Source organism: Acomys minous, assembly GCF_964271855.1.
Source record: "Acomys minous genome assembly, chromosome: 20".
In the NCBI taxonomy this organism is placed as follows: Eukaryota; Metazoa; Chordata; class Mammalia; order Rodentia; family Muridae; genus Acomys; species Acomys minous.
Genome location: NC_140502.1, coordinates 8,779,991 through 8,901,886, shown reverse-complemented (window position 1 = coordinate 8,901,886; position 121,896 = coordinate 8,779,991). Strand labels below are relative to the sequence as shown.

The 121,896-nt window shown below is 40.9% G+C and overlaps 3 protein-coding genes across 4 annotated transcripts; all 3 read left to right on the top strand.

Annotated features, from left to right (window-relative positions):
- The first annotated feature begins 3,498 nt into the window (after positions 1-3,498).
- On the top strand, positions 3,499-60,567 carry LOC311590893 (leukocyte immunoglobulin-like receptor subfamily A member 6). Its single transcript, XM_084770191.1, has 16 exons — positions 3,499-3,665; positions 3,809-3,844; positions 4,031-4,315; positions 4,770-5,072; positions 7,933-8,112; positions 45,742-45,832; positions 46,282-46,363; positions 46,549-46,726; positions 54,859-54,894; positions 55,075-55,359; positions 55,486-55,785; positions 56,540-56,842; positions 57,160-57,210; positions 58,099-58,215; positions 59,265-59,343; positions 59,423-60,567. Exons 1-16 carry the CDS (start codon positions 3,617-3,619, stop codon positions 59,430-59,432), a joined length of 2,385 nt encoding a protein of 794 aa, XP_084626317.1. The 5' UTR covers positions 3,499-3,616; the 3' UTR covers positions 59,433-60,567.
- Positions 11,487-19,585, top strand: LOC311591643 (killer cell immunoglobulin-like receptor 3DL1). 2 transcript variants are annotated; one of them, XM_084771492.1, is made up of 6 exons: positions 11,487-11,717; positions 12,146-12,181; positions 12,895-13,179; positions 14,619-14,924; positions 16,373-16,417; positions 17,227-19,585. In XM_084771492.1, exons 1-6 carry the CDS (start codon positions 11,684-11,686, stop codon positions 17,403-17,405), a joined length of 885 nt encoding a protein of 294 aa, XP_084627618.1. In that variant the 5' UTR covers positions 11,487-11,683; the 3' UTR covers positions 17,406-19,585. The 2 variants fall into 2 exon arrangements, with proteins under 2 accessions (XP_084627618.1, XP_084627619.1); XM_084771493.1 differs by lacking the exons at positions 11,487-11,717; positions 12,146-12,181 and adding an exon at positions 12,199-12,400.
- An 18,966-nt stretch (positions 60,568-79,533) lies between the features above and the next one.
- LOC311590892 (leukocyte immunoglobulin-like receptor subfamily A member 5) lies at positions 79,534-87,095 on the top strand (the record flags this gene model as incomplete). The annotated part of the gene is made up of 5 exons (XM_084770190.1): positions 79,534-79,624; positions 80,943-81,248; positions 84,394-84,444; positions 84,599-84,778; positions 87,088-87,095. The coding sequence occupies exons 1-5, from the start codon at positions 79,540-79,542 to the stop codon at positions 87,093-87,095; spliced, it is 630 nt and encodes a 209-aa protein (XP_084626316.1). The 5' UTR covers positions 79,534-79,539.
- Positions 87,096-121,896: the final 34,801 nt, after the last annotated feature.

The window sequence follows — 121,896 nt, the reverse complement described above, 5'->3', positions numbered from 1 at the left end:
GTTATCCCCTCCCTTGTATCCTCCCATTCTTCCCTCCCTCCCATTTTCCCTTATTCCCCTCCCTTATGACTGTGACTGAGGGGGACTTCCTCCCCCTGTATATGCTCATAGGGTATCAAGTCTCTTCTTGAGAGCCTGCTATCCTTCCTCTGAGTGCCACCAGGTCCCCCCCTCCAGGGGATGTGGTCAAATATGAGGTACCAGAGTACGTGGGGAAGGGACACTTTTAATCTGGATATTTTCAGGTGTGAAGATATACCTTTAATCTAGATGTTTTGAGGTGGTTGATCTGGGCCACAATTTCTTATGGCAACCTATATAAAAGACGTGAAAAGGGAAGCTCTTCCTAATGGCCTGCTTGCCCAAACTAGCTACAAAGCCTATTCCTTCAGTGTCATTGGACTTTAATGCTTCAGGATTGCAGAGTAGACTGAAGACTAGCTGAGATATCCAGCCTATGAAACTGCACAACTCACGACCAATCCAACCTTTCACTTTTGCAGCTTGTAACACTATGTTTTTAAAATAGTTTGTGCTTTGAAAATATGACGTTAAAAACATTTCATAAAGTAGTAAGCCATAAGAGATATACAGGGGGAAAGTGTAGTTTTAAAAGGCTCTGAAACAATATAATTCTTTTTTTATGAAACAGATTCTACCGGAATGTTGATATTACTATAAAATAATATTTGATTTATTCTTTAGTGAAATTACTTGAAGTTTGTTCTTTGTACTTTCTTCTTATCAAAGCACAACTAATGATGTATTGACTTGTGAATAAAAGGTGTTTATTCTTTTCTGAAAAAAAATAGTTTGTGTTTTTAATTATTTAATTGAAATATGACATGTATAATTACTTTCTGGTTCTGTCTACTTAGTGTTCTGCAAGCCTCTAATTACCTGTTGAAAAGCCATTGGAAACATACTCTTCTAGAAGTTTTCATTTAGACAGAAAAACAATATCAAATGGAGTTACCCTATATAGTGAAACATTACCCCTACTTGATACCACAGAATAACAAATATACCCATTCCCAGTGCTGGGAATGGGTTACTTCTTTTGAGTTGTTGGCCAGAGATATTCCATAGGTTCTTAATCATACATGCTGCTTCCCAGTGGTTCATCTCCAGGACTTAATAGCAATACCTTGTTGCTGAATATACCACACACTTGAGGATGGAACACTAATAAATCTGTTACTAACCATGAAGCTTTATCTCTAATAGCTAAATTTCATAGCTGTAAGGCACTATGCACACTACTGAAGGAGAAAAGTAATGATCAATTTACCCAGTTATGAACAACACAAACTACAGTAATGGCTGTCATGGAAAGATAAGCCCACAGGCGCAAAAGTGGCACAAAATCCCATGGGAGTCATCAACTACTTTCTATGAGGATTTATGTCCTGACCCACAATACGAAACTCATTTTTTGGCACCATTTTTTTTCGTAGCCAAGAACCTATGGTCATTGACCCAAAGAAGAATAATTACTACTATTATTCTAAGTGAACATAATCTTAAACTTACTTTTAATGACTTCTTGTTATAAACAGAGATGAAAACATCTCTAAAACATAATAAGAGAAGATTATGTATGGAGTAAATAAATGGTGGTTAGCACGGAGATCACCAAATGCCCAAGTTTTGAAAAATAAGAGACTGAGGAATGCTCAGGTATAAATGGCACATCTGTATCCCAGACTCATCATTTCAGGTCTCAGAGATAAATATGAAGGAAGGTATAGAAAGGAGGTTAGAGCCAGCCATGGCAGATAACTAGAAGGAAACTGTGTCATCTGGACACAGCACAGCAGCTTCATACATAAACTCAGAGTAGTGGTCACTGTACGGACAAGAACTGTACAAGCTCAGACTAGACCAAATCCAAGCATAGATAAGAGAGAATTGCACAAACGATCACTTCTGGACATGGAGATATTGGTAATCAATAGTTTCCAAGGAAGGAAGAAAAAAAATGTAGATTCTCGTAAGTCAACCATGCTCACGTGGAAGGCCACACATCCAAGCTTTAAATTGGAGAAGATGTGTTTTAAAAAACAAAAAAAGACACAAAATTGATGGGTTAGGAATGGGAGTGGATCTAGGAATCATTCGGGGATGGCTGAATATGATAAAAACATACCATATGAAATTCTTAAGGGACTCATAATATTTTTAAGATTTTCTGTTGAGTTATTTATGAACGTCTGTATACATACGCTCTTCAAGAGTGAGATGGGGCTTCACTTTTCAAAGCAGCTGATGATCCTCTTTACTGTGTAACTATGCTGCTTATATCCATGACATCTGTTCATGCCTGGGTCCTTCCCTTCTCTAATGGGCCTGCAACCTAATGATTCAGTTCATGGGTTAAAAAAAAAACAAACAAAAACATAAGGGAGACTACGTTGATTGGGTATGAAGGGGTGGATCAAGGAAGTGTTGGGGGAAGGGCTGAATATGATCAAAACCTATTGTATGAAGTACTTATGGAGCACACAAAATTAAGACTTTCTACTGCCTTAACCATGAATCCCCAGGACACATATATTTAGCAAGGGTGAGATGGGGGCCTTAGAAACCTGTCAGTTTCACTTCTCTAAATAGCTGATGATCCTCTTTACTGAGAAACCACGTCCATGTTATCCATGACATCTGTTCCTGCCTGGGTCCCTAACTTCTCTATGGGTTTTCGCCATAAGGACTCAGCTCATTTAACGTTTTTTTTTTTCTGGGTGCCAACTTCTCACTTTTCTATGACCTTGTTGTATAGAACATTATAGAACTTTTCCCAATGTTTACCTGCCTCTCTTCATCCTTTGAGATCCTTGAGCTCACAGAAGCAACTTACGGATGTTAACAAGGACACTTATTACATGCCTGGTACTGCACTTACATAGTGAGGGCAGAGCAGATAGTGGGTTGGTGCATGTGGAGTGGAAGAAAAGAACAATTCTTACATTCACGGGGTGTCTGGAAGAGATGATATCTTGTTTGGCATGTAAAAAAAATTCTATAAGAATTTCAGAATTATCTCTACAGGAGCTATACAGAGATGTCCTTGGTGTCTGTCTGCTGCTTTGAACCCACCCAATAACGTCAGTCTCCATATTCCTCAGGGTCCCTTCAGAGGTGCAGATACGAATGAGCATGGTAAAGGCCCCATGATATTGGAGCTATGGACATTATGGAGTAAAAAGTCCTTGTGGAAGCTTCTAGTCCTCAGTCTCACTGAATGGAGAGTCATTTCTCAGGAAGACGTGAGATAAATTTGAAACTATTTTATGAACTTGGAGAAATAAAAAGAACTGAACCTGAGTGAGGTCCTGTTACTCAGAGTCTCTAGTGTCAGTATTAGAAGAAATTAGGCTCAGTCTTGTGCAAAATATAGCATAATGACTCATGTGGAGGGCGTTTCCTCATATTTCTGTTTCCAGTGCTGTTTGTGCAATATAGGGCTTTGTTCTGGCTCAGCAAGCTAGTTGTATAGGACTTCCTCTTTGTGTTTGAACAGTCTATACATAAAGCACAGTATCTACAGTGGTCACCCTATTTTCCTGATTTGTCTGGAGAGTCACAGGAGTCTCATTCTTCTGCACGGAGAGGACCCATGGAAAGACACATAACGATCTCTACACTCACGGTGCTGTTCCATCTTGGTGAGACTTGAAGGATGGAGGGAACACTCAAATCTGGTAGAGACCTCAGGCCATATTAAAGATCTGGCTTCTCAGCGCGGCATTGTAAAAGAGAGAATCGACTTAAACTTCAGGAAGAAAATCTCATGAGAATTCTTTTTCAGGGCTTCGTCTGGAACCCAGGACCACAGTGATGGCAGGTGAGTCAGTCCCCCTATCTTACCAGATTCTGTTTCTACCTTGCAACCAGAAGACCACTCTTGAGCACTGGATATGGACCTCAGCATATGTGGGTTGATACTGCGGACAGTTGGAAGGATCATGGGACTCAGAGGTGCACTATAAGGTATGAATACCCAAGGAAAGAATGTTTTATTTCCTTACAGGAGTACTCCCTACACCCACCTTATGGGCTGACCCAAGCTCTGTGGTCACCAAGGGACAGTCTGTTACTATATGGTGTCTTGGGACCCAGGGAGCCCAGGAGTACTCTCTGTATAAACGGGGACATTCAACAGCCTGGAAGACACAGACCTTTCTTGAGCCTGGGAACAAGGCAAACTTCTCGATTTCATTCACGACAGAGTATCATGGAGGACTATACCACTGCTACTATTCCAGCCCTGAGGGCCAGTCAGAACACAGTAACATTCTAGAGCTGGTGGTGACAGGTAAGAGGACTGTCAGAGACACACAGAGAGCATGCCGGCACAGCCCCCGGTGCCCCTGGAGCCAGCCCCAGAGATTGCAACACCGCCACCTCAGCCACCACCGGAGGAGGAGGAGGGTGCAGTACTCTTGCTGGGCGGGGCACTGCAATACCAGATCCGTGGGATCAGGAAGAGGAGAAGGAGGAGGAGGAGGTGGAGGAGGAGGAGGAGGAGGAGGAGGAGGAGGGCGGTGGGGGTGCCCCATAACAGCGGGCAGGGCTCAAATGGTCAAGGCTGGAAGCACAGCTTAATAAAGTACTTTCCCAGCCCCCCCAAAAGAGTACTGTCAGGGGTCCCAAACCCAGGTTATCCCGTGAGTAAGGGATTCTACTCTCAGGGCCCGTTTCTCCCATAGTCCATTCTTTAGACAATGTGGAAGGTCTTTACCACTCAACATGCTTATCTCCTCTTTTAGGATTCTACAGAAAACCCAACATCTCAGCCCTGCCAAACTCTCTGGTCACCTTAGGAGGGAACGTAACCCTTCAGTGTAGCTCACGTCAGGGATATGGAAGGTACATTTTGACCAAGGAAGGAGAACAAAATGTGTCCTGGATTCAGGACTCACAGAGACAACCCAATGGACATTTTACGGCCCTGTTTTCTGTGGGCCCAGTGACTTCCAAAGACAAATGGGCATTCAGATGCTATGGATACTACAAGAGGACTTCCCAGATGTGGTCAGTACCCAGTGATACCCTGCAGCTATTTATTTCAGGTGAGCGATTCCACCGTAGCTATGTATTTGAAGCCAATGAACTTGTTGCTTTGAGCCCTGTTGCTATGGGAGGCTGAAGGAGAGTTGAGGCAAGACTTTGAAGAAAGTATGGGAGAAGAAGGTGCTCGGCATGAATTACTCCCTCAATATCTGGCCCATATTCTTTTTGAGAACAACTAGGAATCTATCCCCTTTTCACTGTCTTGTGTGGATACTTGGACAGGCTCTGACCCTCCAATATCATGGTAAAATTGCCTATGTTAGATTAGTTACATTTAATGAAGGAACATATTACCTCTCATACTGCCTTAGCCAGCAGCTTCAGACTTAGCTCTCTCAGGCTATTGTCACATGTGCCCTTGCTAGCAGCTCTCAAATTGATTAGTACACAAGCTATGGAGATACCACAACCTTTATGTGGATATTTGCCAATGACCTCTGGATATTTGAAACAGGTGAGGATCCCTGGTCCTGTAAGGGACCCAGATCTTCAAAAGCCATTTTGGGGAGCCCATATGGTTATTACTAAGATGAAGTGTGATGTCTCAGGAAAGATGAGAGATAGAAAGATAGGAGTTTTATAAGTCTAAATTAATGACAATAATAGGCAGAAGAGACTTGTCTTTTGTGGAGTCATAAAACAGATAGACTTGGAAGCCTTATGCCTTTGTTTTAGAGACAGAGTATCACCTGGTATGGTGCTTGCCATGTAGGCAAGACAGGTTAGCCAGTGAGTCCCAGGCATCAAACTATCACTCTTCCCCAGTGCTGGAATTACAGGGGCCACCAGCACACACAGATTTTGTTTGTTTTGTTATTACTTAAGTTCCTGGTTTCGGGGGTTGTGTTTTTATATAATATTCCAATTTTTTTCTTTATTTTATGGTTTAAGATGTGAAATATGATCACATTTATTCACATGGTGTGCCTTTCCAACTCTTCACATACCCCACTCCTAACTTAATGGATTTTTTTTATAGCCCAGTTGGTCAGTTACTGCTGCCCGTATGGGCACAGTTCTGGGCCCACTGGAGCATGGAAAATTAACTACTGGATGTACCTTCAAATAATAATGATTCTCCATTCCTTATCATCTACCAATAGCCTTTAACTCCTCAGTAGTAAGTCATGGAACCTAAATATAATGTAGCCTTCTGTGCCAGAATTTTGGCAGCCTTGATCTTGTGTTGTAGACAGTCTTTATTTCTGAAACATTCATGCATTCATAAAATGTATGTTGATTATATATTTCTTCCACTACTACCACCTTCTAGCTTCTCCACCCAACATCCCAATTTCATGTTTAACAATAATTAATATTCCATATCCTTATGTGTATGGGGCCACTCACTAGGGCTTCTTCAACCTATCAATGTTAACATCTGCAAAGAAGATTGAGTCTCCCATCCCCAGCAACCATCACTGACAATAGCTCCATAGCTAGCGGTGAAGCTGTGAGGTTCCCATTCCTATATATGCTGATTTTTTTTTACTGGATTAGTCTTGTGCAGGTATCATTGAGGTAACTACAGTTTCTATGAGTTGATTTGTGCAACTGTCAATATAATTCAAGAACCAGCATTCCATAGCTTTTCTCCCTGTCTCCTGGTTGTTACATTCTTTCCATTCCCTCTTCCATGATGTTTGCTGAATCTAGATTATAAGGAGGTTGATACTGATGCTATAAATTAATAATCACAGTTAACTGGCACTTTGACCAGTTAGGAGTATCTACATTAATCATTACCCACCTAGGAAATATGTGTCTCTGGCCAAAGTTGAGAGTAGCACACATTGTTTGACAGTATAGCTTGACGATATGATCATTTATCAAAAGAACAAAAGTGAGCTTTCCAAGCCTAGGCCCTATGATCTCCCTAGCTATAGCCTTTTGTTCATGTTTACAGTGCTGTCCATGGCATCATTTCTACGAATCAAGCCTTGAGTCTAATTACAGAGCTGATTACACTCATGACTGCCATGTACATACTGTACAGTAGACATTCTTACCAATAAGGTCAGTATTAGAGCATACAGGATGCAGAGATAGATAAGACCATTGATGTCATTTCTCATCCTGCAGGCTGCACAACACTCTACAGCGTTATCTAGGAGAGCCGGCAGGAAGGGATATGCCTAGTCAGTTTGAAATTGCTTCCTTTATATGCTGCTACCCAAGTGAGTGGTATCTTTAGTAAGAGGTAGTTACAATCTAGTTACGATGAAAAAGTAAAAGCAATAGCTCTTGTTTGGTTTGGTTCCTTTTTGTGTGTCCATAGCCAATAACACACAGGGAGGTATTGTGTGCCAGGCAACAATATTTTCATTAAAGAACCATATTTCTTGAAAGTATCATTATCCACTGATGCAGGATGCTTCTTTTTCAAAGTCCCCATTAAATATATTATATACAAACTATAGATTTCCTTAGGATGTCTTCATATATCTTTAATTTTGGTTATTTTACCCTTTACTCTCATTTTTTCTCAGCCTCCCATTTGTAATTAAACCTTTAACCCCAAGTATTTTTTTCTCATGCTTGTTCAGGAATTACATGAGTGACTGAACTATGTTCTCTACCTATACTGTATATTATTTATGAATATATTGAATATTAATAATAATACAATATTTTGAAGTTGATGATAAATACACTCAAATATTAATGAATTTTTCAACTACTTTAATAACTGGAACATAAAGATTTTCATGACCTTATATTTACCAAATATTAAATATACTTAAAAACTTGACTCGGGTATATTATTGTCTCTTATTGATACAGGTGACTAATTCTTCTACTTTTTTTTTTCAATTTGAGACGATACTAACTTATTCTCTTGATTGTCCAAATACCCAGATTCACATCCACAAGATCATACTGTGGAGAATCTCATCAGACTGTCTATTGCTGGCTTGGTTCTGGTGTTTCTTGGAATTCTTCTCTGTGAATCTCAAAACACATATAGAAAGATGGCCTTAAGACGTGGAGAGGAGGTTAACCAGAGAGTTTGGAAACTTGGAGATGAAACCAAGAAATAGAAGATATTATGGGTGAAAGTTGTGGCACAAGTGTTTGAACGGCCATGAAGACCTTGAGGAGAACAACGTATTTAAATGCAGGGGAAATTTCCAAGAGATTTGCAAACACATGCACACACACACACACACACACACACACACACACACACACACACACAGACACACACCCATTCAGTTGGTACAGATACGGTGGCTTGAATGAGATGGCTGCCACAGTCTCAGTCATTTGAATACTTGGTCCTCATTCGTGGTGGTGTTTGGAGAGACTTGGGAGGTGTGGCCTTGTTGGAGGAATTGTCGCGACTAGAGGTAGCCTTGGAAAGCTTAAACTTTTCACTTCCAGAACACTCTCGTGTATTCATTTCCTCCAAGATTGAAATGTTCCATGGTGTAGGAAGTCTTCTTAAGCCAAAAGGTAGAAAATTCAAAATAACTCCAGGAAGCCCCCTGAGCTTGATCAAATTCACTAAGTCTTTTCTTCCCAAGAATAAACAAGAAGAGTTTATAAGAGTCACTCTTAGACTAGACAAGTTGCAGGGAAGAATCTGAGAACAGAGCAGATGCTTGGAAGCATTAAAAAAAAAAACTGACCGAGACACAAAGGTTTATATCAGAGTCACTTGAAAAGCACATACTAGACCTATTGAGCTTGTTGAAGGCTCTGCAGTGTACCCTTTGATAGATATCACCCGTACTGGAGTGAACGTTTGTGATGCAGCTGTCTTTGAGCCAGTTTTTCTCCTGTAAGTAGCCCTAATAAATCTCATTGGTTTGGCAAACTAGACTTTGATGGAGTCTGTATTTTTGTCTGTCTTGGGCTCACTATCTAGAGTGCGTATACGTATTTATATTATGTCCCAGAAAAATTCTTACCACCCAACAACTCTTTCCTTTTAGTGCATGTGATTCAAGATGTGATCTGCCAGCTTTCTGCTCTCGCCACGACGCCTTCACTCTGCTATCGTGAACTCTAATCCTCAGGAACTGTAAATGCATATAAACTGTTTTCCTTCCATAAGTTGCTTTGGTCATGATGTTTTGTAACAGCCAGTGAAAAGTAAATTATGCCGAAGTTAGTGCCAGCGGCGGGATAGTGCTGGGACAAGTAACCCCACCTTGCTTTTTAGAGGAACGTGGAAAACCTTGTGATGTTGCAATAGAAAAGGGGTCCTTTGATTTCTATCAGCATGGATTAATGGGCCATCCTAGTGGGAACCCTGAAAGACAGTTGTAAAAACGCATTTGATATGGAGCCTCCAGTGGTCACAACTACTGGGGCAAAGAAAATTTATACCAGGCAACACACAACTGTCACATTGTTTAAAAATAAAGATTGAAAAAAAAAAACCAAAGAACAAATAACCCATCAAAGATAATTCCAGGAATCAGCACCTAGACCTATAGTCATCCCAATGTCAGATGTATAGACACCTAAAAATACACAGTCATGACAACATGTCTCAAAAAGAGCCCAGCTATTCTGCAATGTAGCTGAAGCACAAGGAAAAGAGCTTAAGATGTTGATGAAGGAGAAATGAGTAAAGTCCTTAAAGAAATCAAGGAAAACATAAGTAAACTGTGAGGAAATGGACAAAACTGTTGAAGAACTGGAAATAAAAATAGAGTCAATAAAGAAAACTCAAACTTAGGGAAACTGGGAAGTGAAAAATTTAGAAATACAAACAGGAACAATAGAAGCACGCTTCACCAACAGAATAGTAGAGATGGAAGGGAGAATCTCAAGCAGTATAAGTAAGATAGAAGAAACGCATTCATTGGTCAAACATATTATATCTAAAAATTTCATTACAAAATATTCTTGAAGTATGGGACACAACGAAAAGACCAAACCCAAGAAATATAAAATAGGAGGAATTCCAGCTCAAAGACCCAGAAAATATTTTTCTTTTTTTAAATTTTAATTTTATTAATTTATTCAGATTACAACTCAATTGTTATCCCATCACTTGTATCCTACCATTCCTCCTTCCCTCCTGCTTTCACCGTATTACCTTCCCCTGGTCTAAGACTGAGGAGGACCTCCTCTCCCACTATATGGTCATAGGTTCCCAAGTCTCATCTTGGTAGCCTGCTTATTCTTTCTTTGAGTGCCATCAGACCTCCCCACCAAGGGGATGTGGTCAAATATCTAGCACAAGAGATCATGTCAGAGTCAGTTCCCACTCTCCACATAACTGTGGAGGATGTCTTGTCCATTGGGTCGATCAGAGTACAGGTTCAATGTTTGCTACTTGTATTCTCCTTGGTTAGTGCAATAGTTTGAGCAGAACCCTCCTGGTCCCCGATCCACCCATCATGATGTTCTTCTTGTACGTTTCTAGGACCCTGTGGGTCCTTCTATTTCCCCACCTCCTATATTTCTCTCACCTAGAGTCTTAGTAGGATGTCCTAACAGCTATCCCAATCTCTTGGTAAGTGAAAACTTTCATGGGACATGCCTTTTGGGCTAGTGCCCAGTTATAAGTGAGTATATACCATTTGAGTCTTTGTGCTTCTGGGTTAACTCACTCAGTATGATCATTTTTAGTCCCATCCATTTGTCCACAAATTTCAGGAATTCCTTGTTTTTAATAGCTGAGTAGTATTCCATAGTGTAAATGCACCACAGTTTCTTTATCCATTCTTCTACTGAGGGGCATTTAGGCTGTTTCCAGGTTATGGCTATTATTAATAAGGCCATTCGATGGACAGGACATTTTCCACTGTTAAGTGGAGAAAGAGATCTGACTTTCACACAAACTCTGGTGCCCCATATTTGAACATGTCCCTTGGATGGGGAGGCCTGGTGGCACTCAGAGGAAGAATAATAGGTCACAAAAGAAGAGACTCGATACCCTATGAGCATATACAGGGGGAGGAGGTCCCCCTCAGACACAGACATAGGGGAGGGGAGTAGGGGGGAAGCGGGAGGGAGGGAGGAATGGGAGGATACAAGGGATGGGCTAACAACTGAGAGGTAATATGAATAAATTAATAAAAAATTCTCAATTAAAAAAAGAATAAGCAGTGGATCCCTAGGTCATGATATGATTTTTAGATGATGCTGTAATGCAAATATACATGATTTGTTCTGAACTTTGATTCAAAGGGGGGATTTTATTATTCTGAATAATCACACAAGTTATTGAATTGAAAATGAAATAATTATAAGCTTATCCAATCTAAAAGTATCAGCATAAATCTCATGCTGACCTACAAGTTATGATTATTCTATCAAATCTACTCATTCAATGTGAATTTCTTAATTTCTTCTAAAAATACAAATAGATACAGATTTGATATAATTACCTCTTTTGATGGCTCTGAAAAGAGGAATTGAGGTAAAGACGTGATCCAGTACAGCCAGGGTAAAAGTCTCCAAAGCAAGACTTGTAGTATTGAGAATTTTCTGAGAGCCACCTTAATTTGTGAGCCACATACACCATGCAAGGAGCACACCAGCACCAGCTTTCTATTTGGCTGTGGTCAGCTGGTGAAACAGATGAGTTGGGCCCCTCAGGAAATCCTGTGTGGTTGGGGATCTGCCTCCTGTCAGCAGAAGCAGCAACATGCTGCCCATGTTCCTTAGCCTGGTGTGTCTTGGTGAGTTTTGCTGGGAACTAAGGGTGTGGAATAGCATGGTGGGAATATCAGCCTGGGAGGATAAATATTTCCACATCAGAGAGCCTGGCTTCCATGTGATGCTGGGTTAGGGTTACTGAGTGAACTCTGATTTCTTTTTTTTTCCTTTCTTTTCTTTTCTTTTTTTAAATTTTATTTTATTAATTTATTCATATTACATCTCAATGGTTATCCCCTCCCTTGTATCCTCCCATTCCTCCCTTCCTCCTATTTTCCCCTTACTTCCCTCCCCTAGGACTGTGACTGAGGGGGACTTCCTCCCCCTGTATATGCTCATAGGGTATCAAGTCTCTCTGATTTCTAATTTACAAAGCCCATTAAAGTCAGAGGGACTGAGGGCCGGATCATTGGGAGGATATAGATTAGCTATCACCTGTCTTTCTCTCCAGGATTCTTCCTGTACCAGACGACATGGGCAGAAGTGGGTGAGTCTGACTCCAAATCACGGAGTATTTTCCATGCTACATAGAAAGATCTTCCGGTAACAGGAAAGAGAACAGCAGAGGGATTTGGTTGTTATATAGACTAACAGGAAGACCTCTTTTAAATGGAAAAGTAGAAGGACCTGGAACTACGCTCTCTGACTCTGTTGTGGAAATCCCCAGATATGCTCTCCTTAGTTGGCTCGATTATCACTTAAGACGGTAAAAGAGACTATAAGAGTTCTGAGTGCCTAGGAAAGGTGAAGTCATCTATATGATGAATAAGGACACATAGCTTGGAACAGCAGTCCCTCTCAAGACCAGACGTGGATGCAAGATCCCCAGAACATCTATGATGGTGGAGTACGTAGAAGTCAGCTGGTATTGTACCAGAAGAGGTGTGGGAGCTTTGTACTGTGCTCCTGTACTTACAGAGTATTCTAATGCAGACTCAGCTGCTAACTGCTTTTCTGAGGCAACCTGATGTCCTTAATTCTTCATTAACGGCTACATTACTATATGTAACTGATTTTCGTAACGCTTTTGATCCATTATGCAGTGTTTGCCGAAATGTTTCAGTAGGATATGGTGCCGCCAGGAATTATGGGTGTACAGGCTCGAAAGGAGCCCCAGAAACATAAGGAGAGATACTGAGCACCAAGAAGGAGGTGCTGCTCCTTTTTCCTATCTAATACTGAACCATTTTCTCATCACAGAAGTTTCTACCAAGGTCATCCTGTCTGCCTGGCCGAGTCCCATGGTCCCCATTGGAGAGAACGTGACTCTGCATTGCCATTCTCAGCTTGGGTTTGAAATGTTCCGTCTGTTCAAGGAAGATGTGGTCAATATTCGAGAGTTCCAAGACGTCTTATCACAACAGCACTTTGATATGTACCCCGTGACCATGGCACATGGAGGGACTTATAGATGTCAGGGCTTTGATCCTAAAGCCCCATACGCATTGTCAGAAATCAGTGACCCTCTGTTGATAATAGTCACAGGTGAGACGGCTCCTCTCAGAGGTTTTCTTCATTACCTCAACATTTCTATTGACACTGTGAATCTGACTGTTAAGATAGGCGTCCCCAAGAATAGCAGTTATATTGTCAAGTTTCTCAGGATTCAGAGACATAATAACAGGTAGTTAGGACAATGTTTTCCTAATAGTATTCACACCTCATCCTTATTTACTATGATTGTTTTTCATGTGGTTTGATGGCTTGTTTTTTTTAACCTCTGCCAATATATCATGTGCAAAAAACAAAACAAAACAAAACAAAACAAAACAAAAACGGTTCCAGTGTTGGATGTGCTGTGACAGAGATAACTTTTAAGAGGTGGAGATTAATATGAGATGGTTAGGTGATAAGAGATGCTTTATTCAAAAGGTGCTAATATAGTTGTCCTGAGACTCTGGTGAGTTCTCATCAGATAGTTGGTACAAAAGAACGCCCATATGGAAGGGGAATGAAGTTGAGGATAATGCATGTTTTAATCAGTTGATTTTAAGATGAATAAAATGCCCTGGATGGACCACGGTTGTTACAATATCTCATAAAGTAGGAGGAGGATAGTGAACGTCAGAGCAAAGAGGCTTCAGATATACTCCATTTTTCTAATTCTGAAAAATAGATACACAAGTCAGACAATGCAAGATGCTTCTCCAATTGGGAAGAGGAAATGGAATACATTCTCCTCCTGGGGCCTTTGGAAGAAATGCAATCCTTAAGCCATGAGACTCATATCAGCGAAGTCATTTAAGACTTCTCACCTCCAGAACTGTAAAATATTGCATGTGTGCTCTCTTCCTGTGTCATCTTTGTGGTCATTTCTAAGATCTAAAAAAACCATACCCAATTAGTACCTAAAAAAAAATACCCAACTCAAAGACAAACAGGAAGAGAGTTACCAAATGGCCAGGGCAATCAGGTTGAAAGGAGGTGGTGGGCTTCATTGGATTCAGACCCAGGGCTGGTCTCTGTGAGCAGGGACCACAGACAGGTTCCAGAAACACTAGCTGAAGCAGTCCAGGGATCGGAGGGAGATGAAAGATATATCCTGTCGGCTGTTAAGGTATAACAAGCCAAGAATTCCACTTTTCCAAGAAAAGAATCTATGGAATGTGTCCAAATGTGCCCTGAAGCCCAGCATGCTATGTTTTCTACCATGACCCATCTTGGAAAACGGATAAGAGGTCTGCAGTAGATAATCGTAACAGTCGCCTGTGTGTGGCAATTCCGGTAGGGCGGAGTCAGAAACTATTAATGAATTGAACAAAAGACAGAAGACAGAAAAAATTGATATGTATGTGGGTAGGGACTCATAGCCAGAAAAGAGAACATGGAGATATCAGTAGGAGGAAAAAAATTGAGGTGGGAGACCCTCAGTTATTTCAGTTTCCATTAGGTGACTCCCAAACTTACAATCATTTTGTTTCTAGGCGCCTACAGAAAACCCTCCCTCTTGGCCCTACCTGCTTCCTCAGTCAAATCAGGAGAGATGGTGACATTGCAATGCTGTTCGGAAACCATGTTTGAAACCTTCATTCTGGTTGTGGACAAAGAAGAGGTAAATGACATCAATCTATATCTTGTTGGGCAGCCTTATGCTGGTGGCTCCCAGGCCAATGTCTCCATAGCTCCTGTGACCGCTGCACATGCTGGGACCTACAGATGTTATACTGCTCGCAGTCGGCATTCCCCTGTGTGGTCAGAGCCAAGTGACACCTTGGAACTGGTAGTCACAGGTGAGTGTCTCTAGACATATTCTGTAAACTCTGGTTTATATATTCTAGAATTGGGAAGTCTCAGGAGATCGGGAGGATAATGACTGTTGGGCACTTATGGAGAGGAGTCACATTGAGAGCTTTAATGACAGGAAGGGAAATGTAATATATTGTAATATCAATAGTAAAAGACATAAATTTCCAAAACATAGATAGAAGTATTAGAAAAACTATGAGCAGGGACCAAAAAAAAAAAAAAAGAAAAATAGAGAAACCAAGGTTATACAACATCTCGGTGAGAAAGGCTCTTTTTAATCTTACCTTACAAAGAGATCTGGGAAGTTCATAAATTGAGTTTTTTACTTTATCACAGCTCTCTTCCTGACTAGCAAAAGTAGGCATGTCCTGTATCGAATGTGTTCCTCACCTGATCCTTCACCATGTTTCCTCACACTGCATTTAGTTTGACACTCACTCTTTTCAGTGGCTAAGTAATAAGGGTCTTACATTTTGGTCCTGGGTGACGAGGCTGAACTCCAACGCCTGTGTGTTTGTCTTTCTCCCCTACATCTCAAAACTAGCTTTTGAGGTTTACATTCTAAAGTGATCACTGTTTCTTTAAGAGAAAACCACATGTTTTGGTTCAGAAGAGATAATTGGAGTCAGGATAAGAGCACGCTGCTGCTCCTGCAGAGGACCTGGGTTTGGTTCCCTGCACCCATATAGTGGTTCAAACAGATTGTACCTGTTGCTCCAGAAGCAGTATTGTTCTCTATGGCCTCTTCATGTGTAAGGCATGAATTTGGTACCTGTACATACAATTTAGGCAAAAGACACATAGATATACAGTAAACAATAAATATTTATTTGTAGTAAAGTGCAAGTGTCTTGGGAATTTATCTCCTTTGTACGGCATCTGCCTAACATTTGAAGGCAAGACAAGACTCTAGATTTGATCCACAGAATAAATATTTTAATATGATTAAATACTTAAATGTATATAGCATAAAAATACTCGGGAATGGTGCTGAAATTCGAGTGCCTGTAAGTATCTGTTGTAACTCCAAAACAGCACTTCAAGCTTTGATAAACAAAGAAACTCATTGACACACAAGTTGTTTACAGAAAATCCTTAGAATACGTTACTCCATTAATTTACAAACTAAGGTAGATAGAGTAGTTAAAAAAAATAGTATGTTTCACTTCCTCAAAAGTGATAATAAATGTATCATTTCTCAGCCTGTCCTGGCACAATATTGCTGCCAAACCTATCGCAATATTAAAAGTCAGGGACTAAATTACTAGCCAAGAGAATGACAGCATGAATCAAACTCAAAAGAGGGTCACTAGTATATAGCAGGAGTATAACTGAGCACCCTTACAGAGAAGTGACTTTACACAAGGAGCTAGGCTGAAAACTGCATACAAAGAATCAAGAGCCCATCTTCTCATCCTCCTCTGCTTCTTAGGTCCCATTGCTGCCAACTCTTCATATCCTTTTAACCTGACACAAGGTAAGTAAGCACTATGGATTCTCAGATCAAGGGATGGGGGGGGTGTCACAGGAAGTCTGTGAATACAGTGGGTAGTCAGCATGCACAAAGGACTACAAGATTCCTCACAGTTGATCTGCCCTTGAAAATCTCTCTCTCTCTCTCTCTCTCTCTCTCTCTCTCTTGTTTCTCTCTGTCTGTGTCTCTCTGTCTGTGTCTCTGTGTCTCTGTCTGTCTGTCTGTCTGTCTGTCTGTCTGTCTGTCTGTCTCTCTCTCTCTCTCTCTCTCTCTCTCTCTCTCTCTCTCTCTCTCTCTCTTCTCCAAGTTCTTGTCTTTGTTTTCCGTTTGAACATAGCTAGTGGAAAGTTTTCTTATTGCCTTATTGGTCTCATTTTTAGGAGGGAAGGGAAATGAATCCTTAATATTCCCAAAGAAAATATTTGAGCCGAAGGACCATGGTCCCCAGTGACCTAGCAGCATGGGCTACTGTAACTCTAGGGTACAACAAAGGGCTTTCTGGAGAACAGATACAGATCCCTTACGGGTCTCCAACCCTGAGTCCAGCAATAACAGCCTCACACTTAGCACAGTTGGTGAGGAAAAAGGTGACAGTCATGAACAGGCTTGTGCACCAACTCAAAGAACAGAAAGTGAGAAAGAATCTTGTAAGGATGAGTGAACATGGTCACCACTGAGAGACATCGTGAAATTGGAGCAGAGGACAGTGAGCATACAGAATTATTTTAAGGTAGACAGGAAAGAGCTGCATTTTGAAGTTTTTGTGATAGATGGGACTGTTCCACTCATAAATGTTTCTGTTCTTATCCCAGGCTCTGTCATCCAGAATTACACCCTGGGCAATTCGATCAGGATGGGTGTGTCAGGGCTGGTCCTGCTGATTTTGTTGATTATATTGCGTGATGCCTGGTGGAACCATGAGAAGGCATCACAGGTTGAAATGAGGGAAACTTCTGCCAGAACCCAGAGAACATATGGCCTAGTGGAATGAACAGTGGAAAGAAATCCAACGCTTTGATATCCCCAATGGATATGGAATACACTCAGGGTTGAGTCTTAGAAGGTTGTCTAGGGGCATTTGGAAGAATAGGCAAGGAAAACACCAGAGATATTAGGTGAGCTCATTAGAGGTACCAGAGAAGAGTTCTGACAAGCTTAAATGAATTAGCAGAAAGCATGTGAGTTTTCTCTTGGCTTGTAGAATATTCATGAGATATTTCTCTCCCATTTGCTTGTAACAGAATGTATCATTTGTGTTTGTTTTTGTTAATGCTGTAGTTATATTTCTGCACCTTTACTTTCATTCTTCTTTTACTTTTCTTTCACATTTATTCCCCTTCTCCCTATTGTTATTCTTACATTAATTTCTTCTTATTTTCACCTCATTTATGTTTTCATTAATACCCTCGAAATTTTCACTTTTCTCTTTACTGACTCTTGGTTTCTGCTCTTAAAAAAAGACAGTATCTCACTGTGTAGGTCTGGCTGTCCAGAAACTCACAGAGATCCATTGCTTCTGTCTCCCAGGTGCTAGAGTAAAGGCATGTGCCATTATGGCTGGTGTTTCTGTTTTTTTTTCTAAAGCATGGATCCAAGTGTGTAAAATAAATCAACGTATTTTTTTTTCATTTTACCTTCATTATCATCTGTAAACAAACTGGAAGTGTTGAAAAAATATATTAAAAAATACCATTTCTCTGAGTATACTCATCAAAACTGAGGTCTTTCAGTGTAATATTTTGTTTGTGGAATAAATGATTACGAAAATAATTAAATTTGTATTTAAATTTGTCATGTCAAATTATCTTTAACTTTTAATTTATTAAGATAATTGTGTTCCTAGGTGATGATTAAAATGGTCACTTTTCTTTGTGATTTCTCTAATTTCTTATGGAAGTATTACCTGTTCTTAATACCTCAAATTGCCTTATGTCTTTTTATAATTGAAATTTCTAAAGAGAATCTCACAGATGAGAAAGGGAGCAAGGCAGAGAGGGACTAATTTGCTTTTGAGCCAGATTTTCTTATTTATTGGTTATTGTAAACACTTTGGAACTTAAAGAATCTAATTGTTCATCATTAATAGAAAAAAGCGTTTAGTACTTCTCAACAGAACACTATGTATGGAAATATTTTGGCCCCACTCTGATATGAATATTAGTCTAATAAAGTAGTTATGAATTAGTTGATGAATAGGATAGTTTTTAATTTTTGCATACAATTCTTAGAGCTTAAAAAGATAAGACATGATATTGAGCATCTTATCAAAGAAATAATTTTTAATTTTTTATTAATGTGTATTTCTTGTTCAAAACAATGGATTTCATTATGTCAATTCTATGGCTACCTTGAAAACACTGGCTTCAGCAGGTCACTCTTTGATTTCCTATGCCCCTCATGGTATCTATTCCTCTTCCTAAGATATCCCTTTTACTTTAAACATTAAAACATAAATTTCTGGCTATGGAACAAAACATGCAAAAATTGATCTTCCTGAATTGAGCTGTGGTGGTTTGAATGAAAAAAAAATCACAGCCCTAGGCTCAAAGAGAGACCCACTATTAGGAGGTGGGTCCTCGTTGAAGTAGATGTAGCCTTATCAAATGAAGCCTGTCACTGAGATCAGCTTTGAGGTTTCAGGAGATGAATCCCAGACCAGCGTCACTCTCTCTTTCTGATGCCTGTCAACACCATGTTTGGCAGTGCATCACCATACCTCTTTCCATGATGATAGTGAACTGTATCTGAAACCTCAAGCCAGCCCTACTTAAACGTTTTCCTCATTAAGAGTTGCAAGGTTATGGTGTTTTTCCACGGTAATTAAGCCCTAACTAACACACATTGTTACTTGCCTTACTCAAATTATCTTCAGTGGCATCTAGTTTTCTGAAAATGGGACTATCTGTTATTCATTGCTGAGTTTAGATCCATTGTAGTTACTAGAGAGATGGCTCAGAAGCCAAGTGTACTTGTTGCTTCTCCAGAGGACCTAAGTTTGGATATTTTCAGATCCTATGTCAGGCAGGTAATAACCATCTTGCAAGCCCAGCTCCAGGGCCATGGCACTCTCTTTTGATCTCCTTCTGTACCTCCCATCCCACATGGAACACACATACACATAATTTAAAATAAACCTTTAACAAATCCCATTGGGAGCTTGGTGTCTTTAATATTTGTACTTGGGAAGTGGAGGCAGGAAGATCTTTGCGAGTTCAAGGCCAGCCTGCTCTACAGATTGATTTCCTGGACAGCGAGTGCTGTTCGGAGAAACCCTGTCTCAAAACTAAAACAAACAAGCAAATAGAAATAATCCAATTTTATACGTATTCAATTTTTTCTTCATCCATTGATTCATACCTTAGCTGTCATGGATAGTATGGCAATAAATATAGATGTGCAGACATTTTTATTGTGTGTCGAATTTGATAACTTTGGAATCTCATTTTAACTTTTTAGACATGCCCCTAATATTAGTGAATCACGTGCTTCAGAAATGAAGCAATGAAGACTGTCAGTCATACAAATACTAAGGTGTTTATTCCTATGAGACCCTAAGAAGTACAAACCAAGTGCTTGAGAGTTGGCTCTTATCTGAAGAGTACTTGCTGTTCTTTCAGATAATCCATGTTCGGTGCTCAGTGCCCATATTAACTCATAGTCATAGCGATCTATAACTCCAGCTCCATGTTTTTATGCCTTCTACCAGCTTCTGCGGGTACCAAGCATGCATGAGGTGAACAAACATATACAAGGGAAAACACTCATACATATAAGATTAAAAAGAAACTTTAAAACTTACCAGAAATGAAAACCGTAGGACACTATACAGAAACATGAGAGCTGGAGTTGTTCTCAGTGGTATCCGTGGCATGGCAAAGTCAGGGGTAAATCTGTAAAACAAAAACGAACATAAAACCAAAAAAGATAGTGTAAAAACCACTGACGAATAGAGAAAGAGCAAAACTATTGTGACGGTTGCTTGACAAAATCCAAAACAAAAGCAACCGATGGAGGAATAAAGGTTGTGTGTTTGGCTCGCAATTTTAGAGAAGATAGTTCATTGTGGTGGGAAAGTTACCCCCCAACAGGAGGTTGAGTCAATTGTTTATATTATTTTTAATAATATTGAGTAGTGAAAAAGCAGCAGCAGGAGAAGCAGCATCAGAAGAAGAAGAAGAAGGCAGAGAAGGAGGAGGAAGAGGAAAAGGAAGAAGCACAGTCAGATTTATCCTTTCTTCCATCTTATTTCTATAATTTTAGTGTGTACATGGAGAGTGCACATGTGAGTGTGGGTTCACACCTGCACACTATGAATGTTGAGGTCATAAGACAACCTCAGACACCAGTACTCAGGCACGTCCACCTCCCCTTTTGCCTGGTATTTTGACCCAAAGGCTAGATTATTTAGCCTAGGAATTTTCAGGGATCTACTTGTCTCTGCCTGACATCTCCCAATGGCAGTAATGGGATTGCAGTTGGAACTCAGTGTGTAAATTTTTTCATGTGAGTTCCTGGAATCAAAATCCAGGTCCTCACACTTCAAAGGAAAGCAGGTTAACCCATCATCTGTCTCTCCAGCCTTTCAGTGTTCCTTGGTGTCACCCACATTTAATGGAAGTTTTTGCTTCCTCAGTTAAACCTTCCTGCGAATGCCCTCCCAGACACACGTAGTAGGATATTTTAGGTGAGTAGAAGCCTAATCACAGTAATAATGAAGATTAATCATCAAAGGTCTTAGGTACATCACCTTTTCTTCTAGATTAAAAGTGAAAAGAAAGGACATGCCTTACAGCAGCACACCCTCTCCACTTAATTTTTAGATTTAGATGGAGGGAGAGAAAAATATTGGAGAGATTCATAGAGAAAATTTAATTATATAATAATAAATATATCAGAGGCGGTATCCACATTACATTGCATAATAGAAGTAAGATAAAATTCCATAACAAGAGACAAAAGGTCATTCTACATATATATTTAAAGTCCATTCTATATTCTCATTCTGAACCAAGATATCAGAATGAACAACATATTGAGCTGGAGAGAGAAATCAGTGGTTAAAAAGAACTGGCTGGTTTTGCAGAGGACCTGCGCTCAGTTCCCAGTGTCCATATTCACAGGCAGTTCTCGGGGTATCTGAGGTCCTCTTCTGGCTACTGTGGGCACTTCATGCATGTGATGAGCAGGCATACGTACATGAAAAACAATCATATACATAAAATAAAAATAAATAAGTCTTTTTGAAATATCATACACAATGTTATAATGGGATGAAGACATGGCCTTACTGACTAGTAAAGAGCTTGCCACAAAGCATGGAGACCAGAATTTGTTATCTATTATCTATGCAAAAAGGTGGGCATAATTATACGTGGTTGTTGTCCTAGGCTGGAGAGGCAGAGAAAGGAAGAGCAATAGGGCTTGATGGCCACGTAGTCTATCCTCCTTTCTGCTTCTACCTTCCAAGTGAGAGAACTTCTCTCAAGAAACATGATAGATTGCTCCTCAGGAAGACTTGAACTGGTTAGTTCTTGTAAGTTTGACACAAACTAAACATATCTGGGAAGAGATAATCTCAGTTGAGGAATTGCCTACATCATGTCTGTCTGTGGGCATGTTTTGGGAGACATTTTCTTTATTTCTGATGATGTAAGAGGGCTTAGCCTGCTGTGAGCTATGAAACCTCTGGACAGGAGGTCATGGGTGGTGAAAGAAAACAAACTGAGTTAGTCATTAAGACAATCAAGTAAGCAGCACCCCTCCAAGCCCTCTGCCTCAGTTTCTACCTCACGGTAGGTTTGATTGAGTTCCTGTCCAACCTGCCTTTAATGATGGACTGTAACCAGTAAGAGAATGGAACCCTCTCTCCCATTCCCCAGGTTGGTTTTGGTCAGTGCTTAATACAACAGCAGAAACAAACCAGGAATACAACCAAGTTGGACTCTGGCTCCAGTGTATATTCACACTTGCACACATGTACCATACATACAAGGGTGCCTGCACCTAATAGAAACACACACACACACACACACACACACACACACACACACACACACACTCACACACACACACTCACACACACAAATCATTAAATAAGTATAAAATTTAATGTTGAGATCCTATTAAAAGATATCCTTGGTTACATGTGGCTTATTGGTTGTGAGACACTCCTTCTAAGACAAAGAAATTAATTAGTAATTGTTTCAAGACAAACAAACAGAATACACATATTCACTTTCAGTGGTATGTGTAATGCTAGGTGATGTGGGTCAGTAATAGAGTGAATGCTTAGAATGCTGGAGGTCTTGAATCCAAGGCACAGAGTCAAATATTTGAGAACATCATCATGAATGCAATGTATTTTGATTATACTCCCACTTCTATTTTCCCTCCAGTTCCATAATCACCTCCATCCATCCCAACTTTGCATACTCTTTTCTTTTCATAAACAAATAATACCATTTTTTTCTATCCATCCACGAGCCATTCACAATGTATGGTTGACTTATTAGGAACCACTCACTGTAGTGAAAGTTTTAGTTTCTTTAATGTGTGTTTTTTGTTTGTTTGTTTTGGTCCTAAAATGTGAGATTGGAAATGTTTTTAGTTCATGCTCAGTTAAAATCAAACTCATGAAAGGCCACGTGACCTTGGCCAGCTGAAAACAAACAGGTGAGAGGGCTCATAATGTTTTGCTGGAACCTGTCTCATGCAATAGGAGTGTTCTTGTCAGCTGGAAAAGCAGCCTTGTGTAGACTCTGAGAAAGGATAAATAGAAGCCTATGGACAGTAAGACAACGCTTTTGCACCACTAGGCTTTATAATGGTTAACACAGCTTTTCTTGTAGAGGAATGCTGAGTGTATGTAACATCCATCAATAAAGCGTCATTTAGCCAATCAGCTGGACAGAAGAACAGGAAGTGGAAGGCGGGCCTTCCTGGAGAGGAGGCGGTTTGGCAGTTGGATAGAGGTGGTTGACTGGGGAGGAAGACAAAGGGAAGGATGGCCTGTGGAACATCATAGTGTCAATTGCTTGGGTTCTATGTACTATATATCAGTTTAGAGTAGTTTGTTTACCATGGTTTTAGGAATAGATTTGTATTAGTATAGTTTCTGCCCAGCTAAGAGCTAGCAGTTTTAAAGTACACTTCAGCAGGGGTCCTGCTCAAACTATGGCACCAGCCAAGGACAATATGTGCAGTAAACTTCAAACCCCTACCCAGATCTAGCCAATGGACAGGGCATTCTCTATAGTTGAGTGGAGAATGGGGTCTGACTTTCACACGAACTCTGGTGCCCCATATTTGACCACGTCCCCTGGATGGGGAGACCTGGTGGCACTCAGAGGAAGAATAGCAGGCTACCAAGAAGAGACTTGATACCTTATGAACATATACAGGGAGAGGAAATATCCCTCAGTCATAGTCATAGGGGAGGGAAGTAAGGGGAAAATGGGAGGGAGGGAGGAATGGGAGGATACACGGGATGGAATAACCATTGAGAAGTAATATGAATAAATCAATAAAATAAAAAAAATAAAGTACGCTTCAGACTCTGTGTCTTAATTTAGCGTCTTAGGCTGAACCGATACATATTTAATGTAACAACTGGTCTTCATTTTTCTACACTTTACTTTGCAGAGAGAAACACTCCAGTAAATTTCCTGGGGGCACTCTGGCTGAGTCTTGCCACTTCAGTTGACTTGTGCCATTTTAGCAGAGTCTTGCTGTTTCTGCTGAATCATGCCACTGCTGCTGATTCGTGTAGCTGTTGGGTGTTTGTTATTTGACTGGACTCTTGGTATCCTGACAATGAAGAGTGAAATCTCCCCAAGGATTATGTAAAAAATGTTTCACAACCCCCTTTCCTACTAATCTTATTTCCCTGTCTCAAGTCAGTGGGTTCCTATGGAGATAGAAACATTTAAGAACTCTAAATAAAGTGGGTTTTTGGAAAAGCTAAGCCTACAACTCACTTAAAGAACATTTACTCTCTTTTCTCTAAGGACCATCTCTATCTCTCTATGTTTTTCTGTCTCTCTGTGTCTCTGACTCTTCCCCCTCTGTGTGTGTGTTTGCACATGTATGTATGTACATGAGCATGTTTTAATTATCTGAAAAAGCCAGAAGAGTACATCAAAGCAACAAGAAATGAAACTAGAAAAGATAACAATAAATCGCCATGTAGAAAATGTCCTGTGTCAAAGACCAGAGCGAAGGCATTGAGAGAGAAGGCAACAGCCTACACACACATTGTAGATGTGTGCAGCAGCTTTCTGGGAAGAGCTTGGGAATGTCTTTCTTTAGTGCTACTTAGAGCTTCATGTTGTTAAGTTCTCACTGAGTAAAGAAAGGGTCAAGGTTGTTTGTCAAGGTTACAGCATAATGTTTCCTGTGGTGTGAATATGAAATGGCCCAAAAGAGCTCATGTTTTGAGCACTTTGTGTCCAGCGGAAAGTTTGTGGAATCTTTGGGACAAATGTCTAGTTGGTGAGTCTATGAGAAATATAGCCCGACCTTGTTCCCAGACATGATCCCAGGCTCCTGATCCACTAAGGTATGAACAACTTACACTGAAAGCTCTTGTGCCCACTGACCTTTATGTGAGTCCTCAATTTCAGGTCCTGATGTACACCTGGTAAATGTTTAGTTTCTAAGAAAGGAGTTTGCCATGTCTAAGCAAGTCTACAAGGGGAAGTGACTTGGTCAGGTCACTGAGGCTGTGGGAGATTGAACCAGAGGCAGAACTTTCTCTAACACCTGACTTTGCTGCCTGTGTTCTGAAGCTCTTCAGAGACTTGATATCCTATGAACATATACAGGGGGAGGTAATCCCCCTCAGGAACAGTCATAGGGGAGGGGAACAAGGGGAAAATGGGAGGGAGGGAAGAATGGGAGGATACAAGGGATGGGATAACCATTGAGATGTAACAAGAATAAATTAACAAAAATAAAAAATAAATTAAAAAAATGTAAAAAAAATCTCAAAGCGAGTTTTCACTGAACCCTTGTAAGGATGTCAGATCAGTGGAAACTGTGGACACTGGCAAAGTTGGGGGGTGGGGTGGGAATGTGGTTATTGGATGTAGGATGTGGTTATCAGTGTGGTGCAGCAGCTGCAGCTACAGTGTGTCTAGTTCTGCTTTTAAAAGGCATCATAGTTTTATAGGGCCCAATAATCTTGATCTTTGCTATCTGCTGACAGGAATCGAAAAACCTCCATTTATACAAATGCCTTGCTCATGGAAATGGGAAATACATGTATCACTAAGTGAAAGAAGCTCATCCCAAAAGACTGGATGGATGGTCTGATTTCAAGTGTGCAATGTTCTAAGGAAGACAAAACTCATGGAGGCGGCCAGTTGTTGGGCTTATAGCCCAGTATCAGAGCACTTGCCTAGCACGTGTGAAACCTTTGGTTCTGTGATCATTACTCTTCATTGGCAACTTGGTGAGATTTAGTAACACTATGGGATCATAGCCATGGGTGTGTCTACAAAGCAACATTTTTAAACCTGTAGCTACTTTCCCTGGATGGTATTCTAGACTCTATAGACAGAGAAAGTGAGCTGAGATCCACAGGCATTCATTACCTTCTGCTTTCTGCTTGAGGATGCGACGTAACCAGGTACTTCAAGGTTTTGCTATTGTGACTTGCCCACCAGAATTGATTTTACTTTGAACTGTGAGCTAGATTGAATCCTGTTTCCACTTAGTTCTGTTTGCTAAGGAATGTTATTTCAGCAACAAGAGAAAGAGGTGACGATGTGCTTATATCTTCTCTCTTTTGTCTGCTTCTTGTTAATAAAATGTGAATAGAGTTGTGCATGTCATTCTTCGGCTGGTAGCTTTATTCCCCCTGAATCTTTAGTGAATTGTCATTCATACAGCGGTTTAGAATAAGGCAAATTTATTGACTTACAATTTGGAGATCAGAGTCTCAACTGATGCTCCTTGTGGAAGAATCCAATACAGAGTCACAATACTTTAGTATCTGTGCTCTAGTGTCTTCAATGGAATTTTTTAAATGTTTGTTTCTCAGATGCTGAGATTCAGAGCCAAACACTGGGTGATGTTTAGGGTGTTTTATGGAAACGTAGACCTGCTTTGTAGACCAGTCTGGCCTCAAACTCATAGAGATCTGCCTGCCTTGGCCTCCCTGGGTGCCAAGTCAATATTATTTAATAGTTAAAGCCACTGTCCATAGCAGGGCACATTTAATGTGTGAAAAATGTGGTTGAGATTTTTACAAAGATCATAACATCAAACGTTTAGGGGACTCATTTTGATTATCATTTTAAACATGAGGGAACATGAGCTTTGTGTGTTGAAATGTCTTACCCAAAGATCGGTGACCATCACTTTTTACACTGGAAACCGACATATATATTCTCATCACTCCATATTTACAGAGAGACAAACACCTGAGCTTAGGGGCCTGACACATTCTTTAGAACCTGACACCATTTTGTGAAGCCAATTACTATGGGGAAGAGTGGAAAGTTTGTGGGAAACTCCTTCTTTATGGGGGGAAACTCAGAAACTTTGTGATGATCCCCAGTCCCCGCAGCCTGTCTGTTGTGTCTGCTGCAGGACTTCAGCTCAGGTCAGCCCCCTGGAGCCTGAGTCGCGTCTTTTCATCCCTCTACTGTTCTGACTCTTGGTGAGTCCTGGGATTAAATGGAGGAATAGGGAAGGTAATTGAGAGAAGGTTGTCTATTCTTCTCTCAGGCCTGAAACCAGCCAAAGATGCTGGAGACCCCACGGGAGGACAATTGTGTAGGTGTGCTGCTAGGAACAGAGGTGAGACATGTGGCCAAGTTCAACTTTAAAAGAAGTTAGTAAGAGCCTGTTTGGAAGGGAAGATGAATTTGGGGCATCTGTGTTTTTCCAGTGTCGGAGGTTGAATTCTGGGCTTCATGAATGTTAGATAAGCACACTACTGTCGAATTTTATTCCCTACTTCGCAACCCTCTTTAGTTTTTCAAAATCACAAGGGTTGTTATATATTGTTGAATACCCTTGTTAAGCCTTTCTTCTTCTTCTTTTTTTTTTTGCTTTTTACTTTTTTCTTTAAAATACTGTTTTTTTTTTTTAAAATGGAAAACCAGCTCATGTTTAATTGTCATGTTTTATAATGAGTGAGTTAACCCAGAAGCAGAAAGACTCAAATGGTATATACTCACTTATATCTTTATATTAGCCCAAGGGGCATGTCCCACCAAAGCCTTCACTTACCAGGAAATGGAGACAGAGGGGAGGACATTCTATTGGGACTCTAGATGAGAGAAGCATGGGAGAATGGCAAAATAGAAGGATCCAGAGGGTCCCAGAAGCCTACAAGTAGAACATTATGATAGGCAGATTTGGGCCCAGGGGTCCCGCTCAAACTAAGGCACTAGCCAAGGACAATACAGGCTGTAAACCTTAAACCCCTACCCAGATCTAGACAATGGACAGAACACTCTCCACAGTAGAGTGGAGAGTGGGATATGACTTTCTCACATACTCTGGTGCCTCACCTTTGACCATGTCCCCTGGAGGGGGAGACCTGGTGGCACTCAGAGGAAGGACAGCAGGTTACCAAGAAGAGACTTGATACCCTATGAACATATACAGGGGGAGGAAATCCCCCTCAGGAATGGTCATAGGGGAGGGGAGTAAGGGGAAAATGGGAGGGAGGGAAGAATGGGAGGATACAAGGGATGGGATAACCATTGAGATGTAACAAGAATAAATTAATAAAGTAATAAAAAATTGTCATGTTTTAAAATTGTACAGTTTCTTTTTACATCTGCTGTCTCATCCCATATTTAGACTCTTAAAATGACAGGGGAAAACCACCAATCACTGGTTGAATGGTCTAACAAGTTCACCCCTTCACTTCCTACACGAAGCACGCAGTATCCCTTCAAACACCAGTCAGACCTGGCACTGGCCAACAGTGAACTTCATCTTCAGAGTTAAGAAGTTCAGATCCTCTGAGCATTCTATGACACAGTGACACTTGTCCAGAGCTGGCACCCGCCCCATGGTTTGGAAACTTAAAATGTACCAATGGAAAAAAAAAGCTGTTTCCCCTTCAAGGGGAAGAAAGAAAATGACTCATCAAAACCCAACCATTTGGGATGAGGTCTATCTGTCCCATCTCTTCAGGATCCTCTTTTCCTTTCATTTTCTGCATCAGAGCAAGAGAGACCAAAACCTGAGTTACAAGAAAACAAGACAGTGATAGCTATAAAGGGGGTGGCCTAGAGCAACTAGAATGTTCCTTTACCACCCCCCACATTCAGTGTATGCACGTCACAGAAAAACAGTAACAACAAATTCACAAAATACAAGAGTTAAAATTACAAAGCCCATTCATCCAGGATTGCTGGAAGGCAGGAGGAAGTGGGGTATGACACAGGGAAAGAGGAAGAAAAAAAAAAGTACTCACATCAGTTCAGGCGCAGGAGCTGGCAAATGCTAAAAAAAAGAAAAAAAAAAAAAACCAAACCAACCAACCAACCAACCAACCAAAAAAATCCTGCTGGAAAACTCTGGTCCTTTCAGACCTAGGGTGGTGGTAAAAATCCACATATTGGGGTAAGGAAGATTCCAATTCAAAGAGAAGGGGATATGCAGAGGGTCCTTGGCAGTGGGTCTTGCCTTCCATGGCAGGAGAGGAAAACAACGAAAAGAGCTGCCACATCGTCCACCCAGTCCCACCCATCCCCTTCACACCAGGACTCAGTGACCTGCAGCACCTTTCAGTTTGGCAGGAGAAGGATGTAGCACAGGGGATTTCTCTGCAGAGGTTCAACTGTTCAGGGCTGACTGCAGGTAGACTGTCTTGTGGAAAATTCCATTGCTTAAAAAGACAACCAAGGAGAAGAGGCACAATGGAAAAATATTTGCTTTTCCATGAGCCTTTGCTTCATTGGTGCTGATGATGAATAAAGGAAACAGAATAGAAAAAAAGCCAGGCGTGGTGGTGCACGCCTATAATCCCAGCACTCAGGAGGCAGAGGCAGGTGGATCGCTGTGAGGTCGAGGCCAGCCTGGTCTACAAAGTGGGTCCAGGACAGCCAAGGCTACACAGAGAAACCCTGTCTCGAAAAACAAGAAAACAAAAACAAAACAAAACAAAACAAAACAAAAAACAAAAAAGAAAGAAAGAAAGAAAAAGAGGCAGCCACTCATAAGGGAGAAAGTTTGTATTGCTGTGAGAAAAGCCAAGGGCAGGCCAAATCCAAAGTAGTAAGGCCAATTCCTTTCTATGTTTGACAATCACTGGTCCATTTCAATTCCTTTGCTGAACCAACGGTACTCAAAGCAGTACAGTGGGTAGAGAAGAGATACGTGCAACAGACTAACCAGCTGACTCATGAGAAGGATGGGGAAGAGACACGGAAACATCCCCTGAACAAGGAAAAGTGCCTGTAGCAAAAAGTTGAAAAGTAGGTCATCGGTTATTTTGCTGACACTGGGGGAATGGATGAGGTTTCCTTCCCGAAGCCTCAAATGCCAAGTCAGCTATATCTTGGAACCCAATGGCATTTGCAACTTTTGCTAAGCGCAAACAGGGAAAATACCCAAAGAGCACCAAAAACTGATGTGGGGAAGAGTTCTAGCCATGACCGGAATATCTCCTTGTTGTGATGGATCAGCAATCATCCAGGCTGTTACTGGTTAAAGCATAGGACTAGATACTCGATAAAACAAGAGGAGACTGAACCAGAATACTCCACCATTCCAACAGCAGTTGGGAGGCAGAGGCAGGTGGATTGCTGTGAGTTTGAGGCCAGCCTGGTCTACAAAGTAAATCCAGGACAGCCAAGGCTACACAGAAAAACCCTGTCTTGAAAAACAAAACAAAACAAAAAACCCTTTTAATACCAGTTTGTACTGATGAAATATTTTTAATAGTGTGGTCTAGCACTGGAACATATTTACCTTGCCAAGAGCTACAATTTTTTATTTTATTTTATTTTATTTTTGACATAGGCTCTTACTATGTATCCTTGGTTTTCTTGGAACTCATTACATAGACCAGGATGACCCTGAAGTCACAGATCTGCTTTCCTCTGCCTCTCAAGTACAGGGATTAAAGGTGTGAGTCCCTAAGACCAGCTCTAGGGCTACAACAATCTTAAAAAAAAAACTAACTCTACGTCTCTCAACATACAACCATTACCAATAACTCCAAGGCTAGAAGCAATGGGTGTGGGTCTAACTTCCCTTCCAGTTCTGGTATTTGGAATAGCTTGGTCTTGCACAGGTTTTGTGTATGTTGTCACAACTGCAGTAAATTTATATGTGCAGTTGCCCTCTGTGTTCAGAACACACTCTAGTCCCTGAAGTTATCTCCTGCTTTTGGCTCTAACAATTCTTTCCATCCCTTATTCCTAAATATTCCATGAGTCTTTGCAGGAGGATGGGTTTAGTATATATGTTTCCTTTAAGGCTGAGCATTCTGCAGTCTCTTTTTCCTCAATGTTTTAGCCAATTATGGGTCTCTGTATTACTTTCCATCTACTGCTAATAGAAACTTCTCAGATGAGTGTTGGGAGATGCATTAATCAATGGGCATAATTATAAATAAGGTGTTATTACATATATTTAAAATAATTTTTTGAGAATTTTTATTGGTACATGCAATGTATTTTTTATCGCATTCACACTCATTCTTGCCTGTAAATTCGTATCGACCTCCCACACCAAAATTACGTCATTTAAAAAATAATTCAATGAATATGTTTTGTGCTGTTCATATACTCAAGGGTGTAGGGCCATCTGCTTGAGCATGGTCAACCTACCGGAGACCACACCCTTCAAGAAAACTACCTCTCCCTCCCCCAGAAGCCATGAACTGTTACTAGCTCTTCAGCTAGGCATTGGGGGGGGGGCTTTAGGAACCACTCTCCCACCCATTCTAGCCCTCATTTTACTTTTGGTTTTGAGACATGGTCTCACTAAGATCATCAGACTAACTTTGAACTCACTTTGTAGACAAGTAGGACTTGAAGAGGGTGCACAGCTGAGCAGCTTGGATTTTGAGTTTGTGCCTTCCTCTCTAGAACTGAGGATATCTTAGAGTTCTTAACAAAGAAGGAGGATTATACTCTGACATCAGTGTGGAGGAATCATAGGAGGCTATATTTAGTTCCTCCTAGAGTCTCATCTCTAAGCAAACCATGTGGTAAATGCCCTTCTCACTAGGTATTCTCTTTCAGTGCTGCACCTGGGACAGAAAATTAACACACACAGGAGGGTGAGTCATGTCTTAAATTACTTCTGCACAAATGGGCAACCTTGAAGAGGACCATGTGCACCTGGGAAGTCTGGAGGGAAAAGCTTGAATATTCTCTGTAATCATAGACACTCCAAGATTGGCAACTTCTTCTTTCTCCCTCTTTTCCACTTGTATTTCTCTGTTTTCTTGTTTAAAATACTTTTAATTGACAAATAACAATGGCATATATTTATCCAATGCCATATGCTGTTTTGATGTGTATTTACACTATGCTGTGACTAACTGAGGCTAAGTTACATGTAAATCACCTCTGACACTCATTTTATGTAGAAAATAATATGTATCTATTGTTATTCAAATTTTGAAAGAAACAACCTCTCACTGTCATGCATGGCACATCTTGCATCTCAATGGAGCTTTGTACCTTTGACTAGCATCTTCTCTGTTTCCATCTTCCCTATCCGTAGCCTCAGATAACCATTCTACTCTCCTTCTACCCATCTCTGAGATGAATGCCTTTGCATTCCATACATAAGTGAGATCCTGTGGTACTTGTTATTCTGTGACTGGCTCATTCCGCTCACCATTTTCCTACTTACTATGGTTCTCATCAATATCAGCAGCTCCTTTCTGGAGGATGACCACTATTCTAACATGTCTGTGCACCACGTTTTCTTTGTCTATTTATGTACTCACTGACAGTTACTCTGATTCTGTCTCTTCTTTACTGGGAGTCATTCTGTGAAGAAGAACATGTGGCAATACATCTCTGCAGTAGGCTGTTTACGAAGACAATATCATGCCGTAGGACAAAGCCCTCACCTTAGAGATGTCTCCCCACAACCCAACACCTCTCTTAGGATCCCCTTAGGAAGGACTTAACAGTCCTCAGACTAAAACATGAGAATTCAGAATTGATCTCACGTGTCCATCTTCCTACGTGCAATGTGTAATACATCCTTGATTCTGACCACTTACAATGTCTACGTTTGTCTATTTCCTTAATCACTGTCCAGCTTGACTCCCATTCCCCATCTTCCCCTCCCCGCAAGTCCGACTCTCTCACTCCTGTCTCCTTATTTGTTAAACTCTCTCCTTCTTCTCATAGAATGGGAGCACCCCAGGGGCTACCAACCCACCCTGGCACCTCAAATCGCAGAAGGACTAAGTGCATCCATCCCCTTCCACCTGAGCCAGACGAGGCAGCCCAACTAGAGGAAAGAGATACAGAGGCAGGCAACAGAGTCAGAGACAAAGTCTATTAGTTTAATTAGTTTGTTCTGAGACAGATTATCATTGTGCCCCTGACTATCCTGGACCTTGCTACGTAGACCAGGCTGGGATAGAACACAGTGCTTCTGCCTCTGAAGTGTCTGAGTTAAATATTTGCACCACCACACCAAGCCTCAAGTCTTTCTCCATCCTTGCATACATTTCTGTTTTCTTATTTCTAAGTTCCTCTCCTCTCCACTCTTGTCTGTCATCTCTTGTCTCCTCTGCCTGTCTACACCTCCTGTGGCTCTCACTCTTCTTGTCGCCACGAGGATCGCTCCTTGCCATATAGAAGCACAAATACTATCTTTCTATTTTCAACAATTTGATAGTTTCATCAAGCAACTTGTATTTATGCTTTATTATAGAGGTTTCACATGTTTATTTTTCATCCTTTAACTCCCCAACAAGAGCCTTCTCTCATATATAACATCCAGACCTCTATTTCCCTTCCTTGTCCCTTGAGTCTCTCTCTCTCATATGTATCCTATCTCCCACTCATCTCTGTCTTCTCCCAGAAAAGATCAAGCTTTCCAGGGATATTAACCAAACATGGCATAACAAGCTACAATAAGACCAGGAATATACCATCACACCAAGGCTGGATGAGGCAATCCAGTTGGATGAAAAGAGTCCCACAAACATCCAAAAGAGTCAGAGATTCTGGGCTCTGACTGTTAGGATTCCCCACAAGAACAACAAACTACTTAGCCATTACATATATGCAGAGGACCTAGGTCAGAGCCCTACAGGCTCCCTGATCTCTATGTGACCCCATGATACCATTCAGTTGATCCTGTGTGCTATGATTGTATGTCATCCCTGATTTCAATGGTTCCTCCGTTTGTTCCTCCCTCTTCTCCATAGGACTCCCCAAGCTCCGTTTGGCTGTGGGACTCTTCATCTGCTTCCATCAATAGCTGGATGAAATATCTCTGCTGACCATTTTTCTAGGCTCCACTCCCAGCACACTCTGCAGTCAGGACAACTGTATGCGGAAGGTTTTGTCGCTAGGTTGGGGTCCCAGTGCCTTCCTCTTAAGGTCTTACCTGATTACAAAACATGGCTTGTTCAGCTTTGGAGTTTCAAATGCATTAGGTTTCCACCTTATCCTTGAAATGCCCCTCAAATTCATGTCATTTCTCCTGATAATTTTCCCTCCTTCTCCTGCCCTGGTTCCTCTTGTTCCCAGCCCCATCCATTCCCAGTCTACCTTGGAAATCTATTCTATTTCCCTTCCTGGGGAGATCTTTGCCCCCCTCCACTTACTCCCTCCTTGTTACTTAGACTCTTTGAGTCTGTGGGCTGTAGCATGATTTATCTTTTACTTTACATCTAATATCCCACCTATAACAGAATATACACCATGTTTGTGTTTGCATTTTTGGGTCTGTTACCTCACATTGATTTTTTTCCCCTAGTTTCATCCATTTGTTTACAAATTTCATGTCATCCCTGTTTTAATTAGTTGAATAATATTCCGTTGTGTTAATGAAATATTTATACAATGTGCAGACTTTCTTAAAGTTTTATTTAAAAACTTTTGGTACAATATTAAAAAGCAATACAGCCAGACAGAACAACAATCGACAGACAGAAAGGGAAAGAACCAGAGGACCCAAGGTCCCTTACCTCACCTGTTCCTCACTTGGACTTTAGTTTTGTGCATGGTAATAAATATGGATCTATTTTTATTTTTCTACAAGTAGACATCCAGTTAGACTAGCACCATTTGTTGAATATGCTATCTTTTTCTATTGTATGGATTTGATTTCTTTGTCAAACATCATGTCAATAGGTGATGGGTTTATTTCTGAGTCTTTGATTTGATTCCATTGATCAACCAGCCTATTTCTATGCTGGTGCCATGCCATTTTTTTTTATTACTTTTGCTCTATAGTACAGTTTGAGTTCAGGGGTGGAGATTCCTCCAGAAGTTCTTTTATTGTGTAGGATTGTCTTAGGTATTTTGGCTTTTTGGTTTTCCATATGAACTTAAGAATTTATCTTTCAGTCTTTGTAAAGGATTGTGTAGGTGTATTGATAGGGATTGCATTGAATGTGTAGATTGCTTTTGGTAAAGTGGCCATTTTTACTATGTTTATCCCCCCATTCCACAAGCATGGGAGATCTTTCCATCTTCTGATATCTTTTTCAGTTTCTGTCTTCAGAGACTTGAAGTTTTTCATTCAAATCTTTCACTTGCTTGGTTAGAGTCACACCAAAATACTTTATATTAATTGTGGCTATTGTGAAGTGTGTAGTTTCAGGCCATTTGTCATTTGTATACAGGAGGGCTACTGATTTTTGTTTTTTTGTTTTTTTGAGACAGGATTTCTCTGTGTTAGCCTTGGCCGTCCTGGACTCACTTTGTAGACCAGGCTGGCCTCGAACTCACAGCGATCCACCCGCCTCTGCCTCCTGAGTGCTGGGATTAAAGGCGTGCGCCACCATGCCCGGCTGGGCTACTGATTTTTTAAAAATAATCTTGTATTTGGCCACTTTGCTGAAGTGCTTTGCTAGTTTATCAGTTATATGAGTTTTCCGGTGGCATTTCCTGGGTCAATGATGTACACTATCATACCATCTTCCTTTGCTATATGGATATCCTTGATCTCCTTTTGTTGTCTTATTGTTCTAGCTAGAACTTCAAGTATGGAAGAGATATGGAGAGAGTTGGAAGCCTTGTCTACTCCCTGATTTTAATGACATTTCTTTGAATTTCTCTCCATTTAATTTGATGTTGGCCATTTGGTTTGTTGTATATAGCCTTTATTCTGTTTATGTATGTGTCTTATATCCCTGATATCTTCAAGACTTTATTTTATTAATTTATTTTTTATTGATTGATTGATTGATTTCCTTCACTTTATTGTTTCCATTTTCCTGAATTCCAGTAACTTATTCATTTCTTCTTTATAGGCCTCTGTTATGGCATCTCTGAGGGCCTCAATCTGTTGTTGCATCTCTCTGAATTTGTTTATGGATTTTATTCATATTTTCTATTATCATCTTCATTAAGAAATATTTGGTGTCTGGTATATACTCACTTATTACCGGACACTAGCCCAAGGGACAGGTCCCATGAAAGTCTGCACCTACCAGGAAACGGGGGTAGAGGTGAGGACATCCTATTGAGACTCTAGATGAGGAAAATATAGAGGATAGGCAAGTAGGGGGACCCAGAGGGTCCTAGAAACCTACAAGAAGAACATTATGATGGCTAGATCTGAGCCCAGTGATTCTGCTTGATCTAAGGCACCATCCATGGACAAAACGGGCAGTCATCATCAAACCCCTACCCAGATCTAGCCAAGGGACAGAACATTCTCCACAGCTAAGTGGAGACGGGGGACTGACTTTCACAGGATCTCTGGTGCCCAATATTTGGCCATGTCCCTTTGTTGGGGAGGCCCAATGGCACTCGGAGGAAGGATAGCGATCTACCAAGAAAAGACTTGATACCCTAGCACCATATTCAGGGGGAGGAGGTCCCCCACAGCCACCGTCATAGGGAAGGGGGATTGAGGTGAAAGTGGGAGGGAGGGAGGATTGGGAGGATGCATGGGATGGGATAGAAAATGAGATGTAATATGAATTATTTTTAATTTTCAATAAAAATGTGTTATTATTAAAAAAAAAGAAAAAAAAAGAAATATTTGGTGTCATTTTCTTGTACTAAATTGGTCCAGCATTTCAGACTGTCACATGTAGGGCTTCCATTAAGCGTGGAATTTCTCAACATTTAGAAACTGGACCACAAATGTTATTCCTAACTTGTTTGAACATTTTCCCCAATTTTATTTGGGCTGCTACAAAGGTATTATTCATCTCAAATCAGCTGGAAGAAACCCTAAGAGAATAATGCCCCATTTCTCTTAAGGAGCATTGGGCAGATTTTTTTGGTTGCTTTCTTGGGCTATACATATTTATTTCATTGGGAGTTGGTTATAAATTAGTATTGGTCTTATCCAGAGAGACAATGAGGTTGGACTCAGGGATGTCTCTCTTTTTCTTTATCTTTCTTTTTTAGGTTTGGAGATAAGGGCTGAAAAGAAAGAAGGTGGTCTCTAGAAATATATAGAGATGATAGGACAGAAAGTAGATTATTGAGTCAATGCCTCAGCTTAAGACCTTAATTGTTACTCACAAGGTTATTTTTAATTCATTGGCATAGAAATTTGTATATTGATGCAAAATAAGTTTAATTTTAATACATTGGTACAGAATTCAAATTTAAGATTATTCTTCACACACACACACAATATATATATATATATATATATATATATATATATATATATATATATATACACTCTAATATGAGGTACTGTACCCATACCACTCAAGTAGAATACAAGGTTTACCTCCAATACTGTGAAAGTGCTATTGCAGGTTGTTTGGGATAAGTAAGACAAGTTAATTGTTAGTTGATCAATTCATAATTATGTCAATTACTAGTCTATTTATATCACAAGAATATACATCCTAATATGTACCTAGATAGGTATGACTCTGTAGACAGATAAGGTAAAATAGTTAGATATGGTCTTCAAAAACCTCAGAGTCTTACAAATATGGCATTTAAAGGTGTTTATTTTGTTTTAAGGATTCTTTGACTATAAGACAGGTTAACTCCTGGCATCACCCAGCCTACCTCAAAGAAGATGAAGAACATCAAAGAACCTCCATACGAAGATGGATTCAAATGTGGGCAAACAAGCCACTGTGCAAAATGTCTTCATTTCTACCTCTACCACTGGAATAATTCTGCCTAAAAATAGGCAAGTTTGGATGCAGGTCGAGTCAACAACCTCTGTTGTTATTTTGTGTTGTGTTGTTTTAAGGGAGGGGGACAAGGTTTTTCTATGTAATCCTGGCTGTCCTGGAATTTGCTACATAGACCAGGCTGGCATCGAACTCAGAGAGATTCTCCTAACTTTGCCTCCTGAGTTCTGGAATTAAATGCATGCAACATCATGGCCAGGGACACCGCTACTTTAAATATGGAGAAAATTAACTTCTTTGGTCAAAAGGTATCAAGTTCTGATGACTCTGGAAGAAACAGTTGCAGTCCCTAAACCTACAACCCCTGACCACAGTTTGTACAGTTCCATGCTGCCATCTTGTGGTTTGAGCCTCACTACGCATATTGTGTGATGAAGCCCATTAGAGTCCATCTTGCCACTTTAGGCTCTATGACAGCTAAGGTGTTGTTCTCAATATGTGTGCCTGACAGGGAAGGGTCTCCCCTGCTCCCACAACCCCCAAAGCAAAGTGCAATGGTAAGACCTGTGAAAGGTAGTCAGTCTGGGTTGCTGTGTGATGTCAAATAAGCTTTTCTCACTTCATGTATCTCTGTCTGTTGGGCAAACTGCTCGCTAGGCACTGTGGCCACAACCCTCTCAGGAGGATATGTGGTCCTGAGTCTTCCAAGGACTGTGTGATCTAGGCTGTTTTACTGTGAGGCTAAGCTCTTAGCTCAGGCAGGTTGCATGGTAGACAGGGACACAGGGTGTGGGGAGATATAGGGGAGCAAGATGCTGTTTCTTGCAGTGTCCTTTATGTGCCATTGTGTTGGAACATGTCATGAAGTGTTTCCTAGCTGAACAGACCTGGATCACCATGCTATCTTTGACTTTATTAGCAACTATTCTCCATTTTAAATGAACTGCTCAGAAAGTGAATCAAACTAGACACTTTTGGAGAGGGAAGAGAAATGCCCTTACCCCTTTGAGCATTAATAGAGAAGTAATTAGGGTGAATCACATAAATATATTGAAATTTCATATCTAAAACTAAATTATATTGAATTATATATTAATCTTAGACTTAAACCTATAAACACAATTATTGCTGTAATGATATAATGTATCTTTACTTATAAATATAGTCCATGTTATTTTAAATAGCATCACATATTGTTTAATATTTGCAACAGATAACTAAACAAAACTTTTTATTACTATAACCCACGTATTGTTACACATTATTTATTATGATGGTTTTGTGTAGTATACATGTTTGAAATATAACACACAGCATTAAGTTACATAGGTTATTCATGTATTTATATACTATTTTATATGATAAAAATTAGCAAATAACTATTTTTAAAAATTTTTTTACATATTAATAGTTTTTTATTACTTTATTCTTGTTACATCTCAATGGTTATCCCATCCCTTGTATCCTCCCATTCTTCCCTCCCTCCCATTTTCCCCTTATTCCCCTCCCCTATGACTGTTCCTGAGGGGGATTACCTCCCCCTGTATATGTTCATAGGGTATCAAGTCTCTTCTTGGTAACCTGCTATCCTTCCTCTGAGTGCAACCAGGTATCCCCCTCCAGGGGACATGGTCAAAGGTGAGGCACCTGTATTGTCCTTGGCTGGTGCCTTAGTTTGAGCGGGACCCCTGGGCCCAAATCTGCCTATCATAATGTTCTACTTGTAGGTTTCTAGGACCCTCTGGATCCTTCTACTTTGCCATTCTCCCATGCTTCTCTTATTTAGAGTCCCAATTGGATGTCCTCCCCTCTGTCTCAGTTTTCCTGGTAAGTGAAGGCTTTCGTGGGACATGCCCCTTGGGCTAATATGCAGATATAAGTGGGATAACCATTGAGATGTAACAAGAATAAATAAATAAATAAATTATTTTGAAAAAAGAGAACTATAAAGAAAAAAAAGAAAAACCAAAACAAAAGGTAATTAAATCAATAAATAACAGAATATTTTGTCATAATTGGCTAGTCCCCAGTACATGACCATTACTTAGCCTGTGGCATAGACATGTTATTTTCGTGTATCAATTTACTTAACTAATTAATTAAAACATTTTCTGAAGCAATCCACTCAAAAGACAATATTCCAATATAGTTTGAAGAAGGGGCTCCTTAAGGCCCACCCCTAGACGAGGAGTTATTAGCAGTTGATATCTGTCAGTGAAGAGATAGTCAGTTTTCTTTTTTCTTTTGATAGTTTTCTTTGAGGATGTGATGCTGGGTGCCCACATTCCTTTGGATATCTCCCCAACCATGTACATACGGGCAGCAATATATGCTCTCAGAGGAAATAACATTGAGAGAAAACAGATGTGTTGGAACAGTTATAGAGGAGGGGTTGTAGGAGAGAGTAGGGGTGGATATGAACAAGTTAAATTTTACACACGCATGAAAATTTCAAATAATAAAAAAAACCATTTTTAAAGATTTATTTTATTTTTTATTTATGTTTACCGTGTTCGCCTCTGTGTGTGCATGCAGCTGCACAAAGAGTCCCGAAGCCACCAAAGCTCCTGGAACTGGAGTTATAAGTTGTGAACCACCATGAGGGTACTGGGAACTGACCCCAGGTCCGCTGTAAGACTAACAAGTACTCTTTACCATTATGCCGTCTCCATAGCCTCCTAGGCCTCCCACAAAATGAACATTTAAAGGGAAAAATTTTAAGAACTTATGATAAAACTTTGTAGATTTGAATGCTTGGATGTTGCCATGTTCTGATTTTCTTTTTAGTATTTTTTTCTTGAATTTTTCTGAAAAAAAATTTACTGTGATATTAAAAATTAATTTCTTACTATTTTACCTAGAAAAATTATGCTAGTAACTAGTGGGAGAGTATGTAACATAAAGTAATAAACAGAGAGAAATGAGAGGGTAGAAACAGAAACAAAAGAGCAAGAAAAAAAATAATGAGTTGACCCCTGCGTCTTAAAACAATTTTCAACTGCTGTTGTAATGCAAATGTACACGCTTTGAATATTGCTTCAGAAGTCAGATTTTATGATTACAAATGACCAAACAATTAAATGAATTAGAAATGAACTAATTATAACCCTATCCAATCTAAAATATTAGCATAAAACTCATGTTGATTTACATGTTATTATTATACTAAATGTACTCATTTGATGTCCATAAACTACTAGAAAAATATTTAAATCATCTATAAAAGCATGTATTGATACAATTTTTGCGATAATTACCTCATTTGACGGTTCTGAATAAGAGAAATGGATGTTAAAACATGTACCAGTACAAACATGGTAAAAAAATCTTCAAGTGTCTTATATTTCAGAGATAAATACAGGTCACTGATGTAGTTAGGACAGTATTTCCCTAATGTTATGCATACTCTCATCCCTACAGTCTGTAAATATTTGTCATGTGGTTTTGATGGTTTGGGTGTTCAACATCTACCTAAAGTTCATGTGCAAAAATATTGGTTCTGAGGGTGGATGTACTGTGATGGAGAGATCTTGAGGCAGTGGGGCACAATATGAGATAGTTAGGTTATGAGGGACACTGCATTAAGAAGGTACTAATGTTATTCTCCTGAGACTCTGGTGAGTTCACTTCATAGAGATTGTACAAAATGTCTCCAATATGGATAAGGGCAAGAGGCTGATGATGCAGTTCATGATTTAATCAGTTGATGTTAAGATGAAGAGAATTTTCTGGATTGCCCACGTACGTCAGAGCAGCTACAGTATCTCACAAAAGAGGATGAGGAGGATAGTGAAGGTCAGAGCAAGGCAGCATGACATATACTCCATTTTTTTCTGGTTTTGAAAAGCGTCTACAAGCCACAGAGCGAAGGAGGCTCTACAATCTGTAAAAGAAAAAAAAATGTATTCTTTTACTGGAAGAAATGCAGTCTTTAAGATATGCAACTCATACCAGTGGGCTCATTTCTATCTTCTCACCTCCAGACTGTATGTATGTATGTATGTATGTGTATACACACACACACACACACACACACACACACACACACACACACACACACATGTGGTTTTTCCCTGTGTTATCTTTGTGATTATTTCTAACTCCAGCAACTAGGAGCTAAAAACATACCCAAGTCAAAGGCAAACAGGAGGAGAAGTGATGCTAAAATACCAGTATGGCCCCGGTAGTATTGCTGCCATCAGGTTGAGAGGGAGTGATACTCATTGTATCCAGATTCACGGCTTCTCTGCGTGAGCTGGCACCACAGCAAGTCCCCAGACACACTAATTGGATCAGCCCAGAATCAGAATGGAGACACGGGAGGTCTCCTGTCAGCTGCCTGACTGCTGAGGCACACCCGCCCGAGGATTCCATTTCCCCCAAAAGAACATAAAACCATATCCAAAGCAGAGCCCAAGAAGGCCCAATATGACATGTTTTCTACCGTCACTCATAGAAATTGGGAAAGAAGTCTGTGGTAGAGGAATGCAGCAGTGACCTGAATGGGACAACTCAAGTCAGACAGAGTCTGAAACTATCATTGAATTAAGCAAAATACAGAAAGAAATGGATTGGCATGTGGGTAGAGGGAGGCATGGCCACAGAAGAGAACGTGGGGATGTGAGTAGGAGAAAAAAAACCCATTACTCCAGTTTCCATGAGGTGAGATGAGAAATAATGACTCCCAAACTCACAATTTCTTTGTTTTTAGGAATCGAAAGAATGCCTCTCCCCCCGCCCCCCGCCGTGACCCTACCAGCTCATTCAATAAAATCAGGAGAGACGGTGACATTGCAAGGCTGGCCAGAAACCATGTTGTGTACAGGGAAGAGGTAAGTGAGATCCGTATGGATCTTACTGGAGAGCTTTATGCTCGTGACTCTCAGGGCTACATTCCCATAGCTCTTATGGTGCCGCAAATGATGGGACCTACAGATATTACACTTCTGCAGTTGACATTCCCATGTGTGTTGAAAGCTAAGAGACCCCCCGGGACATGGGAGGTACAGGGGAGAGTCTTCAGTCTTATTCTGGTTTAAATATGTGTTGGTTATTCTCGAATTGGAAATTCTGAAGAAGTCATGAGGATAATGAGTATTGGGTATGTATGGAGAGTAGACTTGAGAGGTTTTTTTTAAAAAACGCATTTTATTAATTTATTCAAATTACATCTAAATTGTTATCCCATCCCTTGTATCCTCCCATTCCTCCCTCCCTCCCATTTTCCCCTTACTCCCTTCCCCTATGACTGTGACTGAGGGGGACTTCCTCTCCCTGTATGTGCTCAAAAGGGTATCAAGACTTGAGAGTTTTGATGACAGAAAAAAATGATAAAAGAAACAACTTTTTAAATTTAAATAATTAAAAAAATTTAAATTATAGGAGGGCTTGGGTAGAGGTAAAGGAAAGGGGTGGATGTAATATATTGTAATATAAAATTTAAACAATTTATTTAAAGAAACATAAATAGGAGTATCAGAAGAGATATGAGCAGTGACAAACAGCAGAGAAACCATGGTGACACAACACATAGGTCAGAAAGGGACTCTTTCCATCCTTACCTTGCCTAGAGACCTGGAAAGTTCAGAAATCGAGTTTCCACTTCATCTCATCTCTCTCCTTGACTAGAAAAACCAGATGTACTTTGTGTCCCTGAACTGCTGCTGCTTCACCATGGTTCCTCACACTGCCTTTGGTTTGACACTCCCTCCTTCCTGTTGTTGCGTCATAATGGTCTTATATTCATGCTCCTGGGAGAGGAGTCTGGATGCCAATACCTGTGTGCTTGTCTGTCTTTCCCCATATCTCAAAACCTACATTGTAAAATAATCACTGATGTTTTAGAAACACTCAGGGGAAAACTGCCATTTTTGAATCCAAAGAGACAAGCACAGTCAGGTTAATAGGACTATGACGCTGCTGCAGAAGACGTGGGTTTGCTTCCCTGAACCCACATAGTGGTTCTCAAGTGTTTGTAACTCTATAGACTCAGGACTTCTAATGCTCTCTTCTAGCCTCTTTAGGCACAAGCCATGAATTTGATTACCTGTACATACATCAACAGAAATGCAATAAACATTAACAAATTTTTTTATAATAAAATGCAAGAATCTTGGGAGTGTATCATATTTTTATAGCATCTGTCTAACATGTGAAGGCAAAACCAGACCCTAGATTTGATCCCCAGTATAAACATTATAATATATTTAAATATATACTAGTAAAATATATTGCTGAATAATGCTGATGAAAGTAGAGGGCAGATGAGCATCTTCATACTTGTATAAACAGAAAAACTCATTGACACATAAATGGCCACAGACAAATAGAATAAACACAGGAAGAAGTTGAAGAGAAGGAGCAGGAAGGGGGCCTACCACAGAGGTCCTCTGAAAGACTCCACTCAGCAGGGGATCCAAGTAGATCCTGAGACACATGGTAAAACTGAGTTGGACACAGGGAGTCTTATGGAAGAGTTGGGGAACAGAAAATCCTGAAGGGGTCACAGGAGCTCCACAAGGAGACCAATGAAGCCAAAAAAATCCAGGCAAAGGAGAGAAGGGTGCTGCAGAGACTGATGTAGCAGTCAAGGACCATGAATGGTCTATGGAAAGGACATAGACCCTCTGCTCAGATGTAATAGATACGCAGCACAGTGGGCAGAGACAACTTCTGACATGGGCTCTGGCCCCCACATGTTGATCACTTCCCCCTGGCTGGGTGGCCTTGCCAGGTCACAGAGGAAGTATAGGCAGCCCTGATGAGATGTGATAGACTGAGGTGAGGTTTTAGGGCAGGAGGGCTTCCCTTTCCGAGGACTGGGAGAGGAAGGGAGGAGGTATAAGGAAAGGACAGTGGGACTGGAAGATGATAAGGAAGGGGGAAACAATCAGGATATAAAGTGAACAAAATAAAAATAAACTGGTTACAGAAAATCCCCGGCATACTATTACTCCATTAGTCTACAATAAAATGTATATTGAGTCATTAAAACAAGGCCATGCTTCACTTCCTCCCCCCCCCCGAAGGTGATAGAAAATGTATCCTTTATTAATCTGGTCTGGCACATTGTGTTGCCACCAAATCCATTACAGTGCTAAAATTCATATACTAAATTAATATTCTAGATAATGACAGCATGGGTTAAATTCAACTGAGGTTCACTAGTACATGGGGCCAGGAAGTATCAGTGAACATCATTTTTAAGAACACAAACTCAATTTTGTTTGTGCTGAGGTCTGTTTTGTTTTTGATACAAAGTAACATTTTATTACAGCATGTCCCTCCCGTCAGATCCATACCTGCCTTCCCCCTGAATACTGAACAGGGTGGGCCAATGACCAAGGAACTAGCCCCTGTCCTGCAACTGTGGGAGTGAGACCTTGACTGAGCATGGTCTGCAGCTTTCCTCAGTTGTCTGAGCTAGAAAATGCATGTCTGTAAGGCACAAGACAGCCTTGAGAGTTGCAACTCTCTCTCTCTCTCTCTCTCTCTCTCTCTCTCTCTCTCTCTCTCTCTCTCTCTCTCTCTCCACATGTCGTCTTGTCTCTGTTTTCCTCTTGAACATACCATCGTTCACTGCTTCCCAACTTCCACTCAGACATAGACCCTAGATGTGGTAGTCCTTAACGGTCTACGTTTTAGAAGGGGGAGAGAAATGAATCCTGATTTTTCACAAGGAAATCGTCTGAGACTAAGGACCATCATCCCCTGGGTCCCTCTAGCAGGCTTGAGAAGAGCACAGGCTATTGTAAGTCAAAGTGATAACAAAGGACTTTCAGGTGGATAGACACATACCCATGACTGGTCTCCAAGCCTGAGTCCAGCAACAGCACAGCATCACACCTAGCACAGTTGATGAGGAAAAGTTGAAAGCCATAATCAGGCTTGTGCACAGACTCAGAGAGTAGGAAGGGCAAAGAACTAATGAAAGGATGAACGAACATAGTGACCACTGAGAGACTTGTGATGACCAAAGGGTGAAGGACACTGGAAAAATAATTTTTTAGGAGAGGAAAGAGGTTCATTTTGAAGTTCCCACGATGGATGGGTCTGCTCCACTCATACATGTTTCTGTTCTTTCCCCCAGGCTCTGCCATCCAGAATTACATACACCCTGGAGAATTCAATCAGGATGAGTGTGGCAGGCTTGGCCCTCCTGATTCTGTTGAAAATATTGGGTGATGCCTGGTGGGACCACGAGAAGGCACCACAGGTCGAAATGAGGGAAACTTCTGCCAGAACCCAGCAAAGAGATGACCTGGTGCAAGGAATCTTGGAAAGAAATCCATCTGCTGTGATATCCTTGAGTGGATGTATAATGCCCGCAGGTTGGGTCTTAGAGTGTTTCTAGAGGTTCTGGAAGAACAGCAGAACCTCAGTTGACAAAGAACACACCACAGATACTAGGTGAGGTCCTTAGGTGTACCAGAGAAGACTACTGACAAGCTTAAATGAACTAGCAGAAAGCATGTGAGTTTTCTTCAGGTTTTTGTTTATTTTTATTTTTATTTTTGGCTTTTGGAATACTCACATCCTTTCTCCCATTTATTTGTAACCGAATGTCTCATTTGTGATTTGTATGCCAGATGCTGTGTGCCTGACACTGTGTTAAACCTTTGTTCTGCAGGAAAGCCACTCTGTCCCAGTTCTCTAAAGAGTGCAGTGTGCTCAGAGTTTGTGATTCCCAAGCCCATAGGAAAACCAGCCGGGTTGGGGGAGGAGGCGGTTGGGTGGGGCTTTCCTTTTATCTTTTTTATTCGTTTAGACTGAAGAGCCCCGAAGTCTGTATTTTGGAAAGTGGCTCGCTGGTTCCCTCACCGGCTTTGCTGTGCTGAGCCATCCTGCTGGTAGACCGGCTTCTCGCTGTCCGTCCATTTCTCCCTTCTGTTTGCAGCCTGCCCCTAAGCCTCTCCATCACCCACCGCCCTTTGCAGCCCGCTGCGTTGCAGCCCCTGTAGATCGCCACTGCCCGCCACAGTTCCCTCTGGATGCCATGCCAATCACCTCTGCCTGCAGCTCCCCGCCATTCCTGCTACTCCCCGCCACCGCCACCACCACTGCCTCTGCCACAGGTTGCCTGTTCCCCAGTTGGTCAGCGATCTTCCCGTGTTCGGGGCGGGGGGGGGGGGGGGAGGAGCACAGGTTTTCCAAATTTCGTTCCTTTTGAATTTAGGAGTTCTACAACTGCAGTTGAGGGAGAGCTTGGTGTAATCTGGTTAAGAAATCAGTCCAACTCCCTGACTCAATTACTCTGGCTCCTAGACACGGTCCTCACAGCTAGGCGCTGTCTTGGAAAATGCAAGCTTTTCTTTTTTTAAAAAAAATTAAATTTATTATTCATTTTAACATCCTGATCACAGCCCCTCCTTCCTCTCCACCCAGAGCCATCCTCCCACCCTCTTTCCCCTTTCCTCCCCTACCTTCTTCTCAGAACAAGGGAGTCCCTCTTATACAAACCCACCCTGGCACGTCAAGTCACATCAGAAATAAGCATATCCCTTTCTACAGAGGCCAGACAAGGCAGCCAACATTGTCGAGAGTGATGTGAAATCGGGCGACAGAGTCCATGTCAGAGACCATCCCTACTGTACTTGCTAAAGGACTCACATGTGTAGGGGGCCTAGGTCCAGTGCATGCGTACCACAGTCCAGCCATGGGTGAGGTGAGGGCCTGAAGCAGGGTAGATGCAAGAGTGATGAAGAAGGGAAGGAACTGGACATGACGATGAAGACATATATCCTGACCGGCTGGCAGTCAGAATGCTTCTTTATTCATACAGAACTCAGTAGGCAAGGGGGGTAGATGCACGTTGTTTCAAAACATAGATCGTATCATTTTTTGTCTCTGAACACATGTTTGAATTTTCTCTTAGTCATAAGTTGAGTCATCATTGATAAACCATGACAGAACGGAATTATCTTTGGCAATCATTTTCCATCATCAACCACAAAGCCCAACTTTTTAACAGTCTTGTAGTTTCAATGGCATATTTTGTGAAAGCATGACAGACTGTTCTCAGTTTCTGGTAGTTCCAGCAGTTTCAAAAACACTAGAATGAACTAAAATCTCCAAGACAGCCTGGGAAGATGTCCTGTCCCAAACAGTGCATTGCCAACTCTTAATAGTCATCGTGTTAATTGTCATTAGGCCCAGTAAAAGTCTTCAGGCCAAACCTGCTGTTCTGCCATAGTGCAATGTTTATATTTTATATATTTGTACAACTTATTTGCAAGGCTAATCTTGGTATTCTTTGGTTCCTCAGTCACATGACATCATAGTGGCCCCGTATGAATTAACTTTTTCTAAGAAAGGAGAGGTATTAATACTTTGGATTTTTTTTTAATCACTTACCCACACCATTCTTTGTCCATCAGTATAAGAGGTTTTTAATTTGATCTGCTGCCAACTTCTCTAGCCTACCAAATATTGCTTACTTTTTAAAGTTTATTTTGTTCTGATTATCTTGTTCCTGAGTAAGTGCAGGGGCAGATGTTCTAAGAGTATCTTTGAGTCAGACTCTTATAAGGAGGTCTCTGGCATATTTTATTGAGTTAAAACCCCCAGGGCATAAAGAAGACCTTCAAGTAGGGCCAGAATATGATATCTACCAAAAATCAGGAGGGGTATTATGGTCATTACATTCCTGGGGATGCTTAGAAGCAGTAATCCTGGGAGAGGGCATAAATGATTCCATCAATCCAATATCCTCAAGTTGTAGAGATACACATGGAATCAAGGCCAAAAAGCAGGAGAGTGCAAAAACAGCCATTGCATCAGTTGGCTTGGCTTTGTTGGAGCTATGTCAAACATCTGTGTTATCTTTAGGACTTCACTGTTCCGACTAGACATGGCTGTGCCACATGTATGCTCTTTGGTTGGGTACTTCGGTCTTTATAAGCATTTATGACTCTAGGTTAGTTGACTCAGTTGGTCTTTTGGAGGAGTTCTTTTCCCCTCCAGGACCTTCTATCCCTCCCCTCACTCTTCCACATGACTTTCCAAGCTCCTCCTAATGTTTGGCTGTGGGTCTCAGCATCTCTTTCAATCTGCTGCTAGGTGGAGCCTCTCAGAGGACAGCCATGCTAGGCTCTTCACAGCAAGTATAGCAGCATATCATTAATAGTGTCAGGGGTTGGCTCTCTCCTATGGTGTGGGCCTAAGGAAGAGCCAGTCATTGCTTGGTTATTCCCTCAATCTCTGCTCCACCTTTATCCCTACATGTCTTATAGGCAGGGCAAATTTTGGGTCAAAATGTTTATGTGTAGGTTGCTGTACCTCTCCTGACTACAGGAGGGGTATACATTAGGCTACATGTGCCTCAGCTTCTAGCACCCCAGGAGTGCTAATGTCACCCCATATCCTCCTAGGAGCCCACCCAGTCACAGATCTCTAGATTGTCTCAATGATGCCCTCCTCAGTTTCCTTTCACTCACCCAGCCTGCTCTCCCACCTCTGATCTCCATCCTCCCCACACCCTCTCCAACTCACTGTCCTCTCTTCATCCATTTTGATACCTGTTCTATTTCTCCATTCTGAGTGGGCTTCAAGCATCTTCCCTGGGACTTCCTTGTTACTTGGCTTCTTTGGGTCTGTTGGTTAAAGTATGGTTATCCTCTAGGATAATGCTAATATACACTTACGCATGAGTGCATACTGTCTATGTCTTTCTGGGTCTGGATTATCCTCACTCAGTGTGATATTTTCTAGTTCCATCTATTTGCCTGCAAATGCATGATTTCCTTGTTTTTAGCAGTTAAGTAGTATTCCATTGTGTAAATGTACCAGTGTTTTCTTTTTTTTGTTTTTTAATTTAAGTTTATTCATTCACTTTACATTCCAACCATAGCCACCAACCTCCTCTCCTCCCCGTCCCACAATCCTTCCCTCCTCACTGTATTTCCCCATATACCCTACCTCTCAGAAAAGGAAAGCCCCTCCCCACCTACCCATCCCATCATATAACATTGCATCAGGACTGAGCACATCCTCCACTACAGCTGTCTAGACAGTCAGTTTCACCAGGGGAAAGTGATCACAAAGCATATAAGAGAATCCTTATTAGATGTAGCCCTCAATCCCCTTACTAGGGGACCCACATGAAGATCAAGCTACCTATAGGGTGCATATGTGTAGTGGCCATATGTCCAGTCCATGCATGGTCCTTGGTGTTTGGTGTTTCAGTCTCCACAAGCCCTGTCTCCCCAGGACCAGGTTAGTCAGTTATTTTGGTCTTGTTCTGGAGCTCCTGTTCCCTCCAAGTCCTTTCTATCCTTCAACTCTTCCATGAGGATTCCTGAACTCAACTCATTGTTTGTCTGTGAGTCTCAGCATCTGCTTTAATTTTAGGAGCAGATGAATAGCACGCTAAACTGAAAGCTGCTTGCTAGGGATCTCCACATACCTCCTCAGGATGGCATACAATGGGGTTTTGAGCCTGTGCCCAGCTCAGGTCTGTTGGATTCACTTTCTGTCTCTCAGATATTCCAGGCAGGTGAGGAGCAGGCTAATAGAGCTCCTAGCCAAATGATGCTCAGGTGCTCTGCAGGCGTCCTAGGGATGGCAGACAGTGGAGCTTGTGGCCCAGGACCAGCTGAGCTCCGTTGGGTTTACTGTCTGTCCCAGATGGGCCAGGCAGATGAGGCATGTCTCTGGTTTTATGTTATGGTCCTTGATCCACTTGGACTTTGGTTTTCTTCACGGTGATAAATACAAATCTATTTGCATTTTCAATACATTGACATCCAGTTAGACCAGAACTGTTTGTTGAAGACGCTATCATTTTTTTCCATTTTATGGTTTTGGCTTCTTTGTCAAAAAATCCATAGGGGTGTTTATTTTTTTCTGGTTCTTCAGTGGGATTCCAGTGATCCACAAGTTTGATTCTATGCCAGTACCATGCATTTTTTATTACTGTTTCTCTATAATACAGCTTGAGATTAGGAGTGGATATAACTTCAGAAGATCTTTTATTGTACAGGATTGTCTTAGCTATTCTGGGTTTAATGTTTTTCCATATGAAGTTGAGAATTCTTCTAAGGTCTGTAAAGAATTGTTTTGGTATTTTGATGGAAATTGGATTCAATATGTAGATTTATTTTGGTTAGATGACCATTTTTACTATGTTAATTCTATTGATCCATGAGCACAGGAGATCTATCTTCTGATATCTTTTTCATTTATTTTTCTTCAGAGACTTAAGTTCTTGTAATACAGGCATTGCACTTACTTGGTAGAGTTACATCAAGATACTTTATATTATTCATGGCTATTGTGAAGGGTGTAGTTTCCCTAATTTTTTCTCTCAGCCCATTTGTCATTTGTATACAGAAGGGATACTGAAGGTTTTGACTTAATCTTGTATCTAGTCATGTTGCTGAAAGTGTTTATAAGCTGTAAGAGTTCGCTAGTAAAACTTTGGAGGTCACTCATGTATACTATATCATCTGTCAATAGAGATACTTTGACTTCTTCTCCCTTGATCTCCTTTAATTGTCTTATTGCTCTATCTAGAACTTCAAGTTCTACATACTAAAGTGATATGGGGAGAGTGCACAGCCTTGTCCCTGATTTCAGTGGAACTGCTTTAAGTTTCTCTCCATTTAACTTTATGTTGGCTACTGCCTTGTTGTATATTGCCTTTTATTGTGTTTAGATATGCTCCTTGTATCCATGATCTCTCTAAGACTTTGAACATGAAGAGGTATTTGATTCTTTAGAAAGCTTTTTCAACTTTCTAATCAAAAGATCATGTCATTTTTTCTTTCAGTTTGTTTATATTGTGGGTTACATAGATGGATTTTTTATATGTTGAAGCATTCCTGCATCCATAGGATAAATCTTTGATCATGATTGGTGACATTTTTTATGTGTTCCCGGATTTAATTTTTGAGTATTTTACTGAGTATTTTTGTATCAATGTTTATAAGGGAAATTGGACTGAAATTCTCTTTCTTTCATGGATCTTTGTGTAGTTAATGTGTCAGGGTACTTCTGACCTCATAGTTTGGCAATGTTCCTTCTGTTTCTATTTTTGGAATAGTTTGAGGAGTACTGGTATTAGGTCTTTGAAAGTATGGTAGAATTCTGTGCTGAACCCAACTTGCCCTGGGCTTTAAAAATACTTTTTTTTGGTTGGGAGAATTTTAATGATTATGTCTATTTCTTTAAGGGTTATAGGTCTATTTCCAATGTTTACCTGATCTTGATTTAACTTTTATAAGTTGTAATTTTCAATAGAATCATCCATTTCATTTAGATTTTCCAAATTTGAAAACTTTTTTTTGAAGTATGACCTAGTGATTCTTTGGATTCCTTCGGTGTTTACTGTTCTGTTCACTCTTTCATTTCTAATTCTGTTCATCTGTATACTCTCCAGCCACCTTTTAGTTAGTTTGGATAAGTGTTTGTCTGTTTTGTTGATTTTTTAAAAAGGAAGCAGATTTTGCTTTTGTTGATTCTTTGTATTATCCCCTTTGTTTTTACTTTTTGATTTTAGTCTTGAGTTTGATTATTTTCTGCCACCTACCCCTCTTTGATGTGCTTGCTTCTTTTTGTCCTAGAGTTTCAGCCATGCTTTGTAAATTGCTTGTATGAGATCTCTCCTTGTTATGAAGGCACTTAATACTATGAATGTTCTGCTTTGCACTGCTTTCATTGTGTCCCATAGGTTTGGGTAGGTTTTGCCTTCATTTTCATTGAATTCTAGAAATTCTTTATTTTCTTTATTTCCTGTCTGAGTCAGTGGCCCGTGAGTAGAGGCCTGTTTAGTTTCCACGAGTTATTAGGCATTCTGTTATTTTTGTTGTTGTTTAAGTCCAGTTTTAATCCAATGCAGTATATAGAATACATGGTGTTATTTAAATTTTCTTGTATTTGTTGGGGCTTACTTTGTTGCTCAGTAGGTGCTCAGTATTGGAGAAGGAATATTCTCCTTTCTCCATGTCCTGAACAACATGTACTGTGACTTGAGATTTTGGGTCTTAGCCATTTTGGAATGGCTAAGCTATTCCAAAATGGCTAAGCTATTCCAAAATGATGGAATCTCAGAGCTATTTTGATTTGCATTTCCCTGACGACTAAAGATGTTGAGCATTTCTTCAAGTGCTTCTCAGCCATTTGAGATTCTTCTGTTGAGAATTCTCTGTTTATCCATGTTCCGTATGTGTGTGTGTGTGTGTGTGTGTGTGTGTGTGTGTGTGTGTGTGTTTGTGTGTGTGTGTGTGTGTGTGTGTGTGTGTGTGTGTGTGAGAGAGAGAGAGAGAGAGAGAGAGAGAGAGAGAGAGAGAGATTATTTAACTAAAAAAGTACTCAAAAGTACTTATCATCTGAAACATTTGTGAATGTTAGAAATATTTTATTAGATTGGAAAATCCATAATCTACTATGAAAGGGTCATGAGACTCTCCACTTCCTTTTCTGGTGATATCTACTGTGGCTGCAAGAAAGGTAGATTGTTATACTCACTGACAACATAATAGGGCTCAGGAAGTTTTTGTAGTCTAAGGAGCCTATCCAAATATCAGACAACATCTACAACTTCTCCTGATTTAACACCCAAGCTATATGAAATATGCATTTACTAATAAAAGAGCACAAAATCACTGTCCCTGAACAGCCACACATACAAAGTACTTCAGTGTTCTGTCAAAGAAGGGGGTCATACAAACATTAAGAAAGTCCCACCTTTGAAACCTAGGTACACAGATCTCATCCAAGATTGAGACTGAGTCTTGACAGAAAGCCTCCTTTCCACCTCAAGCAGCAAGTACTTTCCTCAGTTATTTGGACACTAATGCGCACATAAGATTGCAGGGTTAACCCAGAAGAGTTAATCCAGCTATGCCTAAAGTGACTATAATTCATGACGTATGAACCATGAATAAGGTGACCATAAGGCAAGGATTGGGAGATAAGCATGGACGCAAGTTCCTAGGGAGTTACTTTCTCACTTGGTAAATGTTGTTCCTGTTGTGGTTGAATATCTGATGTGTTGTCATCAGAGAATCAGATGAGATACCATCTGTTGAAGCTCCAAGTTCTGTGAGGATGGGCCAGCTGAACAAATGATGGAGACCTAGTGCAGGAGGCTCTGAAGGGGGAATGGACAGCCATAGATCACCTTCAGCTGGAATGTTTTTTATTAATATTTTTATTTTATTACACATGTATAAAACAAACTACATAAAGCAGGGAGAACCATGTGACAATCATGAGAATAATGAGTTCTATACATGTTACATTCATGGTGACTTGGCCATCTGCATTCGTCTCATTTGAAGTAAGTGTCTTTCCTGTCTTGTTGGGTCTAAATTTCTGAATTAAATTCAATATCTATCCTATTTCAACTCTAATAGTTTAACTTCTTTAACTTAATCTAAGACGATCTTGTCCCTTAATCAACTAAGCTTGGTTGTAAAACTATACTCTCTTGTCTTCAATGCCCCTCAGAGACTTGAGAAGGAATAAAACTTAAATTCCTGAGTGAACCAGCAGTGTGGGTTAACAGCTTCCAACATGTACAAATTCAGCTGGAATGTTACTTTTCAGTAAGACAGTAGGAATATTTATTGCTAAGTCCCAGCCATTGGCGACATGAAAATATTTTACACAGATATAAAGAGATTCCAGGAAGATGTGATGCTGATATTATAAGAAGAAAACATAGGCCAGTGCTGGTCTATAATACCAGCTGAGGAAGACAGATCAGGCATTGATCTGGGCTTCATGAAGTTCTTTTTGAGAGGGTGAGAGAGAGAGAGAGAGAGAGAGAGAGAGAGAGAGAGAGAGAGAGAGAGAGACAGACTCTAGATCCTGCTTGAGCTGCAGCAGTGTAGAAACCAAAGGCAGATTACTGGATAGGGAAGTTCCTCTTCCTGTGAGGCTGGTAAAATGATTGCATTGTGATAGGAGGGACAAACCACCATAAAAGGGTATCTTCCCATCTGCTTAGGCACTGTCCCCAACCATCTGCAAGGTTACAGTAACTTGAGGAGATGCCATGAGTGGAACACTCACAACTTTCCTCTGCTTTGGTGAGATGTGAAGCAGGGGGTGGGGAGGAAATCCTACTGTGGGTGTGGGGAGGCTCAATTCGACAGCCCAGCATTATTCCATCAAGTTGTCTCGGGAACTCAAAATGCAGCTGTGGAAGGGAGAGCCTATCAAGGCCTCAGGGACAAATCTCTCACAGCAAACTCTCTTCCAGGACTGACTTTAGGCCTCCGGAACCTAGTGCTTGCATGTAAGTGTCCTTAGTTGTCTTAGTTTCCTTCTCCTCACATAGAACAAGAAGGAATCCCTGGGAAGTGGGAATGGATAATGGTAAATGTGAGATGAGGCTGGGGAACTGAAAAGGATCCTGGGGCAGAAGTCTGGCATTGGAAGCCTGGTTCCTATGAGACAGCTTTTGATTTCCTTACAGGGATACTTCAAAAGCCTACCCTCTGGGCTGAGCCTGGATTGGTGGTTGCCAAAGGAACCCAGGTGATGATCTTATGTGAGGGAACCTCAGGTGCTCAAGATTACTATCTCTTCAAATATGGGGACCTATCCTCCTGGCACAGAATGACCCTCATGAAACCTGGAAACAAGGCCAAGTTCCTCATCCCATTTGTTAAATGGTCCCATGCTGGGCAATATCACTGTAGGTATCAGAAGCCTCCTATTTGGTCAGAGCTCAGCGATCCGTTGCCATTGGTGGTGACAGGTAAGTGTTCTAGATCAAGCCTCAATGGTTTGTAAGTTCCCAAGAGTGTTTCTCTTCCACAACCCAGACCTGAGGGACAATGTGGGCTGTGTGAACCCATGTAACATGTTACCTTCTTCTATCTAGGATTTTCCAGAAAACCCACACTGTCTGTCCTGTCCAGCCCTGTGGTGACCTCAGGAGGGAACATGACCCTCCAGTGTGTCTCATTGGAGAGATATGAAAGTTTTACTCTGACCAAAGAAGACAAGAAGTTCTTCAGTCCCATGGATTCATGGCATATCGACACTATTGGGCAGTTCCGGGCTCTTTTCCATATGGATCCTGTGACAGCCAGTGACGGAGGAATGTTTAGATGTTATGGCTACAGAAATAATTCATATGTGTGGTCTGCACCCAGTGACCCTCTGAAAATACACATTTCAGGTGAGTTAGCCCCAGCAGTGATGAGATCGTTTTTTTTTTTTTTTGGTTTTGTTTTGTTTTTTTGTTTTTGAGGCCCATGAGTTCTGCAACCTAGGGAGTCCCAAGAAAAAGGGCGCTGAACGGAACTCCTGGCTCTTGAGCTAGAATTGTGTTGTGTTAAAGTGTGGCACCTTTAAAAAAAAATCTCATCGTGGGAGTGGCAGATATACGGCTGGAGGCAGACATCTTCCTTCCATGGCTGCCCGGAAAACCCTCCTTACTCACCCAATATGGTCTTATCCAGGCTCTGGGAGATATACTTACCCATTAGTGTTTTATACTATCATCTTTCATGGACTTGTTCTATCCATGGAAGGGAAAGAGGAACTGACCTCTCCTGGCACCCTGGTCTACCACCCCAGCAGAAGACTGGACTTATTTTCCCCTTGAGACCCAATGACTTCCTCACATGGGGCAAGTATAGATGACATGGTACATATAAGGCTCTCTTCTTGAGGGACTATCTCCCAGTGATCTCTTGTAACCCTGCTCACAAGTGAGGTGCCCATCCAGCCCAGTCGGAAAACCCAACTTTCTAGCATGTGCTGTGGAAGTCCAGGTTGTGAAACTCAAATTAATGGGTGTGGTCTCAATAAGGGAAAGATGTAGAGGTGATGCTGAATCAGTGATACCCAAGTTCTTAGAGATTTGTGCCGGGAAATGTCTTAGCTCAGATAAAAGCGAGCTGCCCCTCATCTATCCTTCTTCTCTTTAGGAGAGCTTCTTGTCACACCCCACCTCTCAGCACACCCAGGCCCCAGAGTGTCTTCTGGAGAGAATGTGACCCTGCTGTGTCAGTCATCGAGTCAAATGGATGCTTTTCTTCTGTCTAAAGAGGGAACTACCCACCAACCCCTGCATTTAAGATCAGTGCTGCAAGCTGGGATGTATCTGGCAAAATTCTCCATGAGGAATGTGACCTTTGTCTATGGGGGCACGTACAAGTGCTACAGTTATGACACCTTGTTCCCCTACTTATTATCATATCCCAGTAACCCAGTGGAGCTTGTGGTCTCAGGTGAGTAGCCCTGAGTCTCTTTGAGCTAAAAGGGTAACTCATGATCCAACACTTGTAAGAACTCTTAGCTGGACTATGACTGAGGGGGAAATAAGGAGGGTCATTCACATGGGGATTCACCACCCAAAGATGCAGAACCTAACAGTGGTCCCTCAAAAAAAAAATCTCACTTCACTTCTTCATTGACTTTATGAAATTTTGAAGTTGGCAACAGAAGAGTCTTTGGTGGCTTCAAGGCAGATATAAGACAATGCGAGGTAAAGTCTCCTCCATGGTTAGTCCTTTTCCTTCATACTCCACTTGTCTTTCTTTCCAAGGACTCTCTGAAGACCCCGGTTCCTCATCCCAAGAGCCTGTTCCAACATCTGGTGAGTGTCAGTGGCCATTCCCCTGGGAGTTTTCCCATCCCCAGGCTGCCTGTCAACACTCAGAACATCTATACACAGTTCCTTTGTCAACTCTGTGTCCAAATATCCAGAGGCCAAGCTGAGGTCTCAGCAGTGTCTGCAGACTCCCAGAGCCTTAGATGCTAGGCTTCACAAGGGAACATCCAGATAGAGAGGTTGTGGCTCCTCTTGGGGAGAAACAGGTGGATGAGGTGAAGAACAGAGTGCCAAGACCCCCATCTGCCTATCCTTCCCCAGCATGCCCTGGGAACTAGGTGTTCACCTATGAAAGCCCAGGCCCTGAGAGTACTAATGGTAATGTTGAGAGGTAGGTCTTAGTAAGCCAGAAGACATTATGGACTTAGTAAAAGCCCTCCCCCTTATTTTGAGATTCTGACTTAGATAAGCGTTTACTCTGTCTGACCTTCCATTTTTCCAACTGTAAATGGTAGAATCCCAGAGCACATTTTATGTTACTTTCAGAATTGGCCTAAGCTTGGTCCTTTACTGATATTGGAGACTTCTATAACTTGATTCTGCAGTGGGCCTGTCCCCTCTGTCATAGTCATAGTAGCATGTCCAAGTGTGGAGAACGAGACCATGGCAGGGCATTGAGGCTCCTTCCCTCCAACTCATGGGATTTATCTCTGCTGTGAGGATAAGTGCCAGAAGTCAGATTTTTCTGGGCTCAAGCCCAAGCTTTGCAAATTTCAGCTAGGTGATTGGGCTTAATGGAATGGGAGATGAGCACTTGTTGCATGATTCTAAGAATGATGGATAATGAATTCGAATACTCAGCTTGGATCTTGCACACAGTAGGTATTCAGCCAGGTAGCATAGTTACTCATTCATGATGTGCTGTTGCCACAGGATTGGAAAAATACCTGAAGGTTCTCATCGGGTTATCTGTGGTTTTCCTTCTGTTGCTTTTCATCCTCACAATCCTCCTTCTCCAATTAAAGCATCAAGACAGACTCAGGAGAAAGGGTGAGTATATGTGAGCATGTGTGAACAGGGTCTCAGAAGGTGGTGGGTTATACTACGTTCCATCTAATCAGTGTGCCAGGTCACCAAGATGAAAATAAACTATCTAGACTGGTACAGATAAACTTAAAACACTTATGTAAAATCTCAGAGAGGAAAATGTGATCTCAGCAGCTACCACAGATTTCAGGCATTATGTGGAATTTTCCATTTCCTGGAACTTACCCATAAGTTTTTTGTTTTTAAAAATTTTTTTTATTAATTTATTCTTGTTACATCTCAATGGTTATCCCATCCCTTGTATCCTCCCATTCCTCCCTCCCTCCCATTTTCCCCTTACTCCCTATGACTGTGACTGAGGGGGATTTCCTCCCCCTGTATATGTTCATAGGGTATCAAGTCTCTTCTTGGTAACCTGCTATTTTTCCTCTGAGTGCCACCAGGTCTCCCCCTCCAGGGGACATGGTTAAATATGAGGCACCAGAGTACATGTGGAAGTCATACCCCACTCTCCACTCAACTGTGGAGAATGTTCTGCCCATTGGCTAGATCTGGATAGGGGTTTAAAGTTTACCACCTGTATTGTCCTTGGCTGGTGCCTTAGTTTGAGAGGGACCCCTGGGCCCAAATCTGCCTATTATAATGTTCTACTTGTAGGTTTCTAGGACTCTCTGGATCTTTCTACTTTGCTATTCTCCCATGATCTTCCTTGCTCATGGATCGGGAGAATTAACATAGTAAAAATGGCCATCCTACCAAAAGCAATCTACAGATTCAATGCAATCCTTATCAAAATACCTACATAATTTTTTAAAGACATTGAAAGTTCAATTATGAACTTCATATGGAAAAACAAAAAACCCAGAATAGCTAAATCAATCTTGTACAATAAAAGGTGCTCCGGAGGAATCTCCATACCTGATCTCAAACTGTACTATAAAGCAATAGTAATTAATACCCATAAGTTTTAAAGGTCTTTTCTTTCTCTACATATGCCTGGGCTTGAGAAGGCACCACCCTCTTGACTAAAAAAAAAATTCCCTCTCTTTCAGCCCAGAGAGAGCCCACTAGCTTACAACTTCTTGCAAATTCTGTGAAGCCAGTGACTAGAGACAGAAGTGCTCAGAAAAGGTAACTCTGGTCCAGAGACCACAGATTACGACTTGACTAACAGGGCTCACTTCCAATAAATGCCCTTTTGTTTCCACAGTTTCATTTAAGATGCTTCCATCCATGAAGAAAACCTGTGTTAGAGGAAGAATACCATTAGTCAAGAGATGTCCACGGTTCTAAGTTTCACAGGAATAGTGGAGGGATTGGATTCTGGAGTCTGCATCTGCACTCTGAAAAATTACGCCCTCACTATGGATCCAGAATATCACCACAGTGCCTGGTTTTCTTTCTCATTTTTATGCTTTACATATAGTCTGTGGACAGTGTGGATCTGGACAGTTGGTTGAGGACCCTGTCTCCAACTTCAGTGATAAGACTCAGGCACTATTTACTTGAGAGGGCATTTTGGTTCTCTCCCTCCCTCCCTCTCCCCCCCACCCTCTCTCCCTTCCTGCCTCTCTCTCAGTGTCAGTGAAATCTTTAGCTGACACCTCCCTTCTGCAAGCAATTGCTTCCTGTATGCTATGGCTTTATTCTCTTCTGATTTTCCTGGGAGTATATGAGTCCTCCCTCATGTTTCCTGTATGGCTGGTTGGCATTTGTCTGCTTGTTAACATGCTCTGGGGAATCTCAGAATGTCACATGAATAAATGAGTCCAGATGGTCCTAATACCTCCACTCCCTCACCCAGCTGTCACAAGAAATATACTTTAGACAAGCCTCCTTGCACGGGGTTACAGTTTTAAAAACTCCCTATGAATAATGAGACAACATATTGATAAGTATATGCAGTGCAAAGCGTTTCGGAAGGTGAGACAAAGTAGAGTAAAGGGCTGGAGTATGTAGGGCAGAACAGGTCCAGGGTGAATTTGAGGGGAATATTGAATGTAAAAGTCCAAAGAAATATCTAAATGACCAGCATTTGTAGGCAGGGGACACAGCACAGGCAAACTTCTGGACCAGGAACACAGGTTATGTTTCTTGGGTAAGAATGTTAGGATTAGAGGTCATGTGGTAGGGGTTCCCAAGATCCAAGAGGAAAAACAAGAAACAGCCTGTAATTTGGTCAGAATTTACTGTAAGTCCCACCCCACTACCACATTTCTGCAACTACTTTTTCTTTTCTTCACACTCTACTATAACTTTAAATAACACTCTACAGTAAAGTAGCCAATCGGAATGTAAGTTATAATATATCAAAGAAAACGAAGCCAAAAAATGAATAAAAGGTTCTGTTTCAGATATTGGGATTTCTGAGTTTGAGGAGCAATTCTACAGCAATTGTGTGAGCACACAATAAAAACTGCTTCATGCTAAGAAAGCCAAAGGGCATCATTTCTGTTCAGAAAGCCTGAAATATTTCCTGAGGCTTCTATCCACAGAAAAGGTATAGAGATACATTTATAAGATATATAGAAAGATATAAAGAGATAAGATATATATAGAAAAAGAGATAAGATGTATGTATGTATGTATGTATGTAGTATGTATATTTCATATCACCGACCCAGGAGGGCCACAATTGGTGATTCACCCTATACCAGAATATTGTTTATCCATAGGAGATTAACCTTCCTTGCATCCTAGGCAAGAACTACAGAAGCAAAACAGAACCCAGTGAGTCTCAGCAACCAGCTTATGGGGGTGGAGAGGCTGTAGGTCAGATTGTTGAGGATCCAGGTTTGCTTTAGTTTTTATTAGCCCACCAAAGAGAATAGAAGGCAAATTTGATCTCTTTTCAGAGTCCTGGGCCTTGAGTAGTCTCATGGGAAGGAATGATGTGGAACTACACAGACTCCAGAGTCCTGGGTGGAATGTTTAAGACATTTATTGCATACATGTAAATAGGAAGGATGAAAGCAAAGTACTGAACTGTAAACCAAGAGTTAACATCCCTCCCTTTTTAATTCTGTGTGGCAGTCATTTTTTAGGAGGAGCAGATGAGTAGACAATGAAGTAAACATGATCTCCAAATCCCATAGTAAAAAAAAATGGTTCTTTGGGGGATTGTCGCGCCTCGCTTGACCAGCAAGAAAGACACGACCACCAGTTCTCTCAAGCGGTTTACTCAGCCTTTGTTTCCAGGAGAATCCCCCGAGCCACTCCCGTCACGCTCATTTATACCACCCAAACAGCCAATCACACTAAGCCACGTCTCACACGCTGATAGGCTCATAGAGGCAGAGCTAATGCAAGCAGCAGGCGTCTTCCAAATAAGGGGTTGTTTGTCTAAATCGAGGCGGCTCTGGCTGCATGCCAGGCACCATCTTGGGGCGAGGTCCACAAAGGGCTCTGTGGCTCTCCATAGTTCCTCCTTTTTGTTTTATTAGCGCTGATGCAACAGGTGAGAGTAGAGGTCTGATCTCCAGGAGGACACTGATGTATAACATCCCACAATCTAAGCCCTCCACCAGATTGAGTGCTGAACCCGTCCTGTCGAATGGACACTGATGTACAACAGTACTCAGCCAAAGCCCTTCACTTGGCTCAGTACTGGACCCGTCTGGTACCTTTTTTCTGGAGGTGGGTTCTGGGGTACCAACCCACATGCAATCAGACTTGCTCCCCAGGAGGCCATGAACTGCAAACAATGTACCTCCTGTGCAGTGCTTTGCCTTGCACCCTGAGCGTGATGAGGTAATCAATTCTTCAGGACCGACATCCACACTTGAGGAGATTGCCCCACCTCAACTGCTGCAAATGCCTGAGCCATCATAACTTGAGTATGCATCTGAGATGCACGCAAGCGACAAATACACCAAAAGCATACCACACATACTGCAAGCATCAAAAACCCCAGGGTTCCTATTCCTGCCCATTCTTTCAGGTGGTTCATAGCCACCGACATCCAGGGGGAGAAGCCCAATGCCATGGGAGGATCCACTTGCGTTGAATTCACAGTGACAATGGTGAGGCGCAGATCTCTTAGGGTATGTTCAAACTCTGCGGACCAGTTCCCCTGGAGATAAGCTGAAAGACTCTTAGACAAATTAGCAGCTTGTGTAAAATTGTTATATGGCACAGATGTAATGCATAACCCTGATATTTCCATTCGCATCCGAGCTGAACCACCTGTAACAGGATATCTACTTGTTCTTGTACCAGATCAATGCATGGATTTAAAATCATGATGCCACCTTTCAAGTGTGCATTTATGTTGGTCTGAACCTCTAAGGCAGTGGCCAAACGCATACAGGAGTAGGGCCAAAAGAAACATTGCGTCCTGTAGTCACTAAAGCATTAGAAGTTTCAAAAAGGTCAGAAGTATTCCAGCTGAAAGTGGCATTACCAAATGCTCCTCCATTAGTCATGGCCATTGGTGTCAGCTGCCATTGACCCCACAAAGGAGCCAATAGTTAAAAGGATTGGACGGTATCGGGAGGTTAGTTGACCTGATACAGCAAACCAGGGGGCTACGGTATCACATTCTGACAAAAAGGTTTCCAAGGTTTTACTCTTTAACTTGATTCCCTTTTGATTTTAATAGCTCTTGAAGAGCGGCAAAAACTGGATAAGACTGTGATGCACCCATATTTTCACTTTCTTTTCTGCGATAAACCTCGCATATTGGCTCCCTTCTGGAGACTTAAGAATTAGCTCCCTTCCGGAGACCCAAGAATTAGCTCCCTTCCGGAGACCTAAGGATAGCCTCCCTCCCGAGGACTTTCCCCTTCCCCAGGGGTCGTAAGCTCCACTTACCAGGAACTTACCCGCCGGCAATCCCTGACCACTTGGAGTTCTGAACTTAACGGTGGGGGAGTCGGACTTGTTGCACCTCGCTCCACCAGCAAGAAAGATGTGACCACCAGTTCTTCTCTCAAGCAGTTTACTCAGCCTTTGTTTCCAGGAGAATCCCCCGAGCCACTCCCGTCGTGCTCATTTATACCACCCAAACAGCCAATCACACTAAGCCACGTCTCACACGCTGATAGGCTCGTAGAGGCAGAGCGAATGCAAGCAGCGGGCGTCTTCCAAATAAGGGGTTGTTTGTCTAAATTGAGGCGGCTCTGGCTGCATGCCAGGTGCCATCTTGGGGTCCACAAAGGGCTCTGTGGCTCTCCACAGGGGATTATGGTATTAAGCTGTCTCCTGTAAACCTCCAAACACACTGCAGAATAGATTGGCCATACTTTTGGTGGGATGACCCTCTGATGTATCATTCAGTAAGTAAGCGTATTAGCTATTTTTTTTTATTTTGTGATAAAACACCATGTCCAAAGGCAACTTGGGAAGGAAAGAATTTATTTCATCTTCCAGATTGTACTCCATCAAGGAGGTCAGGGCTGGAATTCAAAGCAGGAGCTGTGAGGCAGGAACTAAGGAAGAGACCATGATTGAGGGCTGCTTACTGGCTTGCCCCTCTTGGCTTGCTCAGTTTGATTTCTTATATAACCCATGACCAGCGACCCAGTGTTATCCCCTCCAACAGTGAGCCAGCTCCTCCTACATCAATCATCTAGCAAGAAAACATCCTGTAGACCTGACCTTCCGACAATCCAGTGGGAGCAGTTTCCTCAACTGAGGTTCCGTCTTCGAAAATAACTGACTTATATCAAGTTGACCTAAAACTACCCAATAAGGAAGTAAATAAAGTTTTCAGTGTTTTCATGAGCCATCCAGGGTACGCTTGACCAATTTCATACAACAACATTTAAAAACTTTCTTGAAGGAATATTGTGAGAGTATGATGTCTCTGTCTGTGACTTCTTCACAATGCATGCCAAAATGTGGGGAGCTCTTATGGACAACAAGAAAAAGTGCCTACAATGTTCCTAGAAAGAATAAGGGATCAGGTAAAAAAAAACTTGATATTAGGTATCTTAGGTCAGGGATGTTGACATTGCACTTTGTAACTCACAGCTGGCCACACATAGTAAAAGGTGATGAAAAAAGTCTAAGTGTCAAGAGGTGAAGAACCTGGAAGAGTTAGTGAGAGAGTCCCAACATATCTATGTAAGAAGGAACAAAGAAAAGCACAATCAAAATTCCAATTGCTGCCCCCCAAAAAATCAGACTAGTGAGGGTGGACAAGAATAAGAAACGTCAAGGTCCAGATGAAAGGAGAGCAAATACTTTAAATGTATGCAAAAAGAAAAGTTTTCCATATTAAAATCAATGCACAAGTAATAGTCCTCATGACATTTTACTAGTATTAAACAATGCTGTTAGATATCTGTTGTCATGTAAAACTGCAAGCACAGGATTAACTGTGCATCTAATTGGCCCTGTGTATTCTTCCGTCCTGTCTGTTCTTATTGATGGAATGTTTCCTCACATCCAAGTCATCTTGATAGTGTACTAAATCTCTGAGATGTAACTCTTTTTTCTAGACACTTGGAGTTAAGAAAAAAAAAACGCACAGATTTTAATGTTCAGGGATGAAAAGGTTTATTTGAGACTTAAACAAAAAAGCTTATCAATTGAATGTATTTGGCTTCTTTGTCAAAAATCAAGTGACCATGTGTGTGTGGATTCATATCTGGGTATTCAATTTGATTCCACTGATTAACCAGCCTATTGCTGTGCCAGTACCATGTTGTTTTAATTACTACTGCTTTATAGTACAACTTGAGATCAGGTATAGAGATTCCTCTGGAGGATCTTTTACTGTACAAGCTTGTTTTAGCTATTCTGGGTTTTTTGTTTTTCCATTTGAAGTTGAGAATTGAACTTACAATGTCTTTAAAAAATTGTGTAGGTATTTTGATAGGGATTGCATTTAATCTGTAAACAGCCTAAGTGTCCCTCGATAGAAGAACAGATAAAGAAACTGTGGTACATTTACACTATGGAATACTACTCAGCTATTAAAAACAAGGAATTCCCAAAATTTGTGAATAAATGGATTGAACTAGAAATGATTATAATGAGTGAGTTAACCCAGAAGCACAAAGACTCAAATGGTATATACTCACTTATATCTGGACACTAGTCCAAGGGGCATGTCCCATGAAAGTCTTCACTTACCAGGAAACTGGGACAGAGGGGAGGACATCCTATTGGGGTTCTAGGTGAGAGAAGCATGGGAGAATGGGGGAATAGAAGGATCCAGAGGGTCCTATAAACCTACAAGAAGAACATTATGATGGGCAGATCTGGGCCCAGGGGTCCCACTCAACCTATGGCACCAGCTGAGGACAATACAGGCCATAAACTTCAAACCCCTACCCAGATCTAGCCAATGAACAGGACATTCTCCACAGTTGAGTGTAGAGTGGGGACTGACTTTCACACAAACTCTGGTGCCCCATATTTGACCATGTCCCCTGGAGGGGGAGACCTGGTGGCACTCAGAGGAAGGATAGCAGGCTACCAAGAAGAGACCTGATACCCTATGAGCATATATAGGGGGAGGAGGTCCTCCTCAGTCACAGTCATAGGGGAGGGGAGTAAGGGGGAAATGGGAGGGAGGGAGGAATGGGAGGATGCAAGGGATGGGATAACCATTGAGATGTAATATGAATAAATTAATAAAATATATTAAAAAATAAAAATAAAATTATACATTCATAATTTTTTAAAAAGCTTATCAAAAAAGTGGAACTGGAGAATTGAGACTACTTGTAGCTCTTACAGAGGACTCAAGCTCAATTTCTATAACATAAATTGTAGTTCATAATTATCCATAATTCTTGTTCTAGGATATCTGAGGCTCTCTATGGCACATACATACATGCAGGCAGAATACTCACATAGAATATGAAATGAAGAAATTAATTTTAAATTATTTTAAAAGCTTGGTAGTTAAAGGCGCATTCCCTTCTATAGTATAGCCTAGTAAATGGATGGACCTAGGAAAGATATTGAGTGAGATGACCCAGGCCCAGAAAGACACGTGTCACATGTTTTCTCCCAGTGGGAGTTCCTAGTTACAAATCTTATAGGGGAGGGGAATAAGGGGAAAATGGGAGGGAGGGAAGAATGGGAGGACACAAGGGATGGGATAACTATTGAGATATAACAAGAATAAATTAATAAAAAACATAAAAAAAGATATAAGTGCAGTCGTCATCCTCAGCAAGGAAACTTCTTTTTACAAGAGATGTAACTCATTAAAGAAAACCACAAAAAATCAAACTGAAGAGTTGTGGAGCCACTGGCACCAGACAAAGCACAACATAATTCCTACACATGGAGCCCAGTTAGCATTGCAAAAAGGAGGTGGAAAGATTTTAAGAGACAGGTTTTCAGTGAGATTGTGTCTCCTAGTAATATCTAAATTTATCCTCATAGAAATCTCATGAATATGACTGGCTAAATATGAGTTGAACAAAGGCAACAGCAATGGGCATACAAAAGTGGAGGAGGAAAAAAACAGTGAGGCTTCAATGCCGCCAAAAAAAAAAAAAAAGACTACAGGCAACTAAGATATGGTGAGAATGGGAGAAATATTATCCAGGGAAGAACCATTTGTTCAGCCCTAAAAACATAAATACAAGTGACATTATACAGACATGAAGGATGTATTTACATATATATGCATATACAAACATGCATGAAGTAACACTTGATAAAAAGATTATGATTTTTAAAGATTTTTTTCTTTTATTGAAAATAGATTTTTTTTAAATACAATGTATTCTGATTATGGTTTCCTCTTCCCCATCTCATCCCAGGTCCTCCCATCTACTCTTTCACCCAAATCCATACTATTTCTACCTCTTGTTGGAAAAAGAGAGGCATCAAAAATAATAAAATAAACAAAATCAAATAAAGTGGAATAGGATAAAACAAACAAACAATAGAAGAACCAAAAATAAAAACCCCACAAGAAATACATACAGACACAGGGACACACATGCTCACACAGAGAAAAATCCCATAAAAAACACATAACTGAAAACCATAGTATACATTGTAGAGGAATTTTCATTCAAAACATGACTGCACTGGCAAGAGATCACATTCCAAAGGCCTTCTAGGTCTGTGTCATCTGCCTGGAATAGAAACATGTCTTTAATCCAGAAGACAGAGGCAATAAGATCTGATTTCAAAACCAGTCTGGTATAGAGGAAGTTTCAGGCAAAGAACAGCTTAGGTCCAGGCATGATGGTATACGCCTTTAATCCCAAAGAACGAAGCACGCAGGTTTGAAAGTGATGTTTAATTGAGTAGCAGAAAAAGTGACAAATCAAAGATTTGGCAGCATAGGATACATCCCAGTCTCATGAGAAGAGAGGAATGGGTGAGCTACCTAAGTTAGCAACACAGAGAATAAGGAGAGAAGAGGCAGTTTTACTGGGAGAGTTTTACAGCAGTTTAACTGGGAGAGTTTTACAGATAGAGGTTGAACGAGAGAGCAAGCTAGATGCCTATGAAGATAGAATGAGCTAGAGAAGCCAGAAGATTGGAAAAGAATGCATGAGTTAGTTCAAGGCCAAGCAGGGCAATTCAGAGGCTGAGAGAAGAGTCGGACTGAAAAAGTCAGCTGGGAGAAGAGTTTGAGCCAGAACAGCTGAGTTGAATCAGCTGACCCAGAGCTCAGTAAGAACAAGAAAGGGTGAGCGTATTAAGCAGTAAATCTCAGAGGCTTAAAAATATTCTACAACTAGATTAAATTGTACAGAGGCTAGAAGCCTTTAGGACTATGCCTAGGTTAACAGACAGAAACAATAAGTATCCAAGACAACAATTACCTCCAGAGAATAAAAGTTCATTTTACAATACATGAAAAAGTTCTGTAAGGGAAAAAACCCTAACAAATCACTATGAGAAAAAGAACCTCCCAAAATGTCAATGGGTTAGTTATATGTTAGCCCATTACTTCTTAGTATGGAGACTGCCCTTAAGAGTGGTTTATATTTCTCAGCCATTTGATATTCCTCTGTTGAGAATTCTCTGTTTAGTTCCAAGCCCCATTTCTCAGTTGGGTTATTTGGTTTGGTGGTGTTTAATTTCTTGAGTTCTTTATATATTTTGGATATTAGACCTTTGTCAGATGTAGGGTTGGTGAAGATCTTTTCCCAGTCTGTAGGCTGTCGCTTTGTTCTCTTGACAGTGTCTCCTGCCTTACAGAAGCTTTCAAGCGACACCACATGCTGGCAAGGATGTGGGGAGAGAGGAACACTCCTTCATTGCTGGTGGGAATGCAAACTAGTACAGCCACTTTGGAAATCTATCTGGTGCTATCTCAGAAAAATGGGAATAGGGCTTTATCAAGACCCAGCTATTCCACTCCTTGGAATATACCCAGAAGATGCTCCAGCACACAAGAAAATTTGCTCAACCATGTTCATAGCAGCCTTATTCATAATAGCCAGAACATGGAAACAGCCTAAGTGTCCCTCAGTAGAAGAATGGATAAAGAAACTGTGGTACATATACACTATGGAATACTATTCAGCTATTAAAAATGAGGAATTCCCGAAATTTGTGAATAAATGGATTGAGCTAGAAATGATCATAATGAGTGAGTTAACCCAGAAACAGAAAGACTCAAATGGTATATACTCACTTATATCTGCATATTAGCCCAAGGGGCATGTCCCACGAAAGCCTTCACTTACCAGGAAACTGAGACAGAGGGGAGGACATTCTAGTGGGACTCTAGATGAGAGAATCATGGGAGAATGGCAAAGTAGAAGGATTCAGAGGGTCCTAGAAACCTACAAGTAGAACATTATGATAGGCAGATTTGGGCACAGGGGTCCCGCTCAAACTAAGGCACCAGCCAAGGACAGTACAGGCCATAAAACTTTAAACCCCTACCCAGATCTAGCCAATGGGCAGAACATTCTCCACAGTAGAGTGGAGAGTGGGATATGACTTTCTCACCTCACCTTTGACCATGTCCCCTGGAGGGGGAGACCTGGTAGCACTCAGAGGAAGGACAGCAGGTTACCAAGAAGAGACTTGATACCCTATGAGCATATACAGGGGGAGGTAATCCCTCTCAGGAACAGTCATAGGGGAGGGGAATAAGAGGAAAATGGGAGGGAGGGAAGAATGGGAGGATACAAGGGATGGGATAACCATTGAGATGTAACAAGAATAAATTAATAAAGGAGGAAAAAAAGAAAAAAAGAAAAAACTTAGAGATACAAACTTCTGTCATAGAGTAATTTTCATAGTCCTCCATAGGTTTTGGTATGCTGTGTTTTTATTTTCATTTGATTTCATGAAAACTTAGGTTTTCCTCTTGGTTTCTGCAATGAGACATTCACTGTTCGATAGGGTGTTGCTTACTCTCTATGAGTCTGTCTGATGTGTGCTCTGGGGTTTCTCTTGCTGTTGATTTTAGCCTGTTCCATTGTGATTAGATGAGATGAAAGGAATTATTTAAACTTCTCTGTATTTGTTGAGACTTGCTTCATGTTCTAATATATGATAAAGTTCAGAGAAAGTTTTATGAGTTGCCAAGAAGAATATGCAAACATCCATATTTTGTGAAATTGTCTATAGAAGATTTTTAAAATAATTTTCCTCACAAAAAAAAAGAAAAATAATGAAACAAAATTGAAAAGAAACGAAAGAAAAGTTTAGGGCTTGGCGTGGTGGTGCATCCCTTTGATCCCAGCACTCCAGAGACAGAGCCAGACAGACCTCTGCGGTTGAGTCCAGCCTGGTGTACAGATCGAGTTTGGGGACAGCCGAGTTTAGTCAGTGAATGAAACCATGGAAAACAGCTGGTAATTGAACAAGAGGGCCATATTACAACCTAGCAAGTAACAGAGCTTGGCAGCTTAATTTTTAGTGTCAAGGAAGAAAGGGTTCATGGAATCTCCCTCCACGGCTAAGAAAAGTCACTGAGGGCAGAACTGTGTCATGAGTGTTTCTGCATGGAAGCCTAGAGAGGCCCTTGTATGGAGCTATGAGGGCGAAGACTGGATTGCCTTGGAGGCACTAAAATGAGATTCAAGAGCCATGAGATACCAGCACAGGAAAGCTGGTAACAGAAGGCAAAATCAGCCAATGAGAAAGAATTATGTCATAGTCAAAGAGCTGAAAGTAGATGAAGATCTGAACAACACCAGACTTGGAGATTCAGAGTGTAGTTCGACCAGCTAGGTTGCAGTCTTGTTTTGATGCAGTATTTTTTCTTCACATGATCCCTTGTCTTCCTTTTTGGAACTGTATATGTGATCTGCCCTTTCATTTTGCTTTTATAGGGAATTACAGTTAAGAGATTGCATGAGTCTCAGAAGAGACTTTAAACTATGGGTTTTTAAACACTGCTGATACTGAAGTTCACTGTGGGGACTTTTGACGTTGGACCATGACGTGGCTGCAGGCATATCAGAACAAGGGAGTGGAATGTGGCCATTTGAGTGAAAAATGGACTCCACAGGGGTATAGAGTGTGGCACTGTTAGGAACTTTTTGGGAGTAAGCATGGCTTTGTTGGAGAGAGTGTGTCACTTGGGGTAGGATTTGAGGTCTCAGATGTTCAAGCCAGGCCCACGGTGGCACATTTTTTCTTATAGCTTTCCAATCTAGGTGTAGAACTCTCAGCTAACTCTGCAGCACCATGTCTGTCTGAATACCACCATGCTTGCCACCAGAAGGATAATGAACTAAACCTCTGAACTGTAAGCTAGCCCCAATTAAATGACCTTCTTTATATGAGTTGCCATGATCCTTACCGTCTCTTCACAGTAATAAAACCCTAAGACAATATGTGATGCCTGTCTTTATGAGTTGGACCTAACTTGGCTAAGCTCAGGGATCTTCAGTTGTCCCTGTTTTTCTGCACATCATTTCTTTCTTGTTTAAATATATTTCTGTAGGCATAATTTTTTATCAGTTATATTTTTATCATGAACTTATTAAAGGAGCCTACCTCCCTAACAACCCGACTAACCCAAACAATCAGAAAAGGATATTAAAGAACACTACAATGAAACCTTAAGGATATCAGTTCTAGCAGTTTCACCAAAGTTGCCACTGGAATCGGGAACAGCAGCTGGAAGCTCAAGCCTCAGCTGGAGTCCAAAGCCTGGAAGCTTTCCCTGGAGCAGTTCTCCTTAGGAGCCTCTTGAAGTGCAGGGATGAACAGCCACAAACCAAGTCCCAACAAAAATCCTCCTCTCCTGTTCTGGGCATATATATATGGTATATATGGTATATATCATATCCATCCTCTCAGTCTGTTCAAGGATGTCTTTCACCAAGCTCCCTGATGAAGTAGTTCAACTTCTAAGTGGAAAAACATTCTATTTTCTCATCTAAATGGTAAACATCCTGCCCTCTTCTCCATCCCACACTTGGTATCAAAACAAACAGGTTTATCTCCCCTTCATATGTCTGTTATTATCTATATATTTATTAACATGCATATGCTCACCTGTAGAGCAACACATTATACACTCATAACGTTTTATATTACAAATCATCATCCACATCACTATATCAAGCTAATATGGTTTTACATGTTTATTATTCACTATTCTTTTTTTTTAGTATTACCATTTATTGGTGACACAGACTAAGTTTACTTACATTCCATGGGTGAAAAGTTTCCAGCTAAGCCAAGAGTGGAAGCAGGGCTGATCTCAAAGCTTTCCACTAGGGCCAACTTGACTTTCCTGCATCTGTGCACCACAGCACAGCACCAGGAAGCCTGACACCTTTCCCCTACATGGAGGTTGGACTTTGACTGCATTGGACACACCAGGGACACCAGCCTGTAGTCTTCTGTGTCCTGTAGTGTTATTCACTATTCTTTATTACCATTTATTAGGACGAAACATTTGTGTGTGTTGTGAGTGTGTCTTACTGAGTTGCATTTCTTATGGGTATTTTAGTTAGCGAGGTGCTGAATGGATGATGAAGCACCAAGGGAAATGGCAGTTAAGTTAAAGAAGGAAGTCCCCACTGACATATATGTGTCTTCCTAATGTTGGAGAGCGGCTTAGGTGTAGCCTTCACCCTTGTGGCTGTTGTTCCTCTTCTCTTATCACCCCATGAAGAACATTCTGCCCTATCAGTGAGGGCTGAGCCCTCAACTCTGCACCTTCTGCTTCTCCTTTACTCCCATGCAGCATTTCCCCTTTTAAAAATTTTTTTATTTTATTTTGGCTTATCTAGACATGGTTTCTTTGGGTATTCATAGCTATTGGGGCTCTCCATGGGCTTCCAGGGATCATGGCACTCAGTCCCCAAGGACATAAGGAACAGAGGGGGTGCAGGGATTTAGAGGGCTGGGGGCACCAAAGAAATGATCTTCTGTGGATCAGTTGTGGGGAGGCAGTTCAACTTTATTCCAGGAGGGGAATAAATAGGAATTTAGGGAGGGGTAGAGAAATTCAGGTTAGGCACGGGTCATTCATTGGCTGAGGGGGATAGGGTACAGAGATACCTCATTAGCATAAGATACCTCATTAGCATAAGATACCTCATTAGCATAAGATACCTCATTAGCATAAGACAGCATTCTAGCAACCCCAGGTACTTGATGAACAGCTTCTACTGGGAGAAAGGGAGTTGAACCTATAACTTCTCCAATGGCAGTCCCCAGGTAAATGGTGTGGGGCCCAGGGTCTCTATATCAGGCAGAGAAGAGGCAGCTCCACTGGCAAAGGGAGTCTATCATTTAGCGCTGAGCTCAGAATTTCCAGGTAATGCCAGACTTGAACCTTAGCACCAGGTTTTTCCCGACCACTAGCTATCTTAGAACTCAGTAGGTAGACCAGAGTAGCACTGAATCCATACATCTCCCTGCCTCTGTTTCTCAAGTGCTGAGAAACAGGTATTTTGTACCATACCAGGCTTCCTTTGTTTAAAACTACCACCTTGTATATACTCACTTATATCTGCATATTAGCCCAAGGGGCATGTCCCACCAAAGCCTTCACTTACCAGGAAACTGGGACAGAGGGGAGGACATTCTATCGGGACTCTAGATGAGAGAAGCATGGGAGAATAGCAAAGAAGAAGGATCCAGAGGGTCCTAGAAATCTACAAGTAGAACATTATGATAGGCAGATTTGGGCACAGGGGTCCCACTCAAACTAAGGCACCAGCCAAGGACAATACAGGCCGTAAACCTTAAACCCCTACCCAGATCTAGCCAATGGACAGAACACTCTCCACAGTAGAGTGGAGAGTGGGATATTACTTTCTCACATACTCTGGTGCCTCACCTTTGACCATGTCCCCTGGAGGGGGAGACCTGGTGGCACTCAGAGGAAGGACAGCAGGTTACCAAGAAGAGACTTGATACCCTATGAGCATATACAGGGGGAGGTAATCCCCCTCAGGAACAGTCATAGGGGAGGGGAATAAGGGGAAAATGGGATGGAGGGAAAAATGGGAGGATACAAGGGATGGGATAACCATTGAGATGTAACAAGAATAAATTAATAAAGGAGAAAAAATATTAAAAAATAAAAAAATAAAAAAATAAAATTACCACCTTGCCTACCTGCATTAGGAAATCTGTCTTTTCTTTTAAAAACTAAAAATAAGAAACTTGACTCAAATAATGAAAATGGTGAGTAAAAATCATATTCTGGATTGCAAAATATCTGAGTTCATGTGTTGTCCCAAGACACTCTCTGCAACACTCAATCCCTCTAGTCTCCATTACATACCCTTTGTGGGTTTTTCCTGAAATATAAAGACACCCTGACTGTGCGATGGTCTGTGGACCTGTCTTTAAAAACATCTTCTTCAAAGACATGATTTTGGATATTTTCTGGTTACTGTCTATATTTTTTGTCATCTTTCCCTCTTAATGTCAGTATAATATCAGGTGAAAGTTGTGGATATTGATTTAACATTTAATGTTATTTTCTGCTGTTCATCACTGGTGTGTACAAAAGCAATTCACAAGCATGCTATTTAACATTCTACTGTGTTCTACTAAGCTGCACATCGTGAAGGATTGATTTCATAAAGTTATACTTGAAATCTAACTCAGAATTTCTACATAGACACGTTGTCTGCAAAGAGCAAAAGTTCTTGTTCTCTCAGTGTATGAACCCTGTATTTACAGACCTCGCTGTATTAGTTAAGACTTCATACACCCTGATGAAAATTCTTGGAGAAAGGAGACACTGATGTGTTGTTCCTATTTTAGTAAAAAATTCTGGCTCCTTATCATTAAGTGTGAAGTTAATTTCAGTTTTCTTAGCATATAAGCTTATTTTCAATAAGGTTGTTCTCTTACTAGTTTACTGTGAGAACTTGTGATGAATGGGTATAGGATAATGAAAGTTGCTGTTTTTTTTCATGTATCTGTATGCCTTCATCATGAATGTCTTAAAATTTACATTGTTGCTGTGATGAATGGGAAAATCTCACTTCTTTGTAGTACATGAATATTTTGATATAACATTAAATAAAATTTTATCACTAAAAGCAATGTTAGTTTTGATAAATGATTATTTATGCAAGACTTTTTGTGTCTAAACATCCAAAAGTGTTCTTATACAGAGTCACCTGTAATGTAGTCATGGGGCACCATCATCATAGGTATGGCATCATCATTATTGCATGGCAAATAAATTAACGTGCTATGGACTCTGTTCTGCACTCACTGATCACTTCCCTGGCAGGTTGATCTTGCCAGGCCACAGAGGAAGAGAATACAGACACTCCAGATGAGACTTGTTAGGCTGGGGTCAGATAATACAGGAGAAGAGCTCCCCCAGTCTGAGGACTAGGAAAGAGGGGAAGAAGGAAGAAGGAGGCAAGGTGAAACTGGGAGAGAGCTACAACTGGGATGCATAGTGAGTAAATAAAAATAAATCCATTTCAAAATGTATTAAGGACTTTATATCTATGCTCAGATCAATGTTTGTTCAGACTTGTTTTCAGATGTGGTGTTTGGATGCTGGTCTTGTAGCTTTGGTAAAGTTCCATGGCACACTCTTAGGAGCCGTGTTTCCATCTGTCTAGGTAAGCTCCACTTTCCCTATGGCACATAGCCAGGTCTGTATAAGAAGAAGAGAAACATCCTGAACCCTCACATAATCCTCCTCCCTGGCACATGGAAAGGGATCTTCTCCAGTTCTGTCATGATTTCATCAGTGTCAGGTTGATTCATGGTTTGAACCCATTGATGGAGGAGCATTCTATAGTTATCTGAGCTAGGTCCTAGCAAAAACTGAATATCCTGGAGTTACCTTCCTGGAAGATTGATGTCAAGGTATGAAGGGATGGAGGATGAAGAGATGAAGAGGGTCTTTTTTTATGAAGAGAGTCTTGAGCTTCCACGTGCAACCATCTCAATCCAAAGAAATGGCTCCTCGAGGTCTCGTTCATACCATTTCTGTACCCATGATCCGTCCATGCCAGATTCCAAGACCTGAGAATTCAGGAAGAAGAACCTGACTTTAAACAGAAATAAGATGCTTCTGGCTCTCTGTTTGGGGACCTTCTTTTTTCCATTGGCATATGTGAAAAGAATTTCTTAAGTATGGAACTGTGTTCCTAAGAGGTGTCTGTTGGGTCTGAAAAGGAGAAATGTGAATTGTATTGTGATTGTTTTAGAGGCTGAGTTGGGAAATAGTGGCTTTACTTCTGGTAAAATGTTCCTTATTGAAAAAAAGGAAGAAAAAGAGACACCCACATAGAGCATCCTCACAAGAAATGTAACCTATAGCTATTTTCTCTTGTCCCCCAATACTCTGAGACAAGCAAGAAAATAATCATGATTCTTGAAATTTATCATGCAATCTCCCTAGTCCATGAAGAAATTCTTGCTTTGAACATTTAGGAAAGCCTCCAAGATTTATCTGTAATATATTTTCTTAATCACTAATTTATTACTGAATAATATTTTAATAATTATTCTAAACTAATAATTAGCAATAAGAAAACCTAGCTTTGTTGTATGGCACCCAGCTGCAAGTCTCCATAAAAGAAAAGAAATCATAATCAGCTTGGCCTACACAAAATGTGCATTTTCTTCCCTGTAGTTATAAAGTCTGAAATCACAGGCTTCAACAAACAAGGGAAGGTTCAAGCCCTGAGATTTATCCTTATCTTTGACTAATCACATTTTTGGAACTTGGTGACAGACTATATATATATGTGTATATATATATATATATATGTGTATATATATATATGTGTGTATATATATATATATATATATATATATATATATATATATATATATATATATATATATATATCCATGAGCAACCCTAGACAGGAAATGCACTTTGTTTTCTTTTGTTTTTGTTTTGTTCCTCAGTCAAAGAATGAATAAAGAAACTGTGGTACATTTACACTATGGAACACTACTCAGCCATTAAAAAAAGAAAGAAAATCCTGAAATTTGCAGACAAATGGATGGAACTAGAAATTATCATATTGAGTGAGTTAACCCAGACTCAGAATGACTCATATGGTGTATACTCACTTATAATTGGACACTAGCCCAAATGTGGTGTCCCCTGAAAGTCTTCACTTACCAGGAAATTGGGATAGGAGATGCAGGGACCTCCTATTGGGAATCTAGGTAAGAGAAGTATGGGAGAATTGGGAAATAGAAGGATCCAGAGGGTCCTAGAAACTTAAAAGTAGAATATCATGATGGGTAGATCTGGACGCAGGGGGATCTGCTTAACCTACTGCAGCCACCGAAGACATGCAGTAAATATTTACCTCCTACTCAGATCTAGCCAAGGGACAGGAAATAATACACAGTTTTGTGGAGAATGGGGACTGACTCTGACTTGAACTCTAGTGCTCCATATTTGACCACTTCCCCTTTGTGGGGCTGCCTGGTAGCACTCAGAGAAAAAATAGGAAGGCTACCACAATGAGACTTGATGGGCTGTAACCATATGGTGGGGGAGGAGGTTCCCTCTGTCACAGACCTAGGGGATGGGAATACAGTGAAAGAGAAAGGGAGGGAGGAATGGGAGCAGAAAAGCAAGGGGATAAAAATTGAGATGTAATCTGGATAAATTAATAAAAACACTTAAGTTGTGAAGGTAATCATCAAAAACAGAAATCTCTATATGCATTTGAACATGGAGCCAATTTCCAGCCCCAACAAGCAGAACTTAACAGCTTCAGCCATGTTCTGGATTTTGAGTCATGGATAAAAGAAAGAGTTTGTGTAATCTGCCTTTGCAGTTAAGGAAAGGTGTTGAGGACTTGCATATATCAGTGTTGTGGCTGAATGGAGTCCCAGAGAGGTCACTTCATGAAATTTTAAAGTAAGTTAGTATTGCTTTGAGAACCCTTAGATGTTGGAATCTGATACCTCAGATTCAAAGAAAAGCTTACAACTGGGTGTAGGATCAACCTAGGAGAGAAAAAAATGGTTGTGTTCAACAAAGCTAAAAGGAGTTGGAGAAGTGAAGAGCTCTTTGACTTCAGATATAAAGATGAAGAGTTGGAGTTTGTCCTGCTGGTGTTTGATCTTGCTTTCTTCCAGTATTTCCTTCCTAGCCTCTATTTACCTCTTTTTGGATGGTAATGATTGGTCTGTGCCATTGTATGTGGAAATATGCTATCTTCCCTTTGGTTTTGACATTTACAGGGGCTTAAAGTTAAAGTAGTCCCATGAGTCTCAGAAAAGGGTTTGGAATTTGAATCAGTCTTGTGACTGAAGGAATATGGACATTTTAAAGTTGGATCTAGTCCATTTCTGCATTATGAGATTACTACAAGTCTATGGGGGCACAGAAAGTGGTATGTAATTTGAATAATAAGGGACCTAAGTATTTGCATTTGTGAATATATATTGGAATGCTTGGTTATCAGTGAGTGGCACAACTTGAGAGACATTAAAAGATGTGGCCTTCATGGAATAGCTATGTCCTTGATGGAGGAAGTGTATCACGGGGTGTACAACATGGTTTTTCAAAGGCCCAAGCCAAGGCAGTACCTGTCTGGCTTTCTGCTGTCTGTATCCAGATGTAAAACTCTCAGCTACTGTGTCTGCCTATGGGCTTTGATAATCTCTGCCATGATAATCACGAACTAAACCCTGAAATAATAAGTAAGCCCCCAGTTAAATGCTTCACTTTATAAGACTTTGTGTGAGATCACGGTGTCTCTTCATAGCAATAGAACACTGAATGAGGCAAAGAAAACTGTAGTCTTCGAAGTTATATAAAGTAAATTAGCCAAGTTCATACCTAACTGAGAATCTGAGAGGTTTCCAGGGTTGACAAATCACTCCATTGATATGTAGCTCCTCCCCTGGTGCCTTAGCCATGGAGCTTCTGAATACCCACAGACACATTATCCCCTCTATTTCACATGCCTAACTATTTTTGTCTGACTTTGCAAATTCACCAACCTTGTCACTTGTATATACACTGCCCTGGTGCTTCTTTCTCAATATAACAACATAGTAACTTAACATTAACATTGTAACAACTTAGTAGGAAATTCTGATGCAAAAGCTTTTTGCCTGAAGTTTCACTTGACATGACAAACCAATGCATCAACGCAACAGTGATAATCTGAATATTTCCCTGTGGGAACCAAGAGTCAAGACAGCCCACGTGTTTTTAGGAAAGAATCTGAGCCCTCACTCTCCTCCCATGTATACACACATGTGAGTGTAGAGACATATATTTAGTCCCAATAAAGATATTTTCTACTACATCACACAACAGATAGACCTCTCAAAGGATATGAACTTTGAGTCAGGTTCTGGGCTGGAGAGAACCTATGCCTATGCCTGATCTGTTTGAAAAAACGAATGTGTATATATAGGCATGATCAATGATATTACTCAATTCCAAGAAAAAGCAATGTGTGCTTGCTAAATTTTCATCATTGCACTAATATATTAAGGACATATGCAAATTTCACCTGGCAAGGATTAGTTAAGCACAACACCAGGTTTGTTTAACACTATCACTGTCTCTAAGTAAGATGAAGACAGAGGAAGCAGACACTAATGGAATTGGAGACACATCATCTATGTAAACACTGATTGCAGAGAGTCTACTATTACACCTAGCCACAGCACTGGGGATATAAGAGCCTGGTGCCTGAGAATGGGAGTTTCCCTCCCTGTGGGGATGAGGAAAGTAAAACCATGTCATGAGCTGTGTCACCAAGGGCCACACCCTCTGTTTTCTGTTCCTCCCTACAGGCTCTGTATCTCTAGCTCTAAGCACTGTTACAGCCTCTGAAATGAGACACCATGACCTTCACCTTCACAGCACTGATCTATATAGGTGAGAATCGAAGAGGGGAAAAAGTGATTCTGTGGCTGTGAGATAAGCCTGCCCCACAGCTGAGCGCTCACTAACCAGGAAACCCCAATGTCTCGGGAGTTCCTGCAAAGGAAAGGATGTGCTCTAGCTTCAGGTACAATCCTCTCACAGGGAACTCTCTTCCAGGTCTGACTGTGAACATCAGGAATACAGTACTGGCAGGTGAGTGTCTTTAGCTATACTATCCTGCTATTTTCAATATACCCAGGATCCATGCCGGGAAAGTGAAGATGGAAAGCAATGCTTGTGTGTTGATCCTGGGGATGGCTGGGGCGGGGGGGGGGGCTCTTAGATTGAGACCTGAAATCTGAGGATGGACACCCTGGGTCCTAACTCGTATTCCCTTGCAGTAACCATCCCCAAGCCAGACTCTGTGGTCTCCAAGAAGAATAAGATGATGATCTTGCATGTAGGGGCTGCAGAAGCCAAAGAGCATTGCATCTGTAAAGATAAAGTTCTATGTCCAAGGTGCAAACAAATTTGACTGGAGATTTAGAACAAGGCTAAATTCTCCATCTCAAATATTGAGCAGCAGCATGCAGGGCAGTACTGTTGTCTGTAGAGGACTTTTGATACAGCAAGATCTTTTAGATCTGGTCCATCCAGCTGGAATACAGGCATGCCTTTGGTACACACCATTAATCCCAAACAATGAAGGGAAGGTCAGTTTGTAGAGGAAAAAAAAGGCATGTTTAAAAGTGATGCCTAATTGAGAGGCAGACAAAATTAATTATGAATCAGAGAAGAATTTGACATAATGGAATATGCCCAACTCTCAAGAGAGCATAGATAAAAGCTAGATGCACAGGAAGAATTGACTTTGGAGGACGTTGTTTGAAATATCTTAGGAGTAGGAGACATTCTTTCTAGGATGTCACCTGAGTAGGAAATTCATCTGACACCCCAGAAGGAAAAAGCCCCTTCCCCTCCATACTGTCTTAAAAAAAACCCTTCAAACTGAATCTGAATGTCCCTTCATGCTACTTCCTCTCCCTCTCCCTCTCCCTCCCTCCCTCCCTCCCTCCCTCCCTCCCTCCCCCCTCGCCCCTCTTTCTCCATCCTTCAGACTTCCTCTTACTCTCTGTGGTTTGTTTTCCTGTTTATTCCCTGTCAACTGGTTGCTTGCTCCACCTCCTGACTGTATTTGATCCTTTTTCCAATATATGGAAAGTTCTTGGATTAAAGGTTTATGCTAGGGATGAGATGCACCACAATTGGAAGTAAGTTTTTCCTGTACAGAATTCTGGGGTTTACACTGTGATCAAATATCCTGCACAGCTGTCACTCTCAGATTCATGTTGGAGGGTCAGAGGACAGTGATCCCAGTAGAGATTATGGTGACAAGTGAGAGGACACACAGGGTCCTCAGACTTCCATTTAACTGCAAAGAAGTGAATTGGCTCTCAGGATTGCTCCTTCACCTTAAAGTCCTGGAAGATAGTATATGAGAATATGCATCTGATTCCCTCTTCTCTCCTAGGAGCCTACAGTAAGCCAAGACTCTCAGCCCAACCCAGTTCTGTGTTGGCCCCAGGAAGGAGTGTCATCCTCCAGTGTGCCTCAAACCAGCAATATGACAGGTTTATCCTGATTAAGGAAGGACCACAGAAGCTCTCCTGGACCATGGACTCACAGTATAACAACTCTTCTAGGCAGTTTGAAGCCCTGTTCTCTCTGGGATCTTTAACTCCCAACAAGAGATGGACATTCAGATGCTACGGCAATTACAGGAGCAGACCAGAGATGTGGTCAAAACCTAGTGATCCTCTGGAGCTTCTGTTCTCTGGTAAGGTACCCCAACCTTTCCCTACAATGATGCTAAACTTGATACAGATGCACATGGAGGGTGGAGTGTGTGATGTATGTGTGGACCCAGGCCTCTCTGATTCATTTAACACATAGCTCAGGAGACAATGGGAACCAAAATACAGAATCCAAGGCAGAGAGTACGACTGGGCTCTCTGTTACTCTGGATCACCATAAGTGCCATCTTGAAGTGGGACCTACTATGCAATTTTTAAACAGACCCACATTCTTCTCTCCTGCTTCTTGCATGGACCCTCTAGAAATCTATCATCAAGCCTGAGCCATGATCTGTCATCACCTCAGGAAGTCCCGTGACCATCTGGTGTCAGGAGACATGAATACAGAAATGTATGTTTTTTGCATACAGGGATCCCCCCAAAACCTGGAGTACCCAAACCCCAAGGGGTCCTGTAAACATGGTCAAATTCTTCATCTTTTCTGTGAAATTGCAACAGATCAGTTTGATGTTGTGGTTACACTTTACAGTTCAACTTGCTGGTCAGATGCCAGTGACACCCTGGAACTGGAAATGACAATGCTCAGCTCTCACAAATATTCCATTCCCACAGCCTAGCCATGGGAAACATTGTGGGTAGTGGATCCATGTCACAGACTATGTCCTTCTCTCCTAGGAATTTCCTACAGTAAAGTCAGATTGTTATCCCTGCCTAGCCTTGTGGTGACTGTAGGAGGTAATATGACCCTTCAGTGTGTTTCATAGGGGGGATATGAAAAGTCCATCCTCACCTGAGAAGATAATAAGTTCCTTAGCTCCCTTGACTCACAGTATATATACTATAGTGGGCAGTACCAAGCCCTGTTCCCCATGGATCACATAACCTCAGACCACAGAGGGACATTTGTGTGTTTGGTAACTACAAGGTTACCCCACATTTGTGGTCAGTGCACAGTGATACCCTGGAAATACACACTTCAGGTAAGTCAGCTCAATCACTGAATAATCTCTTTTTGAGTCTCTAAGCCCCTTGCCATAGTCTTGACTTTTTTTGCAGAGTTCACTGTAGAGAGTGAATAATAGGAGTGCTTAATTTTTTTAGCCAAAGCTCCACAGATGGATGAGTCATTATATGTGAAGGCCAAATTGGGAGGGGATAAGTGTTTGTAAAATCCAGTTTCACAATCCCTAACCCATTGTCTTTTCACTGTGGCAGTCCCCAAGTCCCTTTCCATTAACGACGTATCCCAGGACCTGGAAACACTCCGACTATGCAGTGTTGCTCTGGCACAAATTATGAAAGATTCAATCTGTAGAAAGGGAGTAAATCAACCTCAGCCAACATATGGTGAGCAGACACACATGGCTTCTCTTTGACCAACATCACCCTTGACTTTTGAACTACTCCTTTGGGGCCAACACAGAGGCTATAGCACATACAGACTCTCTTCTGAGTGGTCATATTGTATTGAGCCCTTGGGTATCTTGATCACAAATGAGAGTCCAAGCAGATTCAGCTTGGTACCCAACCTCTGCTCAGGCCCTGATGGGGGAGTCTAGGAGAAGAATGCCCATCCCACACAGGAAATGATGCAAAGACACGGATGATACACAAAAGAAGCTTAGGCCAGAGAAAAGAAGTGATAGAGTCCAGGTCCTCAGACTCAGGCTTTGGTAAGGGATCAGCACAGAACAGTGAAGATGGTCCCTCACACAATCTCTTCTTCTTAGGATAGCTCTGTATCACACCATTCCTCTAAGAGAAGCCACACTGTACATTGTTGATGCAGGAGAAGATAGCTTGACTGCATTAACCACAAAGCATTCTATACAAATTACAGGCATACAAATGACCATTCATATCTATATAATATCCCAAACCATAGCACAACCCTCCCAGACAAAATTCCCCAAGAGAATCTGAACATAACAAATGAAGAAACAGGTCTTGTCTCAACCAAAATCCAAAGGCATCCATCAAAACACAGAGTTCAGTGAAATCTGCAACCTTTCTCTTAAGGATAACATAGAAGAGATGAATCTGCCTTGCTTCAGAATTCCCTTGGGAGAGGGAAAATATGACTTAATCCTACTCTGGGTGTTTCTATATGAACAGTAGTGCCTATGGAGATAAGACATCCAGAGATCTTCACCGCTGAGCTTCCAGTCTTCTGGGGTCATAGAAGAACTGTGCCAGGCTTGTCACTCTATGTCACGTCTTGTTTGTCTCAGTTACTGTGATTTGTAAGGATGACAAATAAGGGAGTAGATAGAGCTCTTTGAGGATCTAAGCTTAGTGTAAGGAAGTCAAGCTACTGGGGGAAATTGTACAGAAAACTTCCCAGTGATTTTAGTGTCTACTCTGTTTCATAGTTCACACACACACACACACACACACACACACACACACACACACACACACACCTTTCAGATGTTTTTTTCCTGAGGGCCAGCATTACACAACACGTTGCATGACAGTGCCCCAAACCTTAATCCAACATTGCAACATCAAGTGTGAGCAACAATCAATAGCATATGGATCTGCTTGCAAATTGAACAGGGCGTAGAGAAAATTCTGAGTCTGATGTTAGGAGGAATATGTGGGAGAATGTGGCAACAAGACAAAAATTGTAACCTTTATCAGAAATCATTTCTCATCTCTAAAAGACTAAGAGACAGTTGCAGCTTGTCAACGCCTGATGATTCCTCAAATTTCATTACAGGCCTGGGACTGTTGAGGACTGAGTGTGGGAATAGGACACTAGGAAAAAACAGATGTTTGGGACACTCATTCTAGACTGGTGGCCTAAGTCTGCACAGCCATACTGAGCTCACTAGAGATGCTACACTAACAATGATGTCCTGTGTCTGTTCAGTGTAGGGACTCAACAACAACCCATCAATTGAAATGCCTTGTCAATTTGTTCTACTCTGAATTTTCTATTGTCACTTGGATCTTACTGGCTATTCTTTTTCCACAGTGAAGCTTGCGATTCTAATAATAATACAAGAATGAACATGATAGATCCAGGGAAAGATTCACCCCAGAAATTCATGAGTGTTTATGATTAGAACAATGAGCATTTACCAGAAATGAGAATGTGTAACACTTGGAAAACATTCAAGTCTCTTAAGTACTTCACACATCCTGCTCCTCTTCTGTTCTCAGGATCAGCTGAGACAATTAGCTCATTACAGAACATGACCAAACCCACAGCAGGTAAGTATGGATAATTGAAAATGACTGGAAATGACACAGAAAGTTCAAGTCCTGTCCAGGGAAGGCGGGCGGGTGCCCTGAGTGGACAACCAGTTACCATAGAAACATTTTTGTTGTTCCCTAACTTCTGTGGTTTCTTTGTCCACAACCACAGCATCAAAGACCCAGGATTACACAGTGGAGAATCTCATCAGGATGGGTGTGGCTGTATTAGTCCTCCTAGTGCTTGGGATTCTGATGTATGATGCTTGGCACAACCAGAGATGGACTCACCACTCAGAAGAGACAAAATTCAGAAGAGACAAAGGCACCACTTTCATGTTAGCAGAAGCTGGTAAATAAAAATGATGTTTCCAAATATTTCTGTGAGACAACTCAGTCCTTAGGTGCAGGAAGTGTTATGAGAAAATGCGCAGATAACAAATGTATTTTGGGTGCAGAGGAAGTGGTGTGATAAGATATTTTCTCAGAACTGAATTTCTGTTCCTCCACCTAGTGTGTACTATACTGACAGACCCAACTTTCCTCCTCATATACGATATAAAGGAACAGAAAAGGGTCATTTTGAAGAACAGGGGTTGCAAATAGGAACTCCACCAGAGGGAAGATTTCAATGCTGTAAAGCCCCATGTGGGCATGGCCAATTGAGGGAAAGAGGTGTCTTAGTAGCAGAGCGATGTCCAGGAAGGTATAATAGGCTCTAGGAGGCAGAGAGATGGAGTATGTGAGGATAAACAAATTGTAGAATAGGTAGAATGTAAAAGTGGCTAGGAAGTCAGATTATCTTAGAAGAGTAAAATAGGCAGCTTGATTCAGCTAGGAGATGGGGCAGTCCTCCTGGAAAGGGGTCCATATGTGCCTCCTGAGTTTCAGGCATGGATAAAAATGAGCACATGACTGTTCCAAGTTATATTTGAGTAAAAGGATTCTATTGTAGATATAAGAAAGTACAATCAGAAGCACCTAGAAGAGTACAGACTGAACTAAGCCATGAAAGGAGATGGGTTAGTGTGAGAAAAGAAGAGGAGGGAGGGAGAGCCAAGGAGAGAGACAGAAAGATTACATAGATAGATGATAGATAGATAGATAGATAGATAGATAGATAGATAGATAGATAAATGAGAAAGCCAAGATCAATATTTTACTTTCAACAAGTACCCTTTTGAAACTCCTATGACTCAACATATGGACCCTCTGTACCAGAGAGTACAGATTGGATACTATGTGAGGCCTCTAGTCATCTGAGGCAAGTTTATCACATGGAGTTCATCCCACCAGGAGAGGGAGGCACCTTTTCTTACTTATACTGATGCCTGCAGGGAGGTTGGTATGACTGAAAGCATAGCACTGAGTGCAGGTCTGGCTGGTTCACACGGCATGACTCATCACTTATTCTCCAGTCAGTAAAATCAACTGTCCATGAAACCAATACTACACTACTGCCATGTGACACACAGGGCATGACAGTTCACAGGGGGTGCATAAGATGCAGGGTGAGGGTGTTGTTGTAAATAAGAGACCTTGGGAGCACTACTTAGAAATGGATGTAAAGAAATTCTTGGCACACACTTCATAGTGAGATAACTTTTTATTGTTTACATTTTATTAATCCTTTGGGGATATATAGACGTGCATTAAATATATCACAATCATATTCACCAACTAACTATGGGAACTTTCATTTTATTATATGAGTTAAGGTTTGATGTAGCCCATGCTGACCTTAATTAAACTTACTGTGTATTAAGGATGGACTTTATCCTCCATACCCTTCTGCCTACACTACATGAATGCTGGCATTACAGGCATGAGATTCTACATCACATTTATGCAATACTAGTGATCAAACCCAAGGCCTCTGAGGGTGGCACTCAAGCAACCTACCAGCTGAGCTACATCTCCAGCTCCTGGCAGCATATTTCTGATTTAATAATTATAGATGTGGAGGAACATAAATAGGTATGCATATCACATTGAATTGTTGATATTTATGCAAAGAAACAATCAATGAAATTCTTTGATCAATATAATTCATGGGCTCTAGGAAAAAAAAGAGGAATATGCTTGCTGAAATGTCTTTTATTCTGTGTGACAATCTAGAAGTGTTTGTTTCCTGGGTGCGCACCCTGTGAGACAGATAAGAACATGATAAGAACACACCCCTTCAGGCACTTTAACATTGGCCAGAGAGTATATCATCTAAAAAAGCAAGTCATACAAGAACTCTCGATAGCAGTTCCAATAGGAAAGATCACCACTTTCGTAAGAGTTGCCTAGTTGATTACAATTTGAATACATGATGACTTCCTTTCAAGAAGTTTAGAAAAAAAAATCATTTTATAACACTCCCAGAAAATCTCTTGAGAAAAGTAATTAATTGCAGCATTAGCTTATGCACAATGAAGATGATTGAAAACTTTTCTGTTATCCAAAGTATTTTGGAAAATAACATATAATTATTTGGATATTGGGCTCTAATAAAGCTCCCATTGATTTTCTGTGTATTTATATGGAGGTTTCAGGCTTCCTTTTATGAGATAATTTATTCAGATTACATCCCGATTATTATTCCCTAACTTGTGTCTTCCAATTCCTTCCCCCGCTCTTTCACCCCCACTCTTTCACCCCATTCCCTTCCCCTAGATCTGTGACAGAGGTGACCTCCTCCCTAACCATATGATCACAGTGTATCAGGTTTCATCTACAGAGCCTGTTTCCCCTTCCTCTGAGTGCCACCTTGGTGGGTAGGTCAGGTTTTCTTTTTAATGTTTCATCCAGCAATTGAAGAAGGATGAGGATCACACCTTACTGTGGAATGTTGGTCCTCAAGCAAGAAGCACAATATTACAAAGGGTTCTTTTTTAAAATATATTTTATTAATTTATTCATATTACATCTAAATTGTTATCCCATCCCTTGTATCCTCCCATTCCTCCCTCTCTCCCAGTTCCCCCTTACTCCCCTCCTACCCCTCCCCTATGACTGTGACTGAGGGGGACCTCTTCCCCCTCTATATGCTCATAGGGTATCAAGTCTCTTCTTGGTAGCCTGCTACAAAGGGTTCTTAATGGTGTTGCCTGACAAGCCTTTTCAGAACATTTGGAGAGCTCCATTCATTCCCTTGACTTCCCTCATTGTTCCTCAGCTCTGAATTTGGGAGATAGTTGATGGGAGATTGTTCAATCCTAGCTGGTCTCACATGCCTAAAAGAAACACTTACTTCATCGTCTTTGCTACTTCACCTTTATTCTTTAAGCCAATAATTTATTCTATTTATTTCTTCTGACAACAGTTTGTGCTTTCAACATTATCATTATATTGTATCATGTATCAATGTATACACGTATCATTGTATCATTTTGTTTTAGTGTACAAAAGTCTGCACTTACGATAAGATGAAAACAGGAACAATATACTTTCCAGGGTAAGGCTTCCGTTTACAGCTAAGACAGTAAAGAATAAGTTCAGCAGTATATCTTAAAATTTTTTGTTTGTATTTGTTCCTTGAAATATTTACATATATATCTTGATCACATCTACATCTCACTTCTCATTTCTAACTCCTCATCATAGGACAAACAATCCAAATTTCACAACCCTTTTAATACCTCATTATTGAATTTTGTGCTATGTACTTATTTTAGTCCACTCAGTCATGTATTATTACTGTGCATAATGGTCTAGTGGCTTAGTCATCCACCTAGGCATGAGGAAGATAACAGAGGCAATCCTTGGAAAGAAATGGGGCTCTCCCCACCCCCAGATGCATCAACTGTAATAAATAGTTCCTTGACTTGTTATGGGACTTCAGAATTCCATTCCCCTTTTACAGGATTACTCTTGTGCAGGTCTTGCGTGTGTTACTACAGCTGCAGCCCATTTGTGCAACAGCCACGTGCTGTCCAGTGCAGCATTTCACATCACTCAAACCCACCCTGCAACTCTTACATTCTTTCTACACCCTCCTCAACAACATTCCCAGAGCCTTGGATGGGTACGTTATATAACTGTCCTATCAAAAGCCTATCAACGACAGTTGCTTAATTTTAGAATCTTTGAGTAGTACTGCATCTCTCCATTAATCACTGACAGCTGGAACAATAAGCTTCTCTGACCATGGCTGAGAGAAGCACAAATATGAAGAAAGAAAGATAAATATTCAGAAGACAGTTTGATGACATGCTCGTTGAGCAAAACAAAGTCAAAATGATCTCCTCTAGTTCCTATGACCGCTATGAGTTTTGATCCAACTCAGAGTACCCTTTATGAGTTCCCTCCTATGAAGAAGTTCTTAGATCAAACCAAAAGAGGAGTTGGGCATCCACTTAAGAGGCCTTGCCGCTCCTACACCAGGGAATCTCTGTTAACTGAATTTTTAAAATAGTAAGCTCAAGTGATGATATTTCATGACCGTGACAATTTCCTACTTTATTTCTCTCTTCCTGTTTTTCTTTAACATGCTGTGTACTCTCCCAATTTTGGGGGGGGGATATTTCTCCTCCCTCTTATGTGTTATTCACATAGAGGTCCTCCAAGAACTTACCCAGGAATCAGTCCTGATATGTGGGTTGTGTGCTTGCCACAACCTCATATTTGTCATTTTCCAGAGTTCTGCTTGCTAGAAATGGATTCTGTATGATGCTTATATTTATGAAAGACAGATTCCTGAGGATGAAAATACTACACTGAATCTGTCTTGTGAACACATACATATCTGTGCCAACCATGGGGCTCTGGAAATTGAGATAAAGATCCTCTAGTGCCCTTCTACAAAACAATGATGATGTAAGCATAGATATCTGCTTTTGCCAGTTTCCTTGAACTACTGATACTATGCGGGATTGAGATGCCTTACTGATCTCTAATGACACTAGACCTACAGCCTGCTCAGCTCTGCTCTGTGAAAGGTGACCTTCTCTTTTCATGGACCTGTTGTTGCTCTATTGTGCTCATGACCACAATGCTCTTCAGATATCACACATAGTATAAGGGACCATCTATAAATGCACAGGGAAGACAGGGACTCTTCACTAGACATTTACATATTTCAAATTCTGGTAACCGAAACAAAATTTGTACCCTGGGGTGGAAGTCTATAACAGCTGAGCCGCTTCATGCCCAAGACACCATGAAGTGATTGACACCAATTAGAAGAATGAAAGGCTAAGAACAGACTTCCAACTGAGGAATCTCAAAAAATGAGATATTAAAATTGCTATGTCCAGTAACTGGTATGCAAGTGTTAAGCCACCTTTGATCTCAGCAAGGAGTGATTGGCCCCAGAGAACATATCAGCCTCGAGGCAAGCACAGAGACATGGGGGGGGGGGTCAACAATATTGCTGAGGAATGGAAAAGAAGGTCACACTTGGGAGTACACAACTTTAATCCCATCATCTGTATGGTGAAGAGAACAATAAAAATCACAAAGACATATATGTAATGGAGGGTATCATGTGGGGTACTGAAAAAATGGAAGGTGAAAGGGGAGATTGTATAATTCTCTTTCATTTTATTTATAAATGACTAATTCAGATTTAAAACAATCTGTTAAAAAACCACTCTTGTAACTGAATGAAATAAAACCTAACAATCTTTAGAAGATATGATAAAGGCAGTTCTAAAAGGGGAAATTTATAACCTCAAATGCCTATAGTAACATAAGAGAGATCTCAAATAAAAATGATTTATTATGTGGGCTTGGAAAAACTCAAAAATACTACAGAGAATAAAATAATGAAGGTCAAGACCAGAACAAACGAGGTGGGAAAGGTGGCTAAATGGGTAAAGGATTTGCACCACACACAGACTACCCATTTGATTACCCATATGTGATCCCAGAACACATGACACTGAAAGAAAACTTGAATTTCATAAGTTGTTCTCTAAATTACACATAAAACACGCACAAATATACACACATGTGCACGTATATGAACAAATAACTAGATAATAAGAAACTGAAGAAATAGCTCTTTGCTTAAGAGCTGAGTTCAGTGAAGATAAAGACATGGAAGTAAAGGTATCATTTAAAAGGTTAATATGAAGTATGCCTTGCAGTTTAGTAGTATTTTCATGGGATTCTTGAGTGAGCAAATGGATGGCTATCTAATTCTTGTACCTTATATTGGCTCTTTCTCCCGCTGTTGGTTTGTTTTGTCCAACTTTGATTTGATTGTTTTTGTTTTATCTTATTATATTTTGTTTTGCTATATATTTTTAAAATGATGAATGAATGGATGGAATAAAGGTTAACAGCTTGAACTGTCAAAAACAAGAGCTGAGTTCAGTGTCTATAATCTGCATGGTGGCTTCCAACCTTCTGTAACTCCAGTTGCAATGGATTTGATGCTCTTCTTTTACAGACATATGCCTGGTGTCTATATACATGTGTGCAAAACACTGTGACATATGGGGAAACTAACAAATTTTTAATCTTAAATAAATGTACAGTTGAGTGGAGAGTGGGATATGACTTTCTCATGTACTCTGGTGCCTCACCTTTGACCATGTCCCCTGGAGGGGGAGACCTGGTGGCACTCAGAGGAAGGACAGCAGGTTACCAAGAAGAGACTTGATAACCTATGAGCATATACAGGGGGAGGAAATCCCCCTCAGGAACAGTCATAGGGGAGGGCAATAAGGGGAAAATGGGAGGGAGGGAAGAAGGGGAGGATACAAGGGATGGGATAACCATTGAGATGTAACAAGAATAAATTAATAAATAAAAAAAGTGAATCAAAGTTTCTGTTCTTTGAAATACTGAGTAGAATAGTCCAGTGTTTAACCAGCTAACCAAAAGAGAGAAAGGAGTCTTAAATAGTATGATTAGATATGGTATTTGGTGAAATGTCAACAATATAAAAAATGATTGCTGAGACTACTCTAAGCCAAGACCATAGCATGCTGGTGCCTACCTTTAACTCCATCAAGAGGCAGAGAAAGGCTCAGGTTCAATGGTAGCATAAACTAAATGGTAAGACCGTGTTTCAAAAAGAAATAAAGAAAAGAAGAAGAAAGGAACAAGGAGCAGGGAAAGAGAAAGAGAATGAAAGGAAGAAAGAAAAAAGAAAGAGAAAAAAGGATATGGGGAAGAAATCTGCATATGGGGCAGTGCAGCCAAGAAAAGTATCCATGCTCATAGTCATGAGAACAGTGCCTTCCTTCCCTGCCTCCCTACCTGTCTTGTCCATGCTCCTGTCCATGTGAGCTTTACAGGCTCTTGGTCATTCTACTTCTGCCACTCTTCATTTTCTATCCAGTGATAGACTGCATCTTTCAGAAGCACTTAGAGGACTAGGAAACTTCTAGCCATGAAAAGGAAGCCACACTGCTATGCAGACAATGGGCTGAAGTAGTGAAAGAAATAGCATAGGGAGTCTCTGAGAGGAAAGCAGGGAGGGGGAGATAACTACTATTTTAGTTTGGAGGCTGGTAAATGTTATTGTTGTATCTTTTATAATAAACAGTAATTTTCCTCCCCTGAGCATTGGTGCCTGGGCATTGAGACAGGAGCTGCAATGTTATATGAGAAACTGTGGTAACAGACCTAAAAGGAAGTGAGGGAGGATATGCGTTGAGAAGGTTTAGATTCAGTGATGGAAGGAAGGTGGTGTGTGCCCTTTGTAGAAATGAGGAAGTCAAGCCTCCTCTTCTGCTGGCAGTCCAGGGACATGGCTAGCTCCCCTGAGCTGCTTGCTGACCCAAACCACATCATCAGGCTCTGCAGAAGCCAGCAAGCCAAATACCCCAGCTTCATGCAGGTTAGTTCATCCCCTAACCTAGCTCCCTCTTCTGTGAGCATCACAGGGTCACATTCAGCTTCTCTGAACTGAGCACTGTCCCTGACCTCCATTGGCAAAGCATAGGGTCAGCAATCCAGATACACCAGCCTCATCCAGGAGCTCCATCCTAGGTCCCCAAGCAGGAAACTCCAGCAGCAAACAGGAACATATAAGGACAACAAGATGGCTATAGGACAGCATAATAACACAAACAAGAAGAGCCAAGGCAATATACAACCTGCAGAACAAGAGGATCCTACATTGTAGCAAGCCCTGGATACCCTAACACAATGGAAACACAAGAGAATGATCTCATATCCAATCCTATAAACATTATAAAGACATTTAAAGAGGAAATTGATAACCTCTTAAAGTATTATAGGAAAATACAATCAAACAGGTAGGGGCTTTGGAAAAGGAAACAAATAAATCCCTTAAAGAAATACAAGAAAATACAATTAATCAGGTGAATGATATGAATAAAACTGTTTAAGACCTGAAACTGGAGTAGAAGAAATAAAGAAAACACAAAGTGAAGTAATATGGGAGATTGAAACCTAGGGAAGATAATCGAAACAACAAACATAAGAATCACCCACAGGACCGGGCACAGTGCCACACGCCTTTAATCCCAGCACTTGGGAGGCAGAGGCAGGTAGATCACTGTGAATTCGAGGCCAGCCTGGACTACAAAGCAAGTCTAGGACAGCCAAGGCTACACAGAGAGATGCTGTCTCAAAAAACAAAAACAAACAAACAAACAAAAGAATCACTAACAGATTAAAAGAGACAGAAGAGAGAATCTCAGGCATAGAAGATATGATAGAAGAAATTGTTACATCAGTCAAAGAAACTACTAAAACTAAAATGTTCCTGACAAGCTAACTAAAAATCAGCATCCAAATTAACAATATCAGAAATGAAAAAAAGGACATAACAACAGATACTGAAGAAATTGAAAGAATCATTAGGTCTTGCTTCAAAAGGCTGTATTCCGCAAAATTGAAAATTTTAATTGAAATGAAAAATTTTTGATAGATTTCACTTACCAAAGTTAATCAAGTTCAGGTCAACAGTTTAAACATCTCTATAAGCCCTAAGGAAGTAGAATCAGTCATTTAAAACACCCAGGGCCAGATGATTTTACCAAAGAATTTTACCAGACTCTCAAAGAAGAGCTACTAACAATACTCTTCAAAGTATTCCACAAAATAGAAACTGAAGGAACATTACCAAATTTATTCTAAGAAACCATAGTTACCTTGACCTAAACAACACAAAGTTTCAAGATAAAAGAGAATCTCAGACCAACTCTCCTCATGAACACTGTTGAAAAAATACTCAATAAAACACTCGCAAACCTAATGCAAGAACATATCAAAGGTATCATCCACCGTGATGATGAAGAAGGCTTCATTCCAGTGATGCAGGGATGATTTAATATATGAAAATTCATTGATGAAATCCACCATATAAACAGAAAGAAAAAAATGACATGATCATCTCATTAGATGTAGAAAAACCCTTTGACAAAATCCAAAACTCCTTCATGATAAAATTCTAAGAGAGATCAGATAGGATAGTATACATAAGTGAACCCCAAAATTCTACCAGGGAACTCATACTGCTGCTAAACGTCTTTGTCAAAGTGGCTGGATAAAAAATTAACATGAAAAATCAGTAGCTGGTCTAACTGGATGTCTACATGTAGAAAAATGAAAATAGATCAATATTTGTCACACTGCGTCAAATTCAGGTCCATGTGGATCAAAGACCTCAACATAAAACCTGAAACACTAAATTAATTAAATGAGACAATGGAAATAGTCCTTGAACTCATTGACACAGGAGACAACTTCCTGACTAGAATAGGAACATCCCAGGCTCTAAGGTCAACAATTAATAAATGAGACCTTATGAAATTGAAAAGCTTCTGTAAGGCAAAGAACACTGTCAAGAGAACAAAGCAACAGCCTACAGATTGCAAAAAGTTCTTCACCAACCCAACATTATGACAAAGGGCTAATATCCAAAATATATAAAGAACTAAGAAAGTAAACACCAACAAAAATAAACCAATTAAAATTGTGTTACAGAGCTAAACAGAATTCTTGATGAGGGAATCTCAAATAGCTCAGAAGCACTTAACGAAATGATTGATTTCCTTTGTCACCACAGAAATGTAAATCAAAATGACTCTGAGATTCCATATTACACCAGTCAGAATGGCTATGATCAGAAACTCAAGTGACATCACATGCTGGCAGAAGGAAACATTCCTCCATTGATGTTGTGTGTGAAAATATGTATGTGCACCTTGAAAATCTATCTGGCTCTTTCTCATAAAATTGGGAATAGTTGTACCTCAAGACCCAGCTCTATCACTGGATCTTTTTATAGCCAAAAGACATTCCACCATACTACAAATATACCTGTTCACCTATGATCATACAAGCTTTATCCATAGTAGCTGAAAACTTGAAACAACCTATCTGTCCCTCAACCAAAGTATGGATAAAGAAAATGTGGCACATTTACACAGTGGGATACTACTCATCTATTGAAAATGAAATCACGTTATTTTCAGGTAAATGGAGAAAACTAGGTAATATTATCTTGATCGAGATAACCCAGACCAAGAAAGACACACATTGTATGCATTCACTTATAAACAGACATTATCCATATACCACAAGATAACCATTCTACAATCCATAGACTCAAAGAAGCTATGTAACAAGGAAGAACTAAGGGAGGACGCTTGAATTTCCCTCAAAAGGGGAAATACAATAGGCCTTGGATCTCCCTCAAAAGGGGAAATACAATAGACCTTGGAAGTAGATGAAGAGAGAGAACTGAGTGGGAGAGCTGGTGGGAAGGGGAAGAAGGGTCAGGATCAGGTCAGAGGCAATCAGGGGTATATGAAGAGGGATGATTGGAAGAGAAAATTGAAACCAATGGAGTGGACATCTCTGGGACAAGCTGGAGACCTGAGCCATTAGGCTCCTTGAGGGATATGAGTATGTCTCTAGTTGAGACTTCCAGCAGCAGGGGATATGGAGACTTAATTGGTCAACTCTTATAGCTAGGCAAATCTTCCAGCAGAGGGAGAGGGACAATACTACACCCACAAAACCTTTGACCCAAAACTTACCCAGCCTACAAGCTGTACAGAGATAGAGCAGAGATTAAGGGAAAGGTCAAACAATGACAGGTCCAACTTGATTCCCACCTCATGGGAAATATCTAGCCCCTGACAGTATTACTGATATTTTGCTATACTTGCAGACAGGAGCCTACCATAATTGTCCTCGGAGAGGTTCCACTCAGTAGCAGATTGAAACAGATGCAGAGACCCACAGACAAGCATTAGGTGGTGCTTGAGGAGTCTTGTGGAAGAGTTGGGGGAAGTATAGAGGGACCATCAGGGGACAAAATCTCTACAAGAAGAAAAATAGAGTCAACTTGCCTAGGACCATGGGGCTCTCAGAGACTGAACCACCAAGCAAAGGGCATGCATGGACTGGACCTAGATTGCCTATACACATAGCTGATGGGAAGGTCGGTGTTCATGGGGATCTCATAGAAATTAAAGCCAAGGAAGTCACTGGTGTTGACTCTGTCAACTGCTTTTGGATCACTTTGCTTCAGGTGGGCTGCCTTGTTGGGCCTCAGTGGAAAAGGATGCCCTTAGTGCTGATGTGACTTGTTATGCCAGGGATTGTTGATGGAAGGGGCACTCCTATTTCTGGGGAGAAGGGGAAGAAGGAAACGGAGAAATGTAGGAGGATGGTACTGGGACAAAAAGAGGGATTGGGCTGTAATAGCGGTGTATATAAATGAATACATATATTTAAAAAAAACTTTTAAAAAGAATAATCTCAGACTACAATGGAATAAAACTTGACTTCAGTAAATGAAAGGGGAAATGATGTGTGGTAATTAATTAGCCCAGTTTGAATAACCAGTGGGTCAAGGAAGAAATAAAAAAGAAAGTAATGTTAGTGGGCAGGTAAAACAGAAAGAATAAAGAATAACAGAAAGTGTGGGAGGGAGAACTCTATAAAAACATAATATATACAAGTATGAAATGTTTAAACATTTAAACATGGACTCTGTTGCCTGCTTTTTTATCATGTCCCTATCACAGGACTGCCTTGCCAGGCCACAGTGTAAGAAGAGTACTAACTCAGTCATGATGCTATTTGATTAACTAAGGTGGGTGGGTAGGGTTGCACCCATTTTTTGAAGGAGAGAGGAGAGGGGAGAAGGAAGAGAGGATAGTACTTGGAGGATAAAAGGGAGGGGGCTATGATTGGGATGTAAAGTGAATACATCAATAAATTAATTAAAAAAGAAACATAATTGGCTATTCAACTCTTCCCACTCCAAGGAGAAGCATAGTTGACTGCGCTAACTGTAGAGTCCCTACTATCTGGCATAACCACAAAATTGGGGAAGTCAAAACCTGGTGCCTGATAGGGCAAGTCCTTTCCTGTGGGTTTCCTGAAGAACAATTTCAAAAGGCTAAACTGTTTCCTGCCCCTCAAGAAAGGAGCTGCAATTCCGCCCTCAAGCAGCATTGAAGCTTCTGGAAGGAGGTACAATGACCTTCAGCTTCACAGTCCTACTCTGTCTTGGTGAGACATGAACAGCTGGAAGGGATACTATGGCTTAGAAAAGACCCTGACATACAGCCCAGATCTCACTAAAAAAGAAATTCCAGGCCACCAAGAGGTTCTGGAGGCAAACCTCTCACATAGAATTATCTCCCATGAATGACTCTGGGTCTTTAGACCCCAGAGATGGCAGATGAATGTGTTTTCATAACTTCTGACTTTCTCATCTTATCATATGTACACAGGACAATGAATAGGCAGGGTGGGTGGGTGGAAATCAACACATGTGTTCTGATCCTGGCTAGAGGATCTCAAATATTCAGGCCTGCAATCTGATTGTGGATTTCATGGGCCATGGATTCTCCTTTTCTTGCAGGGACACTCCCTAAGCCTATCCTTAGAGTACAACCAGAGTCTGTCATCTCTAACTAGACTAAGGTGATCATCTTGTGAGAGAGGACCCCAAGAAACAAAGAGTACCAAAGAGATCAATCTTATTTTGAGACCCCCAAGACAATTGATATAGCCCTGACCCTATTGTGGAGTTGGAGGTAGAGAGGAAAGTCCCTATTCATTGTGTGAATAGATTCCATCTGAGCTTGCAAACAATGCTAAGTTCTGCAAATAAAATATTGACCAGAAATATGCAAAGGTGATATCTTTGTCACTATCAGAACAAGGCTGTACCATCAGAGTATAGTGATCCCGTGGGGCTGGTAGTAAAAAGTAAGGAGACTATCAGGGTCTCAGCCTCAGTGTCTCGGTATCTTAGGGGTATTTCCTTCTCACAGCCTAGTCCTGGAGATTATTGTCGCTGTGTGAGCCTATATAAGAAGCTGTCTCCTCTCCTAGAAATCTACTACTCTAATCACCCAGACTACCAACCCTGGACAGCCTTGTGATATCTTGCAGATAAAATATGACATTTCAGTACATCTCAAGAAAGGAATATAAAAAGTTGAAACTCACCAGGGAAGATCAAACTTCTCCAGTTCCCTTTATTCATAGTACATACATAATATTTTTCAGTACTAAGCTTTGTTCTATATGAATCCCAGGACCAAAAACCACAGATGAATACTTACATATTATCATTCCATCAAGGATACCCCAAAATTGCAGTTAGTACCAGTGGATCCCTGAAAATACACATCCCAGGTGAGTCACTTACACCATTGCCATAGTCCTTCCCCTATGGGGAATTTCAGGTAGAAAGTGAACTAGAGAGAATATGGTTTCTGAGCCAGAGCCCCACAGCTGGAGCCAAGCACTGCTATGTGAAAGGCAAGATTCAGGGATATAGGTATTTTGTTAAAATAAGCTCCTCTGTACATAGCCTGTCATTTTCCCTTTAGACCTGTCCAAGGAGCCCTCCCTTTCTGTCTTGGTAAGGCCATATAATGAACCCAAAAAGTACCTCATGGTTCAGTGTTTCTCTGTCATCAACTATGACAGATTTTATCTGTATAAGGTAGGAAGTGCTGACATCAACCACCAATGTTACCAGAAGATTCAGACTGGACTGTCCTTGGCAAACTTCAGCCTTGGGTCTGTGAGCAGGTCTACTGGAGGCCAATACAGATGCACCCAACTTCTTTCCTAAGTTTTCCTAAGCTCCAGTGACATCCTAGATATCCAGATAACAAGTGAGGATCACAGAAGATTCAATTAGGAACTTAGCCTCAGCACAATCCTTCATGGGTGCGCTCAGGAGCTGATATCTGAGATGAGGAAAAGAGATTTTTAGACAGAAACAGATGCAGAGACAGAGGGGCAGAAGTAGGGTTCAATCAGAGGAAAGAGATGGAGTCCTAGGTGATACAAGTTCTACCTCAAGACCCAGCTATGCCACTCCCCAGTGTATACTGAAAAGATGCTCTATCACACAACAAGGGCATTTCTTCAACTACGTTCATAGCAGCTTTATTCTTAGTAGCAAGAATCTGGAAACAACCTAGGTGACACCTCCACTTTCAATGAAACCATGTTCCGCAATACATTCAGGAGAGAATGTGATCTGGTATTGTCAAAGTACAAAGTAGATAATTTCATTATTCTTAAGGAGAAAACAACACACACTCACCCACAGCTCAGAGAAGAGGTCCTAGTTGAGCAATTCCAAGCAAAATTCACCATGAGAGCTTTTGTTTTCCCTCAGGGATAATTACAGGTGATACGTTTCTGGTACTCATACTCCTACTTAATGTTACATACCAGTGCACTCATAAAGCTTATGGTCTCTGGTGAGGTGACTCATATCTTTCTGATTTGTAGGGGTCCTTCAGCATTCTCTATTCAAAACAATTATTGACAAAAATATGGTTAGAGAATGCCATGGAGGTCCAGTTAGATTTATATTTAATGTCATTATTCTGGAGGCCAACAGAAATTTATTAAGAAATGCTATGGAGACTGAAGAGGGTGCCCTCTAACTAAAGGATATTCCTAATGGAGGGAGTAGAACACCAACACAACACTAAAAACTTTGATCCAGAATTTACTCTCCCTACAAGACATGCAGGGATAAAGATAGACCAGGTACTGCAGAGATTGAGGGAATGTCCAACCACTGCCTGGCCCAACCCAAGTCCCACTGCACAGAAGACAGCCAACCTCTGACATTATTAATGATACTCAGCTGATTGCAAGACAGGATTCTATCAGAGCTGTTCTCTGAGTAGTTCAGATGCTGAGACTAACACCTAAACATTAGACAATACATAGGGAATCTAGTGGCAAAGTGGGAGGAAGAAAAAAGTGACATATAGTCAACAAGACCTCCACAAGAAGATCAACAAAGCCAACCTACCAGGGCCCAGAGGAACCAACTGAAACTGAAGCACCAACTAAGGACCATGCCTGGACTGTACCTAGGTCCTCAACGTAGATGTAGCTGATGGGCAGATTAAGATTCATGTGGGTCCACTAGTAAGGGCAATGGGGGCTGTCTCTGAAATCAACTCTGTTGGTTGCTTTTTGAGCACTTCCCTCTGATGGGACTGACTTGCCAGACCACAAGGAAAGAGGAAGAACCTAATCTTGATATGATTGATAAGCTGGAGTGGGTGGGTAAGGGGGCTCCACTTTTTTAAGGAATAGGGGATTGAGAAGGGAGGGTGGGACTGGGAGGAGAGGAGGGAAGGGCTGCAATAGGGTTGTACAATGAATAAATAAACATAATTACAAAAAAGAAATCTCACTACTTTCCATGTTAATGGAATACAAAAATTTCCAGGTATTATGAAGAAACATCTTAGGAAGGCCCTAGTCAGATATAAAACACTAAGTAGAAACAGGTCTCTAGTGCCACCCTATTTTTCTCACTATCCAGATTCTCTTGTTTACAGGTTTCCTGTCAGATTTTCTTTCTCAGAACAGCCATTTCCCACAGCATCTCAGTGGAAGAGGCAACCTGGTTAAAATAATTACAAGGCCTGCTAGACTCTCCTTTTGTTCAAAACAAATAAACACAAAGTTCAGGCCACATCAGTCAGAAGAACAAAAGAATGACTCATTTGCCAGCTAGGGGATCCCACACCTTTCCAAAAACACATTCCACTGCAACTCTTCCTACCTCATCAGCTGTACTGAAGAAAGGCTCCTGTACCTTACCCCTGCAGATTTCCTCTTAGCAGGTTCACATCCCAACAGAGAGATAATAGTTGTAGGCCACAACATTTAGAAGTACAGAGATGACAAGATGCACTAAAGGCATAAGTGTAGTATGCATAAGTCTACCCTACAACATAATACAGGAGCAGAAGTCATGCAGGACACCATATATATAGGTCAAAATACCAGGGGACCAAAGAAGAAACAAAAACCAAATAACAGCATACCCATTCAACAACAAAAACCTCATAAATCAATACATAGACCTATAATTATTCCAATTTCAAATGCCTAAATATCCATGTAAGAACACATCAAAATGAGCCAGGGCAATGTGGAGCCCATCTATACTATGACAAAAGGTCATACTATTTCAATGCAGCTGAAGCAGAGAAAATGACCATAAAAGCAACTTTATGAAAATAATAGAGGTCCTTAAAATAAAATTTAAAACCATTTAAAGAAATGGAAGAAGGATAAACATTTTGGAAGAAATCAATAAATCTCTTAAAGAATGTCAAGAAGGCCAAGAAAAGACATACAGGTGAAAGAGGTTGTTTTAAAAACATAAATAAAAATAGAGCCAATAAAGAAAATACAAAATAAGAAAACTGGAAATGGAAAACCTAAGTAAGGGAACAAGAATTACAGACACAATCATCACCAACAGAATACAAGAGATAAAGGAGAAAAATCTCAGAAGTTGACAATATTATAGAAGAAATAGATACTTCATTCAAAGAAAATATTAAATCTAAAAAATCCCTAACACAAAATATTTAAGACATGAAAATGCCAAATTTAAGAATAATATGAATAGAATAATAATAACTCTAGCTCAAAAACCCAGAAGATATTTTAACAGCATCATAGGAGAAAAGTTCTTTAACCAAAAATACATGTCTGTAAAGGTACAAGAAGCTTAAAGAAGACCAACTCAAAGTTAAAGAAATGTTCCACACCTCCTCCCAGTCCCACTCTCTCCTTCACTCTTTCATCCCTAGTCCTCAGAAAGGGGGAGCCGTCCTCTGCTATCATTTGATGCCAGCCTATCAAGTCACATCTGGATTTTCTGTATCCTCTTCCTCTGTGGCCTGGAAAGGCAGCCTCACCAGGGTGACAGGAGGGCTACTGATTTTTTTGAGTTGATTTTGTATCCAGCCAATTTGTTGAAGGTGTTTATCAGCTGCAGAAGTTCCTTGGTAGAATTTTTAGGATCACTTATGTATACTTTCATGTCATCTACAAATAGTGATAGTTTGACTTCTTCCCTTGCAATCTGTATCTCCTTGATCTCCTTTTAGTTGTCTTATTGCTTTAGCTAGAACTTCAAGTACTATATTTAATAGATATGGAGAGAGAAGAGAGCCTTGACTTGTCCCTGATTTCAGTGGAATTGGTTTAGCTTTCTCTCTGTTTAGCTTGATGTTGCCTATAGGCTTGCTGTATATAGTCTTAATAATGTTAAGAATGTGACTTGTATCTCTGCTTTCCCCAAGATTTTAAACATAAATGGGTGTTTGATTTTGTCAAATGCTTTTTTAAGCATATAAGGAAATGATCATGTTTTTTCTTTCAGTTTGTCTACATGACAGATTACATTAATGGATTTCCATATAGTGAACCACCTCTGCATGTCTGGAATGAAGCCTACTTGGTCATGGTTAATGATATTTCTAATGTGTTCTTGGATTCGTTGAGTATTTTTTGCACCAATGGTCATAAGAAAAATTGGTTTGAAGTTCTTTTTCTTTGTTGAATCTTTCTTTGGTTAAGTATCAAGGTGACTGTGGCCTCATAGAATGAGTTTGGTAATATACCTTCTGTTTCTATTTAGTAGACTCGTTTGAAGAGAATTGTTATCATCACTTCTTTAAAGGCCTGGTAGAATTCTGTGCCAAATCCATCTGATCCTGGGCTTTTTGTTGTTGTTGTTGTTGCTGCTGCTGCTGCTGCTAATGTTGTTGTTGTTGTTGTTGTTGTTGGGGAAATTTTGATGACTGCCTCTATTTCCTTAGGAGATATAGGACTATTTAGTTTATTTACCTGATTTTGATTCAATTTTAGTAATTTGTAGCTATCAAGAAAATGGTTCATTTCATTTATATTTTCAAATTTTGTGGCATATAGGCTTTTGTAGTAGGACCTACAGCTTGTTTTTTGGGGGGAGTCTGTTAGCTTGGAATAGTTTTTTCGAGCCATTTATTCTAAGGTAATGGTTGTTTATCTTTATTGCTGAGGTGTGTATTTTGTGTTCTGTTCTCCCATCCATTCTGTTAGCCCATATCTCTTTTTTGGGTAGTTGAAGTAATTGATGTTGAGAGGTATTAATAACAATTCTTATGGATTTCTTTTATATTGGTAGTGGTATAGTATGTGTGAGAGGTTTCTTTCTTTTGGTTTTGTGGATGTGGGGTTATTTTTTCCTTTATTTTCTTTGGTACAGTTCCCTCAATTGGTTGGAGTTTTCCTTCTAGTATCTTCTGTAAGGCTGGATTTATGGTTAGTCACTGTGTAAACTTGGTTTTTGTCATGGAATACCTTGTTTTTTCCATTTATAGCGATTGAAAGTTTTGCTGGGTATAGTAGTCTAGGTTGATGTCTGTGGTCTCTTAGTGTCTGCATGGTATCTGTTTAGGCCCTTCTGGATATCATAGTCTCTATTGAGAAATAAGGTGTAATTCTTATGGGTTTGGCTTTATGTGACTTGGCATTTTTTTCTTGCAAATTTTAATATTATTTCCTTGTTCTGTACATTTAGTATTTTAATTATTATGTGGTAAGACGATTTTTTTCTGGTCCAACCTACTTGGAGTTCTGTAGGTTTCTTCTATCCTTATTATTCTTAGATTTGGTATTGTCATAGTGTCCCAGATTTTTTGGATACTCTGTGTCAGGAGTATTTTAGATTTAACATTTTCTTTGACTGTTGTATTGATTTCTTCAGTCATATCATCTACCCGAGATTCTGTCTTCCATCTCTTGTATTCTATTAGTGGTACTTGTATCCGTAGATCCTGCCCTGTTCCCTAGTTTTTCCATTTCCAGTATCATCTCATATTGTGTTTTCTTCATTACTTCTATCTACGTTTTTAGGTCTTTAATCCTTTTATTAATTTCCTTCTATTGTTTGTTTGTAATTTCCTGTCTTTCATTGATTTCTTTAAGCAATTTGTTCAATTCTTTCACTCTTTCTTTGTGTATTCCTTTTCTACTATGAGGGATTTACTTTCCTCCTTTAAGATCTCTATCATTTTCATAATTTTAAATTTGAAGTTTTTCTCTTGTGCATCAGGTGTGAGAGTGTCTCCAGGGCTTGTTGTGGTTGTGGTACTGCTATTTTGTGGTGGTATCAAATAGTCCTGATAATTGTTGCTTGTGACCTTCCACTGATATCCTTATCTTTCTATTTTGATGTCTCTGGTGTTAGCAGGTTTGGTGGTATTTGATATCAGAGGGTTTGGGGGTAGTTGATGGGGCTCCAGTCTTGCACCCTACTCACTTCTGCTGTGTTCACTGTGGATTTGCCAGTTGTCCTGAGGTCAGGTACACTTGTGTTCCAGACTGCGGTGTCTGTTCTGTGCTAGAAGCCACAGATGGTGATGTTTTTTTCAGGCCATAGCTTCCTCTGCGCCCCAGGTGTTCAGAAGCTGCCCACTAGCAAGGCATGTGGTGCTAGCCATCAGAGTGTATGTGCCCGTACCTATTGGTACCTGGAAATTTTTTGTGGGTTAGTTGGTTGACCCAAGGCCAGACCCAAAAGTACTCCATACAGTTTGAACTCTTCCCACCTGTGGGTCACTAGTACTTGTGTTTGTGGCTCTCATATTGGTCCTTGGGTTGCTTGACAATCACTACTGTCCTGCTGATCAAACAAGGTGTGTGTTTGATGCCACCATCTTGGATTTCCCCTCCACCAATATTGCTTTTTGTTGGGCCTTGTGTGAAGATCCTTAGTCAATTTTATGACATTAGGAATTTCCTCATATTTTTGATGACCTAAGTTTAGGAGCCTCTGGCTGTTCTTTCCACTTATTCCATGTTTTACAGAAAGCTTTCTCCCTGAATAATAATAATAATAATAATAATAATAATAATATTATTATTATTATTATTATTATTATTAAAAATGTATTATTAGGAACTATTTGTCTAGAGTCCTTTAGTATATGAGTTAACTAGTCACAGCCACAGTAATGGGAATTTGGTGGCTTTTATATATCCTGTAATTGTTTGTCCAAACAACTGAATTGTAAGCATTAGATTCTATATCTGCACTGGTTTTAAGCCATTCATAAAAGTGTGGATCTGGCTTATAAAGGTCAAGTAACCTTCTAACAGCCAGCATTAGCATTTTCAAAAGCTAAAGATTCCATTAAAATATCTTTAGCAGTTCGATTCCATTTATAGGTGAGAACTTTGCAGTCCCTTATTCTCTAAAATGTAAAAAGTTGTGATGCTCTGTATTGTATTAACTATCATTCAAGGAAAAAATGAAATTCTAAAAAATATACCGACATATGGGCACAGATATGACTATTCAGAAGGCAGTTTTATTCTATGTATATTTCCTAAAGTAATAGTAATATATTATACTATGAGGGATAGGCTTTCCTCAACTGTAAGGCCTTGTCCAGCTATATAGAAGTAGAAATTAGTTCCCTCTTATACATCTGGCCTTAAATCTAGCCAGAAATAAGATAACTACATACATAATATTCATGTCCCTATTGCATCAATAAACACAGCAGATCCCAACTATTCTACTACAGCAAGCTCTGGTTATTTGAACACAAGAAAGTAACATTAAATCCAATTTTTTCAGATGATGGAGACCTTTAAAGAGGGAATGGATAAAACACTTAAGGAAACACATGAAAACACAATCATACTGGTTAAGGAAATCAATAAAATTGTAAAAGACGATCCAAGATGGCGGCGAGCAGTGTGGACCGTGTTTGAAAGCTCCTGCGAACAATTCAGGGAATTGCACAGATTTCTGAGCCAGGAACACCAAGGTCCCCACACCACGGCAGCAGAAGTGGTCCACGGTCCGGAGGGACCAGGGTGCGGAGGACCTGCCGGCCCCTGCACACAGGAGGAGCGAGGACTTTCTCGGATCAGAGCGGCGGCGGTGAGAACAACAGTGCCCACAGCGGCTCCGGCAGCGCCAGAGGCGGTGGCTGAGGTTTGCAGCTCAGAGCCTTCCAGTGGAGGCGATTAGTGCGGTGGACAGTGGGAGTTGCTGCGGGAGAGGGGACTCTGGACAGGATTTGGGTCGTGTGGTGCCTTGAGACCCAGGCTGGACTCAGCGGACCGTTCGGCCCCAGAATCCTGGGTTGGCTCAGTGACCTGTGCTGTGGAGAGGCTGGCTCGGCTCGGCTCGGCAGGCAATTCTGCCCGAGGCGCAGCTCCCCTGCTGTGACGCAGGCGGGGCAGAGAGCCGGCTTCCACCCTGAGCTCCGGCTCAGCGCAGACTTGGTTTTCCTGCTGTGACGCGAGCAGGGCAGAGCGCTCAGTTATACCAGGGGAGCTTGCTCAAGCAGCCTTGGTTTTTCGGCTGTGACGCAAGCTGGGAGGTGAGCCGGCTTCCACCCTGGGCTCCGGCTCAGCGCAAGCTCAGCTTTCCTGCTGGGACACGAGCGGGGCGGAGCACTCAGTTATACCCTGGGTGCTTGCTCAGGCAGCCTGGGTTTTTCTGCTGTGACGCAAGCTGGGCGGTGAGCCGGCTTCCATCCTGGGCTCCGGCTCAGCGCAGACCTAATTTTCCTGCTGTGACACGTGCAGGGCGGAGCGCTCAGTAATACTTTGGGTGCTTGCCCAGCGCAGCATTGGTTTTTCTACTACCATGCAAGCTGGGTGGAGCGCTCCCTTCTACCCTGGGTGCTTGCTCATCAAGGTCCCAGTTTCCCTGCTGTGACACAAGCCTGGAGAAGCGCTCACTTCTACCCTAGGTGATTGCGCAGCACTGCCACAGTTTTCCTGCTGTGACGCGGGCTGGGCGGGTCACTCAGTTATACCCTGGGTGCTTGCTCAAGCAGCCTTGGTTTTCCTGCGGTGACACGGGTTGGGTGGAGCACTCACTTCCACCCGGGGTGATTGCTCAGTGCAATCGCAGTTCTCCTGCTGTGACAGACGGTTCAGGCCCTGAGAAACTAGCTGAGCTCGCCACGTGGCTCGGGCCCAGTATCTCTGGCGGGACTTGGCAAGGGACCCAAAAGGTTGTGATTACCTTGGCCTGACCCAACGATCACTCAGAGACCCAGAAAGATTGCAGGATCCACAGCAAAGGGGAGCTGAGGATCACTGGTGGTGAGAGCCCAAAACTACAGGGCTAACCTCCTGCCATCCACACCAGTGAAGTATCAGGGCTTCCAGCCTACGGAAATCGTGAGAAAACAAGTGAATCTATCATCAGACTCCATCCACTCAACTCTGGAAGTTACCCAACAAAAACAGAGACGGCAAGATGTCTAAGGGACAGCGTAAAAGCATTCGCAAAAAACCCCAAAACAGCTTGGCGTCTCCAGCTCCCAGCTATCCCAAAGAAAACAACACGGAGAACTCACATACAATGGAAACACAAGAAAATGACCTCAAAGCCTTGGTAATGAGGATGGTATCGGAGGAAACAAATAGAATTAGAAATCAGATGCACGAAGAAGCAGCGAAGCAGGTGCGAGACATAAAAGAAGCACATAGAGTAGAACTGGAAATTTTTCAGGAAAACATAAGCAACCAGATGAAAGAAATTAAAAAATCTGTTCAAGATATGAAGATGAAAATGGATTCAATGATAAACACACAGACAGAAGAAAAACGAGAACGTGAGGCCTCAGAGAAGAAGGTGAATGACTCAGTGCTGAGCTTTTCTAATAGAATCCAAGAGATGGAAGAGCGAATCTCAAGTCTAGAAGATACAATCACAGATCTTGAAGCAACCAATAAAGAAAATGCCAAATCTGGAAAACTCCTGACACAAAACATCCAAGAAATTAAGGATACCATGAAAAGAAGAAATCTGAGGATAATAGGCATTGAAGAAAGAGAAGATATCAGACTCCAAGGCCCAGAAACTCTTCTCAGCAAAATCATAGAAGAAAATTTCCCCAATCTAAAGAAAGAGGTGCCTATAAACATACAAGAGGCATACAGAACACCTAATAGAATTGACCAGAAAAGAAAAACTGCCCGTCACATAATAATCAAAACACAAAACATACAGAACAAAGAAAAAATATTAAAAGCTGCAAGGGAAAAGGGCCAAATAACATTTAATGGCAAACCTATCAGAATTACACCCGACTTCTCAGCAGAGACCATTAAAGCCAGAAGGGCCTGGACAGAGATCCTGCAAACCCTAAGGGACCACAGATGCCAGGCCAGACTACTTTACCCAGCAAAACTATCAATAACCATTGATGGAGAAAACAAAATATTCCATGACAAAACCAAATTCAAACAGTACCTATCCACAAATCCAGCTTTACAGAAGGTACTAGAAGGAAAACTCCATCCCAAAGGGTCAAGCTACAACCAAAACTACTCAGGAAATAGATAACTATACCATGGCAAAAAGACAACTACACAAACGCTCAACTGAAAACAACATCAAAATTAAGACTCTTAATAGTAACTGGTCGTTAATATCTCTCAACATCAATGGTCTCAATTCTCCAATAAAAAGACACAGACTAACTGAATGGGTGCATAAACAGGATCCAACATTCTTATGCATCCAAGAAACACATCTCACCCATAATGATAGGCATCACCTCAGGATAAAAGGTTGGAAAAAAATATTCCAAGCAAATGGACACAAGAAGCAAGCAGGCGTAGCCATTTTAATATCGAACAAAATAGATTTTCAACCAAGATTAATCAAAAGGGATGAGAATGGACACTTCTTACTCATCAAAGGTAAAGTAAACCAAGATGACATCACAATTCTGAACATCTATGCTCCCAATACAAGGGCACCCACATTTGTAAAAGATCTGCTAAAAAGGCTTACACCACACATCAAGCCCCACACAATAATAGTGGGAGATTTCAACACCCCACTCTCACTGAAGGACAAGTCATCAAAACAGAAACTAAGCCGAGAAATAACATCACTAACCAATGCCATGGGTCAAATGGACCTAACAGATATCTATAGAACCTTGCACCCAAACAAGAAAGAATACACCTTCTTCTCTGCACCCCATGGAACCTTCTCCAAAATTGATCACATCGTAGTTCACAAAGAAAGCCTCAACAGATACAAGAGGATTGAAATCATACCTTGTATCCTATCAGATCATCATGGGCTTAGGTTGCAATTCAACAACAACAGAAATAACAAAAAGCCTACACGTATGTGGAAACTAAACAACTCTCTGCTAAATGACACCTGGGTCAGGGAAGAAATAAAGAAAGAAATCAAGGAGTTTCTGAAATTCAATGAAAATGAAGGAACAACATACACAAATCTGTGGGATACACTGAAAGCAGTGCTAAGAGGAAAATTCATAGCACTAAGTGCCTTTAAAAAGAAATTGGAAGCATCGCACATAAACACCTTAATGACACAACTGGAAGCCCTAGAAAAAAAAGAAGCAGAAACACCCAAAAGGAGTAGACGCCTGGAAATAATCAAACTCAGGGGTGAAATTAACAAATTAGAAACTAAAAAAACAGTCCAAAGAATCAACAAAACCAAGAGCTGGTTCTTTGAGAAAGTCAACAAGATAGACAGACCTTTAGCCAAACTAACTAAAAGGCAGAGAGACAGTATTGAAATCAACAAAATCAGGAATGAAAAGGGAGACATAACAACAGACACTGAAGAAATACAAAGAATCATAAGATCCTACTTTGAAGGCATATATGCCACAAAATTTGAAAATCTAAGGGAAATGGACGATTTTCTTGATCAATTTCACTTGCCAAAGTTGAATGAAGAACAGATAAACAAGCTAAATAGTCCCATTTCCCCTACAGAAATTGAAGTAATCATTGATAGTCTCCCAACCAAAAAAAGCCCAGGGCCAGATGGCTTCAGTGCTGAATTCTACCAGACCTTCAAGGGCGAGTTAATACCGATACTCTTCAAACTACTCCAAGAGATAGAAAGGGATGGAACATTACCAAACTCATTCTATGAGGCCATAGTCTCATTGATACCTAAACCTCACAAAGACTCAACAAAGAAAGAGAATTTCAGACCAATTTCTCTGATGAACATCGATGCAAAAATACTAAATAAAATACTTGCAAAACGAATACAAGAGCACATCAGAGATATCATTCATCATGACCAAGTAGGCTTCATTCCAGGCATGCAGGGATGGTTTAATATACGGAAATCCATCAATGTAATCCACCACATAAACAAACTGAAAACAAAAAACCACATGATCATCTCTTTGGATGCAGAGAAAGCATTTGATAAAATCCAACACCCATTCATGTTTAAAGTTTTAGAGAGATCGGGAATACAAGGCACTTTCCTCAACATAATAAAGGCTATATATAGGAAGCCAATAGCCAAAATCAAAGTAAATGGTGAGATACTCAAGGAAATTCCTCTAAAATCAGGAACAAGGCAAGGCTGCCCACTCTCTCCATATCTCTTCAATATAGTACTCGAAGTTCTAGCCAGAGCAATAAGACAACATAAGGAGATCAAGGGTATTCAAATGGGAAAGGAGGAAGTCAAATTATCCCTATTTGCAGATGATATGATAGTCTACATAAGTGACCCTCAAAATTCCACCAGAGAACTCCTACAGCTGATAAACACCTTCAGCAAATTGGCTGGATACAAAATTAACTCAAAAAAGTCTGTAGCCTTCCTATACACAAATGACAAGCTTGCAGAGGAAGAAATTAGGAAAACTACACCCTTCTCATTAGCCACAAGTAATATAAAGTACTTAGGAGTTACTCTTACTAAACAAGTGAAGGACCTGTTTGAAAAAAATTTCAAAACCCTAAAGAAAGAGATTGAAGATGACATGAGAAGATGGAAGGATCTACCTTGCTCATGGATAGGGAGAATTAACATAATAAAAATGGCCATCCTACCAAAAGCAATCTACAGATTCAATGCAATCCCTATCAAAATACCTACACAATTTTTTAAAGACATTGAAAGTTCAATCCTGAACTTCATATGGAAAAACAAAAAACCCAGAATAGCTAAAACAATCCTGTACAATAAAAGGTTCTCTGGAGGAATCTCCATACCTGATCTCAAATTGTACTATAAAGCAATAGTAATTAAAACTGCATGGTACTGGCACAGCAACAGGCTGGTTGATCAGTGGAATCGAATCGAAGACCCAGATATGAATCCACACACATATGGTCATTTGATTTTTGACAAAGAAGCCAAATCCATTCGATGGAAAAGGGATAGCATCTTCAACAAATGGTGCTGGTCTAACTGGATGTCTATGTGTAAAAAAATGCAACTGGACCCCTATCTGTCACCTTGTACAAAACTCAAATCCAAGTGGATTAAAGACCTCAACATAAAACCAGAGACACTAAATCACTTAGAAGAAAAAGTGGGGAAGAGCCTGGAACATATTGGCACAGGAGACAACTTCCTGAACAGAACACCAACAGCCCAGGCATTAATGTCAACAATTAATAAATGGGACCTCATGAGGCTGAAAAGCTTCTGTAAGGCAGATGACACCGTAAAGAGTACAAAGCGACAGTCTACAGACTGGGAAAAGATCTTCACTAACCCCACATCTGACAAAGGTCTAATATCCAAAATATATAAAGAACTCAAGAAATTAAATACCACCAAACCAAATAACCCAATCGAGAAATGGGGCATGGAACTAAACAGAGAATTCTCAACAGAGGAATATCAAATGGCTGAGAAACACTTAAAGAAATGCTCAACCTCCTTAATCATCAGGGAAATGCAAATCAAAACAACGCTGAGATTCCATCTTACACCCATCAGAATGGCTAAGATCAAAAATTCAAGCGACATCACATGCTGGCGAGGATGTGGGGAGAGAGGAACACTCCTTCATTGCTGGTGGGAATGCAAACTAGTACAACCACTTTGGAAATCTATCTGGTGCTATCTCAGAAAAATGGGAATAGGGCTTCCTCAGGACCCAGCTATTCCACTCCTTGGAATATACCCAGAAGATGCTCCAGCACACAGCAAGAAAATTTGCTCAACCATGTTCATAGCAGCCCTATTCATAATAGCCAGAACATGGAAACAGCCTAAGTGTCCCTCAGTAGAAGAATGGATAAAGAAACTGTGGTACATATACACTATGGAATACTATTCAGCTATTAAAAACAAGGAATTCCCAAAATTTGTGGATAAATGGATTGAGCTAGAAATGATCATAATGAGTGAGTTAACTCAGAAGCAGAAAGACTCAAATGGTATATATTCACTTATATCTGCATATTAGCCCAACGGGCATGTCCCACGAAAGCCTTCACTTACCAGGAAACAGAGACAGAGGAGAGGACATTCTAGTGGGACTCTAGATGTGAGATGCATGAGAGAAAGGCAAAGTAGAAGGACCCAGAGGGTCCTAGGAGCCTACAAGTAGAACATTATGATAGGCAGATTTGGGCACAGGGGTCCCACTCAAACTAGGCACCAGACAAGGACAATACAGGCGGTAAACCTTAAACCCCTACCCAGATCTAGACAATGGACAGAACACTCTCCACAGTAAAGTGGAGAGTGGGATATTACGTTCTCACACACTCTGGTGCCACACCTCTGACCATGTCCCCTGGATGGGGAGACCTGATGGCACTCAGAGGAAGGACAGCAGGTTACCAAGAAGAGACTTGATACCCTATGATCATATAGAGGGGGAGGTAATCCCCCTCAGGAACTGTCATAGGGGAGGGGAATAAGGGGAAAATGGGAGGGAGGGAAGAATGGGAGGATACAAGGGATGGGATAACCATTGAGATGTAACAAGAATAAATTAATAAAAAAAAAAAAATTGTAAAAGACCTGAAAATAGAAATAGAAAAATAAAAATAGAAACTGAGGGAATCCTGTTGATAAAACCTGGGTGAGTAAATGAGAACTACAGACACCGGCATCACCAACCGATTGTAAGAGATGAGAAAAATCTCAGGCATAGGAACTGTGATACAAGAAATTCATACATTGGTCAAAGATAATATTAAAAATTTCCTGAAACAAAATATCCAGTATATGTAGGACACTATGAAACCACATAATAAGAATAGAAGAAAAAAAATATTCCAAGCTAAAAGGCCAACAAAATGTTTTCAATGAAATCATTGAAGAAAAATTTCCTAACCTAAAGAAAGAGATGCCTATAAACTTACAAGCAGCTTACATAACACAAAATACATTGTACCAAAAAAGACTAAATGTACAGAACAAAGGAAGAATATTAGAGCCACAAGGGGAAAAAACCAAGTAATATATACATGCAGACCTGTTAGAATAAGAGCAGACTTCTCAACAAAGACTTCAAAAGCCAGAAGGCAGGAGAAATCCAAGATGGCGGCGAGCAGTGTGGACCGTGTTTGAAAGCTCCAGCGAACAATTCAGGGAATTGCACAGATTTCTGAGCCAGGAACACCAAGGTCCCCATACCACGGCAGCAGAAGTGCTCCACGGTTCGGAGGGACCAGGGTGCGGAGGACCTGCCTGCCCCTGCACATGGGAGGAGTGAGGACTTTCTTGGATCAGAGCGGAGGCGGTGAGGACAGCAGTGCCATCAGCGGCTCCGGCAGCACCAGCGGCTCCAGAGGCGCCAGCAGCGGTGGCTGAGGTTTGCAGCTCAGAGCCTTCCAGTGGAGGCGATTAGTGTGGTGGACGGTGGGAGTTGCTGCGGGAGAGGGGACTCTGGACAGGATTTGGGTCGCATTGTGCCTTGAGACCCAGGCTGGACTCAGCGGACGGTACGGCCCGGAGTCCTGGGTTTGCTCAGTGAGCTGTGCTGTGGAGAGGCTGGCTCGGCTCGGCGGGCTATTCTGCCCGAGGCGCAGCTCCCCTGCTGTGACACAGGCTAGGCAGAGTGCGGGCTTCTACCCTGGGCGCCGGCTCAGCGTAGATGCAGTTTTCCTGCTGTGACTCGAGCGGGGCGGAGTGCTCAGTTATACTCTGGGTGCTCGCCCAGAACAGCCTTGGTTTTCCTGCTGCGACGAAAGTAGGGCGGAGCGCTCGCTTCTACCCTGGGTGCTTGCTCAGTGCGGTCTCAGTTTCCCTGCTGTGACGCAAGCCTGGCGAAGCGCTCACTTCTACCCTAGATGCTTGCTCAGCGCTGCCGCAATTTTCCGGCTGTGACGCGGGCTGGGCGGAGTGCTCAGTTATACCCTGGGTGCTTGCTCAGCGTAGCCTTGGTTTTCCTGCGGTGACACAAGCTGGGCAGAGCGCTCACTTCCACCAGGTGCTTGCTCAGTGCAGTCGCAGCTCTCCTGCTGTGGCAGACGGTTCAGGCCCTGAGAAACTAGCTGAGCTCGACGCGTGGCTTGGGCCCAGTATCCCTGGCTGGACTTGGCAGGGGACCCAAAAGGTTGTGGATACCTTGGCCTGACCCAACGATCATTCAGAGACCCAGAACGATTGCAGGACCCACAGCAAAGGGGAGCCGAGGATCACTGGCTGTGAGAGCCCAAAACTACAGGGATAACCTCCTGCCATCCACACCAGTGAAGTATCAGGGCTTCCAGCCTACGGAAATCGTGAGAAAACAAGTGAATCTATCATCAGACTCCCTCCACTCAACTCTGGAAGTTACCCAACAAAAACAGAGATGGCAAGATGCCTAAGGGACAGCGTAAAGGCATTCGCAAAAAACCCCAAAACAATATGACGTCTCCAGTTCCCAGCTATCCCAAAGAAAACAACCCGGAGAACTCACATACAATGGAAGCAAAAGAAAATGACCTCAGATCCTTGGTAATGAGGATGTTAATGGAGGAAACAAATAAAATTCGAAATCAGATGCAGGAAGAAGCAGCGAAGCAGGTGCGAGACATAAAAGAAGCACATAGAGTGGAACTGGAAAATTTTCAGGAAAATATAAACAACCAGATGAAAGAAATCAAAAAATCTGTTCAAGATATGAAAATGAAAATGGATTCAATGATAAACACACAGACAGAAGAAAAACGAGAACGTGAGGCCTCAGAGAAGAAGGCGAATGACACAGTGCTGAGCTTTTCTAACAGAATCCAAGAGATGGAAGAATGAATCTCAAGTCTAGAAGATACAATAACAGATCTTGAAGCAACCAATAAAGAAAATGCCAAATTTGGAAAATTCCTGACACAAAACATCCAAGAAATTAAGGACACCATGAAAAGAAGAAATCTGAGGATAATAGGCATTGAAGAAAGAGAAGATATCAGACTCCAAGGCCCAGAAACTCTTCTCAGCAAAATCATAGAAGAAAATTTCCCCAATCTAAAGAAAGAGATACCTATAAACATACAAGAGGCATACAGAACACCAAATAGAATTGACCAGAAAAGAAAAACTGCCCGTCACATAATAATCAAAACACAAAACATACAGAACAAAGAAAAAATATTAAAAGCTGCAAGGGAAAAGGGCCAAATAACATTTAATGGCAAACCTATCAGAATTACACCCGACTTCTCAGCAGAGACCATCAAAGCCAGAAGGGCCTGGACAGAGATCCTGCAAACCCTAAGAGACCACAGATGCCAGGCCAGACTACTTTACCCAGAAAAACTATCAATAAACATTGATGGAGAAAACAAAATATTCCATGACAAAACTAAATTCAAACAGTACCTATCCACAAATCCAGCTTTACAGAAGGTACTAGAAGGAAAACTCCATCCCAAAGGGTCAAGCTACAATCAAAACTACTCAGGAAATAGATAACTATACCATGGCAAAAACACAACTACACAAACGCTCAACTGGAACCAACATCAAAATTAAGACTCTTAAAAGTAACTGGTCGTTAATATCTCTCAACATCAATGGTCTCAATTCTCCAATAAAAAGACACAGACTAACTGAATGGGTGCATAAACAGGATCCAACATTCTTCTGCATTCTTCTGCATTCAAGAAACACATCTCACCCATAATGATAGGCATTACCTCAGGATAAAAGGTTGGAAAAAATATTCCAAGCAAATGGTCACAAGAAGCAAGCAGGCATAGCCATTTTAATATCGAACAAAATAGATTTTCAACCAAGATTAATCAAAAGGGATGAGGATGGACATTTCATACTCATCAAAGGTAAAGTCAACCAAGATGACATCACAATTCTGAACATCTATGCTCCCAATACAAGGGCACCCACATTTGTAAAAGATATGCTAAAAAGGCTTAAACCACACATCGATCCCCACACAATAATAGTGGGAGACTTCAACACCCCACTCTCACTGAAGGACAAGTCATCGAAACAGAAACTAAGCCGAGAAATAACATCATTAACCAATGCCATGGGTCAAATGGATCTAACAGATATCTATAGAACCTTTCACCCAAACAAGAAAGAATATACCTTCTTCTCTGCACCTCATGGAACCTTCTCCAAAATTGATCACATTGTACTTCACAAAGAAAGCCTCAACAGATACAAGAGGATTGAAATAATACCTTGTATCCTATCAGATCATCATGGGCTTAGGCTGCAATTCAACAACAACAGAAATAACAAAAAGCCTACACGTATGTGGAAACTAAACAACTCTCTGCTAAATGACACCTGGGTCAGGGAAGAAATAAAGAAAGAAATCAAGGAGTTTCTGAAATTCAATGAAAATGAAGGAACAACATACCCAAATTCGTGGGATACATTGAAAGCAGTGCTAAGAGGAAAATTCATAGCACTAAGTGCCTTTAAAAAGAAATTGGAAGCATCGCACATAAACACCTTAATGACACAACTGAAAACACTAGAAAAAAAAGAAGCAGAAACACCCAAAAGGAGTAGACGTCTGGAAATAATCAAACTCAGGGGTGAAATTAACAAACTAGAAACTAAGAAAACAGTCCAAAGAATCAACAAAACCAAGAGCTGGTTCTTTGAGAAAGTCAACAAGATAGACAGACCATTAGCCAAACTAACTAAAAAGCAGAGAGACAGTATTGAAATCAACAAAATCAGAAATGAAAAGGGAGACATAACAACAGACACTGAAGAAATACAAAGAATCATAAGATCCTACTTGGAAGGCATATATGCCACAAAATTTGAAAATCTAAGGGAAATGGACGATTTTCTTGATCAATTTCACTTGCCAAAGTTTAGTGAAGAACAGATAAACAAGCTAAATAGTCCCATTTCCCCTACAGAAATTGAAGTAATCATTGATAGTCTCCCAACCAAAAAAAGCCCAGGGCCAGATTGCTTCAGTGCAGAATTCTACCAGACCTTCAAGGGTGAGCTAATACCGATACTCTTCAAGCTACTCCAAAAGATAGAAAGGGATGGAACATTATCAAATTCATTTTATGAGGCCATAGTCTCATTGATACCTAAACCTAACAAAGACTCAACAAAGAAAGAGAATTTCAGACCAATTTCTCTGATGAACATCGATGCAAAAATACTAAATAAAATACTTGCAAAACGAATACAAGAGCACATCAAAGATATCATTCATCATGACCAAGTAGGCTTCATTCCAGGCATGCAAGGATGGTTTAATATACAGAAATCCATCAATGTAATCCACCACATAAACAAACTGAAAATAAAAAACCACATGATCATCTCTTTGGATGCAGAGAAAGCATTTGATATAATCCAACACCCATTCATGTTTAAAGTTTTAGAGAGATCGGGAATACAAGGCACTTTCCTCAACATAATAAAGGCTATATATAGGAAGCCAATAGCCAAAATCAAAGTAAATGATGAGATACTTAAGGAAATTCCTCTAAAATCAGGAACAAGGCAAGGCTGCCCACTCTCTCCATATCTCTTCAATATAGTACTCGAAGTTCTAGCCAGAGCAATAAGACAACATAAGGACATCAAGGGTATTCAAATGGGAAAGGAGGAAGTCAAATTATCCCTATTTGCAGATCATATGATAGTCTACATAAGCGACCCTCAAAATTCCACCAGAGAACTCCTACAGCTGATAAACACCTTCAGCAAATTGGCTGGATACAAAATTAACTCAAAAAAGTCTGTAGCCTTCCTATACACAAATGACAAGCTTGCAGAGGAAGAAATTAGGAAAACTACACCCTTCACATTAGCCACAAGCAATATAAAGTACTTAGGAGTTACTCTTACTAAGCAAGTGAAGGACCTGTTTGAAAAAAATTTCAAAACTCTAAAGAAAGAGATTGAAGATGACATGAGAAGATGGAAGGATCTACCTTGCTCATGGATAGGGAGAATTAACATAATAAAAATGACCATCCTACCAAAAGCAATCTACAGATTCAATGCAATCCCTATCAAAATACCTACACAATTTTTTAAAGACATTGAAAGTTCAATTCTGAACTTCATATGGAAAAACAAAAAACCCAGAATAGCTAAAACAATCTTGTACAATAAAAGGTGCTCTGGAGGAGTCTCCATACCTGATCTCAAACTGTACTATAAAGCAATAGTAATTAAAACAGCATGGGACTGGCACAGCAACAGGCCGGTTGATCAGTGGAATGGAATCGAAGACCCAGATATGAATCCACACACATATGGTCATTTGATTTTTGACAAAGAAGCCAAATCCATTCGATGGAAAAGGGATAGCATCTTCAACAAATGGTGCTGGTCTAACTGGATGTCTATGTGTAAAAAAATGCAACTGGACCCATATTTGTCACCTTGTACAAAACTCAAATCCAAGTGGATTAAAGACCTCAACATAAAACCAGAGACACTAAATCACTTAGAAGAAAAAGTGGGGAAGAGCCTGGAACATATTGGCACAGGAGACAACTTCCTGAACAGAACACCAACAGCCCAGGCATTAATGTCAACAATTAATAAATGGGACCTCATGAGGCTGAGAAGCTTCTGTAAGGCAGGTGACACGGTAAAGAGAACAAAGCGACAGCCTACAGACTGGGAAAAGATCTTCACCAACCCCACATCTGACAAAGGTCTAATATCCAAAATATATAAAGAACTCAAGAAATTAAATACCACCAAACCAAATAACCCAATCGAGAAATGGGGCATGGAACTAAACAGAGAATTCTCAACAGAGGAATATCAAATGGCTGAGAAACACTTAAAGAAATGCTCAACCTCCTTAATCATCAGGGAAATGCAAATCAAAACAACGCTGAGATTCCATCTTATACCCATCAGGATGGCTAAGATCAAAAATTCAAGCGACACCACATGCTGGTGAGGATGTGGGGAGAGAGGAACACTCCTTCATTGCTGGTGGGAATGCAAACTAGTACAACCACTTTGGAAATCTATCTGGTGCTATCTCAGAAAAATGGGAATAGGGCTTCCTCAAGACCCAGCTATTCCACTCCTTGGAATATACCCAGAAGATGCTCCAGCACACAAGAAAATTTGCTCAACCATGTTCATAGCAGCCTTATTCATAATAGCCAGAACATGGAAACAGCCTAAGTGTCCCTCAATAGAAGAATGGATAAAGAAACTGTGGTACATATACACTATGGAATACTATTCAGCTATTAAAAACAAGGAATTCCCGAAATTTGTGGATAAATGGATTGAGCTAGAAATGATCATAATGAGTGAGTTAACCCAGAAGCAGAAAGACTCAAATGGTATAGACTCACTTATATCTGCATATTAGCCCAAGGGGCATGTCCCACGAAAGCCTTCACCTACCAGGAAGCTGAAACAGAGGAGAGGACATTCTAGTGGGACTCTAGATGAGAGAATCATGGGAGAAAGGCAAAGTAGAAGGACCCAGAGGGTCCTAGAAGCCTACAAGTAGAACATTATGATAGGCAGATTTGAGCCCAGGGGTCCCGCTCAAACTAAGGCACCAGCCAAGGACAATACAGGCGGTAAACCTTAAGCCCCTACCCAGATCTAGCCAATGGACAGAACACTCCCCACAGTAGAGTGGAGAGTGGGATATTACTATCTCACATACTCTGGTGCCTCACCTTTGACCATGTCCCCTGGTCGGGGAGACCTGGTGGCAATCAGAGGAAGGACAGCAAGTTACCAAGAAGAGACTTGATACCCTATGATCATATAGAGGGGGAGGTAATCCCCCTCAGGAACAGTCATAGGGGAGGGGAATAAGGGGAAATTGGGAGGGAGAGAAGAATGGGAGGATACAAGGGATGGGATAACCATTGAGATGTAACAAGAATAAATTAATAAAGGAGGAAAAAAAAGCCAGAAGGCAGATGTCTTGCAGTTTCCAAGAAACTACCGATACCAGCCCAGATTAGTACACCCAGCAAATGTTTCAGTCACCTCAGTTGGAGAAAACACAATACTCCATGAAAAGAAAACAAAATGTTCCATGAAAAAAACCCAAATTTAAACAATATCTATTCACAAATCCAGACCTACAGAAAATACTAAAGGAAAAACTCAATCCCAAGGAGGATAACTACACCCAGAGAAACACAGGAAATAAATAATCCCACATCAGCACACATCAGCAAAACCAAAAGAAAATAACACATACACACACACACACACACACACACACACACACACACACACACACGTCACCACCACCACCACCACCACCACCATTACCACCACCACCAAGAATTAATAATACCTGGTCTTTAATATTTCTCAACATGAATAGACTCAAACCCCCCAATAAAAAGAAATAGACTATCAGAATGGATTTAAACACACGATCCATTATTTTGCTTCAAGAACCTCTTATTTTATTGTAATATCTCTATAACATATGTAAACTACATTATCATCATCATCATCATCATCATTATTATTATTATTATTATTATTATTATTATTTCACTTTTCATGTCTTATTTCTTTTTTTCTGGCTATGTTTTTTCTTTTTACTATTAATTTGTTCATTTTAAATGCTCATTGTAACCCCTCCCTCATCACTTCCTAGTCTTCCTCTCCATTCCTCATACCCCCAACCACCATCGCCTGGTCCTCAGAAAGGGGGAGCCCACCTCACCTCCCCTATCATATGTCCTATCAAGTCTCTCTTGGACTTCCTGTGTCCTCTTACTCTGTGGCCTAGAAAGGCTGCCTCACCAGGAGGAAGTGATCAATGTGTGAAGGCCAGAATCTACATCAGAAATAGTCCCTACTCACCACATTATGGAACCCATAAGAAGACTGTGCTGCCTCTCTACTACATCTGAGCCAGGCGTGGTCCTTGGTTGGTGCATCACTCTCTGCAACAATACCCTCCTCTGCCCAATTTATTGACTTCATTTGTCTACTTGTGGAGACCCTGTCCACTCCAATTTCTACTATCTCCCACTATTCCATAAGATTCCTTGTACTCCACCATGAGGGTGGTCCATGTAAAGTAGGATATCCTGTGTTATGTGGTGAATATCTGCTCATAAGTGTGTGTATACCATGCATGTCTTTTGGGGTCTGGGTTGCCTCACTCAGGATGATCATTTCTAGTCCCATCCATTTGCTTGCAAATTTCAAGATATCCTCATTTTTTAATTGCAAGTAATATTCCATTGTGCAAATGTATCACAGTTTCTTTATCCATCCTTCTATTGAGGAACATCTAAGTTGTTTACAGATTTTGACTATTATGAACCAAGCTCCTATGAACATAATTTAGCAAATGCCATTGTTGTATAGTGGATAGTCTTTCAGGTAGATCCCCATGAGTTGAATAATTGGATTTTGAGGTAGCACTATTTTTGAGGTAGCACTATTCCCAATTTTCTAAGAAAGTGCCAGATAGATTTACAAAGTGGTTGTACAAGTTTTCACTCCCATCAGAAATGGCAGAGTATTTCCCTTTCAGTACATCCTGGCCAGCATGGCACATGAATTTTTTTATCTTAGCCATTCTGATATGTGTAAGATGAAATCTCAGAGCCATTTTGATTTGCATTTCCATGGTGACTAATGACATTAAGCATTTCTTTCAGTGTTTCTGAGACATTCAAAATTCCTCTGTTGAAAATTCCCTATTTAGCTCTGTACCTCATTTTTAATTGAATTATGATTTCATGGTGCTTAATTACTTGAGTTCTTCATATAATTTAGATATTAGCCCTTTGTCAGATATAGGGTTGGTGAAGATCTTTCTCTAGTCTGTAGGCTGTTGCTTAGTTCTGTTGACAGTGTCCTTTGCCTTACAGAATCTTTTCAGTTTGATGAGGTTCCATTTATTAATTGGTGACCTTAGAGCCTGAGTTATTGTTGTTGTGTTCAGGAAGTTGTCTCCTGTGCCAATGAGTTCAAGGTTTTTCCACACTTTTTCTTTTAACAGATGTATATGGTTTTATGCTTAGGTCTTTAATTCACTTAGA

Coding starts and splice junctions, on each gene's coding strand:
- LOC311591643 (XM_084771492.1), top strand. CDS start 11,684: ATGCTGCCCATGTTCCTTAGCCTGGTGTGTCTTG. Junction 13,180..14,618: donor TCTGTTGATAATAGTCACAG/GTGAGACGGCTC, acceptor TTTTGTTTCTAG/GCGCCTACAGAAAACCCTCC. Junction 16,418..17,226: donor TCCTTTTAACCTGACACAAG/GTAAGTAAGCAC, acceptor TTCTTATCCCAG/GCTCTGTCATCCAGAATTAC.
- LOC311590893 (XM_084770191.1), top strand. CDS start 3,617: ATGGAAAGACACATAACGATCTCTACACTCACGGTGCTGTTCCATCTT. Junction 4,316..4,769: donor TCTAGAGCTGGTGGTGACAG/GTAAGAGGACTG, acceptor CTCCTCTTTTAG/GATTCTACAGAAAACCCAAC. Junction 46,364..46,548: donor CCCATAGGAAAACCAGCCGG/GTTGGGGGAGGA, acceptor TTCTGTTTGCAG/CCTGCCCCTAAGCCTCTCCA.